This window comes from Trichomonas vaginalis, chromosome IV, assembly GCF_026262505.1.
Source record: "Trichomonas vaginalis G3 chromosome IV, whole genome shotgun sequence".
Lineage (NCBI taxonomy): Eukaryota > Parabasalia > Trichomonadida > Trichomonadidae > Trichomonas > Trichomonas vaginalis.
Window position 1 is genome coordinate 14,541,762 of NC_067206.1, and position 122,010 is coordinate 14,663,771.

The 122,010-nt window shown below is 31.5% G+C and overlaps 26 protein-coding genes and 5 pseudogenes across 31 annotated transcripts, besides 116 other annotated features; 14 read left to right on the forward strand and 17 right to left on the reverse strand.

Annotated features, from left to right (window-relative positions):
• Window positions 1-424: part of a mobile genetic element that runs on past the window's edge.
• A 951-nt stretch (window positions 425-1,375) lies between these two features.
• Window positions 1,376-2,000: a mobile genetic element.
• Window positions 1,963-2,000: a terminal%2Cinverted (terminal inverted repeat of MuDR-5/MuDR-7_TvMULE4 transposon ID:TVAGG3_0091950).
• Window positions 2,001-2,009: 9 nt separating this feature from the next.
• Window positions 2,010-3,304: a mobile genetic element.
• Window positions 3,305-3,314: 10 nt separating this feature from the next.
• Window positions 3,315-3,347: a mobile genetic element.
• Window positions 3,315-3,347: a terminal%2Cinverted (terminal inverted repeat of LTR63 transposon ID:TVAGG3_0091970).
• Window positions 3,348-3,628: 281 nt separating this feature from the next.
• Window positions 3,629-3,693: a mobile genetic element.
• A 157-nt stretch (window positions 3,694-3,850) lies between these two features.
• Window positions 3,851-3,941: a mobile genetic element.
• Window positions 3,942-4,347: 406 nt separating this feature from the next.
• Window positions 4,348-4,540: a mobile genetic element.
• A 56-nt stretch (window positions 4,541-4,596) lies between these two features.
• Window positions 4,597-4,682: a mobile genetic element.
• Window positions 4,683-4,842: 160 nt separating this feature from the next.
• Window positions 4,843-4,933: a mobile genetic element.
• Window positions 4,934-5,339: 406 nt separating this feature from the next.
• Window positions 5,340-5,429: a mobile genetic element.
• Window positions 5,430-6,089: 660 nt separating this feature from the next.
• Window positions 6,090-6,180: a mobile genetic element.
• A 160-nt stretch (window positions 6,181-6,340) lies between these two features.
• Window positions 6,341-7,269: a mobile genetic element.
• Window positions 7,242-7,269: a terminal%2Cinverted (terminal inverted repeat of MuDR-2_TvMULE3 transposon ID:TVAGG3_0092050).
• A 788-nt stretch (window positions 7,270-8,057) lies between these two features.
• Window positions 8,058-8,095: a terminal%2Cinverted (terminal inverted repeat of MuDR-5_TvMULE4 transposon ID:TVAGG3_0092060).
• Window positions 8,058-9,357: a mobile genetic element.
• Window positions 9,358-10,302: 945 nt separating this feature from the next.
• Window positions 10,303-10,923: a mobile genetic element.
• Window positions 10,886-10,923: a terminal%2Cinverted (terminal inverted repeat of MuDR-5/MuDR-7_TvMULE4 transposon ID:TVAGG3_0092070).
• A 9-nt stretch (window positions 10,924-10,932) lies between these two features.
• Window positions 10,933-12,227: a mobile genetic element.
• A 10-nt stretch (window positions 12,228-12,237) lies between these two features.
• Window positions 12,238-12,270: a mobile genetic element.
• Window positions 12,238-12,270: a terminal%2Cinverted (terminal inverted repeat of LTR63 transposon ID:TVAGG3_0092090).
• A 272-nt stretch (window positions 12,271-12,542) lies between these two features.
• Window positions 12,543-15,207: a mobile genetic element.
• Window positions 15,180-15,207: a terminal%2Cinverted (terminal inverted repeat of TvMULE3 transposon ID:TVAGG3_0092100).
• A 789-nt stretch (window positions 15,208-15,996) lies between these two features.
• Window positions 15,997-16,034: a terminal%2Cinverted (terminal inverted repeat of MuDR-5_TvMULE4 transposon ID:TVAGG3_0092110).
• Window positions 15,997-17,053: a mobile genetic element.
• Window positions 17,054-18,003: 950 nt separating this feature from the next.
• Window positions 18,004-18,628: a mobile genetic element.
• Window positions 18,591-18,628: a terminal%2Cinverted (terminal inverted repeat of MuDR-5/MuDR-7_TvMULE4 transposon ID:TVAGG3_0092120).
• An 8-nt stretch (window positions 18,629-18,636) lies between these two features.
• Window positions 18,637-19,931: a mobile genetic element.
• Window positions 19,932-19,941: 10 nt separating this feature from the next.
• Window positions 19,942-19,974: a mobile genetic element.
• Window positions 19,942-19,974: a terminal%2Cinverted (terminal inverted repeat of LTR63 transposon ID:TVAGG3_0092140).
• A 272-nt stretch (window positions 19,975-20,246) lies between these two features.
• Window positions 20,247-22,042: a mobile genetic element.
• Window positions 22,039-22,138: a terminal%2Cinverted (terminal inverted repeat of Maverick-3 transposon ID:TVAGG3_0092160).
• Window positions 22,039-46,679: a mobile genetic element.
• TVAGG3_0092170 (uncharacterized protein) lies at window positions 22,148-22,711 on the reverse strand (the record flags this gene model as incomplete). Its single annotated transcript, XM_001286398.1, has 1 exon — window positions 22,148-22,711. The coding sequence occupies one exon, from the start codon at window positions 22,709-22,711 to the stop codon at window positions 22,148-22,150; it is 564 nt and encodes a 187-aa protein (XP_001286399.1).
• On the forward strand, window positions 23,499-24,307 carry TVAGG3_0092180 (protein of unknown function, DUF4106 family; the record flags this gene model as incomplete). The annotated part of the gene is made up of 1 exon (XM_051222481.1): window positions 23,499-24,307. A coding segment is annotated over one exon (809 nt), but the record flags the coding sequence as incomplete, so codon positions are not given.
• Window positions 25,335-26,302, forward strand: TVAGG3_0092190 (annotated as a pseudogene). The gene has a single exon. A coding segment is annotated over exon 1 (968 nt).
• On the forward strand, window positions 26,728-28,333 carry TVAGG3_0092200 (annotated as a pseudogene). Its single transcript has one exon. A coding segment is annotated over exon 1 (1,606 nt).
• Window positions 28,710-29,246, forward strand: TVAGG3_0092210 (protein of unknown function, DUF4106 family; the record flags this gene model as incomplete). The annotated part of the gene is made up of 1 exon (XM_051222482.1): window positions 28,710-29,246. One exon carries the CDS (start codon window positions 28,710-28,712, stop codon window positions 29,244-29,246), a length of 537 nt encoding a protein of 178 aa, XP_051107468.1.
• TVAGG3_0092220 (uncharacterized protein) lies at window positions 29,251-30,039 on the forward strand (the record flags this gene model as incomplete). The annotated part of the gene is made up of 1 exon (XM_051222483.1): window positions 29,251-30,039. A coding segment is annotated over one exon (789 nt), but the record flags the coding sequence as incomplete, so codon positions are not given.
• On the forward strand, window positions 30,083-30,886 carry TVAGG3_0092230 (annotated as a pseudogene). The gene has a single exon. A coding segment is annotated over exon 1 (804 nt).
• On the forward strand, window positions 30,967-31,317 carry TVAGG3_0092240 (uncharacterized protein; the record flags this gene model as incomplete). Its single annotated transcript, XM_051222484.1, has 1 exon — window positions 30,967-31,317. One exon carries the CDS (start codon window positions 30,967-30,969, stop codon window positions 31,315-31,317), a length of 351 nt encoding a protein of 116 aa, XP_051107470.1.
• On the forward strand, window positions 31,353-31,707 carry TVAGG3_0092250 (protein of unknown function, DUF4108 family; the record flags this gene model as incomplete). Its single annotated transcript, XM_051222485.1, has 1 exon — window positions 31,353-31,707. A coding segment is annotated over one exon (355 nt), but the record flags the coding sequence as incomplete, so codon positions are not given.
• Window positions 31,789-32,244, reverse strand: TVAGG3_0092260 (uncharacterized protein; the record flags this gene model as incomplete). The annotated part of the gene is made up of 1 exon (XM_051222486.1): window positions 31,789-32,244. The coding sequence occupies one exon, from the start codon at window positions 32,242-32,244 to the stop codon at window positions 31,789-31,791; it is 456 nt and encodes a 151-aa protein (XP_051107472.1).
• TVAGG3_0092270 (protein of unknown function, DUF4106 family) lies at window positions 32,872-33,156 on the forward strand (the record flags this gene model as incomplete). The annotated part of the gene is made up of 1 exon (XM_051222487.1): window positions 32,872-33,156. One exon carries the CDS (start codon window positions 32,872-32,874, stop codon window positions 33,154-33,156), a length of 285 nt encoding a protein of 94 aa, XP_051107473.1.
• On the reverse strand, window positions 33,957-34,427 carry TVAGG3_0092280 (organellar and viral DNA polymerase type B; the record flags this gene model as incomplete). Its single annotated transcript, XM_051222488.1, has 1 exon — window positions 33,957-34,427. The coding sequence occupies one exon, from the start codon at window positions 34,425-34,427 to the stop codon at window positions 33,957-33,959; it is 471 nt and encodes a 156-aa protein (XP_051107474.1).
• On the reverse strand, window positions 35,487-35,754 carry TVAGG3_0092290 (uncharacterized protein; the record flags this gene model as incomplete). Its single annotated transcript, XM_051222489.1, has 1 exon — window positions 35,487-35,754. A coding segment is annotated over one exon (268 nt), but the record flags the coding sequence as incomplete, so codon positions are not given.
• TVAGG3_0092300 (uncharacterized protein) lies at window positions 36,027-36,408 on the forward strand (the record flags this gene model as incomplete). Its single annotated transcript, XM_051222490.1, has 1 exon — window positions 36,027-36,408. A coding segment is annotated over one exon (382 nt), but the record flags the coding sequence as incomplete, so codon positions are not given.
• Window positions 36,444-37,028, forward strand: TVAGG3_0092310 (uncharacterized protein; the record flags this gene model as incomplete). The annotated part of the gene is made up of 1 exon (XM_051222491.1): window positions 36,444-37,028. The coding sequence occupies one exon, from the start codon at window positions 36,444-36,446 to the stop codon at window positions 37,026-37,028; it is 585 nt and encodes a 194-aa protein (XP_051107477.1).
• Window positions 37,815-38,078, reverse strand: TVAGG3_0092320 (uncharacterized protein; the record flags this gene model as incomplete). Its single annotated transcript, XM_051222492.1, has 1 exon — window positions 37,815-38,078. The coding sequence occupies one exon, from the start codon at window positions 38,076-38,078 to the stop codon at window positions 37,815-37,817; it is 264 nt and encodes an 87-aa protein (XP_051107478.1).
• TVAGG3_0092330 (DNA/RNA polymerases family) lies at window positions 38,224-39,528 on the reverse strand (the record flags this gene model as incomplete). Its single annotated transcript, XM_051222493.1, has 1 exon — window positions 38,224-39,528. One exon carries the CDS (start codon window positions 39,526-39,528, stop codon window positions 38,224-38,226), a length of 1,305 nt encoding a protein of 434 aa, XP_051107479.1.
• Window positions 39,557-40,377, reverse strand: TVAGG3_0092340 (uncharacterized protein; the record flags this gene model as incomplete). Its single annotated transcript, XM_051222494.1, has 1 exon — window positions 39,557-40,377. A coding segment is annotated over one exon (821 nt), but the record flags the coding sequence as incomplete, so codon positions are not given.
• On the reverse strand, window positions 40,412-40,989 carry TVAGG3_0092350 (annotated as a pseudogene). Its single transcript has one exon. A coding segment is annotated over exon 1 (578 nt).
• TVAGG3_0092360 (uncharacterized protein) lies at window positions 42,147-42,554 on the forward strand (the record flags this gene model as incomplete). Its single annotated transcript, XM_051222495.1, has 1 exon — window positions 42,147-42,554. The coding sequence occupies one exon, from the start codon at window positions 42,147-42,149 to the stop codon at window positions 42,552-42,554; it is 408 nt and encodes a 135-aa protein (XP_051107481.1).
• Window positions 46,619-46,672: a terminal%2Cinverted (terminal inverted repeat of Maverick-3 transposon ID:TVAGG3_0092160).
• Window positions 46,673-46,797: a mobile genetic element.
• Window positions 46,770-46,797: a terminal%2Cinverted (terminal inverted repeat of MuDR-2/MuDR-2B_TvMULE3 transposon ID:TVAGG3_0092370).
• Window positions 46,798-47,584: 787 nt separating this feature from the next.
• Window positions 47,585-47,622: a terminal%2Cinverted (terminal inverted repeat of MuDR-5_TvMULE4 transposon ID:TVAGG3_0092380).
• Window positions 47,585-48,879: a mobile genetic element.
• Window positions 48,880-49,830: 951 nt separating this feature from the next.
• Window positions 49,831-50,075: a mobile genetic element.
• Window positions 50,076-51,025: 950 nt separating this feature from the next.
• Window positions 51,026-51,648: a mobile genetic element.
• Window positions 51,612-51,648: a terminal%2Cinverted (terminal inverted repeat of MuDR-5/MuDR-7_TvMULE4 transposon ID:TVAGG3_0092400).
• A 9-nt stretch (window positions 51,649-51,657) lies between these two features.
• Window positions 51,658-52,951: a mobile genetic element.
• Window positions 52,952-52,961: 10 nt separating this feature from the next.
• Window positions 52,962-52,994: a mobile genetic element.
• Window positions 52,962-52,994: a terminal%2Cinverted (terminal inverted repeat of LTR63 transposon ID:TVAGG3_0092420).
• A 281-nt stretch (window positions 52,995-53,275) lies between these two features.
• Window positions 53,276-53,340: a mobile genetic element.
• Window positions 53,341-53,499: 159 nt separating this feature from the next.
• Window positions 53,500-53,590: a mobile genetic element.
• Window positions 53,591-53,999: 409 nt separating this feature from the next.
• Window positions 54,000-54,090: a mobile genetic element.
• A 1,103-nt stretch (window positions 54,091-55,193) lies between these two features.
• Window positions 55,194-55,222: a terminal%2Cinverted (terminal inverted repeat of MuDR-4N1_TV transposon ID:TVAGG3_0092460).
• Window positions 55,194-55,846: a mobile genetic element.
• Window positions 55,813-55,846: a terminal%2Cinverted (terminal inverted repeat of MuDR-4N1_TV transposon ID:TVAGG3_0092460).
• Window positions 55,847-56,325: 479 nt separating this feature from the next.
• Window positions 56,326-56,467: a mobile genetic element.
• Window positions 56,468-62,903: 6,436 nt separating this feature from the next.
• TVAGG3_0092480 (uncharacterized protein) lies at window positions 62,904-63,176 on the forward strand (the record flags this gene model as incomplete). Its single annotated transcript, XM_001300573.1, has 1 exon — window positions 62,904-63,176. One exon carries the CDS (start codon window positions 62,904-62,906, stop codon window positions 63,174-63,176), a length of 273 nt encoding a protein of 90 aa, XP_001300574.1.
• A 1,328-nt stretch (window positions 63,177-64,504) lies between these two features.
• Window positions 64,505-64,541: a mobile genetic element.
• Window positions 64,505-64,541: a terminal%2Cinverted (terminal inverted repeat of Banshee-A3 transposon ID:TVAGG3_0092490).
• A 576-nt stretch (window positions 64,542-65,117) lies between these two features.
• Window positions 65,118-65,155: a mobile genetic element.
• Window positions 65,118-65,155: a terminal%2Cinverted (terminal inverted repeat of Banshee-A3 transposon ID:TVAGG3_0092500).
• A 748-nt stretch (window positions 65,156-65,903) lies between these two features.
• Window positions 65,904-65,933: a terminal%2Cinverted (terminal inverted repeat of MuDR-2B_TvMULE3 transposon ID:TVAGG3_0092510).
• Window positions 65,904-66,781: a mobile genetic element.
• Window positions 66,002-66,685, reverse strand: TVAGG3_0092520 (zinc ion binding protein family; the record flags this gene model as incomplete). The annotated part of the gene is made up of 1 exon (XM_001300572.1): window positions 66,002-66,685. One exon carries the CDS (start codon window positions 66,683-66,685, stop codon window positions 66,002-66,004), a length of 684 nt encoding a protein of 227 aa, XP_001300573.1.
• Window positions 66,782-67,332: 551 nt separating the features above from the next.
• Window positions 67,333-67,361: a mobile genetic element.
• Window positions 67,333-67,361: a terminal%2Cinverted (terminal inverted repeat of ISTv1 transposon ID:TVAGG3_0092530).
• Window positions 67,362-67,707: 346 nt separating this feature from the next.
• Window positions 67,708-67,756: a mobile genetic element.
• Window positions 67,708-67,756: a terminal%2Cinverted (terminal inverted repeat of ISTv2 transposon ID:TVAGG3_0092540).
• A 638-nt stretch (window positions 67,757-68,394) lies between these two features.
• Window positions 68,395-69,131: a mobile genetic element.
• A 9-nt stretch (window positions 69,132-69,140) lies between these two features.
• Window positions 69,141-69,178: a mobile genetic element.
• Window positions 69,179-70,809: 1,631 nt separating this feature from the next.
• Window positions 70,810-71,190: a mobile genetic element.
• Window positions 71,191-72,139: 949 nt separating this feature from the next.
• Window positions 72,140-73,171: a mobile genetic element.
• Window positions 73,172-73,209: a terminal%2Cinverted (terminal inverted repeat of MuDR-5_TvMULE4 transposon ID:TVAGG3_0092590).
• Window positions 73,172-74,879: a mobile genetic element.
• TVAGG3_0092600 (MULE transposase domain-containing protein) lies at window positions 73,384-74,040 on the reverse strand (the record flags this gene model as incomplete). The annotated part of the gene is made up of 1 exon (XM_001288887.1): window positions 73,384-74,040. One exon carries the CDS (start codon window positions 74,038-74,040, stop codon window positions 73,384-73,386), a length of 657 nt encoding a protein of 218 aa, XP_001288888.1.
• Window positions 74,842-74,879: a terminal%2Cinverted (terminal inverted repeat of MuDR-5_TvMULE4 transposon ID:TVAGG3_0092590).
• Window positions 74,880-75,168: a mobile genetic element.
• Window positions 75,141-75,168: a terminal%2Cinverted (terminal inverted repeat of MuDR-2/MuDR-2B_TvMULE3 transposon ID:TVAGG3_0092610).
• A 276-nt stretch (window positions 75,169-75,444) lies between these two features.
• Window positions 75,445-75,482: a mobile genetic element.
• A 1,302-nt stretch (window positions 75,483-76,784) lies between these two features.
• Window positions 76,785-76,822: a mobile genetic element.
• Window positions 76,785-76,822: a terminal%2Cinverted (terminal inverted repeat of Banshee-A3 transposon ID:TVAGG3_0092630).
• Window positions 76,823-77,995: 1,173 nt separating this feature from the next.
• Window positions 77,996-78,032: a mobile genetic element.
• Window positions 77,996-78,032: a terminal%2Cinverted (terminal inverted repeat of Banshee-A3 transposon ID:TVAGG3_0092640).
• Window positions 78,033-79,375: 1,343 nt separating this feature from the next.
• Window positions 79,376-80,384: a mobile genetic element.
• On the forward strand, window positions 79,886-80,384 carry TVAGG3_0092660 (annotated as a pseudogene). Its single transcript has one exon. A coding segment is annotated over exon 1 (499 nt).
• Window positions 80,385-80,408: 24 nt separating this feature from the next.
• Window positions 80,409-80,474: a mobile genetic element.
• Window positions 80,475-80,648: 174 nt separating this feature from the next.
• Window positions 80,649-80,960, reverse strand: TVAGG3_0092680 (uncharacterized protein; the record flags this gene model as incomplete). The annotated part of the gene is made up of 1 exon (XM_001303289.1): window positions 80,649-80,960. One exon carries the CDS (start codon window positions 80,958-80,960, stop codon window positions 80,649-80,651), a length of 312 nt encoding a protein of 103 aa, XP_001303290.1.
• Window positions 80,961-81,079: 119 nt separating this feature from the next.
• Window positions 81,080-82,182: a mobile genetic element.
• Window positions 82,183-85,043: 2,861 nt separating this feature from the next.
• Window positions 85,044-85,095: a mobile genetic element.
• Window positions 85,096-89,213: 4,118 nt separating this feature from the next.
• Window positions 89,214-89,559: a mobile genetic element.
• A 568-nt stretch (window positions 89,560-90,127) lies between these two features.
• Window positions 90,128-90,159: a terminal%2Cinverted (terminal inverted repeat of MuDR-4N1_TV transposon ID:TVAGG3_0092720).
• Window positions 90,128-90,650: a mobile genetic element.
• Window positions 90,622-90,650: a terminal%2Cinverted (terminal inverted repeat of MuDR-4N1_TV transposon ID:TVAGG3_0092720).
• Window positions 90,651-90,724: 74 nt separating this feature from the next.
• Window positions 90,725-90,885: a mobile genetic element.
• Window positions 90,886-91,153: 268 nt separating this feature from the next.
• TVAGG3_0092740 (DDE endonuclease family) lies at window positions 91,154-91,612 on the reverse strand (the record flags this gene model as incomplete). Its single annotated transcript, XM_001303288.1, has 1 exon — window positions 91,154-91,612. The coding sequence occupies one exon, from the start codon at window positions 91,610-91,612 to the stop codon at window positions 91,154-91,156; it is 459 nt and encodes a 152-aa protein (XP_001303289.1).
• Window positions 91,613-91,748: 136 nt separating this feature from the next.
• Window positions 91,749-92,165, reverse strand: TVAGG3_0092750 (DDE endonuclease family; the record flags this gene model as incomplete). The annotated part of the gene is made up of 1 exon (XM_001303287.1): window positions 91,749-92,165. The coding sequence occupies one exon, from the start codon at window positions 92,163-92,165 to the stop codon at window positions 91,749-91,751; it is 417 nt and encodes a 138-aa protein (XP_001303288.1).
• A 1,946-nt stretch (window positions 92,166-94,111) lies between these two features.
• Window positions 94,112-94,145: a mobile genetic element.
• Window positions 94,112-94,145: a terminal%2Cinverted (terminal inverted repeat of Banshee-A3 transposon ID:TVAGG3_0092760).
• A 209-nt stretch (window positions 94,146-94,354) lies between these two features.
• Window positions 94,355-94,399: a mobile genetic element.
• Window positions 94,355-94,399: a terminal%2Cinverted (terminal inverted repeat of LTR141 transposon ID:TVAGG3_0092770).
• Window positions 94,400-94,758: 359 nt separating this feature from the next.
• Window positions 94,759-94,803: a mobile genetic element.
• Window positions 94,759-94,803: a terminal%2Cinverted (terminal inverted repeat of LTR141 transposon ID:TVAGG3_0092780).
• Window positions 94,804-95,227: 424 nt separating this feature from the next.
• Window positions 95,228-95,638: a mobile genetic element.
• Window positions 95,639-97,208: 1,570 nt separating this feature from the next.
• TVAGG3_0092800 (K02A2.6-like family) lies at window positions 97,209-97,469 on the reverse strand (the record flags this gene model as incomplete). Its single annotated transcript, XM_051222496.1, has 1 exon — window positions 97,209-97,469. The coding sequence occupies one exon, from the start codon at window positions 97,467-97,469 to the stop codon at window positions 97,209-97,211; it is 261 nt and encodes an 86-aa protein (XP_051107482.1).
• A 2,569-nt stretch (window positions 97,470-100,038) lies between these two features.
• Window positions 100,039-100,068: a mobile genetic element.
• Window positions 100,039-100,068: a terminal%2Cinverted (terminal inverted repeat of MuDR-2B_TvMULE3 transposon ID:TVAGG3_0092810).
• A 1,285-nt stretch (window positions 100,069-101,353) lies between these two features.
• Window positions 101,354-101,391: a mobile genetic element.
• Window positions 101,354-101,391: a terminal%2Cinverted (terminal inverted repeat of MuDR-5_TvMULE4 transposon ID:TVAGG3_0092820).
• A 570-nt stretch (window positions 101,392-101,961) lies between these two features.
• Window positions 101,962-103,793: a mobile genetic element.
• Window positions 103,766-103,793: a terminal%2Cinverted (terminal inverted repeat of MuDR-2/MuDR-2B_TvMULE3 transposon ID:TVAGG3_0092830).
• A 3,710-nt stretch (window positions 103,794-107,503) lies between these two features.
• Window positions 107,504-107,554: a mobile genetic element.
• Window positions 107,504-107,554: a terminal%2Cinverted (terminal inverted repeat of LTR286 transposon ID:TVAGG3_0092840).
• A 70-nt stretch (window positions 107,555-107,624) lies between these two features.
• Window positions 107,625-108,592: a mobile genetic element.
• A 56-nt stretch (window positions 108,593-108,648) lies between these two features.
• Window positions 108,649-108,700: a mobile genetic element.
• Window positions 108,649-108,700: a terminal%2Cinverted (terminal inverted repeat of LTR286 transposon ID:TVAGG3_0092860).
• A 3,442-nt stretch (window positions 108,701-112,142) lies between these two features.
• Window positions 112,143-112,171: a mobile genetic element.
• Window positions 112,143-112,171: a terminal%2Cinverted (terminal inverted repeat of ISTv1 transposon ID:TVAGG3_0092870).
• A 568-nt stretch (window positions 112,172-112,739) lies between these two features.
• Window positions 112,740-112,789: a mobile genetic element.
• Window positions 112,740-112,789: a terminal%2Cinverted (terminal inverted repeat of ISTv2 transposon ID:TVAGG3_0092880).
• Window positions 112,790-113,138: 349 nt separating this feature from the next.
• Window positions 113,139-113,187: a mobile genetic element.
• Window positions 113,139-113,187: a terminal%2Cinverted (terminal inverted repeat of ISTv2 transposon ID:TVAGG3_0092890).
• Window positions 113,188-113,965: 778 nt separating this feature from the next.
• Window positions 113,966-114,003: a mobile genetic element.
• Window positions 113,966-114,003: a terminal%2Cinverted (terminal inverted repeat of Banshee-A3 transposon ID:TVAGG3_0092900).
• A 1,065-nt stretch (window positions 114,004-115,068) lies between these two features.
• On the reverse strand, window positions 115,069-115,662 carry TVAGG3_0092910 (uncharacterized protein; the record flags this gene model as incomplete). Its single annotated transcript, XM_001292701.1, has 1 exon — window positions 115,069-115,662. The coding sequence occupies one exon, from the start codon at window positions 115,660-115,662 to the stop codon at window positions 115,069-115,071; it is 594 nt and encodes a 197-aa protein (XP_001292702.1).
• A 260-nt stretch (window positions 115,663-115,922) lies between these two features.
• Window positions 115,923-115,991: a mobile genetic element.
• A 553-nt stretch (window positions 115,992-116,544) lies between these two features.
• On the reverse strand, window positions 116,545-116,997 carry TVAGG3_0092930 (ribonuclease H-like family; the record flags this gene model as incomplete). Its single annotated transcript, XM_051222497.1, has 1 exon — window positions 116,545-116,997. The coding sequence occupies one exon, from the start codon at window positions 116,995-116,997 to the stop codon at window positions 116,545-116,547; it is 453 nt and encodes a 150-aa protein (XP_051107483.1).
• Window positions 116,998-118,612: 1,615 nt separating this feature from the next.
• On the reverse strand, window positions 118,613-118,834 carry TVAGG3_0092940 (flavodoxin-like fold; the record flags this gene model as incomplete). Its single annotated transcript, XM_001303284.1, has 1 exon — window positions 118,613-118,834. One exon carries the CDS (start codon window positions 118,832-118,834, stop codon window positions 118,613-118,615), a length of 222 nt encoding a protein of 73 aa, XP_001303285.1.
• Window positions 118,835-119,180: 346 nt separating this feature from the next.
• Window positions 119,181-120,057: a mobile genetic element.
• Window positions 120,058-120,859: 802 nt separating this feature from the next.
• Window positions 120,860-120,897: a terminal%2Cinverted (terminal inverted repeat of MuDR-5_TvMULE4 transposon ID:TVAGG3_0092960).
• Window positions 120,860-121,935: a mobile genetic element.
• Window positions 121,898-121,935: a terminal%2Cinverted (terminal inverted repeat of MuDR-5_TvMULE4 transposon ID:TVAGG3_0092960).
• Window positions 121,936-122,010: the final 75 nt, after the last annotated feature.

The following is a 122,010-nucleotide window of genomic DNA, read 5'->3' on the forward strand; positions in this document are numbered from 1 at the left end:
CTTACTTAGTACTTTTAAAGTTAATTTCAGAAAAAATTTGACACAATGGTATCCGGCACATACAAGTGGTGTACAACCAAAATATAAGTTGGTTTGAACATATATTGCTATATCTCATGATCTTACTTAGTACTTTTAAAGTTAATTTCAGAAAAAATTTGACACAATGGTATCCGGCACATACAAGTGGTGTACAACCAAAATATAAGTTGGTTTGAACATATATTGCTATATCTCATGATCTTACTTAGTACTTTTAAAGTTAATTTCAGAAAAAATTTGACACAATGGTATCCGGCACATACAAGTGGTGTACAACCAAAATATAAGTTGGTTTGAACATATATTGCTATATCTCATGATCTTACTTAGTACTTTTAAAGTTAATTTCAGAAAAAATTTGACACAATGGTATCGGCACATAATGTTGCATGCTAAGATCAGTCATAATGTAAACCTCTCAATTTTATTGTCGTGGGAAGTATCTCAATTCCTTCAAAAAAATTGAAAAACTATTTAATTTTAAAAATATAATACTTTTAATTAGTTAATTAATTGGAGATATTTTTTAAAAAATCACTTTTGATAATACTTTTGAGAACTTTAATTCAAAAAATATATTCAAAAATATCCAGGATATCAAAAGGGAATTGTTCCTTATGAGGTATATAGTTATGATGTATACCTCATAAGGAACAATTCCCTCCTTAAAACGAGAAAACTTGTTCGAAATTGTTTATCATTTCGAACAAGTTTTCTCGTTTTTAATAAGAAACTAAAGGCTATGAGGCATTGATTATATATTAGTGCCTCACAGCCTTTTAGTTTCTAATAGATAGCTGGGAAACTTTCTCCAAATGATAAGTTATTCAGAGAAAGTTTCCCAGCTATCAAGAGGGAATTGTTCCTTATGAGGTATATAGTTATGATGTATACCTCATAAGGAACAATTCCCTCCTTAAAATCGTAGACATTTTTATACTTATTAATCAACCATTCAAAATCATATTCCTCTGAAAAGTTATTTTATTAAAAATTTAGAATTTTAATAAATATAGAGTTTGGATTTCATACAATACCTATATATTTTCAATAATGGAATTTGAAAACCATTCTCAAAAGTTCTCAGAAAACCTTTTTTTCATTAATTTTAAGAAATCTGAGTATTAAATTAAGTGATAAATTCGTTTGACACTACTTTAATTTTTAAATTCAAAAAATTATATGTGCTTCTTAAAATGACTCAAAAAATTTTATTATAAAATAATATATAATATTAAAAATCCCACAACATTTTTTTACTTTACATAATCGTACTTCCTCGACGATTAATTTCCACTCAATTTCTATCATTGACCGAACTTAGCATGCAACAATACAAGTGGTGTACAACCAAAATATAAGTTGGTTTAAACATATATTGCTATATCTCATGATCTTACTTAGTACTTTTAAAGTTAATTTCAGAAAAAATTTGACACAATGGTATCCGGCACATACAAGTGGTGTACAACCAAATCTTCGACTCGATGAACTTGTCATCGAGTTATATTCCAGTGTTGTTCCTTCATTCCTGATTAAGTTGCAAATTAAAGGTCTGGATTCAGAGAGAAGTGTTAAAGTTATCAAAAAAGTCACAAGAGATTTCGAAGAAATGACACAATTTAAAAAAGTCGAATGCATCAGTATGCTTGAAGCTGTTCAGAAAGGTCTGAAAAATGATACACTTGATCCCAACATTGTTTACTCAACATTAAAAATATTATTGCAAAGAAAACATTTGATTTAATAAACATTTAATTTATTATAATTAATTTTTTATTACAGTATAGTAAAAAATGCTATAAATAAATTATTATATTTTATTAAAATGTGACTTTTAATAGTAAGTGAATAAAATAAATCAGGAATTGGGAAAGAAATAAGGTTAATTAAAATAATGAAAATTACAAGTTTAAGGTTAATGAAAAAGTGACAATGGGCGAGTTTGTCCCCCACTCATTTTCAAATGAGTGGTAGAATCTTCGATTTAATTGATTTAGAATGGTTAAATCAAGCTAATCAACAAATTCAAAGCGGTATTAACGTCGAAACCGTTCTCCAAAATGTCCCTTTAACAGATGGAAGAATTCTTCCCACAATATCACATAAAACTTTTAAAAACGCTCTTAATTTCAATCAAATTGAAATTCCAAAATTACGTACAGGTCCAAAACCAAAAGATCCACCACAAGAATTAATAAATACTGTCCAAAATTTACATAATAAAGTTCAAAAAATAGGAATTTCCCGGGCTTTCGGCCGAATTATAACAGATCGTCAAATGATACTTGAATCGCAAATGCAAAATCAACAAAATATTCAAATTCATTTTCCAATTCCACAATTGTCTCAACGGAATCAAAATTCAGAGTTTGATTACAGTTCTCCTGACATTTCAAGTTCATCTGAACAGTTATCATCAGAAATCTCTTCAAATTCCGACGATTCATCAGCCGAAGAATTATTTTCATCAAGTCCAAATTCAATTGATACAGAATCGGATATAAATTCAGAAGATGACCCATATTCAATACGCACAAATACAACTTCAACATTTGAAAAAACTACAGATTATTTTGACCGTAAATTATTGAACATTCAATTTTCCGAAAGAACTGTTAATAAATGTTTCAAACTTCTCAATCTTGCACAACCGCCAAAAAATTCAAAGGCAAAAGGTCAAACAAAATACGAAGCTTTTTACGTTAATGAAATATGGCATGTAGATATTCACTTTTTAAATCATCGCCAAGGTGAATATCTATATGCCGTTATTGACGATAAATCACGAAAAATTTTGGCTTGGTCACATCTCGAAACTAAAGAAGCGGCACAAACAAGTCGTGTCATTCAACAATGTTTCGATGTATATGGCAAACCGTTTGCCATATGGAGTGACAATGGGCTTGAAAACTACGGTGTTTTCAAAAATTTATTAAAAAATGCAAACGTCGAATCAATCACGATAATACCACACTGCCCTTACATGAATGGCAAAATCGAAAGATTTTGGCAGAATATTCAAGTTGATGAGGTAGCTTGGGATCAAATTCAAAATTTAATCGAAAATTATAACGCAACACCACATACACAGTTACCAAAAAATCCAGAAATACATACCTGGTTTACACCAAACAAATTTTATGATATCAGCGAAAAATATGATACCACCAAAGAACCCCTTTGGAAAGTTGATGGAGAAATTAAGGATTTGAGGATTTCTCTTCAACATTTCCGCGAGAGGAGAGCCAATCAAAGAAATTAATTCGGTAATATTTTAAAATCGAAAATAAAATCTAATTTTTAACACAAATTAACAATATCGATTACATCTTCTTACTAAGCTCAGTCAGATTAATAAGAATAAACACTTACTTTTTAAAACATTTACATATTTTTTTTCTTCGTTACAGAGATACGCAAGTTGCAGAAGAAGCAGCAACTGTAGTACAGTAATTTGACACTCCGAAATCGAACATTAGTGACTTTGAGTAGATTTTGAATTTAATATAGATCTTGATTTTTAATAACCATCATAGCAAGAGCTAGTTGGTGAATGGTATCCGCGAATTTCGGCTTGAAAGTTGGGAAACTTTGTCCGAATGTTAAACTATTCGGACAAAGTTTCCCGCTGTTTGCGAAGGAATTGTTGGCTATGATGTACTGATTCATGATCAGTACATCATAGCCAACAATTCCTTATAAAGTTCAAAAACTTGGGTGCAATCAGAACTGATTGCACCCAAGTTTTTGAACTTTCTCGAGGGAATGAAAGGGTAAGAGGTATACATTATGAATATATACCTCTTACCCTTCCATTCCCTCTCTGACAGCGGGAAACTTTGTCTGAATGTTAAACTATTCAGACAAAGTTTCCCGCTGTTTGCGAAGGAATTGTTGGCTATGATGTACTGATTCATGATCAGTGCATCATAGCCAACAATTCCTTATACAAATTTCAAAAACTTGGGTGCAATCAGTTCTGATTGCACCCAAGTTTTTGAACTTTCTCGAGGGAATGAAGGGTAAGAGGTATATTCATAATGTATACCTCTTACCCTTCCATTCCTTCGCAAACAGCGGGAAACTTTGTCTGAATAGTTTAACATTCAGACAAAGTTTCCCGCTGTTTGCGAAGGAATTGTTGGCTATAATGTACTGATTCATGATCAGTGCATCATAGCCAACAATTCCTTATACAAAGTTCAAAAACTTGGGTGCAATCAGTTCTGATTGCACCCAAGTTTTTGAACTTTCTCGAGGGAATGAAAGGGTAAGAGGTATACATTATGAATATATACCTCTTACCCTTCCATTCCCTCTCTGACAGCGGGAAACTTTGTCTGAATGTTAAACTATTCAGACAAAGTTTCCCGCTGTTTGCGAAGGAATTGTTGGCTATGATGTACTGATTCATGATCAGTGCATCATAGCCAACAATTCCTTATACAAATTTCAAAAACTTGGGTGCAATCAGAACTGATTGCACCCAAGTTTTTGAACTTTCTCGAGGGAATGAAAGGGTAAGAGGTAATATTCATAATGTATACCTCTTACCCTTCCATTCCTCGACAGCGGGAAACTTTGTCTGAATGTTAAACATTCAGACAAAGTTTCCCGCTGTTTGCGAAGGAATTGTTGGCTATGATGTACTGATTCATGATCAGTGCATCATAGCCAACAATTCCTTATACAAATTTCAAAAACTTGGGTGCAATCAGTTCTGATTGCACCCAAGTTTTTGAACTTTCTTCGAGGGAATGAAAGGGTAAGAGGTATACATTATGAATATATACCTCTTACCCTTCCATTCCCTCTCTGACAGCGGGAAACTTTGTCTGAATGTTAAACTATTCAGACAAAGTTTCCCGCTGTTTGCGAAGGAATTGTTGGCTATGATGTACTGATTCATGATCAGTGCATCATAGCCAACAATTCCTTATACAAATTTCAAAAACTTGGGTGCAATCAGTTCTGATTGCACCCAAGTTTTTGAACTTTCTCGAGGAATGGAAGGGTAAGAGGTATATATTCATAATGTATACCTCTTACCCTTCCATTCCTTCGCAAACAGCGGGAAACTTTGTCTGAATAGTTTAACATTCAGACAAAGTTTCCCGCTGTTTGCGAAGGAATTGTTGGCTATAATGTACTGATTCATGATCAGTGCATCATAGCCAACAATTCCTTATACAAATTTCAAAAACTTGGGTGCAATCAGTTCTGATTGCACCCAAGTTTTTGAACTTTCTCGAGGGAATGAAGGGTAAGAGGTATATATTATAATGTATACCTCTTACCCTTCCATTCCTTCGCAAACAGCGGGAAACTTTGTCTGAATAGTTAACATTCAGACAAAGTTTCCCGCTGTTTGCGAAGGAATTGTTGGCTATGAATGTACTGATTCATGATCAGTGCATCATAGCCAACAATTCCTTATACAAATTTCAAAAACTTGGGTGCAATCAGTTCTGATTGCACCCAAGTTTTTGAACTTTCTCGAGGGAATGGAAGGGTAAGAGGTATATATTCATAATGTATACCTCTTACCCTTCCATTCCTTCGCAAACAGCGGGAAACTTTGTCTGAATAGTTTAACATTCAGACAAAGTTTCCCGCTGTTTGCGAAGGAATTGTTGGCTATAATGTACTGATTCATGATCAGTGCATCATAGCCAACAATTCCTTATACAAATTTCAAAAACTTGGGTGCAATCAGTTCTGATTGCACCCAAGTTTTTGAACTTTCTCGAGGGAATGGAAGGGTAAGAGGTATATATTCATAATGTATACCTCTTACCCTTCCATTCCTTCGCAAACAGCGGGAAACTTTGTCTGAATAGTTTAACATTCAGACAAAGTTTCCCGCTGTTTGCGAAGGAATTGTTGGCTATAATGTACTGATTCATGATCAGTGCATCATAGCCAACAATTCCTTATACAAATTTCAAAAACTTGGGTGCAATCAGTTCTGATTGCACCCAAGTTTTTGAACTTTCTCGAGGGAATGGAAGGGTAAGAGGTATATATTCATAATGTATACCTCTTACCCTTCCATTCCTTCGCAAACAGCGGGAAACTTTGTCTGAATAGTTTAACATTCAGACAAAGTTTCCCGCTGTTTGCGAAGGAATTGTTGGCTATGATGTACTGATTCATGATCAGTGCATCATAGCCAACAATTCCTTATACAAATTTCAAAAACTTGGGTGCAATCAGTTCTGATTGCACCCAAGTTTTTTGAACTTTCTCGAGGGAATGAAAGGGTAAGAGGTATACATTATGAATATATACCTCTTACCCTTCCATTCCCTCTCTGACAGCGGAAAACTTTGTCTGAATGTTAAACTATTCAGACAAAGTTTCCCGCTGTCAGCGAAAGAATTGTTCCATCTGGTGCATAGAGTGTGAATCTATGCACCAAATGGAGCAAGTCCCTCGCGAAATTGCCAAAACTTGCGTCGCATTTCAAAGATTGCGACCCAAATTTTGGCGATTTCTAGTAGAGATGGAGTATTTTGAGTCACTGACCTATATGCAGTGGCTCAAAGGGCTCCATCTCTACTTTGAAGCAAGGAAACTTTCCTCGAAATTTTGATAATTTGAAGAAAGTTTTCAAGCAATTAACAAAGGATTACTCGCTATGAGGTAAAAATTCTAGATTTTCACCTCATAGCGAGAGCTTCCCTTTCATTGCTTGAAAACTTTCCCCAGCTTCAAAATTGGGGAAAGGGCTGTAAAGTCGACTCCGATACCAGCAGTACCAGAGTATTTAAAAGAGAAGCCCTCGCACGAGTTTCTATGAAGACCTTCTCATTCAAGAAGATCTTAATAGAAAATCGTACGAGGCATTGGAAACTCGCGTCTGGTACATGTTGGTACCAGAGTGTTTGAGATTTGAAGACTCTGGTACTAACATGTACCAGAATTTATGATGAATTTAAGATGGACCATTATAAAATGGTAGCGGTTTGTTTCAAAAAAATTTAGATGAGATTTGCATAGATATAGATTATATGATTTATACATATGAAAAATAATATATAAAAATATAATTTGAGATAATTATGTAAATAATATTTAAATATTTGAATTTGAGGTATAAATTTATAGTAAAATATATTATAAAGAGTATTTATATAAATGTAAAATAATATAAGTAATAAAAATTGAGACCCCTCCCTGTTTTTGATGTTTTGTCACTTTTTCGGTAATTCTTATTGTTTCGACTCTATTAATCCATAACTCTTGGCTGCATCCAAAATGACAAATGGCTATTTAATAAATCATCATAAGAATAACCTGCTATTTTGTCTAAAATTAACCTAAGAGAGAATATTTTTTGCTCATAAGAAACTAATTGCAATATGCAAACGCAATCTTTGTTCCTTTTAGAGATCCATCTTTTAATTTTTTCTTCATTTGTATTGCCATTATCTAATATTGTTTCTTTTCGTTTAGGTTTGCTCTTATAAATAACATATCTTTCATAATATTGACGAATGACGAGATTCTTAAATTCTTCTGTTTTTGATCTTGCAAAATATCGTAATAACAAACTTAGTATGTTGTCTATCCATTTTTATAATTCTTTTTCTGATTCATCTGCTTTTTCAGCAAATAAATTTTTCCCAGTTAAATGAAAATTGATTAATTCAACCTTTGGGAACATTCCAAAATTATTATCATAAGACAAATTACGGAAAGTGAACTCAAACAAAAAGTGACACAATGCATTTGCCAACCAAATAACTTTACAAAGCAAAAACTTAAATTACTTGTCAAGCTTACTATTCTTATTTTAACAATTAAAAAATTAAATTTTATTTTTTATTTAAAAAAATCATCTTATATCATCTGATATATATATATAACAGCATTAATATTTCAATGATTCACAAATCAACTTTTTCATTATTTTAAATAATTATAGAATATATACCGACTTTTTGTACATAAATATTTTTAGATTCAATAATGATTTACGGTTTTTTTCAAAACTTATAATTTTCAAAGAGAAAGAGACAGACTAGCCCATTGTCACTTTTTAATTTAGCAAATGAACGCTTATGGAGTGGAGTTTTTGGGTAAATCTGATTTGCTTATAAATGAAATAAAATCAAAAGAAACCATATTGGCATTATATTATGCAAAAATAAATGATCTTACTTAGTACTTTTAAAGTTAATTTCAGAAAAAATTTGACACAATGGTATCCGGCACATACAAGTGGTGTACAACCAAAATATAAGTTGGTTTAAACATATATTGCTATATCTCATGATCTTACTTAGTACTTTTAAAGTTAATTTCAGAAAAAATTTGACACAATGGTATCCGGCACATACAAGTGGTGTACAACCAAAATATAAGTTGGTTTGAACATATATTGCTATATCTCATGATCTTACTTAGTACTTTTAAAGTTAATTTCAGAAAAAATTTGACACAATGGTATCCGGCACATACAAGTGGTGTACAACCAAAATATAAGTTGGTTTGAACATATATTGCTATATCTCATGATCTTACTTAGTACTTTTAAAGTTAATTTCAGAAAAAATTTGACACAATGGTATCCGGCACATACAAGTGGTGTACAACCAAAATATAAGTTGGTTTGAACATATATTGCTATATCTCATGATCTTACTTAGTACTTTTAAAGTTAATTTCAGAAAAAATTTGACACAATGGTATCCGGCACATACAAGTGGTGTACAACCAAAATATAAGTTGGTTTAAACATATATTGCTATATCTCATGATCTTACTTAGTACTTTTAAAGTTAATTTCAGAAAAAATTTGACACAATGGTATCCGGCACATACAAGTGGTGTACAACCAAAATATAAGTTGGTTTAAACATATATTGCTATATCTCATGATCTTACTTAGTACTTTTAAAGTTAATTTCAGAAAAAATTTGACACAATGGTATCCGGCACATACAAGTGGTGTACAACCAAAATATAAGTTGGTTTGAACATATATTGCTATATCTCATGATCTTACTTAGTACTTTTAAAGTTAATTTCAGAAAAAATTTGACACAATGGTATCCGGCACATACAAGTGGTGTACAACCAAAATATAAGTTGGTTTGAACATATATTGCTATATCTCATGATCTTACTTAGTACTTTTAAAGTTAATTTCAGAAAAAATTTGACACAATGGTATCCGGCACATACAAGTGGTGTACAACCAAAATATAAGTTGGTTTGAACATATATTGCTATATCTCATGATCTTACTTAGTACTTTTAAAGTTAATTTCAGAAAAAATTTGACACAATGGTATCAGGCACATAATGTTGCATGCTAAGATCAGTCATAATGTAAACCTCTCAATTTTATTGTCGTGGGAAGTATCTCAATTCCTTCAAAAAAATTGAAAAACTATTTAATTTTAAAAATATAATACTTTTAATTAGTTAATTAATTGGAGATATTTTTAAAAAATCACTTTTGATAATACTTTTGAGAACTTTAATTCAAAAAATATATTCAAAAATATCCAGGATATCAAAGGGAATTGTTCCTTATGAGGTATATAGTTATGATGTATACCTCATAAGGAACAATTCCCTCCTTAAAACGAGAAAACTTGTTCGAAATTGTTTATCATTTCGAACAAGTTTTCTCGTTTTTAATAAGAAACTAAAGGCTATGAGGCATTGATTATATATTAGTGCCTCACAGCCTTTTAGTTTCTAATAGATAGCTGGGAAACTTTCTCCAAATGATAAGTTATTCAGAGAAAGTTTCCCAGCTATCAAGAGGGAATTGTTCCTTATGAGGTATAGTTATGATGTATACCTCATAAGGAACAATTCCCTCCTTAAAATCGTAGACATTTTTATACTTATTAATCAACCATTCAAAATCATATTCCTCTGAAAAGTTATTTTATTAAAAATTTAGAATTTTAATAAATATAGAGTTTGGATTTCATACAATACCTATATATTTTCAATAATGGAATTTGAAAACCATTCTCAAAAGTTCTCAGAAAACCTTTTTTTCATTAATTTAAGAAATCTGAGTATTAAATTAAGTGATAAATTCGTTTGACACTACTTTAATTTTTAAATTCAAAAAATTATATGTGCTTCTTAAAATGACTCAAAAAATTTATTATAAAATAATATATAATATTAAAAATCCCACAACATTTTTTTACTTTACATAATCGTACTTCCTCGACGATTAATTTCCACTCAATTTCTATCATTGACCGAACTTAGCATGCAACAATACAAGTGGTGTACAACCAAAATATAAGTTGGTTTAAACATATATTGCTATTCTCATGATCTTACTTAGTACTTTAAAGTTAATTTCAGAAAAAATTTGACACAATGGTATCCGGCACATACAAGTGGTGTACAACCAAATCTTCGACTCGATGAACTTGTCATCGAGTTATATTCCAGTGTTGTTCCTTCATTCCTGATTAAGTTGCAAATTAAAGTCTGGATTCAGAGAGAAGTGTTAAAGTTATCAAAAAAGTCACAAGAGATTTCGAAGAAATGACACAATTTAAAAAAGTCGAATGCATCAGTATGCTTGAAGCTGTTCAGAAAGGTCTGAAAAATGATACACTTGATCCCAACATTGTTTACTCAACATTAAAAATATTATTGCAAAGAAAACATTTGATTTAATAAACATTTAATTTATTATAATTAATTTTTTATTACAGTATAGTAAAAAATGCTATAAATAATTATTATATTTTATTAAAATGTGACTTTTAATAGTAAGTGAATAAAATAAATCAGGAATTGGGAAAGAAATAAGGTTAATTAAAATAATGAAAATTACAAGTTTAAGGTTAATGAAAAAGTGACAATGGGCGAGTTTGTCCCCCACTCATTTTCAAATGAGTGGTAGAATCTTCGATTTAATTGATTTAGAATGGTTAAATCAAGCTAATCAACAAATTCAAAGCGGTATTAACGTCGAAACCGTTCTCCAAAATGTCCCTTTAACAGATGGAAGAATTCTTCCCACAATATCACATAAAACTTTTAAAAACGCTCTTAATTTCAATCAAATTGAAATTCCAAAATTACGTACAGGTCCAAAACCAAAAGATCCACCACAAGAATTAATAAATACTGTCCAAAATTTACATAATAAAGTTCAAAAAATAGGAATTTCCCGGGCTTTCGGCCGAATTATAACAGATCGTCAAATGATACTTGAATCGCAAATGCAAAATCAACAAAATATTCAAATTCATTTTCCAATTCCACAATTGTCTCAACGGAATCAAAATTCAGAGTTTGATTACAGTTCTCCTGACATTTCAAGTTCATCTGAACAGTTATCATCAGAAATCTCTTCAAATTCCGACGATTCATCAGCCGAAGAATTATTTTCATCAAGTCCAAATTCAATTGATACAGAATCGGATATAAATTCAGAAGATGACCCATATTCAATACGCACAAATACAACTTCAACATTTGAAAAAACTACAGATTATTTTGACCGTAAATTATTGAACATTCAATTTTCCGAAAGAACTGTTAATAAATGTTTCAAACTTCTCAATCTTGCACAACCGCCAAAAAATTCAAAGGCAAAAGGTCAAACAAAATACGAAGCTTTTTACGTTAATGAAATATGGCATGTAGATATTCACTTTTTAAATCATCGCCAAGGTGAATATCTATATGCCGTTATTGACGATAAATCACGAAAAATTTTGGCTTGGTCACATCTCGAAACTAAAGAAGCGGCACAAACAAGTCGTGTCATTCAACAATGTTTCGATGTATATGGCAAACCGTTTGCCATATGGAGTGACAATGGGCTTGAAAACTACGGTGTTTTCAAAAATTTATTAAAAAATGCAAACGTCGAATCAATCACGATAATACCACACTGCCCTTACATGAATGGCAAAATCGAAAGATTTTGGCAGAATATTCAAGTTGATGAGGTAGCTTGGGATCAAATTCAAAATTTAATCGAAAATTATAACGCAACACCACATACACAGTTACCAAAAAATCCAGAAATACATACCTGGTTTACACCAAACAAATTTTATGATATCAGCGAAAAATATGATACCACCAAAGAACCCCTTTGGAAAGTTGATGGAGAAATTAAGGATTTGAGGATTTCTCTTCAACATTTCCGCGAGAGGAGAGCCAATCAAAGAAATTAATTCGGTAATATTTTAAAATCGAAAATAAAATCTAATTTTTAACACAAATTAACAATATCGATTACATCTTCTTACTAAGCTCAGTCAGATTAATAAGAATAAACACTTACTTTTTAAAACATTTACATATTTTTTTTCTTCGTTACAGAGATACGCAAGTTGCAGAAGAAGCAGCAACTGTAGTACAGTAATTTGACACTCCGAAATCGAACATTAGTGACTTTGAGTAGATTTTGAATTTAATATAGATCTTGATTTTTAATAACCATCATAGCAAGAGCTAGTTGGTGAATGGTATCCGCGAATTTCGGCTTGAAAGTTGGGAAACTTTGTCCGAATGTTAAACTATTCGGACAAAGTTTCCCGCTGTTTGCGAAGGAATTGTTGGCTATGAATGTACTGATTCATGATCAGTACATCATAGCCAACAATTCCTTATATAAATTCAAAAACTTGGTGCAATCAGTTCTGATTGCACCCAAGTTTTTGAACTTTCTTGAGGGAATGAAAGGGTAAGAGGTATACATTATGAATATATACCTCTTACCCTTCCATTCCCTCTCTGACAGCGGGAAACTTTGTCCGAATGTTAAACTATTCAGACAAAGTTTCCCGCTGTTTGCGAAGGAATTGTTGGCTATGATGTACTGATTCATGATCAGTGCATCATAGCCAACAATTCCTTATACAAATTTCAAAAACTTGGGTGCAATCAGTTCTGATTGCACCCAAGTTTTTGAACTTTCTCGAGGGAATGGAAGGGTAAGAGGTATATATTCATAATGTATACCTCTTACCCTTCCATTCCTTCGCAAACAGCGGGAAACTTTGTCTGAATAGTTTAACATTCAGACAAAGTTTCCCGCTGTTTGCGAAGGAATTGTTGGCTATAATGTACTGATTCATGATCAGTGCATCATAGCCAACAATTCCTTATACAAATTTCAAAAACTTGGGTGCAATCAGTTCTGATTGCACCCAAGTTTTTGAACTTTCTCGAGGGAATGGAAGGGTAAGAGGTATATATTCATAATGTATACCTCTTACCCTTCCATTCCTTCGCAAACAGCGGGAAACTTTGTCTGAATAGTTTAACATTCAGACAAAGTTTCCCGCTGTTTGCGAAGGAATTGTTGGCTATAATGTACTGATTCATGATCAGTGCATCATAGCCAACAATTCCTTATACAAATTTCAAAAACTTGGGTGCAATCAGTTCTGATTGCACCCAAGTTTTTGAACTTTCTCGAGGGAATGGAAGGGTAAGAGGTATATATTCATAATGTATACCTCTTACCCTTCCATTCCTTCGCAAACAGCGGGAAACTTTGTCTGAATAGTTTAACATTCAGACAAAGTTTCCCGCTGTTTGCGAAGGAATTGTTGGCTATAATGTACTGATTCATGATCAGTGCATCATAGCCAACAATTCCTTATACAAATTTCAAAAACTTGGGTGCAATCAGTTCTGATTGCACCCAAGTTTTTGAACTTTCTCGAGGGAATGGAAGGGTAAGAGGTATATATTCATAATGTATACCTCTTACCCTTCCATTCCTTCGCAAACAGCGGGAAACTTTGTCTGAATAGTTTAACATTCAGACAAAGTTTCCCGCTGTTTGCGAAGGAATTGTTGGCTATAATGTACTGATTCATGATCAGTGCATCATAGCCAACAATTCCTTATACAAATTCAAAACTTGGGTGCAATCAGTTCTGATTGCACCAAGTTTTTGAACTTTCTCGAGGGAATGGAAGGGTAAGAGGTATATATTCATAATGTATACCTCTTACCCTTCCATTCCTTCGCAAACAGCGGGAAACTTTGTCTGAATAGTTTAACATTCAGACAAAGTTTCCCGCTGTTTGCGAAGGAATTGTTGGCTATGATGTACTGATTCATGATCAGTGCATCATAGCCAACAATTCCTTATACAAATTTCAAAAACTTGGGTGCAATCAGTTCTGATTGCACCCAAGTTTTTGAACTTTCTCGAGGAATGAAAGGGTAAGAGGTATACATTATGAATATATACCTCTTACCCTTCCATTCCCTCTCTGACAGCGGAAAACTTTGTCTGAATGTTAAACTATTCAGACAAAGTTTCCCGCTGTCAGCGAAAGAATTGTTCCATCTGGTGCATAGAGTGTGAATCTATGCACCAAATGGAGCAAGTCCCTCGCGAAATTGCCAAAACTTGCGTCGCATTTCAAAGATTGCGACCCAAATTTTGGCGATTTCTAGTAGAGATGGAGTATTTTGAGTCACTGACCTATATGCAGTGGCTCAAAGGGCTCCATCTCTACTTTGAAGCAAGGAAACTTTCCTCGAAATTTTGATAATTTGAAGAAAGTTTTCAAGCAATTAACAAAGGATTACTCGCTATGAGGTAAAAATTCTAGATTTTCACCTCATAGCGAGAGCTTCCCTTTCATTGCTTGAAAACTTTCCCCAGCTTCAAAATTGGGGAAAGGGCTGTAAAGTCGACTCCGATACCAGCAGGTACCAGAGTATTTAAAAGAGAAGCCCTCGCACGAGTTTCTATGAAGACCTTCTCATTCAAGAAGATCTTAATAGAAAATCGTACGAGGGCATTGGAAACTCGCGTCTGGTACATGTTGGTACCAGAGTGTTTGAGATTTGAAGACTCTGGTACTAACATGTACCAGAATTTATGATGAATTTAAGATGGACCATTATAAAATGGTAGCGGTTTGTTTCAAAAAAATTTAGATGAGATTTGCATAGATATAGATTATATGATTTATACATATGAAAAATAATATATAAAAATATAATTTTGAGATAATTATGTAAATAATATTTTAAATATTTGAATTTGAGGTATAAATTTTATAGTAAAATATATTATAAAGAGTATTTATATAAATATTGTAAAATAATATAAGTAATAAAAATTGAGACCCCTCCCTGTTTTTGATGTTTTGTCACTTTTTCGGTAATTCTTATTGTTTCGACTCTATTAATCCATAACTCTTGGCTGCATCCCAAAATGACAAATGGCTATTTAATAAATCATCATAAGAATAACCTGCTATTTTGTCTAAAATTAACCTAAGAGAGAATATTTTTTGCTCATAAGAAACTAATTGCAATATGCAAACGCAATCTTTGTTCCTTTTAGAGATCCATCTTTTAATTTTTTCTTCATTTGTATTGCCATTATCTAATATTGTTTCTTTTCGTTTAGGTTTGCTCTTATAAATAACATATCTTTCATAATATTGACGAATGACGAGATTCTTAAATTCTTCTGTTTTTGATCTTGCAAAATATCGTAATAACAAACTTAGTATGTTGTCTATCCATTTTTATAATTCTTTTTCTGATTCATCTGCTTTTTCAGCAAATAAATTTTTCCCAGTTAAATGAAAATTGATTAATTCAACCTTTGGGAACATTCCAAAATTATTATCATAAGACAAATTACGGAAAGTGAACTCAAACAAAAAGTGACACAATGCATTTGCCAACCAAATAACTTTACAAAGCAAAAACTTAAATTACTTGTCAAGCTTACTATTCTTATTTTAACAATTAAAAAATTAAATTTTATTTTTTATTTAAAAAAATCATCTTATATCATCTGATATATATATATAACAGCATTAATATTTCAATGATTCACAAATCAACTTTTTCATTATTTTAAATAATTATAGAATATATACCGACTTTTTGTACATAAATATTTTTAGATTCAATAATGATTTACGGTTTTTTTCAAAACTTATAATTTTCAAAGAGAAAGAGACAGACTAGCCCATTGTCACTTTTTAATTTAGCAAATGAACGCTTATGGAGTGGAGTTTTTGGGTAAATCTGATTTGCTTATAAATGAAATAAAATCAAAAGAAACCATATTGGCATTATATTATGCAAAAATAAATGATCTTACTTAGTACTTTTAAAGTTAATTTCAGAAAAAATTTGACACAATGGTATCCGGCACATACAAGTGGTGTACAACCAAAATATAAGTTGGTTTAAACATATATTGCTATATCTCATGATCTTACTTAGTACTTTTAAAGTTAATTTCAGAAAAAATTTGACACAATGGTATCCGGCACATACAAGTGGTGTACAACCAAAATATAAGTTGGTTTGAACATATATTGCTATATCTCATGATCTTACTTAGTACTTTTAAAGTTAATTTCAGAAAAAATTTGACACAATGGTATCCGGCACATACAAGTGGTGTACAACCAAAATATAAGTTGGTTTGAACATATATTGCTATATCTCATGATCTTACTTAGTACTTTTAAAGTTAATTTCAGAAAAAATTTGACACAATGGTATCCGGCACATACAAGTGGTGTACAACCAAAATATAAGTTGGTTTGAACATATATTGCTATATCTCATGATCTTACTTAGTACTTTTAAAGTTAATTTCAGAAAAAATTTGACACAATGGTATCCGGCACATACAAGTGGTGTACAACCAAAATATAAGTTGGTTTAACATATATTGCTATATCTCATGATCTTACTTAGTACTTTTAAAGTTAATTTCAGAAAAAATTTGACACAATGGTATCCGGCACATACAAGTGGTGTACAACCAAAATATAAGTTGGTTTGAACATATATTGCTATATCTCATGATCTTACTTAGTACTTTTAAAGTTAATTTCAGAAAAAATTTGACACAATGGTATCCGGCACATACAAGTGGTGTACAACCAAAATATAAGTTGGTTTGAACATATATTGCTATATCTCATGATCTTACTTAGTACTTTTAAAGTTAATTTCAGAAAAAATTTGACACAATGGTATCCGGCACATAATGTTGCATGCTAAGATCAGTCATAATGTAAACCTCTCAATTTTATTGTCGTGGGAAGTATCTCAATTCCTTCAAAAAAATTGAAAAACTATTTAATTTTAAAAATATAATACTTTTAATTAGTTAATTAATTGGAGATATTTTTTAAAAAATCACTTTTGATAATACTTTTGAGAACTTTAATTCAAAAAATATATTCAAAAATATCCAGGATATCAAAAGGGAATTGTTCCTTATGAGGTATATAGTTATGATGTATACCTCATAAGGAACAATTCCCTCCTTAAAACGAGAAAACTTGTTCGAAATTGTTTATCATTTCGAACAAGTTTTCTCGTTTTTAATAAGAAACTAAAGGCTATGAGGCATTGATTATATATTAGTGCCTCACAGCCTTTTAGTTTCTAATAGATAGCTGGGAAACTTTCTCCAAATGATAAGTTATTCAGAGAAAGTTTCCCAGCTATCAAGAGGGAATTGTTCCTTATGAGGTATATAGTTATGATGTATACCTCATAAGGAACAATTCCCTCCTTAAAATCGTAGACATTTTTATACTTATTAATCAACCATTCAAAATCATATTCCTCTGAAAAGTTATTTTATTAAAAATTTAGAATTTTAATAAATATAGAGTTTGGATTTCATACAATACCTATATATTTTCAATAATGGAATTTGAAAACCATTCTCAAAAGTTCTCAGAAAACCTTTTTTTCATTAATTTTAAGAAATCTGAGTATTAAATTAAGTGATAAATTCGTTTGACACTACTTTAATTTTTAAATTCAAAAAATTATATGTGCTTCTTAAAATGACTCAAAAAATTTTATTATAAATAATATATAATATTAAAAATCCCACAACATTTTTTTACTTTACATAATCGTACTTCCTCGACGATTAATTTCCACTCAATTTCTATCATTGACCGAACTTAGCATGCAACAATACAAGTGGTGTACAACCAAAATATAAGTTGGTTTAAACATATATTGCTATATCTCATGATCTTACTTAGTACTTTTAAAGTTAATTTCAGAAAAAATTTGACACAATGGTATCCGGCACATACAAGTGGTGTACAACCAAATCTTCGACTCGATGAACTTGTCATCGAGTTATATTCCAGTGTTGTTCCTTCATTCCTGATTAAGTTGCAAATTAAAGGTCTGGATTCAGAGAGAAGTGTTAAAGTTATCAAAAAAGTCACAAGAGATTTCGAAGAAATGACACAATTTAAAAAAGTCGAATGCATCAGTATGCTTGAAGCTGTTCAGAAAGGTCTGAAAAATGATACACTTGATCCCAACATTGTTTACTCAACATTAAAAATATTATTGCAAAGAAAACATTTGATTTAATAAACATTTAATTTATTATAATTAATTTTTTATTACAGTATAGTAAAAAATGCTATAAATAAATTATTATATTTTATTAAAATGTGACTTTTAATAGTAAGTGAATAAAATAAATCAGGAATTGGGAAAGAAATAAGGTTAATTAAAATAATGAAAATTACAAGTTTAAGGTTAATGAAAAAGTGACAATGGGCGAGTTTGTCCCCCACTCATTTCAAATGAGTGGTAGAATCTTCGATTTAATTGATTTAGAATGGTTAAATCAAGCTAATCAACAAATTCAAAGCGGTATTAACGTCGAAACCGTTCTCCAAAATGTCCCTTTAACAGATGGAAGAATTCTTCCCACAATATCACATAAAACTTTTAAAAACGCTCTTAATTTCAATCAAATTGAAATTCCAAAATTACGTACAGGTCCAAAACCAAAAGATCCACCACAAGAATTAATAAATACTGTCCAAAATTTACATAATAAAGTTCAAAAAATAGGAATTTCCCGGGCTTTCGGCCGAATTATAACAGATCGTCAAATGATACTTGAATCGCAAATGCAAAATCAACAAAATATTCAAATTCATTTTCCAATTCCACAATTGTCTCAACGGAATCAAAATTCAGAGTTTGATTACAGTTCTCCTGACATTTCAAGTTCATCTGAACAGTTATCATCAGAAATCTCTTCAAATTCCGACGATTCATCAGCCGAAGAATTATTTTCATCAAGTCCAAATTCAATTGATACAGAATCGGATATAAATTCAGAAGATGACCCATATTCAATACGCACAAATACAACTTCAACATTTGAAAAAACTACAGATTATTTTGACCGTAAATTATTGAACATTCAATTTTCCGAAAGAACTGTTAATAAATGTTTCAAACTTCTCAATCTTGCACAACCGCCAAAAAATTCAAAGGCAAAAGGTCAAACAAAATACGAAGCTTTTTACGTTAATGAAATATGGCATGTAGATATTCACTTTTTAAATCATCGCCAAGGTGAATATCTATATGCCGTTATTGACGATAAATCACGAAAAATTTTGGCTTGGTCACATCTCGAAACTAAAGAAGCGGCACAAACAAGTCGTGTCATTCAACAATGTTTCGATGTATATGGCAAACCGTTTGCCATATGGAGTGACAATGGGCTTGAAAACTACGGTGTTTTCAAAAATTTATTAAAAAATGCAAACGTCGAATCAATCACGATAATACCACACTGCCCTTACATGAATGGCAAAATCGAAAGATTTTGGCAGAATATTCAAGTTGATGAGGTAGCTTGGGATCAAATTCAAAATTTAATCGAAAATTATAACGCAACACCACATACACAGTTACCAAAAAATCCAGAAATACATACCTGGTTTACACCAAACAAATTTTATGATATCAGCGAAAAATATGATACCACCAAAGAACCCCTTTGGAAAGTTGATGGAGAAATTAAGGATTTGAGGATTTCTCTTCAACATTTCCGCGAGAGGAGAGCCAATCAAAGAAATTAATTCGGTAATATTTTAAAATCGAAAATAAAATCTAATTTTTAACACAAATTAACAATATCGATTACATCTTCTTACTAAGCTCAGTCAGATTAATAAGAATAAACACTTACTTTTTAAAACATTTACATATTTTTTTTCTTCGTTACAGAGATACGCAAGTTGCAGAAGAAGCAGCAACTGTAGTACAGTAATTTGACACTCCGAAATCGAACATTAGTGACTTTGAGTAGATTTTGAATTTAATATAGATCTTGATTTTTAATAACCATCATAGCAAGAGCTAGTTGGTGAATGGTATCCGCGAATTTCGGCTTGAAAGTTGGGAAACTTTGTCCGAATGTTAAACTATTCGGACAAAGTTTCCCGCTGTTTGCGAAGGAATTGTTGGCTATGATGTACTGATTCATGATCAGTACATCATAGCCAACAATTCCTTATACAAAGTTCAAAAACTTGGGTGCAATCAGAACTGATTGCACCCAAGTTTTTGAACTTTCTCGAGGGAATGAAAGGGTAAGAGGTATACATTATGAATATATACCTCTTACCCTTCCATTCCCTCTCTGACAGCGGGAAACTTTGTCTGAATGTTAAACTATTCAGACAAAGTTTCCCGCTGTTTGCGAAGGAATTGTTGGCTATGATGTACTGATTCATGATCAGTGCATCATAGCCAACAATTCCTTATACAAAGTTCAAAAACTTGGGTGCAATCAGTTCTGATTGCACCCAAGTTTTTGAACTTTCTCGAGGGAATGAAAGGGTAAGAGGTATATATTATAATGTATACCTCTTACCCTTCCATTCCTTCGACAGCGGGAAACTTTGTCTGAATGTTAAACATTCAGACAAAGTTTCCCGCTGTTTGCGAAGGAATTGTTGGCTATAATGTACTGATTCATGATCAGTGCATCATAGCCAACAATTCCTTATACAAAGTTCAAAAACTTGGGTGCAATCAGAACTGATTGCACCCAAGTTTTTGAACTTTCTCGAGGGAATGAAGGGTAAGAGGTATATATTCATAATGTATACCTCTTACCCTTCCATTCCTTCGCAAACAGCGGGAAACTTTGTCTGAATAGTTTAACATTCAGACAAAGTTTCCCGCTGTTTGCGAAGGAATTGTTGGCTATGATGTACTGATTCATGATCAGTGCATCATAGCCAACAATTCCTTATACAAATTTCAAAAACTTGGGTGCAATCACTGATTGCACCCAAGTTTTTGAACTTTCTCGAGGAATGAAAGGGTAAGAGGTATACATTATGAATATATACCTCTTACCCTTCCATTCCCTCTCTGACAGCGGAAAACTTTGTCTGAATGTTAAACTATTCAGACAAAGTTTCCGCTGTCAGCGAAAGAATTGTTCCATCTGGTGCATAGAGTGTGAATCTATGCACCAAATGGAGCAAGTCCCTCGCGAAATTGCCAAAACTTGCGTCGCATTTCAAAGATTGCGACCCAAATTTTGGCGATTTCTAGTAGAGATGGAGTATTTTGAGTCACTGACCTATATGCAGTGGCTCAAAGGGCTCCATCTCTACTTTGAAGCAAGGAAACTTTCCTCGAAATTTTGATAATTTGAAGAAAGTTTTCAAGCAATTAACAAAGGATTACTCGCTATGAGGTAAAAATTCTAGATTTTCACCTCATAGCGAGAGCTTCCCTTTCATTGCTTGAAAACTTTCCCCAGCTTCAAAATTGGGAAAGGGCTGTAAAGTCGACTCCGATACCAGCAGGTACCAGAGTATTTAAAAGAGAAGCCCTCGCACGAGTTTCTATGAAGACCTTCTCATTCAAGAAGATCTTAATAGAAAATCGTACGAGGGCATTGGAAACTCGCGTCTGGTACATGTTGGTACCAGAGTGTTTGAGATTTGAAGACTCTGGTACTAACATGTACCAGAATTTATGATGAATTTAAGATGGACCATTATAAAATGGTAGCGGTTTGTTTCAAAAAAATTTAGATGAGATTTGCATAGATATAGATTATATGATTTATACATATGAAAAATAATATATAAAAATATAATTTTGAGATAATTATGTAAATAATATTTTAAATATTTGAATTTGAGGTATAAATTTTATAGTAAAAAAAAAAAAAAAAAAAAAAAAAAAAGGTAGTGGGGCTTCCAGGGGCTGCGCCCCTTCTAGCCCCGAAGATGTTTAGTATAAAATGAGGTTTTTATTCGGAAAATTGTTAGTCTTCTGGTGTGAATTCGGAGGACTCTTCGTGTTTCTCTTCTTCGTGTTTCTCTTCTTCTTCCTCTTCCATTGCTTCTGGGAAGAAGTCTTCTTCTGGGTCGAAAACATTATATAATGTGTAATTGAATGACACATTATATCTTTGTTTGAGTTCGCTCTTGACAAAGAACTTAGTTCCAGGAATACAGAAGACTTCTGTGCGTTGGAAAAGCTGATGTCCTGGAACAAATTTGGCAATTAGAGACTTCTTTTTTCCGAATTGTTCAGGAGTTTCCATGACGACAGTAACAACATCTCCATCTGCGAGGTCTTGTTGTTGTTCGGAAAGGTAAAGAGCAATGATATAAATGGTTGCTGCGTTGAATTCGAGAAAGTCGAATTCAAATTGTGTTGTCGTATAGCATTCAAACCATTTTGTACAGTTGTCTCCGAACTCGTCAACGTATTCATCTTGGTCATATCCGTAACTAAAGACTTGGAATTCGGCAATTGTCTTGTCGAATGACCGTTGCATGTAACGAGGAAGATTTTGACGAACTTGGTATAAAGTTCTCAACATTATGAGCTTAGTAAATGTTGGAAAATACTGAACTAAGACATCGCTAAGCTCAATTGGACTTGGAATTGTCTTAGTAAGTTCAATTGAACTAGCAATTGCTTTGTTCAGAACTTCACAGAACTGAGTATTGTATATAGCGTCTGGTTGTGTGTTTTCTTCGGCGTCTTTGAGATATTTAGAGCAAATTTGTTGAAGAATTTCTCTTAATTCGCTGTTAGACTTTTTGGCGGTTATTCTAACAGCTGTGCCAGTTCTTGGAGGTTGTGGGGCTTTGGCTTTGGTTAGCGGTTGAGAATTGTTAATGTTGGCTTCCATTAGACAAAAATGAACTGTTTTTTTCGGACTACTCATAGAAAAGTTTAAAATAAACCGTTTTCGTCAACGGTAACCCCTTCTATAATTTTATTTTATTTAATAGTTACCGTTGGAAAACCGTTCCATCTCAAATATTGAATGAACTATAAACGTTTTTTGTTTTCTATATATACTTTTTTGTCCAACGGTAAAACTTTTTACACAACGGTTTTTGAGAGTCGTCGCCGTTGACTTTTTTGTAGAGCACTCAAAATAGTATAACTTTGTCCGGACAAGTAAGGGTCTATCGTCGCTACAGGAAAAGTTACAGGCGTTCCAAGGAAGTATACTTTGAGAAGCCTTTTCCCCTTATAGAATGAGATAGGACGGTTATTTTACAAAACTGACAACACTTTGACCGAGTAGTTTTTTGTGCTGAACAAAAAGTGTCATATAAACATCTGTCAAAAACCGCTTTTTAACTTCACTTAAAATGCCACGTAAGCTACGTAAGAATATACGTAAGAGGAAGAGAGCATTGAAACATCCAATAGTAAAACTGACACCACAACAACAGTTGCAACAACAAATGCTGAATGACCCCACTATGTTGCAACAAATGTCAAGCAATCCTATGCTTTTAAACCGAGTTGTTGGTGCACAGAGTGGAGGTTTAAGAGCGGCACTTTTAGCGAAAATGGCAGGCTATGGTGGAGCTGCAGACGGAACAGCCTATAACCCTCAAAGTCAAATGAATTTGAGTTCACTCAAAAATCAAATAACAGATGTCAAAAAGTCAAACATAGACATACAGAAGCAAATAAGTGAAAACGAAAAGAAACTAGAATATGACAGACACACAAAGAAACTCAATGAGTTAAACGTAGAGAAAAAGAAGAAAGAAGAACAACTGAAAGAACTAAGTACAGAGGAATATGCGAAAAAAGTGTCAGAAAAAGCAACAGAAGTAGCAAAAATGGAACAAGATGTCATAAATTTGAAAAACCATACTACTCAATATAAAATACTGAAAGATGAAGAGATAAAACAAAAAGCCCTGAAGACATATATGGATAGCGATGAGTATAAAAAGGAAGTTGAAGCAAATGTAAAGGCAGAAAAACTTTTACAGTTGCAAAACCAAACCGTACAGTATGAAAACTTAGCACAAGAAAGTAAAAATAACGACGCAGCCATGCAAAAGGCAATGAAAAGCGCAGAATATATAAAAGCTAACAATGACTGGTTAGATGCCCAAGCCAACGCTAAAGCAGCCCAACTCATAGGGTCAATAAGGACAAAAATACAAGCGGATGAAGACAGTTCAAATGAAGCTTTAACAAATGCTGACTTTAAGAACGCTTTCGAAGCTCTTCATAGTAAGGTGAAACAAGTGAACGACTTCTCATCTGGAAAGAAACTGAAGTCTGAAGGTTTCGACAAAGAGTTAAAAGAAGTAGCACAAAATATGACGAAAATAACAGATGCAGCAACGAGACAGGCAGTTCAAAGTGCCTATGACGCCGTTAGAGCAACTGTTGTGAAAAGTCAAGAAAAAGAGTTACAACAGACCAAAACAGACCTAGTAAATGCTTTCTTAAGAACGAAAAGTCAGGTAGGACATTACGCTGCAGATGGAACATATGTGCCAGCTGGTGGAACTTATATACCACCAAACCCTCCAAGAGAAGCACCTGCACCAGGACTACCTAGAACATTTACATCGTCACATGGACACAGACACAGGCATGCACAACAACCAGCACAACAACCAACAGTTCAAAATCCAGCACAACAACAACAACCAGCACAGCAACCAACAGTTCAAAACCCTGCACAACAACCACCTCCACAAACAGAGCAAGGACATAAAAGAAGTAGAGAACAAGGAAACCAAGAATTCTTAAAAATGCTTAAAGAAGAGTGTGGTTTCCCAGATACTGTTGACTTTAGTGACAGATATAAAGAAGCTATTGGAAAGTTCAAGGATGGAAATACTGACCCGAACCTATTTAGCTTTATGGCTCAGCACCAAAACGGATATAATCTCAAACCTGGAAAATACAAGCTCGCTAAGGGATATGATTTAATAGCATATCATCCAAATGACATGGATGAATTTACTCCGAGATATTTGATGTCAGAGCTAAATGACAATTCAACTTTCGTCATGAAACGCGTAAAAAATAGAGACGGAACGAAAGAACAAAAGCTTATGAATGCGGATGACGTAGATAGGGAAATTGTTGAAAACGGTCTCGGAATATATGAAATGCCAGCAGATGAGGTACAAGAAACTCCACAGGAAGAAGTTCAGATACAACCAGACATGGAAGAAATAGTTCAGCAACAACAGCTAGAAGAGCCTGAAGGAAACGAACAAGTCACTCCTTTGGAAACTAACTTCACAGAACTAGATGAAGATTTGGAACAGCCGAAAAATCTTGACCCTCAACAAGAGTATGCGGAGAATATGGAATATTTCCAAGAGTCTAAAAAAAATTCGGCTGACATAGTAGAAGAATATCGAAAAATGTTTGCCGACATACAAAAGACTCCAACACCAGATGAAAATATTCAGCATAGAATGGAAACTGAAAGAAAATGTACACAAATACAACAACCCTTTTTACTTACGAGCATTTAACGTTCAATCTTCGGATGAACTCGGTGAAAATAAAAGGTTAAATTTCAAGAAAACATATAGAAATGAAACATTGTTTAAAGTTCATTCAGAACCTAACCAAGATGGAAACAAACCTACTTTTGTTTCTGCAGACGATGGAACTACAATGAGATGGGGTCATAAAGCTAATCCAGATAGGTGGTTCATAAACTTACAACCACAATTCCAAGAAGTTGTAGACGCAATGGAAGTCAATGGTGAACCAGATATAGCTGGTATTTTAAGCGCGGCTTTAATGCCATTGAAAGATATGAAACATGCAGATATTTTGGACCAGTATGAAATGAACATGGCTGATGGAAATATAACACCTGACGTTCTAGAACATTTATCTCAAAGAACTACACAGAACCATAGAGATGGTATATTTGGTGAAGAGTTTAGAAAGAAAGTTAGGGAGAGAGAAGGAAGAGAACCTATTGTACATGACCTTGCAAACGAAAGTTTACAAAATGTCATAAAAACTTACTTTGCAGACAATGAACGAGAAGGGATGAATATTTAAGAAAACTCAAATGGACAGTACCAAATGAAATGTTAGTATTGAAAAACATGTTCCTTGACAAAATAAAACCAACTACAGAAATAAACGACGAAAGACTGAAAGATTGGGTAAAAGCTTTCCCATTCACAAAAGATATAATTGGTAACATGGAAAGAAAACCAGAATGGCTACAAAAACATATATTTGGAAACGAGCATATTCCATATGGACAGGCACTGTTTGAAGAGCTTGAACCGGAAACTCAGGAAAGAGTCATGCAAACAATACGCGAAGACTCAAATACAAACTATGACAAAATCTTTCTAGGATATAGGTTACCTGAGATGGGCGACCAGAGCCAAAAGGCAAAAAGGACATGGGAAATTTGCAACATACTAGATGAACATAATGCAAAGATGCAACAACTTCAAGCAGAGGGCAATGAAGGAAAAAGAAGAGTTAAAAACTCAGTCAGGAAGAAAGTAAAGCTTGGTCACGTGGGTTCTATTATGACATATAAATCCAACTATTCTATATTTTTACTCATATGAAATGTACGCCGCTCAGAATATAACGCCAACAGTTTTGGATGCTATGAATGGAAATGTTTCCGAATGGTATAACGAATGCGACAATGCCATTAGAAGGTCAGAAATAGTTCCTGGAACTTACGAATATACAACTGCTGTTTCTTATGGAAACGTAGGTGAGTTTGGAGAAGGTTCTTCAACAACAGTAGATATTGCTTGCGACAGGTTTCATATAATTTCTATTGACAACTCTTTCTTATACGTGGAACAAGACATTGAAATAAAACCTTCTGCCAAGTTGTCTGACAAGAAAGGTTGCAATGGAATTTTCTATGTCGGATACCAATATGCTCCAGAAGTTTTCATGGGATATAAGATATATTCTAACTCTGACTTAGTTCAAACAGTAACATGGGCAAACTATGAATGGTTCGCTTTGAGAAACTCAGTACAACCACAAGCTAGAGAACAAACAGACCAGTATGCAACTATTGAGAAAATAAGAAGACTTGACCCTAACGTTCCAGGAGTTTATGTTAACCTTTCTGGACAAACTGCAGCAGCAGTAACCAAAGTAAAACTGAAACTTAGAGTTCCTTTGTCATCTTTCCTCATCTTCAGGTTTTTAAGATACTTGCCAAACTGGGCAGGAAAAATTTCTATCGAACTTACTCCAAGCAAAAATAACTTAGTCATTGCACCAACACAAGACCCATTCACTCTTACAGACGTAAAGGGAGCAAATCAAACGTCATTCGCCGAATTTTGCAAAGACAAAGTTGACTTAGACTTTGGTTTCTCAAACCTCAACACTGAAGTAAACTACTACTTCAATGCTGCTGGAACTGCTTGGGACCCAGTTAAGTTCACATGCGAAAAATTTGAATGCAAGAGAATAGAAAGCAGACTTGCAGTCTATATGTTGGACCCAGATATTTCAAATGCTTTAGCTGCCAAATATATTGCAGTTCCACTTATGTTCCCTATACACCAAATATCTGTCAAAGACTTTGCAGGTGAAGTTGGAAACCAAAGTGCTGACCCAGGTGCAAGAACAGATATTGCTTAACAACTGCAATGAAACATGCAGATACTATGTTTGTACTGTTCAGACGAACTATAAATGACTATTCTTTTTCTACAACCCTGGTATTAAATACCATATAAACATAGATGGCAAATACTATCCAAGAGAAGAATATTCTACAGTTGAGGATATGAGGTCATACAACTTGACATTAGATGCTATGAACTTTAACAACAACTTCACAACAACCATTAACCCTGAAATGCAAAGTTCTATTATGCCATATGTGAAAGTATGGACCCATACAGGAGCTCAAAACACTCAATATACAAATGGAGACCGTTCAAACTTTTGGCTTGGCATTCCATTTGCTGACTCAGAAGACTTTATGGGTGGTATTTCAACTGTTGGTACAGTTCAAATACAATATACTGGTGACAGAGACGGTCCAAATGAATTGAAAGCAAAGAAGTTTACAAAACCAATAGCACTTTTCACGGAAGATGCTCTTTTGAAAATTCGTTCGATGAAACCTGCTGGGGCTCCTCAGATTGGTATAACGACAGCTTCCATCGAGCAGATTTTGGCAGCAGGTCAGTAAGTTGTTCTTGAACTGACTTCTCTCCGTCAAATATTGACAGTACGCCAGTTTTGATATAAAATTGTAAGATAAACTTACCTTTAGAAATATCTGTAAGTTTTGTTGTTATATTTTTGTCTGCTTCAAGAACTTTCACCATTTCAGTTATACCAACTTTCTTTGCTTTATGAAAATATTTTGGTTCAGCAAAGACTGCTATTCTATAACATTTTCCATTGTTTGTGTAAAGAACTACTCTGTCAATGAACTTGTATTGTTTGTGTGTGTAAACTTTGTTCTGCTTCAATTCGAAGAGATACTCAAATACGTCCATCTTTTTATTCTAAGTAAAATGTCATTTCCGAAAAATAGAAGCGTAAGTGTTTCAAAAGGTTTAATGGCGGTGGCAGATGTGAAGTTAAATTCACCAACTCAAACAAACAGTCAAAGTGTTGTTGTCAATGTCAAAGACAGAGATGTTGAAGTGGAGAAACCATACGAAGACGAAGATGGTATAACAATAGTTCCTGTAAAAGAACAACCAACATATCCTGAAGTTAGCAGAGACTTAAGTTCTGTTGCAGATATTCGAAACGACTACCAACAACTTAAAGACAAACTTAAAACTCAGGAGAAGATTTGTCAAGCTTTGGGTATAATGTTAAACTTGGTCGAACACAACCCTGTAAAAGTGAACTCATATGTCATTGCACCTCATGAAATTTTGAAAGAACTATTGAAACTTTTGACAGAGGCAGACGATATAAACATCAAAGAAATAGAACCCGACATTGCTTGCTGTGGTGTTTCATATAATGTCATTGACAAGATATACGTTATGAAAGGAGGTGAAACGTTGAACTTAAAATATAGTTTCCCAGACGTCATAAAAATATTTGACGACCACAACATTTCATTAAAATTTACTTGCTAAGTAAATGGCAGAAGACATAGTGGTTTATACTATTACGACTAAAAACCCTGAGTCATATAATTCTATAACAACAAACTTACAAAGTCCTCAAGGACGATATTGTAAACTGACCTTAAACACGATGACGACTAAAGCCTGTTTTGCTCTTTTGACACCAGAAGACTTTGTTGTTGTGAATGGTAAAAAATACTTCTTTGAAGATACTTACTCAGATATACCACCAACAGGTTTTGTTGACTTATTTAATACTTTAAGGACGGATGTAACATGTGCTGCAACTAGAGCAGGTTTCATTATGTTTGGATGTCCGACCGAGTTTAGTATAAACGATATGAGCTATAATACAAAACTTATATCTGGTTTTTACTACCAACAGTTTCCTATAACAGGAAAAGGTGTCATACAAGGTTTGTCTGTTCCATTGACTTTAAGTACACCTATTTTATATATTGTTTCAAACTTAGGTTCAAAGTGCTATTCGAATGTCGACAGAAACTACTATGACCAAAAGATACTCATGCGTATAAACAACACTTTCTCTGCTGGTTTGCCTATTGTTCATTCGAATGCAGAGTTTTCAGCTTTAGTGAACTCAAACACTTTAGCAAACATAAACTTAACCTTAGTCGACGCAAACTTTGTTCCTGTAAAACTTTTATGTCCTATGTATTTGTCAATGACGGCAGAAAGTTTCGAATTGGAAGATGCAACTGGTGAAAGTATTGTACTACAAGAACAACTTCAACAACAAATAGCTCAAGAACAACAAATGCAACAAATAGCTCAAGAACAACAAAGTCAAGAATAAAAAAAATATTTTTTTTATTTTTATAAAAATGTACAGAATAGACGTTTCAGATTTTTATGACTTCCAAGCCTTCAGAAATATGTGTCCATTTAGAGACTATAACAAAGCAGTCGAGAATTTGAAACGTTTAGTCATTTATGTCGACTCTGCCCCAGAATGTTATGTCATGAAAGAATGGGATGTTGTCTTTAACAAACCAAGAGCGACAATAGTTTCAGAACAAGAATGTAGACAGAAACTTAAGAAAATAAAAGTCGTACAAGTTGGCATGAAGATGTTAGATGCTTGGGATATCTTATTGTCAAAGTTAGAAGATTTTTCAGTTCGTGTATAAAGTTCTATACACCATCTCCAAACTTCTATTCTATCTTCACTGGATATAAATACGAACAAGTAGAATGGAAAGAAAATGTTATAGAAGCTTGGTTAGACCATGTCAAAGAAATTATATGCAATGGAAACGAAAGAGTCTATGAGTATATCTTATGTTGGTTTGCAAACATCTTACAACATCCAAGTGCTAAAAATGAAACTGCTCTCATTATAATTGGAAAACAAGGAACTGGTAAGAACACTTTCTTTACAGATATCTTATGCAAACTGTTAGAGGGCTATTCGAACCCGAATATGACAAACTTAGAAAACATCTGCGGTAAATTTAACTCTTCAATAGAGAATATGAAACTTATAGTATGTAACGAACTTCAAAGTATAGATACAACAAAGGTTTTAAACTCAGATGCTTTGAAGAGTCTTATAACAGACAAAGTTGGAGTTGTTGAAAGAAAATATAAAGACCAAAGAGTTTGTGAAAATGTTGCAAATTTCATCATGGTTTCAAACAATGCCGTTCCGATGAAGTTAGAAAGTTCTGACAGAAGATATGTAGTTGTCAGAACGTCAGATTCTCATATGCAAGATACAGAATATTTTGACGACTTAGCAGAAACTTTGACACCTAACTTTTACAACCACTTGTTCTCATATTTCATGACATTAGATATTTCTAAGTTCAATCCAAGACAAATTCCATATACCGAAGAAAGACAAACATTGTTAGAAGCAAACAAGAGTGTATATGAACTGTTTATAGATGAGACTAACTTTGAGTGTTTAGATGAAAGGTCATTGTACGATGAATATAAACAATATTGTCAAGAATATGGTTATATGGCAGCTTCTAAACGTACATTCTTGGCAAATGTCAAAAATCTTTTAGATGTTCAGAACGGCGTATATACAAAGAAAAATTTTTCTGAGTAAATTTAAAAAAAATATTTTTTTATCCGATAGAAAAGATGACGAAATATATTTCAGTCAACAAGTACATGACAGAAGTCAAAGAAGAACTAGACCCATTCGCTTATTTGAATGTTTACTTCTACCATTTTGAAAAGTCTACATTTGACAAAGTTTGGAACATCGAACCAGTTAAGTTTGCTATTGTGACTAAAAATGGTGCGAAATTTGAAGACTTAGACATAGAAGGTTTGTTAGCAGTCAAAGAAAATTTTGACAGAAGGTTTTCAAACCTTAAAGAAGGCAAAGCATACAAACTTGTTATACCTTATGAACCAAAGAAAGCAGACGACTATGAATATTATGAGTCTAAGATAGTTGAAGTTCAAGGTAAATTGGGTAAAAAGATTTTAGAGTCTAAGCCAGTGTTTGCTCCTAAAGAGGAAGAGAACATTGACATTGACCCAGAAATGTTCTAAAAATAAAATTTTATTTTTACATGTCATATCTTCTCTGGAACTGGTTCAGGTTTCTTCTCTTCTTTACTTTCTTTTCTTTCTTTTCTTTCTTTTCTCTCTTCTTCTTCTTTTCTGGTGGAGTTATGTCAAACTTCTCAGAACCATATTTATGTAAAAGTTCTTTGTCCTTTAATAGCTCTTCTATTCTGTTTTCTATTTCATCTTCAAGAACAGCGCATGTGCCTTCTTTGCATTCTAAGAACTTTTGTTGGACTTCATCTTTCCAATCGGCGTCATCTCTGTCAACAAGTCTGTCATTGACAAACTTAAAGACTTCTCTGCCTAATGTTTTATGGTTCTTGTCATATTCCCAGAAACAGAACTTTAGAACAAATTCACCTTTCTTGTTTACACTATGTAAGATTTTATGGTCTACAGATGTTTTGCTGTCGAAAAGCTTGTCTCGAATATAGATAGCGAAATCGCTAGACATTTTCAAAAAGATAAAAATTTTAATTTTTCTAAAAATATGTTAGAAAAAAAGTTTGCTGACATTGACAAGAAATTTGAGAATGTTTTAAACAAGAACAAGAGGAAGTTAGAAAATGCTCAGATAAAACCCATACATGACAAGTTCTTATTTGCTCAGAATGGTATAACAGGTCTAATCGCACCACCTGGGTCGGGTAAGACTTTCACTTATCTTAAAATGGCTGCACAACAACAAGAACTAGATGAGAAGAACCCATTCTATGAGTTAGTAGTCATTTGTAGTACTTCTGGTCAATTTGACCAAACCGTAAATTCGTTCAAAGATATTATAAAAAAGTCTAAGTTAGTATGTATAAAGGATACTGAGTTGTTAGATTGGATAAAGAAGTACCAAAGAAGAGTTTTGAAGTACAATGCTATAAATGAGTATATAAATTCTAAGTTTAAAGACCCAAATGAGGAAATGCAGAGAATATTAGAGAAGAAACACTTCAGAAACAAACAGAAAGAGATAGAATACATTTCGAAGAAATTGCAATCGTACGATTGGAAGACTTACCCTCATAGATGTCTTCTTATCTTAGATGACTTTGCTTCTCATCCTTTGTTAAAGAACAGAGAACAAGATATGTGTCGAATTCTTAAGAAGCTCAGACACTTTAACATCTCAGTTGTCATTTGTGTACAGACAGCAAAGAGTTTAAGTAAGGATGTTAAAAGAATACTTACTGATATCATACTTTTCCCTGGATTGTCCGAAGACGATTTCATGGAACTTATGAAAGAGTCCATGGCAGGTAAGTTTGACAGACATGAACTATGGGAGAAGTACAAAGTCATACAAGACCCTCATACTTCTTTCAGAATTCATATCTACGCAAACAAAGTTCAAATTGTAAAAAGTCAAGCTTGAAAAATAAAGAGTTTTGGCGACCAGGGTTTTTTCACTACTCGCTGTTCTTCTCTCGGTTTTTCGAGGGAAGCAAGCATATGAGGAAATTCATGAAATTTCATACGGAATTCAGCAAAAATATATTTTAGGTGAAGAGGTGAGATTTCACCTCTTTTTTCACCTGTTTTTTCACCTCAGTTATTTTATAAGCGTTTCACATGGTAAACGTTATTTTTTAAATTTTGTGAAAACTCAACGGTTTGACACAAGCCCTAAAATTATTTTACTCAGAATTTTGTTGCTGAATTCAATAAAAATATATTTTAGGTGAAGAGGTGAGATTTCACCTCTTTTTTCACCTCTTTTTTCACCTGTTATTTTATAAGCGTTTTACATGAATTGTATGATGTATATTTGAAATCCTAAACAATTTCGTAGCTTCTATTTCTTCTGTCAGTACATCGAATGTTTTAACGATACCGAAAGTTTCTTTATACTTCTTCTTGACGTCAGATAGAAGGAAATCGTCAGCAGTTGGATAGTTTTTGTTCAGAAATGTCAACATGTCCATTTTATCTTCTGCTGGTTTCTCTGCTTCTTTCTTTAAATCTGCATAGTCGTTTCGCATACGTTCTATCTCTTTGACGGAGTAGTTATATTTCCTCATTGCTGCTTTACATTTAGAACATTGTGGGTTCATTTTAGCATTGTACATTGAAATTTGACCTGCAAGTACAACTAAGGCGTCAATGGTTTTCTTTAACTCAAAAGTTGCTGGTTTATTTGTTCGTTCCATACTTTACCTCTTCTATCTTTATCTCTTATCTGCCATACACATTTTGCAACAACGAAACAAAGTTGTCGTAGGTCTTAAATTCTTCAGATTTATATATGTCAGAAACATTTTTATATACCATATCGCAGTCTTTGTCCATGACTTTGTGGTTGCAATGAAATCCAAGAAACTCATAGTTTACCTTTCGTATGAACTTCTTTATTTCTACCGAGTCAGTTGCTTTGACTTCTATTTCATCGAATTCAGGAATAGTAAGCTTTTGTTGTTGTATTTCAGGAAGTTTAGGTAGATGGTCAATAATATCCTGCATTTCATAAAGATACTGTTCATTTGTTTCATCTTTCGCACTACAGTCTAAATCTCCTTGGAGAAGTTCTTGCTTTATCTTCTGGATTGTTGTTTCGAAAGTATATGAAGAAGGAATGAAGCTTTTCATCTCTACTAACATTGAAGTTGGGTTCATGACTAAAGAGTTTGGTGCTGTTGTTGCTAACATGTTCTTACAATAAAAATAAAAAAATATTTTTTTAAAAAAACCAACTTTATTTTTTATTTCGGGAAAATTCATGAGGTGAAAAAAGAGGTGAAAAAAGAGGTGAAATCTCACCTCTTCACCTAAAATATATTTTTGGGTCATTTACGCTCATTACGATGAAGTTTCGACAAAACATTTACGAAGAAATTCATGAAAATTCATGAGGTGAAAAAACAGGTGAAAAAAGAGGTGAAATCTCACCTCTTCACCTAAAATATTTTTGCTGAAAAAGTGTCATTTTTTCATGTCCGAAGACTCGAAGGTGCAACACTTCCAAAATACCGACGAACTCAGAAGAGCAGCATGGCAGTATGTTCTTGACAACTTCTTTGAGTTCTCCAGGTACACCTTGGAAAATGCTGAAGAACTCCGACACAGAGAATTTGGAGAAATTGCACTCCAATACTACCTTGACAAACAAAGGGTAAACAAAGGGTAAAATAAGACTAAAAACTTAACGTTTAAAAAGTGACATTTTTAATGAGCTCCGAGTCACCGAGAAAACTTGGTCAGATGTTAGCAGCTTACTTCCCTGAGGAAGATGGAAGCGTTACATACGTAAGGTTCAAAAACAACGAACCTGGAATTGCGTACCAAATTCGCAATTACATGACCATGGAGGAGTACGAAAGGTTCTACAAGAGAAACCAGCTCTAAACAACTCAGAAAAGAAAGAGTAAAAAGTTTAACTCGTAATTGTTTATTTTTTTACTTGTATGGGCAAGCTGCAAGAATGAAGTCGACTATCTCGGTCTTTGTCTTGACAGTTGGACTGCTCTTGCGAGTACGTCTGTTTTGCGGTCTCCAGCTGGTGTCTGACCTTCGTAATTGCGCATGTTCTTGAGAGCTCCAACTGTAAATGGTTGTAGGATGAAGAGTCTCTCAGACTGCTTGAGGTAGTCTTCACGGTCACGAACCGAATCTGTGGTACGAGTCGAATCGGTCGATTTGAGGGAAGAGATGAGAGCCTGTCTTCTTCCATTGGGGTAGTAGCATACTCTTTGCGTAAGCGGTTCAGACCTTCCTCGAACTCTTGGTCTCTCTTGGATTGAGATTGGAATTGTGGGGCAGGGTTTTGCATAAACATCCAAGGGTTGGGGAAGTAAGGCATAGGCTGAGGAGGAGGGTAGTTCGGGAAGCCTTGTGGTGGGTAGTAACATTGAGGTGGAAATTGGTAGTAAATCGGAGGTACTTGCTGGAACTGAGGTTGCTGAGGAGACTGTTGTGGTTCTGCAGCTTTCGGTTCTTCTGGTTGGGATATGGGCTCGGTTGGTGGGACGTCGGACATCTGTTTGTGGCTTAACCGTCGGAAGGAAAAACCTTTCCTGTCGGAAGGAAAAACCTTTCCTGTCGGAAGGAAAAACCTTTCCTGTCGGAAGGAAAAACCTTTCCTGTCGGAAGGAAAAACTTTTTCTGAAGTTCGACCAAAAGTTCTCAATTTTCGAAAATTTGAATGGTTTACGGACGGACAACTGGAAGAGTTCTTCCTGTCGTCGGGAAAATTTTTTCCAGTTGTCGGGAAAATTTTTTCCAGTTGTCGGGAAAATATTTTCCTGTCGGATGGAAGGACTCGGAATGCCAGAAGGATTTGACGAGGCAATTTACCTTATAGAGATAAATGAAGTTGTTAAGCAGTACTTGCGCAGGGTAATGAAGCCCAAGGTCAAGTTCACCAGTATTTCTGGAAGGTCTACACTTCAGCTCGAGACTTCGACTGGAATTCCAATTCAAATACCAGACGGGACAGCCTACGACGACATAAAGGACGCCAAAAGAGAAGCTCTTGTTAAGTTCCTAAACAAACGTCCTTGGATAAAAATACCAAACAAGGAGAACCCCCTACCCCATATGAAATTGGCAATTCAGTCTCTCCTTCACTTCTCGGGTCAGCCGTTCTACATAACCTGTGAAGGCGACATCCAACCAGTTCAGTCAACCTTAACGTTTTGAGTAAAAACATTTTTTTTCATTTTTTGAATGAAGCAAGTTAAATTCGTCCCACACCAATCTCAATGGACCGATGAAGAGTTTCAAGCCATGGTTGAAGGCGTTGAGAACGACATAGACGGCGAACTTGAAGGAGCTCAAACCACAATTGCAACCAAAATTGCAGGAGTCAAGGAACAGATAGCTCCACTTAAAGCTACCAAAGCTACTCTTGACCTCATGGATAGTTACCGTTTAGATGTCAAGAGTGGAATAAGACAATTAAAATTAAAACTTCTAAACTACGAAGCTATACTCCAAAAGTTAGCAGAAATGAGAAGACTTTACCAGAGCTACTTACATGTAAGGGACTTACCTTCAAGCAATCCGACCAAAGATGAATTTTCTGACATTGTCCCAATTTTGTCCGAAAGTCAGCTCAGATGTTTTGAACTGCTCCCAACATATCCAGAATATGAACGTTTGCCTGAACTCTTCCGCAATCTCAAAAAACGTTTTTTGGTTCTCATGTTCGAAACTTTTATCGGAAGAGACAACAAACGTTCAGAAGAAGAACAAGATATTATTTTAAACTTGTTGTATGACTTAACCGTCATAACAAGCTTTTTGAAGTAAAACCGTCATTCTCAAACCACTTCATTTTTTCGATGTCCGAACAAGCACCGAAGCCGAACACAATGGCAGATGTCCTTTCAATGTTGCCAGACAAGCGCCCAGTTCAAATTCAAATTTTGAATTTGAAAGCTCATCTGACAAACACCGTTAAGACTCTCCAAAGTAGTCTTATGGAAGAGATGACCAAGCTCAAAGCCGATGTCCTCATGAACCAAGCTTCCAATGAGAAATGCCTGAATGATTTGACGGAAACCTTGCGCATTTACGCGAGAGAGAACCGAGACCTTGCCAGACTCATCTACCGTTTCTTCGAAGAGATAGACGCCATCTGGAAGGTACTCGGAAAGGACAGAACCTCCAACACCGTAATTCGTGAACACAGAATTGAAGAAGGAATTGTCGAGGAAGAAGAGAAACACGAAGAAGAGGAAGAGGAAGAAGAGGAAGAAGAGAAACACGAAGAAGAGGAAGTTTGGGCAACCCTTGTTGCCGATGACACTTACGAAATTTCCCAACCCTACCCATACCAAATCCGCAACAAGGAGACAGGCAAGGTTCTTACCCCAGTCCTCAACAACTTGGGACACTTGAACCTTACCCTTCGGAATCGCGGTTCAATCTCCATGGGCAAGCTTGTCGCAATTCAATGGGTTCCAAATCCAAACAAGAAGACGAAGGTCAGACACATTGACGGTGACAAGCTCAACAACCGTAAGGAGAACCTCGAGTGGTTCTAAGAGTAAAAAAATTTTATTTTAGGGGGAAACCCCGAGTAAATTTAAGTTTTTAGTTGCGTAAGCGGCTTAAATTAAGGATAATTTGGACAAGTAGTTCCTGACCTCTGAATTGGACTCTTTCGTCATCCCAGTTGCGTAGGAGGTCGTCCCAGAGGAGTTGGTAGAATTGCCATTCCAAGGACGATTTGTCCTCCCAGGCATTGAGGATGTACTGCTCGTAGAGTCTCATGACCTCTGCCTTGCACCAGACACCCTCTCCCTTGGAACGTAAGGCTTCTTCGAAGTGCTCGAATGCGATTGGCTGCGGGACCATCCGAAATGACACTTTTTGTACGTTTGGTCAATGTTTGTGTCTCGTGCCATAGTCGACGAAAATACAAACAAACAGGTTATATATGAGTTTGAGACCAAGAATGGTGTAACTCGACCTGTCCGATTCAAATTCGAATAAAAATTTTTTATTTCATGCAATGTTTAACTATTTCACCATCTTCTTTAACACCCCAGTACTTCCTTTTCGATATTACATGAACTTCGGTGAAAATTTTGTCCAATTTGAATTGACCCATCTTTTCACCGACCATGCCCATTTCAATGAGTTTGTTATAGCCTTCTTCGTTCGTCATGAGTGCATCGATGTTCTCATAGTAAACCTTCACTTTGGATTTGACTTCCGAGAAGAATTTGTTGTAGTTGTCAAGGACTGCCTTTGCGAACTGAGGGTAAGACCAATGTTCGACAATAGGTTTTAATGTGGTTACTAAGCCACTTTGACCTTGAGTGAATTCGTACTTCAAAACAAAAGGAGAAAACCTTTCAACAAAGTTGTCGACCTTCTCATAATGTTTACTCTTCATCTCTTGAGGTTTCTTTATGGAATATCCCCATGTCGAATTCATAAGCAATTTGAGTGTCATTGCAAGTTTGGGGTTTGAAGCTTTCCTAATATCATACAGTTGTTGTATGACTTTTCCAACTGTATAGTTCCTTCCTGGGAACTCACCGTCTTCGTTTGGAATTCCAGTTGGAATATATTGGACAAACCTCATGTACGCAGCGTTAAGGTCGACATAGTATATCTTTTCATCTGAGTCGAACTTGTCGCATCCAATCGGACCAGTTCGTGGAAATTCAAGCGAGTCTCTTATCTTCTGAGAAACTTCTCCTGCTATCTCATAAACATCGTCGAAGCAACCTGTTTCATATAAAACCTTCTGACCTAACTCCGATGCTCTCCAATACAATTTGACGTCAATTGGATGTCTCAATGGAAGTTTGTTTATAGCATCTTGAAGTTCTTGCAACCTCATTGGAAGTTCTTCTGGTTCAGGTTGGTATCCGAACAATCCAACTCCTTTTGGAACAGTGTACTTCTTTTGTGCTATAACTTTGTCTGGAACAACTTTTGGTCTTACCAACAATGAAAAGTTTGTTTCATCTTTTGGTACAAAAGTTTCTGTCAGCTTGTCATCTGGAATTGGTTCCAACAAACCTTTCTCGAAAAGAATGTTTACAGCTCTGACAATGTTGCACTTGCCTTTTCCGAACAATGGGTTTGTAAGACTTTCGTTCAACATGAAGTGGTTGTGGACAATTACAATCTTCAACCATGGCAATTTGAAGTCAACAACATAGTCGTCATGTGAAGAACCTTTAGCTGTAGGTATGTTGACTCGGATATTGACATTTGCCAACGGTGCAATTTTTGCCAATTGACCTCTGAGAATGTACCTTGTCTTCACACATGACTCAAGGTACTTCATCTTCTCTTCTGTAACAAGACCAGAGTTCCTGAGACATGTAAGAATACAAGGTTCGTTGACAATTGTTTCAATTGAATTGTAAATTCCATACCTTGTCAAGTCAATGTCAGACTTATTTATGAACGGGAAGTATCCAGCATGTTGTCTGACTGCTTGCGGGTTAGGTTGGTACCATTCAAATTTTACACTTGCAATTCCTTCAATTGCATTCAAAATGTCTGAGTCGGAGTCAACCATTTGTTCTCTCTTTGTAGTCTTGAAAGCGTCAAGAAGTTGTGCGGCTGTTGTGACATTGCCATGTGCATAGTAAATATGACCATCTAAATCTGTTACGGTTAGTCTGAGATTGTATCCTTTCTTATTTCCGTCTTGAATGGCAGCAAGTACACCCATGAAGCCTTCTTTGTTCTTTCCTTCGTCAAAGTTTACTGTAAAGGTTCGACCAGATGTAATTTGACTTCTAACTTCACGGTACTTTTCATATGCATATCTTGTTCTTTCCATGGGAGCATGTTTGTCTTCACCTTTTCCTTTTTTCCTTCTCAAAGGATGCAATTGTTCGTCATGTTTCCAGTAGAATCTGGCAAAGCCGTCGTGTCCTTCAACTTGAGGTTCACTAACATCGAAAGGCATGTCCATAAGACGTTCTTCTTCTAACCTCTCTAATCTGTTTGGATAATTTGCGCGTGCTGTTTCTAAGTCCATTTCGTAGCGAAGACCAGACAATTTGTCATAGACTTTTATGGGTCTTCCCTTCCTATATTTAAACTTCTTTGAAACTCTCCAACCATATCTTTCTAACTCTGCTTTTATTCTAGCAGACTTTCTATCCATTCTATATGGGGGCATTTTTATAAAAATAAAAAAATGTTTTTTCTTTACTTTACGTAACCGCCTGCTGCCATAAGTCTTTGACGCCAACCCATACCAGCTAATGAAGGTTGACTTGGTTTAGTCTGGAGACTAAACTTTGGTTTTGGTTTATCTTCAGTTTTTGGCTCACCTTCTTCTTGGTTTTTCGTCACTTTTCGGTTCCTCTGACTTTACTTCACTTGCAGGTATGGTTGTGTCGTCAACATCTTCATAAATATCATATGCCATTTGTTTTTGTTTTCCTTTCAACTTTTTGTGTTTGTTGTAAAGTTTAGAATATTTTGACTCTAAGTCAATGAGATGTTCTATAATGAACTGTTGGTCAGTGAAGAATACCTTCCCATCTGTTGTCTCGAAAGCTCCTTCAGACTTCAATATTTTATTTGTGAGAGTCTGTTTCTTTTTTGAGATACTAGCCGTTCCATTTCTATGAAAAGTGACTTTATAGTTAGGGTTTGTATTTCCAGACCTGGCACTTTCTATTATTGAATTTTTCTCTTCATCTGTAAGTTCTTTGACAGGTTTTGACAATGGTTCTGAACTTTTTGTTTGTGGTGTCAAATCTACCGTTTCAACTTCTTCGGTCATTTCATCTCAGTAAAAAATTTTAGTTTGTTTTGTTTTCAACTGGTTGTTAGGTTTTTTAAGTCGGTCTAAAACTTCCTGAGGTATAGGAAGAACTTGACAAACACGTGGTTGTGTAACTGCTGGAAGTCGACAAATCCATCTTGAACCCATTTGTCTCAATGCTGTATTGTTCATTTCATCTCAGTAAAAAAATTTACATTCCCCACGTTTGAGGTGGTTGCGGTTGGTTGTTGTTTACCCATTGTTGTGCATGGTTATATCCTCTGTTAAAGAATCTTTCACCTTGGTCCATATAGTGCCCTGCTTGGTTATAGTAGTCATTTGCTTTGTTATAGTAGTTTCCTGCTTCTCTTCCTACATTGTCCATCCATCCTTGAACTTTTCCTCTTGTTTCAGGATTTGGAATAAGATTTGTTGCATCTCGTGCTACCTCCCAACCTTTCTTGTACAGTTTGTATAATAGGTTGTGCTTTCTCTTTAAGTATACCTAATGTACTCAAATCTTCCTTCCAACTCCAAATACACCTCTGGCTATTGTTCCCCGCGCAAAATCTGGATGCAACTCCTGCTAATGCGCCAAATAAACCCATTTCTTATGGGTTAAAAAATGACGAATCCAAACAAGGACCCCTATGTTTCTAAAGCGACAAAGAAAGCACTCATGATAAAAATCTTTAGTTCAACACCAAATGCTTGGTTTATGGATATCTTGGAAAACATTCCGAGGTATAGAGAAGATGGACCTCCATACTGGCTAATATTTGTCGGTCAAAACACAAGATACTGTGAAGCCATACCATTACAGTCCAAAAATATTTTAGATGTGAAAACTGCTTTGACAATATTCGTTGACAAATACCATCCAACAAAACTGACATCTGACTGTGAAAGTTCTTTCAAATCAGACGATATTAAAAACTATCTGCGTTCAAAAAATGTAAACCAATATTTCATTGTCGACCAAACCATTCTGCTCTTGGTGTCATTGACAGTTGTATAAAAATCTTAAGAGACTTAAACCAACCACAAAGTGGTGAGGTAGATGAAATGTCATATGACGACAAATATAGACACTTCTCCATGGCAAAGATGAGACAAGTTTTAAATATTTACAATAGCCGTAAACAAAAAGGTTTGGGAAACCACTCCCCGAAGAAATGAAAAACAACCCCGACTTAGAGAAAGACTATATATTTAATAGTTTAGTCAAAAGAGACAAACAAGAAAGAATGCCAGGCTTCAAACTTCAGAAAGGTGACAAAGTAAAAATAGAAATACCTAAACGCGACCCATATGAAAATACTATTGACTATGACAACAATGGGAACTCGACAGGTACTCACATTCGTGTTCGTAAAAATAGAAGAAAGTATACAAGAGAATATTATGAAGTTTTAGGCAAACATGGCAAAATGTACAGACTGCAAGCAGAAGATAAAACTACTATTGTCAGACCTCGTTTCAAACTTGTTAAGGTTCAAGGTGGTATACTTTCAAAGACAGTTCCTAACAAATATAAGACAACTCCTGACGAATATGCTAAAGAAGTTGAAAATGACGACTAAGCAATTCTATACCATGCGTAAACTGTCATGTAAGGTGGCATGTAGTCTTTACTTTGTCCTGTTGTTTGCGTATACCCTGAAACGCGATGTGAATGGATTCCTCCTACATCAGTGTTATCCCAGTAACAATTTATAGCAAACTTAACGTCCTCTTTAACATCATATCCTTTACCTTTGTCATTGCTGACCAATCCCAAAATCTATGACTATGGCAAACCTGCTTCAGATGTACTTAAATTTACGTAGTGACTGTGCGCAGGTAAATTTGCACCTGAAATCGTTTTACTTCCACCTGTTTCCTTTGAAGAGTTTGCACAATACAAAAACCTGTCGACTATTTGAGTCCAAGTTCCAAAACCCAGAACTGTTTTCTGGTTTGGTAGAGTTCATTGACGTGTAAATAGAACCTATAGGATATAGTGTTTGAAGTATTTCTGTCTTTAATGTTTGAAGCTCTGTTTGTCAGCTTTTTTATCATATAAATCTTGAGCAGTGAATTTAACTTTGTTTTCATCCTCCATGACATAGACATTTCTACATTTAATGTCTTTCATCGTTGTTATGTCATCCTCCGATGTTAAACCTTGTGGAAAGTTAGGAGGTTTCCAATTTAATACATCCCCAGTTTCTTCAACCGTTCCTTCAATATTTTCTATACCAACAGTTGCGAAGAAATCGTGTGTATGGTTCTTATCTGCCTTCTTTTCAAGGCTAACGTTTAAGTCTGTTATTTCAGAAGATGTATGTGTATGTCCAACGTCACTTTTCCTGTTTAAGGTTTCTTGTAAGTTTGTAATATTTGCAATGGTATGTGTATGTCCAACGTCACTTTTCCTGTTTAAGGTTTCTTGTAAGTTTGTAATATTTGCAATGGTATGTGTATGTCCAACGTCACTTTTCCTGTTTAAGGTTTCTTGTAAGTTTGTAATATTTGCAATGGTATGTGTATGTCCAACGTCACTTTTCCTGTTTAAGGTTTCTTGTAAGTTTGTAATATTTGCAATGGTATGTGTATGAGTCTTTTTAGAATATTCGTTTTCAGCTCTTGTCACTTCACTTGACATTTTATTGTCAACATATGTTTTGTCTGCTAGTTCAGGATGAGTATGTTCTTTTGTTGCATATGTTGCATCTGCTCTGTCATGTTCTTCTTGAACTTTTTCAATGACATACTCTTTTGTCAGCTTTGTTGTTAACATCTGCTTTTGTTGCATATGTTGCATCTGCTCTGTCATGTTCTTCTTGAACTTTTTCAATGACATACTCTTTGTCAGCTTTGTTGTTTAACATCTGCTTTCAAAAGAAGTTCATCTATAGGTTTCTCGTTTAAAGTTCTTTTGTTGGATTTATACAGACAGTATGGTTCTTACTGTCTTGAAACAGAAACTCATCTGTCATTGGGTTTATCGTCAGTTTTAAGTTTCCTTCTTTCAATGACTCAGATATCTTAGAATAGTTTGAAAAGCTTGTTGTGTTCTTATTTAGAGCTTGCATAATGAGTTGTCGGTTGTGTTGTATTTCTCTCATAGACGCTGTTTCATTTGACATTTTTATTCTAGATAAAATATGCTTCCAATAGAAAAAGAAATTCAAGAGTTGCTACAACTAAACCATTAGATGAACTTTTTACTAACGTAGGTCAAAAGTTTGAGACAGAGACCGTAAAGCATGAAGGCTATCGTTTTGACTACCCATTAAGATGGCTAAGAGACCCATCTGTCACAAAAGCTATTGGCTTTCGTAGAATGAAGTTTGTGTCTGTAGAAGATAAAAGTTTTCCATTTATTGTAAGGTTTCATATAGATTATATATCTGAAGGGAAACGAAAAATGTGGGAAGAAATTGAGCTAATACAAGTTGACCTTTCATCTTCTCTACAGACTGCGTTAAAAAATAGAAGATAAAATAAATTCATGTTATGCAAAATATGCTGATGAATATGCAAATACCGAGAGCACACTTTATGTGAGAATTGTATATGACAAACAAAATTCACAAGTGTCATTTCAAATCTATGAAGACAATCCAAAGAAAGACGAACAAATATATACAGAATTCACTGCAATGTCATGGTATTATTTGCAAAGAATGTTAAATCAGAAAGTCAAACTTCCTTTAGCAAATATTTACAGTCGATATGCAAGAGATGAACCATATTTATTTAAAGATGTTTTCGACTCAGATGCTATTATAGTTCATGCTTCATTTTCTGGCGCACAAAACTCTTTTTTATGCTTGGCAAATGACTTTTACGAAAAAACCTACAAAGCTATATGAACCACCGAGTGGAAGTATTTCAGACTTTCAAGTATGGTTTACTACAGATGGAAGAAAAAGAATAATTCCATTATACCATGCGTTTTACTTAGAACTTAGTTTCATATACAACTACTATCGAACGGTAAAAATATAATTTTTTAATACGGTTGAGGTGTTGGATTTGGTTGCCAACTAGACTGTGGTGCAGGTTCAGGCTGTTGTATAACAGGAGCTTGCTCTTCTGGTTCAGGGTCTTTAGGTATAATACCAACGAACTGACCTACCCTTTTACCAATATTTTTGACACCGTTCCAAATTCCTCTTCCGACAGATTTATTCCATTCCATATACCTCTTCCAACATTTCGAAAAGTTCCTATCTTACTGAAGAAACCCATTTTACTATATGTAAAAATCTAATGTCCGCCTAGTCTCTTACGTTCCTGTTGAGTTCCATAGCATTCTTTAACTGGAGCTCATACATTCTGTTTCTCCTCTGGTAGAAAACATATCTGGGTCAACTCCTGTGTTCGCGTCATCTGCATAAAGTTGTTTATATCCCACTTCAGGTTTGTATAAAACTCTTCCATCTCATTTTGCTACCATGGTGGCAAACCTAACGCAGCGTCATTTGACATGGCAGTTTGCATTTTACATCTGTTGGCACTTGACCATAGTTTGCCATTGCAGTTTGTATTCTAACTTCATTGGAATTCTCTGGGTTTGGTTGTCCAGGTTGCTGTGCATTCGCTAAGTTCTGTGCTCCATTAATATTAGATAAAAATATCTCTTACGAGTACATATACTGAACATTTGCAGGCATTGGTTCATCTTCATATTCTCTATATCTTTCTGCCACGTCAAAAAACAAATGACACAATAAAAACCTAAAACAAGTAGTCCTATTTCAAACCACATTTACTTACTAATAAAATTTCTTTGTTATGACACTTTCTCCGGTTTATAGACCTCTCTCATATTCTATCTTGTCATATCTAAACTCATAGTCATGTATGTCCTCTAACCATCTCATAACGGTTTCCAAACCACTTTTATCGGATGTAAAGTAAAAAGCATGGATGGTTATGTAAAACGTCTAAAGTTTCTAAAGAGTCTCTCAAAGTCAGTCTACTTGGTATTGAAAATCCCATGTGTTATAGAACGCGGGTCCACTATAAAGAAAACATTTTCCTTGTCTTTATATTTCATACAACTCTGTCCAATGACATCTCACAAACTCTATACCCTCAATATATTTTCTATGTCCTCTTTGAAAACATTTGTATAGTTAAGATATAAAACTTTTGACATAAGTGTTTCAATGTCATGAATCTTATAGAACCACTATATAATAGTCTAGCAGATATACTATCCCAGTCTATATATTCTGCTTTTTTCAAAACCTCTCTCACAATATTTTTCTTATCTACTGGTATACGTTCCATCTTACCTATAGGTATCTTTTCTTTTAACTCTTTCAATATATTGTTTGTGTCTGGTATATGTTTGAGACGGTTCATATAGTTGTCGAAGTCATTGCATATAATCTTTGAGTCAGGAAATACAGTATGGCACAAATGAGATATATAGAAACTTCCACCGAACAAATCTACAAATGTTAGACCATTCGGTAGTTTCTTAAGTTCTCTCAATATAATATCTTTACATCTACTCTTATTTCCAAAGAAGGGTAACGGTGGTTTTGTAAAATTCATTTTATATATATAATAAAAATGTTTTTACCTGAAAAGTGACAGAAAAGTGACAAAACATGAAAACATATATAATTTGTGAAAAGCTCCTGGAGGGCTAGAGGGCACGAAGTGCCTGGAAGCCCCACTACCTTTTTTTTTTTTTTTTTTTTTTTGTAAAATATATTATAAAGAGTATTTATATAAATATTGTAAAATAATATAAGTAATAAAAATTGAGACCCCTCCCTGTTTTTGATGTTTTGTCACTTTTTCGGTAATTCTTATTGTTTCGACTCTATTAATCCATAACTCTTGGCTGCATCCCAAAATGACAAATGGCTATTTAATAAATCATCATAAGAATAACCTGCTATTTTGTCTAAAATTAACCTAAGAGAGAATATTTTTTGCTCATAAGAAACTAATTGCAATATGCAAACGCAATCTTTGTTCCTTTTAGAGATCCATCTTTTAATTTTTTCTTCATTTGTATTGCCATTATCTAATATTGTTTCTTTTCGTTTAGGTTTGCTCTTATAAATAACATATCTTTCATAATATTGACGAATGACGAGATTCTTAAATTCTTCTGTTTTTGATCTTGCAAAATATCGTAATAACAAACTTAGTATGTTGTCTATCCATTTTTATAATTCTTTTTCTGATTCATCTGCTTTTTCAGCAAATAAATTTTTCCCAGTTAAATGAAAATTGATTAATTCAACCTTTGGGAACATTCCAAAATTATTATCATAAGACAAATTACGGAAAGTGAACTCAAACAAAAAGTGACACAATGCATTTGCCAACCAAATAACTTTACAAAGCAAAAACTTAAATTACTTGTCAAGCTTACTATTCTTATTTTAACAATTAAAAAATTAAATTTTATTTTTATTTAAAAAATCATCTTATATCATCTGATATATATATATAACAGCATTAATATTTCAATGATTCACAAATCAACTTTTTCATTATTTTAAATAATTATAGAATATATACCGACTTTTTGTACATAAATATTTTTAGATTCAATAATGATTTACGGTTTTTTTCAAAACTTATAATTTTCAAAGAGAAAGAGACAGACTAGCCCATTGTCACTTTTTAATTTAGCAAATGAACGCTTATGGAGTGGAGTTTTTGGGTAAATCTGATTTGCTTATAAATGAAATAAAATCAAAAGAAACCATATTGGCATTATATTATGCAAAAATAAATGATCTTACTTAGTACTTTTAAAGTTAATTTCAGAAAAAATTTGACACAATGGTATCCGGCACATACAAGTGGTGTACAACCAAAATATAAGTTGGTTTAAACATATATTGCTATATCTCATGATCTTACTTAGTACTTTTAAAGTTAATTTCAGAAAAAATTTGACACAATGGTATCCGGCACATACAAGTGGTGTACAACCAAATATAAGTTGGTTTGAACATATATTGCTATATCTCATGATCTTACTTAGTACTTTTAAAGTTAATTTCAGAAAAAATTTGACACAATGGTATCCGGCACATACAAGTGGTGTACAACCAAAATATAAGTTGGTTTGAACATATATTGCTATATCTCATGATCTTACTTAGTACTTTTAAAGTTAATTTCAGAAAAAATTTGACACAATGGTATCCGGCACATACAAGTGGTGTACAACCAAAATATAAGTTGGTTTGAACATATATTGCTATATCTCATGATCTTACTTAGTACTTTTAAAGTTAATTTCAGAAAAAATTTGACACAATGGTATCCGCACATACAAGTGGTGTACAACCAAAATATAAGTTGGTTTGAACATATATTGCTATATCTCATGATCTTACTTAGTACTTTTAAAGTTAATTTCAGAAAAAATTTGACACAATGGTATCCGGCACATACAAGTGGTGTACAACCAAAATATAAGTTGGTTTAAACATATATTGCTATATCTCATGATCTTACTTAGTACTTTTAAAGTTAATTTCAAAAAATTTGACACAATGGTATCCGGCACATACAAGTGGTGTACAACCAAAATATAAGTTGGTTTGAACATATATTGCTATATCTCATGATCTTACTTAGTACTTTTAAAGTTAATTTCAGAAAAAATTTGACACAATGGTATCCGGCACATACAAGTGGTGTACAACCAAAATATAAGTTGGTTTGAACATATATTGCTATATCTCATGATCTTACTTAGTACTTTTAAAGTTAATTTCAGAAAAAATTTGACACAATGGTATCCGGCACATACAAGTGGTGTACAACCAAAATATAAGTTGGTTTGAACATATATTGCTATATCTCATGATCTTACTTAGTACTTTTAAAGTTAATTCAGAAAAAATTTGACACAATGGTATCCGGCACATAATGTTGCATGCTAAGATCAGTCATAATGTAAACCTCTCAATTTTATTGTCGTGGGAAGTATCTCAATTCCTTCAAAAAAATTGAAAAACTATTTAATTTTAAAAATATAATACTTTTAATTAGTTAATTAATTGGAGATATTTTTTAAAAAATCACTTTTGATAATACTTTGAGAACTTTAATTCAAAAAATATATTCAAAAATATCCAGGATATCAAAAGGGAATTGTTCCTTATGAGGTATATAGTTATGATGTATACCTCATAAGGAACAATTCCCTCCTTAAAACGAGAAAACTTGTTCGAAATTGTTTATCATTTCGAACAAGTTTTCTCGTTTTTAATAAGAAACTAAAGGCTATGAGGCATTGATTATATATTAGTGCCTCACAGCCTTTTAGTTTCTAATAGATAGCTGGGAAACTTTCTCCAAATGATAAGTTATTCAGAGAAAGTTTCCCAGCTATCAAGAGGGAATTGTTCCTTATGAGGTATATAGTTATGATGTATACCTCATAAGGAACAATTCCCTCCTTAAAATCGTAGACATTTTTATACTTATTAATCAACCATTCAAAATCATATTCCTCTGAAAAGTTATTTTATTAAAAATTTAGAATTTTAATAAATATAGAGTTTGGATTTCATACAATACCTATATATTTTCAATAATGGAATTTGAAAACCATTCTCAAAAGTTCTCAGAAAACCTTTTTTTCATTAATTTTTAAGAAATCTGAGTATTAAATTAAGTGATAAATTCGTTTGACACTACTTTAATTTTTAAATTCAAAAAATTATATGTGCTTCTTAAAATGACTCAAAAAATTTTATTATAAAATAATATATAATATTAAAAATCCCACAACATTTTTTTACTTTACATAATCGTACTTCCTCGACGATTAATTTCCACTCAATTTCTATCATTGACCGAACTTAGCATGCAACAATACAAGTGGTGTACAACCAAAATATAAGTTGGTTTGAACATATATTGCTATATCTCATGATCTTACTTAGTACTTTTAAAGTTAATTTCAGAAAAAATTTGACACAATGGTATCCGGCACATACAAGTGGTGTACAACCAAAATATAAGTTGGTTTGAACATATATTGCTATATCTCATGATCTTACTTAGTACTTTTAAAGTTAATTTCAGAAAAAATTTGACACAATGGTATCCGGCACATAATGTTGCATGCTAAGATCAGTCATAATGTAAACCTCTCAATTTTATTGTCGTGGGAAGTATCTCAATTCCTTCAAAAAAATTGAAAAACTATTTAATTTTAAAAATATAATACTTTTAATTAGTTAATTAATTGGAGATATTTTTTAAAAAATCACTTTTGATAATACTTTTGAGAACTTTAATTCAAAAAATATATTCAAAAATATCCAGGATATCAAAAGGGAATTGTTCCTTATGAGGTATATAGTTATATGTATACCTCATAAGGAACAATTCCCTCCTTAAAACGAGAAAACTTGTTCGAAATTGTTTATCATTTCGAACAAGTTTTCTCGTTTTTAATAAGAAACTAAAGGCTATGAGGCATTGATTATATATTAGTGCCTCACAGCCTTTTAGTTTCTAATAGATAGCTGGGAAACTTTCTCCAAATGATAAGTTATTCAGAGAAAGTTTCCCAGCTATCAAGAGGGAATTGTTCCTTATGAGGTATATAGTTATGATGTATACCTCATAAGGAACAATTCCCTCCTTAAAATCGTAGACATTTTTATACTTATTAATCAACCATTCAAAATCATATTCCTCTGAAAAGTTATTTTATTAAAAATTTAGAATTTTAATAAATATAGAGTTTGGATTTCATACAATACCTATATATTTTCAATAATGGAATTTGAAAACCATTCTCAAAAGTTCTCAGAAAACCTTTTTTTCATTAATTTTAAGAAATCTGAGTATTAAATTAAGTGATAAATTCGTTTGACACTACTTTAATTTTTAAATTCAAAAAATTATATGTGCTTCTTAAAATGACTCAAAAAATTTTATTATAAAATAATATATAATATTAAAAATCCCACAACATTTTTTTACTTTACATAATCGTACTTCCTCGACGATTAATTTCCACTCAATTTCTATCATTGACCGAACTTAGCATGCAACAATACAAGTGGTGTACAACCAAAATATAAGTTGGTTTAAACATATATTGCTATATCTCATGATCTTACTTAGTACTTTTAAAGTTAATTTCAGAAAAAATTTGACACAATGGTATCCGGCACATACAAGTGGTGTACAACCAAATCTTCGACTCGATGAACTTGTCATCGAGTTATATTCCAGTGTTGTTCCTTCATTCCTGATTAAGTTGCAAATTAAAGGTCTGGATTCAGAGAGAAGTGTTAAAGTTATCAAAAAAGTCACAAGAGATTTCGAAGAAATGACACAATTTAAAAAGTCGAATGCATCAGTATGCTTGAAGCTGTTCAGAAAGGTCTGAAAAATGATACACTTGATCCCAACATTGTTTACTCAACATTAAAAATATTATTGCAAAGAAAACATTTGATTTAATAAACATTTAATTTATTATAATTAATTTTTTATTACAGTATAGTAAAAAATGCTATAAATAAATTATTATATTTTATTAAAATGTGACTTTTAATAGTAAGTGAATAAAATAAATCAGGAATTGGGAAAGAAATAAGGTTAATTAAAATAATGAAAATTACAAGTTTAAGGTTAATGAAAAAGTGACAATGGCGAGTTTGTCCCCCACTCATTTTCAAATGAGTGGTAGAATCTTCGATTTAATTGATTTAGAATGGTTAAATCAAGCTAATCAACAAATTCAAAGCGGTATTAACGTCGAAACCGTTCTCCAAAATGTCCCTTTAACAGATGGAAGAATTCTTCCCACAATATCACATAAAACTTTTAAAAACGCTCTTAATTTCAATCAAATTGAAATTCCAAAATTACGTACAGGTCCAAAACCAAAAGATCCACCACAAGAATTAATAAATACTGTCCAAAATTTACATAATAAAGTTCAAAAAATAGGAATTTCCCGGGCTTTCGGCCGAATTATAACAGATCGTCAAATGATACTTGAATCGCAAATGCAAAATCAACAAAATATTCAAATTCATTTTCCAATTCCACAATTGTCTCAACGGAATCAAAATTCAGAGTTTGATTACAGTTCTCCTGACGTTTCAAGTTCATCTGAACAGTTATCATCAGAAATCTCTTCAAATTCCGACGATTCATCAGCCGAAGAATTATTTTCATCAAGTCCAAATTCAATTGATACAGAATCGGATATAAATTCAGAAGATGACCCATATTCAATACGCACAAATACAACTTCAACATTTGAAAAAACTACAGATTATTTTGACCGTAAATTATTGAACATTCAATTTTCCGAAAGAACTGTTAATAAATGTTTCAAACTTCTCAATCTTGCACAACCGCCAAAAAATTCAAAGGCAAAAGGTCAAACAAAATACGAAGCTTTTTACGTTAATGAAATATGGCATGTAGATATTCACTTTTTAAATCATCGCCAAGGTGAATATCTATATGCCGTTATTGACGATAAATCACGAAAAATTTTGGCTTGGTCACATCTCGAAACTAAAGAAGCGGCACAAACAAGTCGTGTCATTCAACAATGTTTCGATGTATATGGCAAACCGTTTGCCATATGGAGTGACAATGGGCTTGAAAACTACGGTGTTTTCAAAAATTTATTAAAAATGCAAACGTCGAATCAATCACGATAATACCACACTGCCCTTACATGAATGGCAAAATCGAAAGATTTTGGCAGAATATTCAAGTTGATGAGGTAGCTTGGGATCAAATTCAAAATTTAATCGAAAATTATAACGCAACACCACATACACAGTTACCAAAAAATCCAGAAATACATACCTGGTTTACACCAAACAAATTTTATGATATCAGCGAAAAATATGATACCACCAAAGAACCCCTTTGGAAAGTTGATGGAGAAATTAAGGATTTGAGGATTTCTCTTCAACATTTCCGCGAGAGGAGAGCCAATCAAAGAAATTAATTCGGTAATATTTTAAAATCGAAAATAAAATCTAATTTTTAACACAAATTAACAATATCGATTACATCTTCTTACTAAGCTCAGTCAGATTAATAAGAATAAACACTTACTTTTTAAAACATTTACATATTTTTTTTCTTCGTTACAGAGATACGCAAGTTGCAGAAGAAGCAGCAACTGTAGTACAGTAATTTGACACTCCGAAATCGAACATTAGTGACTTTGAGTAGATTTTGAATTTAATATAGATCTTGATTTTTAATAACCATCATAGCAAGAGCTAGTTGGTGAATGGTATCCGCGAATTTCGGCTTGAAAGTTGGGAAACTTTGTCCGAATGTTAAACTATTCGGACAAAGTTTCCCGCTGTTTGCGAAGGAATTGTTGGCTATGATGTACTGATTCATGATCAGTACATCATAGCCAACAATTCCTTATATAAAGTTCAAAAACTTGGGTGCAATCAGAACTGATTGCACCCAAGTTTTTGAACTTTCTTGAGGGAATGAAAGGGTAAGAGGTATACATTATGAATATATACCTCTTACCCTTCCATTCCCTCTCTGACAGCGGGAAACTTTGTCCGAATGTTAAACTATTCAGACAAAGTTTCCCGCTGTTTGCGAAGGAATTGTTGGCTATGATGTACTGATTCATGATCAGTGCATCATAGCCAACAATTCCTTATACAAATTTCAAAAACTTGGGTGCAATCAGTTCTGATTGCACCCAAGTTTTTGAACTTTCTCGAGGGAATGGAAGGGTAAGAGGTATATATTCATAATGTATACCTCTTACCCTTCCATTCCTTCGCAAACAGCGGGAAACTTTGTCTGAATAGTTTAACATTCAGACAAAGTTTCCCGCTGTTTGCGAAGGAATTGTTGGCTATAATGTACTGATTCATGATCAGTGCATCATAGCCAACAATTCCTTATACAAAGTTCAAAAACTTGGGTGCAATCAGTTCTGATTGCACCCAAGTTTTTGAACTTTCTCGAGGGAATGAAAGGGTAAGAGGTATACATTATGAATATATACCTCTTACCCTTCCATTCCCTCTCTGACAGCGGGAAACTTTGTCCGAATGTTAAACTATTCAGACAAAGTTTCCCGCTGTTTGCGAAGGAATTGTTGGCTATGATGTACTGATTCATGATCAGTACATCATAGCCAACAATTCCTTATACAAATTTCAAAAACTTGGGTGCAATCAGAACTGATTGCACCCAAGTTTTTGAACTTTCTCGAGGGAATGAAAGGTAAGAGATATCCATTTCCTTTCACCTTCGTTCTCAATAATTAACTTATAAATTTTTTAAAGCAAAAAAAGTCTGATTTTTTTTGACAAGTAAATATATAGGGAATTTATCCGACCAAATAAGTGTCACTTTTTCGGTTCACCTCACTTTCCGTAACTCGTCTTACAACATTATGATAGCCTGCTTTTTAAAATCAAAAAGCTATTTTTAGAATGAGAGAGATATCTTCATTGTTTTAAGCCTTGGAGTCTTTCCTAGTAGGGTATTATAAATATAAAATGTTAAATTGTTTAAAATACTTTATAATCAATTTTCATGTTGGTGGACAATCAGCATTCAATAGAATCTAAGCGTTATAGATTCCAAAAGAGGACAAGCATCTATTCCTGATGAAACCATTGCAAGGCTGGCAGAATCTTTCTAAATTAAATGTCGAACTCGCCCTTTAACAGAGATATTGGTGCTTGGTGGATCTATCACGTACGGAAATGGTTCCCGAAAAAGTGACAATTTGCACGGGATTTTTTTAATGGATTTTGACGAAAAATTCTGATGTAATATTATATATTAAACTATTTTAATTTTTTATTATCAAATTTTTATATTTTTTCTCAATTTTTTGAAATGAGACCATTATTTCTAATAATTTTCAAAAATGCTGAATATACAGACTTAGCGAGTGAATTGTTGCCTTGAAGGCACTGAATGTGGTTCAGTGTCTGCAAGGAAACAATTCACTCGCCGAATATTGTAAATTTTCTTGCAATTGTTCGCAATTGCAAGAAGTTTTCATAAGTTTAGAGAAGGAATTGAAGTAATATGGAAACAGGATATAGTACTTTGATCCCAAGACAGCAATTCCTTAGCTGACTGGCTAAAAAAATGAGTACAATTGTTAACATTGCACCCAATTTTTAGCCATTTTGTCTGTGAATTGGAGGGTGTGAGTACTATTGTACGTAATAGTATCTCACACCGAGTGCGGGACAAATTTGCCAAGTGTCACTTTTTCAATAACCTTAAATTACGCTTTTCTATTTTTTTTAAAAAAATAACCTTAAATTATATTTGAAGAAATTATGTCTATGATATATGTTTTATGCTAGAATCTTGGAGTTTTCATGCACTACACAAGAGCTCCAAGGTTCCAAGAGTGAATGCTCACTAGCAATTATAGAGATGTACCTTTTCAAAATGACTTTTACTGATTAAATTTAATCAATAGAAGACATTTTGAAAAGGTACCTCTACAATTAGATATACAAGAGATTCAAAGCTTCATTTCAGATAGATTTGAAACTTTGAAACTCTTGGTAGATTTTGAGTGAATGCTGACAATCATCTTTGAGAAGGTTTTCTTTAAGAAAACCTTCTCAAAGAGGTTTCTCAGGAGCCCTGAGGCTCCCTTTCGTAATGATTGGGAGCCTTGGGGCTCCTGAGACGAAGAATGGCTTCGCCGAATCTTTGATCAGCAGAGGCCAAATGAAAAGGCCTCTGCTGATGGATTCTCAGGAGCCCTGAGGTTCCCTTTCGTAATGATTGGGAGCCTTGGGGCTCCTGCAGCAAAGTATCGCTCCGCTCCATTAATTTTTTTTAAAAAAGTGCCGTGTGGCAAATTTGTCCTGTTCCCTCTCACACCCTCCAAATTTTCCTATGATGAGAAACATAAAATGCAATCATTGAATCATCTATTTTGCAAAGAAATTATATTTTTTTCACATTATATGATATAAATTAATTTTTATCTAATTTTCATTTTTAAAATTTAAGTATTCAAATTTTGGCGTCAAAAATAAGGTTTTATGTCAATTTTATGTCATTTTTCCCATTTCCGTACGCCACAAAAATTCGCTGGAATTTACGGTAGATGAAGTCTTGAAACTCTTGTTCTTTTCTTCTGTATAAGTCATCTCGAATTCGAATTGCAATTTTGATTTTAGATTCCTTATCTAAAAATTATTCAAATATTTTGTAAAGATTCTGCGTTGTAGCCTTTTGAAAAGTTGGAATGGATCAAAAAAAATCCCGACACTTCAAAATATTCTTTTTATTATATTCTCATTTAATTCCATTCCCAATGTTTAATATAACTCAATATCAAATGCCTCATTCCCTTCCCTCTCTGACAACGGGAAACATTGTCTGAATGTTAAACTATTCAGACAAAGTTTCCCGCTTTTTGCGAAGAAATTGTTGGCTATAGTGTACTCATTCATGATTAGTACATCATAGCCAACAAATTCTTTTAAAATTTGTAAATTTTTTTTCGATTATTAAATTATTCGTATAATTTTTTCATTTTTTATAAAAGACGATAGCTTACGAGGCTCTAATTTGAGATCAGAACCTCATAAGCTATCGTCTCATCTTAAAAAATCGCTCAATCTAGATCCATCAAAGTGTCACTTTTCAGTGTAAAGTGTGGAATATGTTCTACATCACTATATTCTTCTTCTGTTATGTTTTGATATGACAGAATACAAAGTCTTGCCATGTATACTTGTTTTATAAATTTTGGCAGATTGAATTCTTAATTATTGAAAAAATAATATAATTCTCTTGTTTCTCGTTGTTGGTTAAAGTAAATGATTTATTATGATTTTTTTAATAAAAAATAAATTTATTTATATAAGAAAAAGTTTACCAATCTAATTTCTTGGGGGTACTTCAAAGTTTGGTTGAGGAATATTTTCTTTATTCCCTATGGGACCTGTGTCCCAACCTTGCTTCGAGGTAATATTTACGTTGTACATTTTTTTCAATAAGACTCTTTCATTTTATACAACCAAGATCAAAATCTGACTTTTTGGATAAAATTTCATCAACATACTCGTCATTTAATTGGATTTTAGGTCATCCTTTTGATTTTGGAATTAAATTATATTTTTCCATGCTATGTTAATAGTTTTTCTGCTGAATGAACATTTCTAAAACTACAATTTATCAGACAAGGCTTACTAATTCCTAAAGTTAAACGCGGCGGCAGGGAAACTCCATATGACCAAAATAATTATGTTTTTGTTATACACGACCTTTGGAAATTCCCTGTGGCCAGACAAAGCAATGGCAACGCTTGCGGCTAAACGGGAATGCATACTTATTTTGGCATCTTCGTAAATATTTTCGACAAATTTGTTACATACGCACCTAATTTAATCTGGCACGCCGACGTGCATTATTTCAGCGGTTGCCGCAACCAACCTATTTACGGAATCTGTGATGATTTCAGTAGGTTGGTTTCGGCATGCTTTCAAAAACCCAATATGCTGGCCAAAACAACCTCAGGGGTGGCTGGAGCTGCATTCTCTCAGTATGGATCCATCTATTGTTTCAGGACTGACAACGACTCAGAGAATTGGGGGTCTTTCAAGATCTTCTTGATTTGTGGGGCAACAAATGGCGTCATACAGACTCTCACTCCACATATCAAAATGGGAAGATCGAGAAATTCTGGCCGACACTAGAACGATGCCCCAGAATTCATGAGATCTCCGCTTTCGTTGAGGAATATAATAAAAATACTCCACACTCAAATCTTCCAATCAATCCAGCCACTGGATTGAACTACACCCCTTACCAAATGTACACATGCAAAGTGATATACAGCCTGCCGATCATACTAGATTATTGTATATTTGGAACACAGATACAGGAAGGCACACAGTTGAAACATTTAATGCTTGACAAAAAATTTAATTTATTAATATTATATAATATTTTTACATACAAATAATTGTTTGTTGATACTGATACGTCTTAAGAAAAAAATAAATTTAATTAATAAAAACAACAAAATAAAGTTGATTTTACTGTTTCAGAAAGTTTTTTTGGAAAAATTAAAATACTGTATTATAAATTATTTTAGTCAACTCAAAGATCTATCGCTTCGAAAGATTGAATTTTAAAAGAAGAAAAATTTGAATTTATAAAAATAGTTAGAATTTAGTAAAGAAATTGACAATAAACATACCACAAGTGGACATTTTTTAGCAGCGCTTTATAGGATATAACAGGAGCCTTGGGAATATATATATATATATACAGTGAGTTTGACTGAAATTTATTTTTTATAAAATACAACGATGCGTAATTATCGCACTTTATATGTGCGTTCATTTTATTTTTTCGCACTTCACTTACGCAATTTGCTATTATCAAATTCAAAAATATATTTACCAACACTATTTTTTCTTTTCACATAATTTCTTGATAAAAATTAAAACCATCATTAGCTTTTATTATTGAAATCCAATTAAATAAATAAAATAGAGTAAAATTAGTAGATTTTAATATATTTCATATAGTGCGCTTTTAATAATCAAATTCATAGAATATATTAGAATGTGTGCAAATTCTGAATGCGCACTGGGTGAATGCGGGTTGAAATTCCGATCACATTTTTCAAAATTAAATACTTTTAAATGCGCCGCTCATTAAAAAATATACGCATAATTCATAAAAATCATGACTTCGAGGTAGACATTTGGATATAAGATGGCACGAGTTCCTATGTCTACCATCTCTGTTTTCATAATGGGATGCTTAGCGTTTGGAAATGTTCCGCCAAGCATTTGCCTACACAGACTTTCAAGAAACATTTGGAATGAATTAGTTTTTGTTGAAATCACCGAATCCCATAAATCTTAAATAATTATTTATTGAAAGAAGAATTTGTTTTAACTATGCGAATGTAGTTTTCGGATGGGTATTGTAAAAGAAGAGAATGAATGCTCTAACCTTCTCTGGAGTTGGGGGAAGAGGATTAGGGTAAATTATGCCGCGAATCTTGATATAATTGTTTTTATAGATCGAGAATAGGTAATCATTCAATTTCCTAGTAGATGGAGCGACATTGTTGGACTGGAGATTGGTGGATTGAGCAAGAAGAGTTGCAAAAAATCCATGAAATTTTCGAATTTTGACTTTCGTTCAAAATTTTTAAGAATATATATTCAAAAAAGTGACATCAAGCGAGAAAAAAGTGGTGAGTGTCTCAAAATTATTAAGAATATATACATCAGAGGGAACAATTCCCTCTAGAAAGCAAGGAAACTTTTTCCGCAATATATCTTATCCCGAGAAAATTTCGTAACATCTGAATGAAGATTGAGTTTTTGAAGTACTGATAATATTTCAGTGCTTCAAAAAACTCCATCTTCACTCCAAAGTACAGATCGAGAAATGGTGTCACCTTCTCATGAAAGCATCTCTTTTCAAGATATCACTTTTTCGAAAAATATCCATCACTCATAAATTCATTTGTAATATTGCTAGTTGTCATGAATGTCTGCCATTTCAGAAATGGATTGTAATAAATGTCAGCATTCTGCCTATTCAAGTTAGTTCCAGGAAATATTTAGATCCGGAGCAATATTATTACTGCACACGATAAAATAATTTAGAAGATTTTTATTATTACATGGAGCCTATATTTTTAATTGCTCTGTAAATCTAATGCTGCTAATGGCAAAAAATGACAACTAGCAACTGAGAAAATGCTTGGTTCCTCACATAAATAAAATTCAAAAACAATTTATGGATATGGATTGTTACATTTTAATAGTTCATATATATATGGATAATTTTATGGAACATTATTTTTTTAAAAGAATTTTCAATTTAGTTTCCGGATGATTTCATAATATGTCTCCAAAAACCTGTAATGAAGTTAAAGAAGAGCTTAAGGAACAATTGATACATCAATCACATGATTAAAAGATAAATAATTCATTACCAATATATTCTCAAATTTCCTAACTGCTGCAGGTGAGTGCTTACAAAACGCCTCCACTTTTTAAGAATGGTGTCAGTTTTTGTCAACAATCAGTTATAGGCAAAGGTTTGGTTGCTTTACCAAATTATCTTATCTAGTTGCAATCAATGAACAATTAAGATCTATTTGATCTCTAATGTAAAAATGAAGATAGTGAATGCAACCAATTGAAAAAAGTACTATCCTGATACAAAAAAACTCAAACACCAAAATTTGCATTATTTACAATGAATTATGTAGGCCTCGCAAATCTTGGAACCACTTACCTCTGAAATGATGTTATTCAGTTTTTCACGGAAATTCCAGAGATTGTTAACTCATTCACGGAAGGAAGTTTCATACGTCCGATTCTAGAATCATTTTACGGAAACCATTATGATGCTGAAAGATACCAATGAAGCAAAGAAAGTAATTACGATGAAGAAATTTGTTGATCTCTCTGGTGATGAATTTTACCTTGCAGAAAACAATGACACAGCCTTAAATTATTATTGGCAGATCATTTGATCAATCAGTTTAAAATACAATTGTAGAAAGAATTAAAGAATTAATCAGTGGTTCAAACATGAAGAGCAATGAGTTGTTTGTTATAAACCAATTGAGGTTCTTTTAACACACAATATTTAAGAAAGCTTTTTTAAAAAAATTAATATTATGATTTGGGCCATTTACATATGAAACTTTATTATTTTATTAATTACTAATCATTAAAAATAACAAAGCATAGGTTATTACCCTAAATAACAATTTTCTCTAAAATAAAAGATCAATTTGCCAATGCATATCAATCAAACAGTTCTCCATGAGGTCACGCTTGATATCCAGGTTCAATTCGAGGTAAGAGAAGCTTAATGGATTGAGAAACTTACTTATTAGCAGAAACTTAAACAATATACACTTTATAAAATAAGTAGAAGAAATTCCCAAAAAAATCTTCAACAAATTAGCATTGTTCAACAGGAGATGATGAAGGATGTAAGCAATAGCATAGCCGAAACAAAAACGAGGGCATACAAAGTGAATTGAAAAATTGAATACATGCACTTTACATTCTTCTCAATTTTCTCAAACTGGTTTGTTTCACCATGATATAAAGTAGACTGATCAAGAACACATATATGAATAATATCTTATTATTACAGGCTTTCCATCCGGGGGCTCCTAGTCTCCGCTTCCATCTTCTCGGAGTCGCTCTGATGATAATCCTGCTTTTTAAAATCAAAAAGCTTACGTTCGCCCTCTTGTGTGGAGTTAGGAAAGAACTTCGAATTGAGACGAATTCGATTAAGCTTGTGTTAATATATATCCTTATTATGAGCAATTTGATAAGAGAGTTTGCTTTGGACGCCCCTTTTTTTAGTCATGACATGGGGGTGACCGACCCCGCTTTTTTCCACTTGGCACTTTTATCGTCGCAAATAAAAAATTAGAGTAAGATAAAAAATTTACTCTTAAAGTTTTAAGCTATAAAAGTGACCTCGTTGTCTTCTTCTTCAGAGTCATAGTTTTGTTCTTCATGAACATATCCAGAGAAGAAAACATTTAAAGCTTTATCTGTGTTCTTCTCAAGCACGAACTTTGCTTCGCCAGTGAAAAGGAACTCAACATCCAATTTGAAATGTTGAGTTCCATGTTCGAATTTTGCAACATCAAGGTCTTGAACCTTTTCGTTGGAGAAGATGTTTTTTGGAGAAATGGAGAAGGCATATTGTGAGGAGCTAGCTGGGACATGAATGGCTAGCTTCCATGCTCGCTCTTCATAAATGTTTTCTTGGTCTTTCCAATCGCATCAGGCTTTGAGAAAACAGAGAAAGGTACTCTGCGCTTCGAATTGCCCATTTTTGAATTTTGGTTAGCACTGTCTTGCTGCATTAGAGAAAAATGAAGTGGCAACTAATTTGTGAAAAATAAATATTGAATCAAAAGTGTTTTTGTCAACGGAAGCCCCATCTATTTTTTATTTTATTTAAAAGTCTCTATAGACAAAATCTCCAACTCTCAATATTGAGAGAGTTATAAACTTTTTTCAATGTATACTTTTATCGGCAACGGACAAACTTTTTAAACAACAGTTTTTAATGGTCGTAGTAGTTGAGTTTTTTGTAGAGCACTCATAATAGATTTGAAATAAAACCATATCTATCAGCTTCAATTCCTATGATGGGCTGCAAAACAGATTACTATGTCATGGCCGTAAAATCAAGAATACTGAATATTATCAGCTGCAACAATCATCCAGATCATGTAAACAAAATTTGTTTATTCTATCGTCAATGATCATCAGATTACAAAAATTCATTATATTATTCAAAAATTCCTGGAATTAAAGATGTAATTGTCATTCCATGTTTATGCCATCGTTTAAATAATGCATATAAATATGTTATTGAACATGATGGTGATTAACAAATTTTGCCCAAGAATTTCGTTATTTCGCACAAGTTTTGAGGTAGAACCCAGAAATGATTGGTGGAACATACCCTTAATTCCAATCAACAAGATGGTTCAGCGATTATGATGTCTTGAAATTCGAAATAGATAAATTTCAAAAAGCTTCCATTAATCTAAGAGGAAAAATGAAGAGAGAAAAAATTATTTTTCAAAAACATTTGTGATATTTTTCAAATTGCAACAATATTTAAGTTACACACAAAAAATTCGGTGATGCATACATTTTGATTCACCGAGACATTAAATCCCTTGGATTTATTGATAATTACAAGTTATAATCAAAAGATGAATTTTTATCGATTCTCGGATACTTGTTTACGAAAGAGTGCCATCCTGACAATTATCTTTCAGCAAATAATGAAGAATATTTGAAAAAAAGCAATATTGGTTGCAATTTTTTACAGAGTTCTCAGAAGAAATCATCGACAAATATGTTGATGAAGTTCTCGGAACTCCAGATGGAATGGAAGAGCCTCTCGAAATTCATGACGAGTTTGAAGCAGCTCCTGAATCAGCAATTGATCCGGCAGAAGATCTTCGAGATCTCTCATCATTTGATAATGTTGTCGACAAACAATATCTCAATATCATAGATGCCGCAAGAAATTATTTGAAGAAGTTGTTGAAATTATCAGGTGTCTCTTCCAATGAAATTACAGATATTGTAAAATCTTTTAATACCTATTTGAATAGTCCAAACATTTTCGCAGATCAAATGCTCTCTGATGGAAATTAATATTGGAGTCTCAGAACCATCTGCTAAACGCCAAGTAAAAAAGCAGAGACGCGTGAGATCTTGTTTAAGGATTAAATTACATGAAAGATTATGGGATGCAAAAATTAATTTTCTTTTTCCTTTTTATTTTCATATCGAATAAACATTTTATAAACATTCTTGAAACTGCTGGATACGCTTCTTGCAATGTGTGATCTTTCTTTTGATCTGGTGCAACTTCTGTTTGAGGAATCATTGCATTTTACGCGACGGAGGCCACTTGCCGGGATTGTTGAAGTGTAAGGATTTGTTAAATGTTTGTTAATTTATCTTTAACTCTTTGATCTCCATTTGAAGGTTGTAGATCATTTCTTCTTACATTGTCAATGGAATCTAGATATTATCTTCTGTGATGACAATGGAAGAAGGTTCCGAGTGGTACACTGCCTTAACACTTGTGCTTCGTTTGTTTCACCATCTATTGCTACAATCATCAAACTTGCAGCTTCTTTGTACTCTTTTGTATAATGAAGGTTCAAGGCCGACGCTTCCATTAATTTTTAATAAATTGTGACAAATATGTATATTGTCCGGGTTTACTGGATTAAGGCCAGTGACCTCGAACAATATATATTGTACTTCCGTACAGAAAATGAGACTTATAAAAACTTATAAAAAGTTACAGATGCTCTTATTTTTCAAACTATTTTTGTTATAAAATTTCAAAAATATAATTATCAATGTTTTTAAATGTCTACGAATATTTTTATAAATATTATCAGTGTGTGTCGACCGTTATTATCTAAAAAAGTTAGAAAACTGTGTTACAATTGCACCTGATTGAGAACAAGTTGTCGAATTTTATCATAGGAATTGAATGTTAAAAAAATTAATTTATCTTTATACCTCAGATCATCCAATTCGGATACATTATCAAATTTTTTAAAATATCAAATTAATTAATCATAAAAAATAATTAATTTGTTAAATAGAATAGATAGAAGTTTATATTTATATATGAGACTCCTTTCATAAAAATTATTTTTTGCCGGTGTAATGTCACTTTTAGTGAAGTTCATTTTATATATGATATTATATAATATTTTACAGTGACACAATATTTGACAGTTTATAAAAGTGACGTAAAGTGACATTTACCCTGATTTTTCGCTGCAATTTTTGTAACATAAATATTATTATTCATAAAAATATTAAAATAGATGAACTGTTTATTAAAAAATTTTTTACAAAGAAACAAAAGGAGCTTCCCAGGCACTGATATATTATTAATGCTTAGTTGGCTCATCTTCCTTCTAGAACGTTGTAAAACTTGGTCGGAAGTTTTGCTGTAATAAACAGAAATTCATCAAAAGTGACAGCTCTCAATTTTTTGACATTTGTAAATTCTAAATTGAATGAGAAAAATGAAATAATACTAAGCATAATACAATATTCTAGATTTAATTATAATTAGGAAAAAGTTAGTTTTGAGAGTACTTTTCATAGGCATATAGAATGAAATCTTCTGAAAAATAATATCACATAAACTCATATTATTTTCTAATATATAATATTTTATATAAAAATCAAATTCAATGATCTTAAAAGCGAAGGATAAACCTCAAAATTTACGAATATAATGAGCGGGAATAGGCGTAAAGCAAAAATTGATATTTCATATGGTTTTATGATAGATAAGCATTATATTCCCACTCATTATATTCGTAAATTTTGAGGTTTATCCTTCGCTTTTAAGATCATTGAATTTGATTTTTATATAAAATAGTTATATATTAGAAAATAATATGAGTTTATGTGATATTATTTTTCAGAAGATTTTGTGTTCTTCTTCAAAATTTTATTTTTTTATTAAAAAGAATCTTTACAAAATATACATTTACTTTAATTAATATTTAAAATCGTGCTCTATCAAAAGTTCCAAAAATTCAATATTTTAGCTTTTCTGAGGTGTCACTTTTGATGAATTTCTGTTTACAACATTGCAACTTTCTCTAAGGAATGGAAGGTGAGAGGTATCTAGTATTCCTATATGCCTCTCACTCATCAGATCTTTTATATCTTAAAAAATTCGAATCTTTAAATAAAAAAATTGTTAAATTCTAAAAATTATAATTCATATGTTATTTGCAATTTATGCAAGTTATTATTTTTATATGATATTACCGAAAATGATATTACTTTTTTAAAATGTCACTTTTTAAAGTTCATTTTCGGTATGGATGCTATAATTGAATTAGATTCTTCACTCTTCACAAAGCTAAATTTATAATCAAAATTTTAATCATCAGTTGCCAATATTAATTCTAAATCAATTGTGACAATCACTTAAAAATTCTTTTAAAAATATTCCACCATGTTTAGTTTTCCAGTGAAGCATTTTTAAGTCCGATATAAAATATAGTGACACTAATATTCATTATGTTAATAAATTCAGCAAAATCAATGTCTACCTTCATAAAAAGAATTAGAGAAAAAAAAAGAAATTATAATATGGGAATTATAATTATTTTCTCTTTTATTTTTCTTATATACGAAAAAAGGAGATTTGACAGAATGTGAAATCTCCTCAAAAATTGACAGCTTACATGGCAAACAATTGCGAGCAATTTTTAGCCATTTTGGCTGAGAACTAGGGTCTGCCAGGTACATAGATAGAATCAGTACCTCGCAGAATCTAGTTCTCTATATGGCGCCGAGAAATTTTGGTGAAATGCGACGACATTTCACGAGTATATAAGAATTTCCGAAAAAGTGACACTTTCAATAGGGAGTAACACTTAAAAAGTGACAATTTAAAATTCACAATAAATAAAAATAATATTTTTTTAGTCTATTAAATTATTCTTTTCTTTGAAATCCTCCAAAAATTCTTCGAAATGTTCTAAAATATAATCTGGAGAATTATAACAAAATTCATTAATTTCTAACATATACGTATCTAACAATTCATTTGGAATTTCAAACGATCTTAAATATGTAATTGAATTTTGTATCTTCTCATTTATTTGAGAAAGTTTTTCTTCAGCATTTTCCAATAAAAATCTTAATGGATTCAAATTGGCTTCTTGATTCTGAACAAAATTTAATACTTGGTATAAACGTGATTGAACTTCTCTTTTCAATTTTGTTTTATAATCTGTCAATCGAGGCTCGCGAATTCTAATTGAAGGAATAAAACCTGTTTGAAGTAAATCGTTTTTAATACGATAAAAGTAATTGGGTGCAACTTCTTCTAAAAGATTTTTGACAAAAACATCAATTCTTTGATTTTTAACGGAGCCAAAATCGTGATATTTTATCTTTTTAAATAAAGATTCAGAAACGTTATTCACAACGGTTAATCCATTTGGTCTGGCAGCGGCTATCCACTGTTGTTTATGAATGTCCCACTGACGTGTAAAGTATTGATTAAATTCCAATTGATCTTGAATTTTATCAATAATGTGCTCTTTATACATTTTTGCAGCATCTTCTTCTGTGCAATCACGATAATAACATAAAATGTTCATAAATTTTTCGACTTCTGATCTAATCTCTTCATCATTTATCTTTGAGAGATTCTTTTTAAGTGCGCGTATTACATGTAGCGCGCACCAAAAGATATTATCATAAGACGAAATGGTGGAAGTGAACTCAAAATAAGAGTAATTAGGTTATTTTGCCGACCAAATATATTTACAAGGCAAAATATCATATTACATGTCAACCTATTATCAGTATGTTTTGATAAAAAAATTTTATCAAATATCATATTAAAATTAACATCTATATCTATATCAATATCTACACTATAAATTTTTTTATTCAATATCATAGATTTCAAAAATTTATTTCAATTTTAAATTATTTTATGGTTTTCATCAAAATTATTTTTTATTAAAAAACATGTTTCACAATTTTTACGGTTTCTTTCAAAAGTTATAAAAAGAGAGTCAATAAGAAATTTCAACACTTCAAGAAGGAATCAAAGAAATTGACGAAGTTCCAGAATTTTATTCAACAATTCTTAATCAATTAACAAAAACTATACCGAAACTTATCTTACCATCCAAATCAAATCACATTACATACGGAATAAACATTTAATCTTTTACCATTAAAATTATATTTATACGTTATTTAATTTTTTACGTCTAAGTTGAATAGGATAATAGCCGAAGATATAAAGTAACTATAGTTTACAAGCTAAGGAACAAATCAGCATTGAAACTAAAAAATAACGTATTTGAATAATTTCGTAAAAAATTAGAATTACTCGATATTAAGCATATTGCTTTTCTATCATATATGCTTATATTCTACAATAGTGTTACCAAACATCGGGCAACATCATACGTATAATACAACTTTTTCGTACTTCTTTATCGAATTTAAATAGAACTAAGTTTTTATTTTAAATAAAGAGAAATAATTCTAATTTATAATCTCATTATTAATTTATTCTCATTTTAATATTTCATCGATTTTTTATTATCGATATTCAATACAAATGAATTCATATTATAATAGTATCTAGTATAACTAGGTATTCTATCACAGTATTTCTTCAATTTATTATAATATTCAGCATTTTTTAGTTTCAATGCTGATTTGTTCCTTAGCTTGTAAACTATAGTTACTTTATATCTTCGGCTATTATCCTATTCAACTTAGACGTAAAAAAATTAAATAACGTATAAATATAATTTTAATGGTAAAAGATTAAATGTTTATTCCGTATGTAATGTGATTTGATTTGGATGGTAAGATAAGTTTTCGGTATAGTTTTTGTTAATTGATTAAGAATTGTTGAATAAAATTCTGGAACTTCGTCAATTTCTTTGATTCCCTCTTCCTCGCAATACAACTCCATATCATTAACTTGTATTTAAAGGCTTCCATATACAAAACTATATATAATGTTTGAAAGTTAAATCCAATCTTTTTCTATTTCTAAAAAAAATTGAGACCTAAACACGAGATAGCTTTCAGAAATTTTCAGGGACATTTTTAATCATTTTTTTATTTATTGTAATATCTTTGTTATTAAATTTGAATTGTTTAATATTTGAATGTAAAGAATTGAATAGTAATAATTTTAGTTTTAATACATAGCTAATTGCTAAGCAAAATAATTAATTTATTGTAATTTTGACATGTAAACTAAAGGGGAATTTAGCCGGCCAAATAGATGTTACTTTTTGACTTCACCTCACTTCCACCATTTCGTCTTATGACAATATTGCACTCCGGAAATGAATTCCTAATCCCGTTGAAAATGTTTAGTGCACAGTCAGACATGATAAATTCAGGTTCTGTGTGAGTTGTTTCAAAATATTTACTTAAGCAAAAAGAAATATTTTCACTATTATCTGGATATATTATAAAATAACACAAAGGGATAGAATGAGTATTAGCAAATTTGGTAGCTAATACATAAAAAGGAAATCCATGAATAATTAATTTAAACGTAGAGTCTAAGTGATAAATTGGTGGTTTTTCATGAATTTGAGAGATCATATCATTATCAGAGTAAATAAAAACCAATTTGTCTGGAAAATCGGTATCTTCACCTTGAATGTCAAAATAAATAAGGTCATCATGTTGATCTTCCCATTGATTAACATAGTTTTGTAAAGATTGAAATTGATTTAAAGATATGTCTGCTAAAGATCTCATAAGATCTTTTTGTTGTAAATAATATTTCAATTGATTGATTGCAGTTTGTTTCATAGTCATGTGAATACAAGTATGATCTTTAGGTATTTCAAGTGTTTTGTTGACTTCTTGTGTTGCATTAAGTGGACTTCCGTGATTCATGAGAAATTTTTAATCCAAGCACGGTAAGTACCACTTGTAGGTGTATTTTTATGTTGTGGTGGTGGTCCTGAGTGAATATGAGTTAAGTTTGCAGATTTAAAAATGTAATTGTCGAAATTTTTAATAAATTTAAAGCCTGCTGGGCAGCCTTCGTATGAGTGTGGTAGAATTTACGAAAAAGTGACACTAGAAAAGTGACACTTAACCTTAAATTACCAAACACTATTTTTTGATTGTATTTTGTTATTTATATATTTATATATATATGTATATATGTATATATTTATATATGCATATATTTATATATGTATATATTTATATATGTATATATTTATATATGTATATATTTATATATGTATATATTTATATATGCATATATTTATATATGTATATATTTATATATGTATATATTTATATATGTATATATTTATATATGTATATATTTATATATGTATATATTTATATATGTATATATTTATATATGTATATATTTATATATGTATATATTTTATATGTATATATTTATATATGTATATATTTATATATGTATATATTTATATATGTATATATTTATTAGAAACTGCTTCATGCTGCATTGAGTATTGTTGAATAATTTGAAGTAGTGGTTTTTGAAATCAGCACCCCTATGAGAGCGCTGGCGACCGAAACACCACTAGTAAGATTGTGTATTAGAAACTGCTTCATGCTGTGTTGAGTAAGCTTCGATGTCTTTGTAGGATAGCTTTCTGAGAGCGAAACAAGATAGTGTTGAAAAAAATTTTGAAAATCTGAGAGACTGTGCAAGAGCCAACGACCAAAACACACTACCAGTAAGATACAGCAGTAGTAGCTGCTTCATGCTGCATTGAGTATTGTTGAATAATTTGAAGTAGTGGTTTTTGAAATCAGCACCCCTATGAGAGCGCTGGCGACCGAAACACCACTAGTAAGATTGTGTATTAGAAACTGCTTCATGCTGTGTTGAGTAAGCTTCGATGTCTTTGTAGGATAGCTTTCTGAGAGCGAAACAAGATAGTGTTGAAAAAAAAATTTTGAAAATCTGAGAGACTGTGCAAGAGCCAACGACCAAAACACTACCAGTAAGATACAGCAGTAGTAGCTGCTTCATGCTGCATTGAGTATTGTTGAATAATTTGAAGTAGTGGTTTTTGAAATCAGCACCCCTATGAGAGCGCTGGCGACCGAAACACCACTAGTAAGATTGTGTATTAGAAACTGCTTCATGCTGTGTTGAGTAAGCTTCGATGTCTTTGTAGGATAGCTTTCTGAGAGCGAAACAAGATAGTGTTGAAAAAAAAATTTTGAAAATCTGAGAGACTGTGCAAGAGCCAACGACCAAAACACTACCAGTAAGATACAGCAGTAGTAGCTGCTTCATGCTGCATTGAGTATTGTTGAATAATTTGAAGTAGTGGTTTTTGAAATCAGCACCCTATGAGAGCGCTGGCGACCGAAACACCACTAGTAAGATTGTGTATTAGAAACTGCTTCATGCTGTGTTGAGTAAGCTTCGATATCTTTATCAGACCACCTTTAAATTAACCACTCACATTCTCACTGTGGTCCATCTAAAATTTGTAAACTTTATGACATAAAATTATATTATATGCAGGATCCCACCTATTACTTAATCTTTTTGGAATAAATGTTTTATAATATTTATCGATTGATTGTAATTTTTTGTATAAAAAAGTTTTTTATTTATATTAAAAATATATTCGGTTAATGATATTATCTTATAATTTGTAAATAAATCTAGTAATAAAATAACTTTAATAGTTGGTGTCACTTTTTCGAAAATTCTGGTTTTTCCAATATGAGTTAAGTTTGCAGATTTAAAAATGTAATTGTCGAAATTTTTAATAAATTTAAAGCCTGCTGGGCAGCCTTCGTATTCGCATCGGTGGTAGATTAATACTCCTGTTCCAATTGATAGTTTTTGTGGGTCTTTGACAAATCTTATGTTACCATGCAGCTCTGCAGCTATAACAAAACGAGAATATTCTAAATATCCTATGGCTTTTGATCAACCTCGCATGGAGGATCGGGTGGAGGATGTTGCATTGAGCAGCAAAAAGGAAAATAAAATTGAAAACTCACATTGAATAACGGTGTTTTAGAAAATATTTTTTTCTTCTGAAAAAGAATTATCTTTGAGTATCTAAATTGGGATAAAGGATATAGAAGAAAAAACGAATTTTCGAAAAGTGACACCAACTATTAAAGTTATTTTATTACTAGATTTATTTACAAATTATAAGATAATATCATTAACCGAATATATTTTTAATATAAATAAACTTTTTTTATACAAAAATTACAATCAATCGATAAATATTATAAAACATTTATTCCAAAAAGATTAAGTAATAGGTGGGATCCTGCATAAAATATTTTATGTCATAAAGTTTACAAATTTTAGATGGACCACAGTGAGAATGTGAGTGGTTAATTTAAAGGTGGTCTGATAAAGATATCGAAGCTTACTCAACACAGCATGAAGCAGTTTCTAATACACAATCTTATAGTTTGTTTCGGTCGCCAGCGCTCTCATAGGGGTGCTGATTTCAAAAACCACTACTTCAAATTATTCAACAATACTCAATGCAGCATGAAGCAGCTACTACTGCTGTATCTTTGTAGTGTTTTGGTCGTTGGCTCTTGCACAGTCTCTCAGATTTTCAAAATTTTTTTTCAACACTATCTTGTTTCGCTCTCAGAAAGCTATCCTACAAAGACATCGAAGCTTACTCAACACAGCATGAAGCAGTTTCTAATACACAATCTTACTAGTGGTGTTTCGGTCGCCAGCGCTCTCATAGGGGTGCTGATTTCAAAAACCACTACTTCAAATTATTCAACAATACTCAATGCAGCATGAAGCAGTTTCTAATAAATATATACATATATAAATATATACATATATAAATATATACATATATAAATATATACATATATAAATATATACATATATAAATATATACATATATAAATATATACATATATAAATATATACATATATAAATATATACATATATAAATATACATATATATATAAATATATAAATAACAAAATACAATCAAAAAATAGTGTTTGGAAATTTAAGGTTAAGTGTCACTTTTTCGTAAATTCTACCACACTCTTGAAAAAATAACGGTTTAATAGAAAATATTTTTTTCTTCTGAAAAAGAATTATCTTTGAGTATCTAAATTGGGATAAAGGATATAGAATAGATAACTAGTACTTAATATATGATACATGTACACGAAATGGAAGAATGTGTACTAAAAGAAAGGGAAATTTTAGCTTAATATTTTACATACGAATCAATTATCTTTGGTTAAAAGGTAGAATTATTGGCTATGATGTACTGATTCATGATCAGTACATCATAGCCAACAATTCCTTATATAAAGTTCAAAAACTTGGGTGCAATCAGAACTGATTTCACACAAGTTTTTGAACTTTCTTGAGGGAATGGAAGAGTAAGAGGTATACATTATGAATATATACCTCTTACCCTTCCATTCCCTCTCTGACAGCGGAAAACTTTGTCTGAATGTTAAACTATTCAGACAAAGTTTCCCGCTGTCAGCGAAAGAATTGTTCCATCTGGTGCATAGAGTGTGAATCTATGCACCAAATGGAGCAAGTCCCTCGCGAAATTGCCAAAACTTGCGTCGCATTTCAAAGATTGCGACCCAAATTTTGGCGATTTCTAGTAGAGATGGAGTATTTTGAGTCACTGACCTATATGCAGTGGCTCAAAGGGCTCCATCTCTACTTTGAAGCAAGGAAACTTTCCTCGAAATTTTGATAATTTGAAGAAAGTTTTCAAGCAATTAACAAAGGATTACTCGCTATGAGGTAAAAATTCTAGATTTTCACCTCATAGCGAGAGCTTCCCTTTCATTGCTTGAAAACTTTCCCCAGCTTCAAAATTGTGGAAAGGGCTGTAAAGTCGACTCCGATACCAGCAGGTACCAGAGTATTTAAAAGAGAAGCCCTCGCACGAGTTTCTATGAAGACCTTCTCATTCAAGAAGATCTTAATAGAAAATCGTACGAGGGCATTGGAAACTCGCGTCTGGTACATGTTGGTACCAGAGTGTTTGAGATTTGAAGACTCTGGTACTAACATGTACCAGAATTTATGATGAATTTAAGATGGACCGAGTGGGGGACAAACTCGCCCATTGTCACTTTTTTATTAACCTTAAACTTGTAATTTTCATTATTTTTAATTAACCTTATTTCTTTCCCAATTCCTGATTTATTTTATTCACTTACTATTAAAAGTCACATTTTAATAAAATATAATAATTTATTTATAGCATTTTTTACTATACTGTAATAAAAAATTAATTATAATAAATTAAATGTTTATTAAATCAAATGTTTTCTTTGCAATAATATTTTTAATGTTGAGTAAACAATGTTTGGATCAAGTGTATCATTTTTCAGACCTTTCTGAACAGCTTCAAGCATACTGATGCATTCGACTTTTTTAAATTGTGTTATTTCTTCGAAATCTCTTGTGACTTTTTTGATAACTTTAACACTTCTCTCTGAATCCAGACCTTTAATTTGCAACTTAATCAGGAATGAAGGAACAACACTGGAATATAACTCGATGACAAGTTCATCGAGTCGAAGATTTCGCCTTTCTGGGAAGTACTGGTGCTTCAAAACCTTGAAATGTGATTCCGAGATGTTGTTTGTTCCATCTCCTTCATTTCTATAGCGAAGCATCCACCTGTCAAGATGATGGCGCCACTGTTGGTCAAAGTATTCACGGGCAGCAGGTTCCTCATTTAAAATTTCTTCTAAATTGTTGTTAACTTCATCAGGATCAATTTCTTCCTCTTCAGAACCAAAGACCAATAACTTCATTAAGTTATAGAAAGTTTCGAAGTTGGAACGATCTTGAAACTTTTCAGCCTTTCTCATGACAGCGCGCAACACATGAACGCCACACCAAATGATCTGGCATAAGGGGATGGCTGTTTCAACAGCATTTGTGATTTGAGGTGCGCAGTCCATTGAAAAATAAGATGGTTCGCGATTGATGGAGCCAAAATATGCTGTGAGACAAACTTGTATATTTTCACTTGTGTCGGGCCAAACGAAAAAATACAAAAACGGAAAAACAATTGATTCCGCGAATTTGCCAGTGACGGCATAAAATGGTATGCGAGAGCGCAAGAGCTTATAAGTGGAATCAATTATGATCTTTGAAAATTAGGTGAAATAAAACTAAACATAAATGTAAAACTAGGGATATGAAATTTTGGTTGTACACCACTTGTATGTGCCGGATACCATTGTGTCAAATTTTTTCTGAAATTAACTTTAAAAGTACTAAGTAAGATCATGAGATATAGCAATATATGTTTAAACCAACTTATATTTTGGTTGTACACCACTTGTATGTGCCGGATACCATTGTGTCAAATTTTTTCTGAAATTAACTTTAAAAGTACTAAGTAAGATCATGAGATATAGCAATATATGTTTAAACCAACTTATATTTTGGTTGTACACCACTTGTATGTGCCGGATACCATTGTGTCAAATTTTTTCTGAAATTAACTTTAAAAGTACTAAGTAAGATCATGAGATATAGCAATATATGTTTAAACCAACTTATATTTTGGTTGTACACCACTTGTATGTGCCGGATACCATTGTGTCAAATTTTTTCTGAAATTAACTTTAAAAGTACTAAGTAAGATCATTTATTTTTGCATAATATAATGCCAATATGGTTTCTTTTGATTTTATTTCATTTATAAGCAAATCAGATTTACCCAAAAACTCCACTCCATAAGCGTTCATTTGCTAAATTAAAAAGTGACAATGGGCTAGTCTGTCCCTTTCTCAGATGGACCATTATAAAATGGTAGCGGTTTGTTTCAAAAATTTTTAGATGAGATTTGCATAGATATAGATTATATGATTTATACATATGAAAAATAATATATAAAAATATAATTTTGAGATAATTATGTAAATAATATTTTAAATATTTGAATTTGAGGTATAATTTTATAGTAAAATATATTATAAAGAGTATTTATATAAATATTGTAAGATAATATAAGTAATAAAAATTGAGACCCCTCTCAGTTTTTGATGTTTTGTCACTTTTTCGGTAATTCTTATTGTTTCTACATAGATAGAATCAGTACCTCGCAGACTCTAGTTCTCTATATGGCGCCGAGAAATTTTGGTGAAATGCGACGACATTTCACCAAAATTTTCTCGACGCCATAGGATGAATTGGAGGGTGTGAGATACTATTACATATAATAGTACTCACACCCTCCAAAACCTCGAAAATCTCAAAATTTCCTGCAATTATCATCAACTTTGCATAGCACAATCGGCCAAAAATTCATTCAATTGTCCTTCTTCTCAATATTTCTTAACTCTTTCGAGTGTGGTAGAATTTACGAAAAAGTGACACTAGAAAAGTGACACTTAACCTTAAATTTCCAAACACTATTTTTTGATTGTATTTTGTTATTTATATATTTATATATATAAATATATTTATATAAATATATTTATATATGTATATATTTATATATGTATATATTTATATATGTATATATTTATATATGTATATATTTATATATGTATATATTTATATATGTATATATTTATATATGTATATATTTATATATGTATATATTTATATATGTATATATTTATATATGTATATATTTAAAAGACGGTGGTTCACCAACATGATTATGAAAATGATGTCCATTTACAAATCTGTATTGATTAGATTTCATTTCAAAGGTAAAGTTAGCACTACAACTTCCCCATCTACAGTAATGTCTAATAATTGTTACTCCATCTGAATTCAAATGCGAATCTTTCCGATAATTGCAGTTAGCACGCATCTCTGCTTGAACTCCATATTGAAGATAATGAATGAAATCAATATATTGTTTTGTATCAGTAAGGGGAGCAGGAACAGATTGATTCATTTAAAAAATAAAAAAAGTGAGAATTGTAAATAATTAAGGTTAATATTGAATAAATAATACATCAAACTAGTTTTAGAGTTGATAGTAAGAAGCTAAGAACAGTACCAGTAAGATACAGCAGTAGTAGCTGCTTCATGCTGCATTGAGTATTGTTGAATAATTTGAAGTAGTGGTTTTTGAAATCAGCACCCCTATGAGAGCGCTGGCGACCGAAACACCACTAGTAAGATTCTGTATTAGAAACTGCTTCATGCTGTGTTGAGTAAGCTTCGATGTCTTTATCAGACCACCTTTAAATTAACCACTCACATTCTCACTGTGGTCCATCTAAAATTTGTAAACTTTATGACATAAAATTATATTATATGCAGGATCCCACCTATTACTTAATCTTTTTGGAATAAATGTTTTATAATATTTATCGATTGATTGTAATTTTTTGTATAAAAAAAGTTTTTTATTTATATTAAAAATATATTCGGTTAATGATATTATCTTATAATTTGTAAATAAATCTAGTAATAAAATAACTTTAATAGTTGATGTCACTTTTTCGAAAATTCTGTTTTTTTCGCAATTATCATCAACTTTGCATAGCACAATCGGCCAAAAATTCATTCAATTGTCCTTCTTCTCAATATTTCTTAACTCTTTCGATTTCTTTCAAAATATCTTTCAATAATCTTTCAATGATAAATATTATACAAAAACGATTAGTATGAAACTTGTTTGCATTTTAAAAATATTTTATATTTCTGTTTTTATTTCAATTTTTATATTTTTATTTGTTGTAAACAGAAATTCATCAAAAGTGACACCTCAGAAAAGCTAAAATATTGAATTTTTGAACTTTTGATAGAGCACGTTTTTAAATATTAATTAAAGTAAATGTATATTTTGTAAAGATTCTTTTTAATAAGAAAGTAAAATTTTGAAGAAGAACACAAAATCTTCTGAAAAATAATATCACATAAACTCATATTATTTTCTAATATATAACTATTTTATATAAAAATCAAATTCAATGATCTTAAAAGCGAAGGATAAACCTCAAAATTTACGAATATAATGAGTGGGAATATAATGCTTATCTATCATAAAACCATATGAAATATCAATTTTTGCTTTACGCCTAATTTTTGACGACAATTAGCAAAAAATGTTAAATGTTAACACTCAGTCCATTTGAATATGAAAATAAAATTGACTTTGATTAAATGTTTTTATTTATCATGCAATTCTTCTTGCGACTAAAGATTTGAATAAAATTTCAAAAAATAAGATAGCTTAAAAAATAATATACGGTAGTGTTTACTAATAGATGAATAGTATATAAATTCTATTAAAATGGATTTGATCCAAAAAATATAAAACCAAAAATAATTGTTATAATTTAAATGAAGAAGTAATTTAAAACGATTTTATTTATGATCAAATTTTATATATTTTTTGGATCAAATCCATTTTAATAGAATTTATATACTATTCATCTATTAGTAAACACTACCGTATATTATTTTTTAAGCTATCTTATTTTTTGAAATTTTATTCAAATCTTTAGTCGCAAGAAGAATTGCATGATAAATAAAAACATTTAATCAAAGTCAATTTTATTTTCATATTCAAATGGACTGAGTGTTAACATTTAACATTTTTTGCTAATTGTCGTCAAAAATTAGGCGTAAAGCAAAAATTGATATTTCATATGGTTTTATGATAGATAAGCATTATATTCCCACTCATTATATTCGTAAATTTTGAGGTTTATCCTTCGCTTTTAAGATCATTGAATTTGATTTTTATATAAAATAGTTATATATTAGAAAATAATATGAGTTTATGTGATATTATTTTTCAGAAGATTTCATTCTATATGCCTATGAAAAGTACTCTCAAAACTAACTTTTTCCTAATTATAATTAAATCTAGAATATTGTATTATGCTTAGTATTATTTCAATTTTCTCATTCAATTTAGAATTTACAAATGTCAAAAAATTGAGAGCTGTCACTTTTGATGAATTTCTGTTTATTACATATTTTCCTTTTTTTAGATGAAACTTATTTGTTTACCAATATTCCTTATTTTATAAAATTTTTCAATTGAATACTACAATAATTTTATCTCTCCTTTATTAAATTTTCGATTTTTATGTTAATTCTAATTCTTTGCACTATTTCTTGTCTAAATCTTCTAAATTTTTATTTTAATTTAATTTGACACATAATCATCCTTTTAATTTTCGATTCAAATCCTTATCCTCTTCATTATTTTTCAATAATTTTTTTATCGTAATTTGTAAAATTCGTTCTTTTATAGCTGTTTAAATAATCCAAAACCATGATATTTATTATTGTTAATTATTCCTAATCATGTTTTTTCCATTAATTTTAATTTTTTATTTTCTGAACCATTTAAATTAATTTTGTTAAGAATATTTTTTCAATATAGACTTCTGAAATAATTAAATTATTCTCAAATTCTCACAAATTATTTCATTTCAAATTTGTTTAAAATGAATTTGTACACTTAGTTGATTCAGCTTGGCTTGAAACAGCTCTAGCACAGATTCAAAGGCGCACACCGTTAGCCATTGTTCTCACAAATGTTCCATTAGTCAACAACACTATTCGTTCATCAATTAACAAGATAACATTTTACAAAGCTCTCTTATGTAATAGACTAATTACTATTGAAGAGTACTTACATCATACATACAAACTTCAAGAGTTTACTACTTTCTACATTAAATATAATAATCGACTCTACGAGTGTTCATCCATTTTGAAACACAGAGATGACACTCTCCTTACCGATTATTTGATATTACAAAGTTCAAACGACTCTCGTATACAGGAAGAACCCTCATCAGCCAGCACTCCTCTACAACGCCAGCTTTCATCAGCCAGCACTACCAACTCTGTTCCACAGCAACAGCTCTCAACAGCCAACGCTCCTCTTCAACGCCAGCTTTCATTAGCCACCAGTACCAACACTCCCCCACAGCCACAACTCTCTGCCAACACCCAGACACAACGCCAGCTCTCTGCCAACTCTCTTCCACAGCAACAACTCTCTGCCAACACCCAGACACAACGCCAGCTCTCTGCCAACACCTCGGCACAGCAACAACTCTCTGCCAACACTCCCCCACAGCAACAGCTCTCTGCCAATACTCAGCCTCAGCCTCACCCATCTGTGTCTATTCCCCTTAAGCGCGGGAGACCCAAAGTTAATGTACCAAAAGATCTTAAGGTAACTATTAGAAACCTAATTGAGCAGCATGGCCATCTTGGAATAATCTCCGCCTATAACCAAATAAATAAAGATATCGAATATGCCAAATCTCATTTTGAGGCATTTTTGGACATGAAGACGGGTATTGTTCCACAGCCAACGCCTACCCAAGCATGGTTCTCCGCTATTGAACGTTTTAAGCCCCTGAATCAAATTTCTTCCACAATTCCTTCCGGACTTATGATTGAAGAGTCTCCATTATCATTTCCATCTGAGCTGAGGAACATTAAATATCTTACAAACCCTCTTCCACATCCCCCTCAAGACATATGGTAGAAAGAGCTTTTAGAGAGCTAGGCTTGGCACGTCCAAGGGGACCCTATCGGCCAAAAGGAAAGACAAGATACTTAGCTGCCTTTCCTAACCAAATATGGCACGTTGATATCCACTTTCTTGGCAAAAAGAGAAGTCAGATTCTTTATGCTGTGATTGATGACTGCACAAGGCTCATCATAGAATGGCAGCATCTTTCGTCAAAACATGCTAGCCAAACAGTGAAAGTAATTAAGAGAGCAATAGCCTGTTATGGACAACCACATACAATTTGGTCTGATAATGGCGGCGAGAATAAAGGCGAGTTCCTAAAGGCTATGAGGGTTCGGGGGATCAATAATGTATATATTGTCCCCCATTGCCCATACCAAAATTGGAAAATCGAGCGCCTGTGGCCTAACATAGAGAGCAGAGAGTTGTCATGGGCAAAGATTCAACAATGGGTTGAGTACTATAATGCTAAACCTCATCTAGCATTACCAACTCATTATGTGAATGGAAAACAAATTCACTATAGCCCATCTGAAATGTGGAAGAAACTTCCAATTTGGAAGAGGGGAATGCCGGCAAAATGGATTGTGGATGGAGTCTCTCAAGATTTTCTTCCAGGTTCACTTATGGCTAATGAGATGCCAGAGCTCCAAGCAATCGAAGAAGATGAATGGGAAAAAGAAGGCGAGGAAGTTGAAGAAGAAGATAGTAATGAAAAGAAGAATAGAAGTAAATTAAGAAGAAGAATATCAAGAAGATTATGAAGAAGAATATCAAGAAGATTATGAAGACCCTTATGAAGAAGATTATGATGATTCATTTTAATATTACAAATAAAATGTCACTTTTTCTATTTTTGACACGTAAAGTTATCACTTTTCTGTCAAACCGTTTTTATCGCTTTCGTATATAACACTAAAAATATTCAGCTCCTGTGACTATTCTAGAATCTAACAACTCTTAAATTTGATATGTTTCATTTTTATTTTTGGGCATTTCGTTAAATGTACATCTGAATAAATCATATTCGATGGCCTCATACATTAATGTGTTTTCATCTGGACAATTGAGATCTTTGATCATCTTCTCCTATTTATTATAGTTTGCCTTCTCGAACCTTCTTTCCATCCTCTTTAATGTTATAAGGATACTCTCAACATTATCTTGTATGTAGACGTATTTGGATCTTTGTTCTTCAACATGCTGATCTTTGCTCTGGTCTAGGGCAATTTGGCTGTATTCATACTTAGATTGCATTATTTCCAACTCATGCTCTGTTCTGTGTAAGTTCTTCTTTAACGTTGAAATTGATTGTTCAAGATCTTTTATTTGTTCCTGATCTTTTGTATGCTGTGATCTTGATAGCTTTGTTCTGAGTAGTTCTTGCTCGAATACACTCATATATTACTTATATAATTTTGTTATGTTGAGGCAATAGAATATGCACATAAGAACATTTGATCTAAATATTGACTTCTGATAAATTCATATTGTGAATAACTTGGGTCCAAAAATATCTTTGTTGTAAACGAAAATGATAAAAACGGTTTGACAGAAAAAGTGATACTTTACATGGCAAAAAATAGAGCCTTACTTTTGAGATACTTGAGATTGAAACTGAATCTTATGAGGCGGTGATCTTGAATCACTACCTCATAAGGTTCAGTTTCATATAAAATTTGTTGCAATTTGTTATTCTTTTGCAATTATTTCTTATAAGATTTTACATCTTTTAGCGGGGAATGTTTGTTATCATGTATATATTATAAATATCTACACGATAACGAACATTCCTCGCTAAATTGCTGAGAAACTTTGAGGAAATGTCGAACAATTTCCTCAAAGTTTCTCAGATTTATATAGATCACTAGAGTCCCCTAGGCACTGATTCTGGTTCAGTACCTAGGAGGCTCTAGTTCTCTAACGAACTGATAAAATGTTTTTAAATTTTTGGATATTGCTACCTGTGAAGCACTGACTTCAAGTCAGTACCTCACAGGTAGCAATTACATTGAAAGATGGGAGAAACTTTGTCCGAATGTTAAACTATTCTGACAAAGTTTCTCCCATTTGTAGTGGAGATGGAAGGCTTTGAGGTATATTGTATTAATATATATCCCAAAGCCTTCCATCTCCACTTGAAAGTGTCCAAAACTTTGGGTTAATAGTTTGAAATTAACCCAAAGTTTTGGAACTTTCTAGAAGGAATTGCAGGGTAAGAGGTACATATTCATACTATGTACCTCTTACCCTCCAATTCCTTCCTGAACATAAACAAATTTGGAGTTAATTGTTTGCAATTAACTCCGGGTTTGTTGACCTCCAAATGAAAATGAAAGGGTAAGAGGTATATAGTGACCCTATATGCCTCTTACCCTTTCATTCTCATTAATTATGGGAGAAACTTTGGCCGAATGTTAAATTATTCGACCAAAGTTTCTCCCATTTTTTGAAGGGATTGGAGGCTATGAGATACTGATGCAATGTCAGTACCTCATGGCCTCCAATTCCATCCTGAAACTGATCAAAGTGGACCATACATGCATTTGAAATTTGCCATGTAAAGTCCACTTTTTGAGAGAGAGGATTTGACTGCGTCAAATCCTCTTTTTCGTTTACGAGATTTTCCCTTCATCGCTACATGTATAGATGTGCATATATAAAGTTCATCTGCCCCTAAAAGATCAGATCTGAATATCCACCTTTGTCACTGCATAATATTCAAAAGGACAATTGTGGTATGGGAATTTTCATCTAAGATGGTATCGTCCCCATAAAAACGGAAAATATATTACAAAATTCAACTGCGATCATATTTGCAAAGGAAATAATAGTTTACTACATCAACTTCTGGATCATTATGTTATCAAATATGTAATGGATCTAAATTGTGGTCATCCGGATCGATTTTATGAAATTATCAAAAACGAGCCTCATTATCCATCATATTCTGATAAAACTGCTGAATAATCTTATAATAGAAGCTTTAACAATTTCACAATCTTTAAGATAAAATAATTTAATAGCCTTATGAAAATTGTAAAAAAATCCAATCAATTAGATGCAAGACAATTCAATTAGAAATTGATGATAAGTTCTATTCAAGTTATGAAGAATACGGAGGTGTTTTGAAACGTTTTATATTAAATTCTTGGAAAACCGTTTCAAAATCTTTTCCAATGAATTCGGTTCAATAATCTGAAAGAATTCTATATAGAACAAATTTTGAGAATTCAATTGCGTGACGAAAAACTCTGCCAGTATTTTTCATTTTGATTTTATAATAAGGCATGTAGATGCTACGCAATTACTGAATGAACTATAGTTATTTGATAAAATTATTTTATTAGGGAAAACCGCAACCACTTTTTTTAATCACGATTTAAATATATAAATCGCGATTTTTTAGAAAAATCGCGACTTTTTTAAAATCGCGTTTTTTAATGAATTGCGATTTTATTGTGGTCGCGATTTTTCTAAAAATCGCGATTTTTATGGAAAATTGTGATCAAAATTAAACGCGATTTTCTTTATCAATCGCGAACATAGAACAAATCGGAACCATGATTTTGGACCTCATTAAGCGAAAAGGTCGCAATTAAATTCAATAACAAAGCAATTCACAAAGATTTTTTTGAATCTAGAATGGCTGTTATCCTTTTAGACTGCTCACAATATGGTTTTTTCTGCATACTTGCGAAATCAGAGATCTAAAATCAAACAATCTCGATAACAAATACCTCAATCCCACTTTACTGGTCAAAATTCTTGAAGTCTTACTTTACTGCACTAATTAATCATAATTTACCTTTAACTAAAAAAATATTACATAAATCTAACAAAAAAACCTTTAGCAATAAAATACATTTGCTCAAGCCTATCGGCAACTCAAATCTAAAAAACTTTTTATAACATTCTTATTACAATTTTTATTTTATTCTTATATTTATATTTTTAGTTCACTTTTTAAATAATGATCTTTAGATTGAACCAATAACGCAATTTTCCATATAAATCGCGATTTTTTAGAAAAATCGCGACCACAATAGAATCGCAATTCATTAAAAAACGCGATTTTAAAAAAGTCGCGATTTTTCTAAAAAATCGCGATTTATATATTTAAATCGTGATTAAAAAAAGTGGTTGCGGTTTTCCCTATTTTAAATAAAATAATTTTTTAAAAAAATCATATAAATTATTTGATAGTTAAAGCCATAGACTTAATGGATAAAAACCTTATCATAAATAGATCAACCTCAAGAAACTAATTGCATGATAAGATACTAATATCAAAGAAGTAACTATTTGCATATGGTCACAAGGTAATCCTTCAAGAATTTACTGAGATATTAGAAGGATCTCCAATCAGAGGAATTTTAAAACACATCGCCAAAAATCTAAAAAAATTCCAATTTTTTTTAAAATTTATAACTTTCAAACCGTTTCCAATCAATAATTTGAGAGTCTTTATGAGAATATAAAATGTTAAACATTGGATCATATATGTATTTCTTTAAAATATTAAGTTTTTTATTTTTCCAAATTTTATTAACCTATCAATTGTATTCAGATATTTCTATATATTTTTAAAATATTTCCTATGTTTTTTGGATTATTAATGTATATACTAGACAAATGAGGAAGATATATAATTCCAAGTTTTTAAGAATGAAAACTTTATATAATTAAAATGTCAAAAATGAAGTCACGCTATTTTTCATGCTTAAAATCAGAAAAATGTTGCAACACGAAATTATAGAAGTAAAGTGATCTTGAAGTTGATATATTGCACAAAATGGAGCAAAGTATATGAAAAAATGTTTTTTGTATAGAGTTATGCCAGGTTTTAGGTGTCAAATATCCTTTTTCTAAATCTGACATGTTACATGTCAGATGTTTGCAACATTTTTTTATTTTGAGATATTCAAAATATTTAAATAAGATATCTCAAAATCCTATTTTTATACAAGTAATTTAAAATTAAATTCATCCTTATCAAATCACTTTTTTACATGACTTTTCTACTTTTTCATGTACAGCTTAATTTATCACAAACATACTACAAATGAATCCACAGTTATGAAGTTGGATTGTCCAAATCCTCATTGTTATGCTCATGTGAAGAATAAGAATCTAATAAATAATACATATATCATTTTAAAAGTTGAATCTGATCACCATCATGATAGTGTATCATACCGAAAATGAGCTTTACAAAAAGCAATAGAAAAGTGAATCATATTTTTATTTTTCGCTGAAATTTTTGAAACTTTTTTATTAGAAAATATTAAATCTTTAAATACCATTTTTTAAATATCTACAAATAGTAGAAAAATATTATAAATTATTAATATCTAAGAAAATTATAATTATTTAGCATTGAAAAGTAGAGGAGTTTACAAGGTAATGATACATAATTAGTGCATTGTAGGCTTCCATTTTCTAGAGAGAGTTCGAAAACATGGTCGCAATTGCATCTGATGCATTGAATGGTGAGAGGTATATAGGCATACTATATACCTCTCACTTCTCCATTTTTTTATTTAGATTATTTCCAAGATAACGCTAAAAATTTCCAGTATTATTTGGTTAAATATTTTCAATGGCTTAATCTTGAAATACCGTGGTTCTTGAACAGTATCGATGTTTCCAAAAATGAGAAAAGCAAATCAGCAATTCATTTATTGCAGATGCACAAAGAACAATTGACTATTGACACAGACCTGGATATTGTTGACGAACATTGAATTTATCTTAAGGTGATCTATGAGAATGCCAAAGTTTTGGGGAGAAAACATGCGATAGACAGGTAAATCAGAGTGGTTCACAGTCACACCACAGTTATGTACAACTTGTTAAACTTGATTCACTGCAAAATCAGAATAATGACAATGATTTCCCTTCAAATTCACTTTAATGACAGATAAAATAAAGTCATAGTCCATATAACAACAATCAAATATATAATACTCAACATCAAAATTCCATTCCACATGAATCTCAAACTGCCAATTTTGATTCTCTGCATAGTTCCACATTCAATTAAATTTGTTTTTTCTGATGAAGGTCATGAATTAAAAGGTAATATTCAAAATGAATTCCCTAATGAATCCAGATTGCATTTGAGACATATGGAGCTAAAAAACAAGCCTAATCAATCAAAAATCTTTTGAGTGGAGATCCTGATTGAAGATCTAGATTGAGTGGTGATCCTTATTAAGTGGCGATCCATATTGAATGGAGATGCTTTGAGTGGAGATCTAGATTGAGAGAAGATCCTGTTGATTTAGAATATGGCATAATGTTGAATATATTTTTCTTTGTTCGACCAATTGCATCTCTCAAATTTAGAATGGCTGGCCAATTGTTTTGTTTTTGATCGCAATATGAAATCAGACATCAATTTAACTATTTGATATAAAATGTATCAATGTGAGTGGGAATATATGTGGCGGTAAAAGATCATTTACCCAGATTTTCCTTACTTTTACCACCTCTCTAAAGCTGGGGACACCGCCTATCGTTGGGAGTAGCTATTAAATAGAACCACCAAGGGTATTTTTCGAATTGCCGGTGTAGTGTAGTGGAAATATCGGACATAATGATTCATTATGCCAAGGTTTGATTCCCATTTAGCCAATTTTTTTCTTTTTTGGATCATGAATTTTTTTTTGGGTCACTATAAGATTTGTTTCATGTTCTAAATCTGCTGCATATGTAATCTATTTTTATTTACCTATTTTTTAAAAATCTATTGGATTGCCAAATTTGAATATATTTAAAATCATAAAAATCCAAAAAAACTATAAATATATGTTTTATGCATAGTGCCGATACTCAAATATCAGATTACTTAGATCCATGAATAATATCCGAATTTTTTTTCTTAAAATTAAACTTCAAAACTTCTTGCAATCTTATTCTTAATCAATTGGAAATTTTTAAAACAATTTTTTAAAATAATTTTGCGTAAATTTTATTCTCATGTTGTTTTAATCGAAAATTGATACATTTTCAAAAAAATAATATTGACTTATGAAATTCATTTTTAAGGTGAAATAGTATTGTTTTTATTAAAGTATATGAATAATATATAAAAAATTAATGAATAATATAAGCAGATTTTTAGTTTACAAAACAAATATGAGCAATGCAATTTCAAACTTTTGCTGGCAATTTCGATATTGCTCAAGTTTGTAGTATTTGTGATACCTATAACATCGGCTTAATCAAAATTCGATTTTTCTTATGAGTTATTGAGAAAATTTGATTGCAATGAGAAGGATTTCGACGTTTTTGATAAACTAAAAGCTGAGCTTTAGGGGTTCAGTTCATTTATGGCTGTAGTTTGATGCGTAGATCTCTTTTTTATTGTAAATTCTTTCAGCATGGAGATCGAGAATGAATCTTTTGAGAACTTTATGAGTTTTTACACCCGTAAAGAGGTCCTTCGAGGAAAGATAGTCCAGACTACATGAAGATGTGGGTTAACCAAAAAAATCCGATGGTTTCCCCATATTCATGTAGATCTTCGAAAAAATGAGCACCAAAAAAGCCAAAAAATAGGCTTTTTATTGGATTTGTACACTAGATCAATAATCTATTTAGGATCTGACACTCTTTTTAGCCAGAGATATGAGGTCCTTTCTAGGAAAACGATCTATTCATCCATAAAAAATGAATTATCATTTTCCCCAGAAATTACATGGGGAGTGGTAAAAGTAAGGAAAATCTGGGTAATATAAAATCACATTATTTAATTAAAAAATAATTAGGAAAATAGAAAATTAAACATCATTACAAGTTTTCAATTCTTGTTTGATTCATAAAATGCTAAATACATATATTTTTGGTAGTTAACTTTTGGATTTCAGCAAGCTGAATTTGTTGACCAGAAACGAAAAGCTGCCGGACATCCATATAATTTTCCAATAGTTTGTTAGATGCATCTTTGAAAAAGTCAAATCTGTACATTTCATGAATTTTTTGGTCAAGAGTTGTTTTGATAATAATTCATTACCGCAACTACATGTACACAGGAAAATCTAGAGTTTTGCTAAGTGGCATATTTTTTGCCGAGTACCAGTCGATGGCTCACGACAAAAAAAATCATGCTTCGGAGTGATGGACAATTTACGAAAAAGTAATACTCTAAAAAGTGCCAGTTTCATGAGGGGGTGTCACCCAACTATGGGCTTGAATTTTTCGATTGGTTATATTTTTAAATTTTTTTTCTAAAAAATTCATAATCATATTTAAACCTCAATACTTTAGTATAAATTTAAATTTTTAATCGATAAAATAAAAATAGTAAATTATTGTCAAATTTTCTTATAAATTAAATTTATTTTTGATTTGATGATTAAAATTGTCAAAATTATGAAGAATATAATCTACTTCATTATTCAAAAAAGTATTAAAGGATTCATATTTGATTAATTATTTCTTCTGATTAACCAGCAATATTTAATTCCTGGTATGCTTTCATTTTAAAATCAGACATCAAAACTCAAAAGCAATAGTATGCAAACATAGTTCTCATCAAGCCAGACGCGTCTTACACTCATATCTTCCGCAAACTACTCAAGGATCAAATTCAGATTGTTAACCCTTTACCAAACACCCAAAAATCCTAAGCAATAGTATACAAATGCAACAGAAATATTGAATAAATTGACTTCATTGGATCATATGGCAAAATACAGGGAACGCAGCTTCGTTGGTATATCTATTGATGCTGGCAAGCATGGAAGAGTCAATTACCTCGAAGTATATATTATGCACGCGCTCACCAATATGAAGCTTCTCCTTTCTTCGTTCATTTAAAAACTTCTGAGGCACCACGACAGACTATGAGGAAGTCATAAGGATTTGTCTTCATGACTGCATGAAAAATCATATAACAACAGTAGACATAGTTGCCGATAATCTCAGAGTTCAATGGTCTGCCATAGTCAATTCAGAACTATGGCATATTATAAGCTCATAACACATCACTATCACGGGATATAATAAAAATTGAATGCTTTTGGTGTGCTCCACGTAAGAAATTTTTTGATGGTTAATATTGAGCCTATATGAGTATACCACATAATATTACTAATAGTTATATATTTATCTATTATGCAAAGTTAAGAATAGAGTTGATAACCATAGAATTTATAGCATCAATGTTTGCTCGGAAAAACTTCACTTTTTTCACCTTTGATGTTCTAATACCTCAATGAATACTCAATAACACTCATTCTAATACACATAACATGCATCTATATAATATAACAAATAACACACATATACATTTATCAAAATTAACGAAAAATCTCTCTATACTTAACTCATTCATATACATTTCATATCAATTACACTAATAAATTTAATATCATTACGCAAATATTCTCAAACACACAAATTTTTAGCACATCATTAATCATTTCTCAAATATCTCAATATACAATATATCTACATGCTATCAAGGTATGGATATCATATGTCTATATCAATATAATGCTTCTTAACCGATTTAACACATTTGGACACATTTTTTTGATGTGACCAAAAATTTAATGCACTACTATAATACATATTGATACAATATGTTACTGTTATATATTCCTATATAAAGAGTTATTTCATTGTAGAAAATAATATTGAAATGAGATTGGGACAAAGTTGCAATTCGGCACTTTTTGTAAAAAAATGGGGTCATACTCATAATGAATAGAGACTTATAGCCAAGTCTTGATATCATGCAGGGAGAATATACATTGATAAGCAATTATATTTTATAGTAGCAGTATTCAGAAATTCTTACAATTTACAATACAATTTTCAAAAATGGATAAAGACTTATAGCCAAGTCTTGATATCATGCAGGGAGAATATACATAGATAAGCAATTATATTTTATAGTAGCAGTATTCAGAAATTCTTACAATTTACAATACAATTTTCAAAAATGGATAAAGACTTATAGCCAAGTCTTGATATCATGCAGGGAGACAAATTCGGTGAATACTGTTTCCCGAGAACACAAGAAGTGTTAGCCATTTGGATAGCACTCTTCCATAAACTTCATTACGCAAATAGAATCTCATTGTTGAGAAAACTTCATATCTGAAGAAATGAAAGTTCACAGCGTTTCCATATTCATTTGCAAAGATTGTTGGGAGGTTTGCAAATGAATTAAGGTACTTATTTGATGTAATGCATGAAAATTCGGTTCAATTCATTTTTGACACTTTACATATCGGATGTATTATCTAAGAATTATTGTTCCGTACCGAAATACATCACTAGAAAAGTGACAAAAAAGTAACACTTACTCTTATTTTGCGCGGCAATTTTTCTAAGTTATTTTGTTAAGCTAAATGTGTTATATATCAAATCAGCTTTATAAATATTATAGAAAAGTTTATTTTTATTTTTATTTTTATTTTTAATTATTATTATTTTTTAAATTAAAAGAAAACATTAGAATTATATGGATATATTTAAATTAATTATAAAAATAAAATTGAATATATTGAAGTTTGAGTTTATAGGTATACAAATTTTAGCGGCATTTTGGCGGGAACAGGACAAATTTGCCACACGGCACTTTAAAAAAAATAATGGAGCGGAGCGATACTCTGCTGCAGGAGCCCCAAGGCTCCCAATCATTACGAAAGGGAGCCTCAGGGCTCCTGAGAAACCTCTTTGAGAAGGTTTTCTTAAAGAAAACCTTCTCAAAGATGATTGTCAGCATTCACTCAAAATCTACCAAGAGTTTCAAAGTTTCAAATCTATCTGAAATGAAGCTTTGAATCTCTTGTATATCTAATTGTAGAGGTACCTTTTCAAAATGTCTTCTATTGATTAAATTTAATCAGTAAAAGTCATTTTGAAAAGGTACATCTCTATAATTGCTAGTGAGCATTCACTCTTGGAACCTTGGAGCTCTTGTGTAGTGCATGAAAACTCCAAGATTCTAGCATAAAACATATATCATAGACATAATTTCTTCAAATATAATTTAAGGTTATTTTTAAAAAATGAGAAAGCGTAATTTAAGGTTATTGAAAAAGTGACACTTGGCAAATTTGTCCCGCACTCCAAAAAAGTTTTTAAAATATGATGTATGAATAAGAGTATGATTGGTATAGATTTGGGTTGTATAAATGTGATTGAACAATTGTTAATGGAAAGTTCAAAAACTTGGGTGCAATCAGAACTGATTGCACCCAAGTTTTTGAACTTTGTATAAGGAATTGTTGGCTATGATGTACTGATCATGAATCAGTACATCATAGCCAACAATTCCTTCCCAAACAACCCGAAATTTGTCTGATTCCACACTAATTTTATTAATTTATCTAAACTTTTATCCTCGTCTACAATTTAATCATCAATAATTATCTCTTGTTCTATTTCACTATTATATATATATATATTTATATGATTTGATTTAAAAAAAATAAATAAATAAATTAATAAATCATTTACTCAAATATATCAAAAGTTTTATTTTTATATATAAAGATAACTACTTTAAAAAAAATACCCTATATATTTTTGCCATGTAAACTATTTTTGTCATGTAAACTTGTCACTTTTTGTCAGAAGTGAAGTAAAGGTTGGAGAATATGACTTGTATGTACAGGAAATACAAGTAAATCAATATTAAACTGACGAAGAAAATCGTTTGCATAAAATGACAGACGTGACGGATGTCCGTCAACCAAGAGAAGGAATGGCTGAGCTGCATCTTGCGGTAACATATCAGCCCTACGCTTCTGCACTTCAGCAATGAAGTAAATACAGTACACTGTAAATAGAAAACGATTCATCCAACCGGATGAAGACATCGTGTAGAAAGCATCATATGCCTCGAGTTGGGGATCGATTTTCTTCTTTTTGGGCAAGATGAACATTGGTGGCATTGTACTTCCATCCCCGAAAATCGTTACGACTCCAGTTATGTGGGGAAACTGGGAATGTTCTGGACGTACAGGACGATTGGCATTGGAGGAAAGCACACGAAATTTCCGCTTCGAAGAAACCGTTGATTCGTCCATGTTCGCGATATGTTTTGGGTAGCATCACAAGAAGTTCGCCGTAAAGCATCAATGCTTTGCGCGCTGCAGATCCTTATGCCGAGCCTTTTGGCCATATGGTTCAGCCAACCTTTGCTCGGTTCCTGAACATAATCTTTCAGGCGCAAAGCAAGATTTGGGCAATTTGCAAATCAAAATTTCGTGATGCAAACTTGAGGCGGTATTCATTCAACTCGTATACGACTGCACGAGCCATTGCAGTCGTTATACAGTTGAGCTCGTTTGCCATCTCATTGACGAGGTTCTTGAATTTAATCTCGTCTGGGGCTGAGAGTAAGGTCACTCCACCCCCTTTCATACCACGTTGCCATTTCAAACAGGTAGCAGTTCTGAGGAGGGCGCGCGTCACCGTGTTTGAGTTGATTGAATAAAAACTTTTTTTGCTTGTATGTTTGTCCGCTAACTCTTTTTCCAGAATATCGAGCTTATCTCTTGTAAGGATGTTCTGCCTTACATAGTGATCTAATTCTAGATATTCTGGTAGTTGCTTGAATGCAGCTAGCTGAGGATTCATCAACTTTTTTAAACGGAACCCACTCAAAAAGCAGAGGACCACCAATTTTCCATCAATTTTTCACGAAAAAAAAATCGTCGGGTAGTGAAAATGCGAGAGACCAGAGTTCTCAAATTTTGAGTGTGATTCAAGAATTGAGAGTATTTGATAGAGCACGTTTTGATAATTTATAGAATTTTTATTTTTGGTACCAAATTTTTGAATTCGGTACCTATCGTTTCAACCCACGGTATTTATTTTTTGAGATTCTATGATAAAAAAGGTGACATTTTCCCGAGAGAATTTTGATCGAACGAATTTTGTGTGTGAGTGTGGTGAGATTGAGATCAGAGCTGAATATCTTCTAAGTGTATTTTTTGTTCAATTTTGTTTGAAAATTTAAAACTAAATACAAATCATGATAACAAATATATATCCATGCTAAATGCCTGAAGATCTGGTGAAAATATTGAGATATGCCTCACTTCCACCATTTCGTCTTACCACATTCTTCCTTTTGCTTTCTGGCTTGAAGCAATCCATAATTAGGAAATTGACAGAAAATCACGAATTAATCTCCTCACTTACACATTGTACATGACTTTCTATTTGTTGAGAGCATATGATAGGTGTAATATCAATTCTCAAGTCTTTTCTATGGGAAAAGGAAAAGAGAAACACACATGGACTTTTTTCACAGATAAAGAGCACATGAAGGCTAAGTTATGCTATCTTGTGATCTTTGTCAATGAGACCTCTGAATATGAAAACTTTAACTTCTCTCATCTCATAACTCTCACTGAAGAACATTTCAACGGAGAAATTCGCAACTTATGTCATCACAAATATGACTTTGATTCCACGAGGCATATCATTTCAAAGCTCAATCTCATGATGATTATTCGTCATGAAAGTGGCAATAATCCGGAAAGAATGATTCTTCTAGAATTACTTTTGATCCAGAAAAGCATACATAGGCAATTGCTCTAATGTAGCATGCTGTCTTAGATCTGTAATGGATCAAAAAGTTTTTATCTCTTTGTAAATCTCTTGCTGTTAATGTTAAAAAGTGACAACGAACAACAGAGAAAATGCTTGGTTCCTCCCATAAAAAATTACAATTCATGGATAAGGATGGTTACATTTTAATGGTTCAAATATACTTATATATATGGATAATTGTATGCGACATTATTTTTTTAAAAGGCAAATTCAAAGCATTTTCAATTAGCTTCCGGATAACTTCATGATATGATTCTAAAAACCTGCAACGAAGTTAAAGAAGAGCTTAAGGAACAATAAATACATGCAGCACATGATGATGAGATAAGTGATTCATTGCCAATTTTTGATGTTACAACTATTAAACATAACCAATACATATGGTTTCAGAGGTAAACCTTCAAAGTACTTACCATTAACACAGCTTTTCATCATATTATGCTACTTCTGTACATACCAAAGTCAAGAACAACTTTGCCAATTCCTTCAAGTAAGACAATCTGTCCTTTATAAGATAATTTGAAAATCTAGAAATTCCTTCAGATTAGACAGATTAATTCCAAAATCGTTTCCTAGATGTGAAATCGAGTTCTCAAATTTCCTAATTTCTGCAGGTGAGAGCTTACAAAAAGCCTCCACTTTTTAAGAGCGGTGTAAGTTTTAGTCAACCATCAGTTGGAGGCGAGGGTTTGGTTACATTACTAAATTATCTGATCTAGTTGCATTCAATGAACAATTAAGATCTATTTGATCTAGAGTGTAAAGATGAAGGTAATGAATGCAACCAATTGAAAAAGTGCTATGCGAATTCAAAAAAATAAATAAATAAAAAATTAAACACCAACATTTTCATTAGTTCCAATGAATTATGTAGGCCTCGCAATCTTGCAACCACTTGCCTCTTAAATGTTATTATTCAACTTTTCACTCAAACTCCAGAGATTGTTAACTTCATACTTCCGATAGTTATAAACAGAAATTGGTCAAAAGTGACACCTCTCAATTTTTTGACATTTGTAAACTTCATTTTGAGGGAAAATGAGAATTAAATGATCAGCATATATTTCTATTAATAAATTAAAAATTTTTTGGGAAAAAATAGGTTTTGAAAACACTTTTAAAGATCATATAAACCAACATTTGTAATGCATGAAAATTCGGTTCACTTCATTTTTGACACTTTACATATCGGATGTATTATCTAAGAATTATATTATAAAATAATAATTTTGTGTTTTATAAGTTTATTTGTATAAATTGATTCAAAAAAATGGAAAGACAAGAAGTGGATCTATGCGAATTTACAGGAAAGGACTTCAAAAACGTTCTTCAAGTAAATGGCATTCAACACCATCGGACAGAACCTTACACACCACAGTTGAATGGTAAAATAGAACGTTTTTGGCAAACAATCTTTTCGGCTCGCCCAGATTTTATCGAAATAAGAGAATTTTTACCTCACGCAATAGAAGAATACAACACAGTATGGGTTCATACAGCTCTTAAAGATCTTTTCGGTGGAAAACCTACTCCAAAATCAATTTGGGACCAGGGTCCTAAATGGACAAAGGACTTAAACCCAAATCCTGAGTTCGAAATACAGCCTCGTAACTAAAAATAAAGTAAAAATACGAATAAACATTTTATTATAATTTAAATAATTTTTTTATTCATAAAGTAATACGATATATAGCTAAGCTATGTAAGGATATTCTGATGCTGAGAGTTTAAGAACTTTAAATTACGTATAGAAAAAAAATTCATTTAATATTTTGTAACATTTTTTAAATTGATAGATAGTTAGATTTTGTAGGGGAAGGTAAGATTCTTTGTGGTAATAATGGTCGTTGAAATTAAAATGAATGTAAGATTTGTGGAGAAATTGTATAAATTTGCATAGTGTTAGATTCAGAATAGGAGCATATGAGCCAGTGATTGTGTCTAATGTTTTTAAGGTGCTAATTGGAAGTAGAAAAGAAAAAAAATTGTTGCAATAACATCATATTGCAAAAAAGTTTTTAAAATATGATGTATGAATAAGAGTATGATTGGTATAGATTTGGGTTGTATAAATGTGATTGAACAATTGTTAATGGAAAGTTCAAAAACTTGGGTGCAATCAGTTCTGATTGCACCCAAGTTTTTGAACTTTGTATAAGGAATTGTTGGCTATGATGTACTGATCATGAATCAGTACATCATAGCCAACAATTCCTTCGCAAACAGCGGGAAACTTTGTCTGAATAGTTTAACATTCAGACAAAGTTTCCCGCTGTCAGAGAGGGAATGGAAGGGTAAGAGGTATATATTCATAATGTATACCTCTTACTCTTCCATTCCCTCAAGAAAGTTCAAAAACTTGGGTGCAATCAGAACTGATTGCACCCAAGTTTTTGAACTTTGTATAAGGAATTGTTGGCTATGATGTACTGATCATGAATCAGTACATCATAGCCAACAATTCCTTCCCAAACAACCCGAAATTTGTCTGATTCCACACTAATTTTATTAATTTATCTAAACTTTTATCCTCGTCTACAATTTAATCATCAATAATTATCTCTTGTTCTATTTCACTATTATATATATATATATTTATATGATTTGATTTAAAAAAAATAAATAAATAAATTAATAAATCATTTACTCAAATATATCAAAAGTTTTATTTTTATATATAAAGATAACTACTTTTAAAAAAAAATACCCTATATATTTTTGCCATGTAAACTTGTCACTTTTGTCAGAAGTGAAGTGAACCGAATTTTCATGCACAACAATATAAACCAACATTAAAACAAAGGAACCAATCAGGACCTATTAAAAATTAAATTGAATGCTCAAAAAAATTTCAAAATTCGATGATTCGCGACACAAAAATATAAGTATGTGATTTCCTTTAAAACACCCAAATATATCTTATTAGAATTTCAACTTTAAATTGAGATTATAAATAATTTTGTAAAATAATAAAACTGGATATTAATCCTTAAAATGAATGATATATGAATATGCTCATTATCCTCATATCAATCATACAATCATCATTTGAGTTTAGAGTTTAAATAGCTAATTTTTGATACAAAATATGATATAAATCAAAAATTAGCCATCAAGATTAATACTTTTATCAAGCATATATTATAATTGTATGATTAAGATATTTTGGGGCTACAAAATTGAGGTTTGATTAATATCAAATTTGTTGTTCATAGAAATTCGGTTGACTTCACTTTTGACAAAAAGTAACAGGTTTACATGTCAAAAAAGATTTACATGGCAAATTTTGGATTAGGGTTTGTTGTAAAATTATAGTATTATGGGATAATAGAATTTGATTCGAAACAAATAGATATGTAAAAAAATACTTATGGCGTCGAGAAATTTTGGTGAATTGTCGTCGCATTTCACCAAAATTTTCTCAACGCCATAGGAAGAATTGGAGGGTGTGAGAAACTATTTCATGGAATAGTACTCACACCCTCCAATTCCCAGCCAAAATGGCTAAAAATTCATTTAAATTATATATCTCTCTCAATCAAATTCCTAACTTCTTTCTTTATTTTGTAGGCTTTATGATACTTATATAAACCAAGGCCCTCCCATTCTTTAATTCTTTTTATCTAACGAGATATTTGACCTGAAATGTTAAGTTATTCAGACTAACTTTATGAGTTTCTGAGTTGAAACGTATGCTTGGAAGGTATTGACCCTTGGCCCGTATCTCTTACTCAACAAACTTTCGTCTAAAGCTCAATTTTTTTAATTGCTGCAATTGTCCCATATTCACAAGTATTTGAGATTTTTTCATATTCAAACATGAAACAGTAACATATACTGAATTATACATATTGTGTATTTTAAAAAAAAACGAGAAAAAAATTATAAATTATATAAAAAACTTTTTATTCCAAAATTTGTATATTATCTGGGTTCTACCTCGAAGCCAGGTTCTGGATCCATGGTTTCATTCCATTTGTGCTCTGAGTCCCAAACAGATTTCGGTCTTGGTGACCCTCCGTATAGTTTTTTCAAGGATGTGTGTACCCATTCTTCGTTGTATTATTTGATTGCTGCCGGAATGTGTTCTCTAATTGAAATAAATTTGTTGCGCGCTGAGAAAATTGTTTGCCAGAAACGCTCCACTTTGCCATTGAGTTGTGGATTGTACGGCTCTGTTCTGTGGTGTTTTATACCATTTCTTTTGAGTACATCTTGGAAAAGTCTGCCGACAAATTCTGTTCCATTATCAGATAAAACTTCGTATGGAACGATAGGAATGTAATCGATTGCGTTTTGTAAAGCTCTCGATGTACTCTCCATTGTTTTGTTCTCTAATATTTCGAAATATATGCAATATCGTGAACGGTCATCAATGAACGCGATTAAATAAAATTTATGAACTCTATCGTTAATAGTTTCTTTAAAACTCTTCAAATCTGTGTGCCACTGCTGATTAACGAATTTTGCGACATATTGATTAGGATGTTTGTCTTCTTTTTCTTTTTCGCGACGGAATTTAAATAGTCCTTCCCTTTCATATATTTTTCGTAAATCGTTATAACTTACATCTTCATTGTGGATGTAACTTTCGAAAAGTTTTTTGTATCCGAGATTAAATTTTGCTTTTTCGGTATGTATGATAGGGACTATGTCTTCCCTGTATGGTTTTTCTTGACCGCCTCTTTTTTAAGTTGCAATCCAAGATTATTCCATTCTTGAATTAATTTTCTACGGCCAATATGGAGGTCCTTGGCAACTTCATCTGCTGTCTTTTTCGATATAATATAATCCATATACGCGATCATATATGGATTTTGTTCTTGTTCATGGTTTTGATCAGCCATTTTTTCACTTTTTGTGAAGTTATTGATTATTGATTTAAAAAACAATGAAATATCATTTAATATTTTAAAATAAAAATATAATTGTATGGATTAAGTAATTGAAAATTTTATTCACAACAAAAAAATGATAAATTTAATTTATGTTATATAAATAATATGATTATAATATATTTTAAAAAATTGTAAAGTGTCAAAAATGAGTTCAACCGATTTATTGTGCATTACAGATTAATATCAAATTTAATCAAATTTCAACAAAAATCGGATAATTTTGATTCCATATTACTATTTATATGATAATAAGTATTGCTATTATATTTTAAACAACAAAATCTGAGGTTTGAAAAATCAAAAAAAGTTTTCAATTTTCTTTTCATCTAACTTTTTCATCAATTTAACGTACCCAAATTTTTGCTGGAAAAAATCCCTTGGTGTAAAACGGTTATTTTCCATCAAAAAGTGGACTAAACTGGGAGACTTAGTGATACTCTCCCTTTTATATCCTCACATTTTTGACACTCATATGTCATATGAAGCTTATATGGCTTGTAATTATGATTTTTCATAATTGTTATATGGGCATATGCATCAGTGGTCAAGGCTTGTATGAATTCTTATGGTTTCATACTTTTTTGAAGTAAATAATTTTAAATGTCCGAATTCGCCATTATCGATGGCAGACATGGTTGCACATTTCTCGAAATATTCAAGTAGCCCGAGCCTTTTGGTGGTAGTTAATATTCGGTGAAAATTCGAAACTCAAACTCTAAATCTACGGATTTCTACGATAATATTCACTTTATCTCATGATAAGAAACAATATGTTACATCACGCTCCAATAATAATTTTTCGATATTTAATACGAAATAAAATTTTTAGTTTTACGAATTAAGCTCAGAATATGTTTTGGACTTCCTAAATTGTTCATCTGTGATTACAAGTTTCACAATGCCTATTTTTTGTAAAAAAATCTGCTTATCAATTTGATAAAAAAGTTTCTTTTACAATACCATATTATAATTTTTAAAAATAATGAAGGAAATTATGGTAAAAATATGGCGGTTATTGGGAAAAATTGGTAAAAATTTGACGATTAATGGAAAATTTTGGTATGTTGAAATCATTCATTGCTCAATTTTCTAATATATCTATCACTGTGACATATATATCATTTTTCTTGTATATACACCGATTTAAAATAGATTCAAATTTAACAAATATTCCAAAAAAAATTGAAAAATAAATTTCATCAAAATTTTTATACTTTTTACTATCGTATTTTATTTTTTGAATTTTTTTTGGATCCAATTCCAATAACATGGGAAGCCATGGTAATTACCAATGGATCCCAAATCGAAAAGCATATTCCCATTTGATTTTTAAATTTCTTAACAAGATCATGTTCTCTTCAGAGGAAACAGCAAGAAATGCTAATATAAACAATAAAGTTTTTTCTTTCATAGTTTCTTTCATGGTTTCTTCAACGTTTGAAAATAAAAATTCTAATTTGTCAATAAAAAAGTCATAAAAGACTGTAAAAACGCTATTTTCTGATATGATAATAAATCTGATCTGTAAAAATCGAATGAATTTTGAATAGTTCAATAAGACATTGCTCGTCAATGTTAATAATGGACTGAATGATACCTGCCTTAAACTGAATATCAGGTGAATTATTTTCGATATCTTGCCAATAATTTTTGGTTATATCCAAACAATATTCTCCTGCAGGTTTATAGTTTTTGAGAATTGCAAGTAACATCGAAGTTCTTATTGAATAATTATTATCGCCGTAGTGCAATTTCATTGTTTCGAATATATCATTTTTTTGAGAATCATTTAATTCATTAAATGCTACATCCACATGAGTTGTATATCGAAGAATTTCTGTCCCTATGATTTCGTCGTCGTAAAATAATGAAAACTAAGAATAAATCTGGGAAGTTATGAATATATTGAGGAAACTGTAAAAATAAAACTCGAATGATCAAATACCTACAATTTTGATCACAATTAAAGTAGTTTATTTTAATGTAATCTGAATGAGTATATAAGAATTTCCGAAAAAGTGACACCCAAAAAGTGACACTTTCAATAGGGAGTAACACTTAAAAAGTGACAATTTAAAATTCACGATAAATAAAAATAATAAATTTTTTAGTCTATTAAATTATTCTTTTCTTTGAAATCCTCCAAAAATTCTTCGAAATGTTCTAAAATATAATCTGGAGAATTATAACAAAATTCATTAATTTCTAACATATACGTATCTAACAATTCATTTGGAATTTCAAACGATCTTAAATATGTAATTGAATTTTGTATCTTCTCATTTATTTGAGAAAGTTTTTCTTCAGCATTTTCCAATAAAAATCTTAATGGATTCAAATTGGCTCTTGATTCTGAACAAAATTTAATACTTGGTATAAACGTGATTGAACTTCTCTTTTCAATTTTGTTTATAATCTGTCAATCGAGGCTCGCGAATTCTAATTGAAGGAATAAAACCTGTTTGAAGTAAATCGTTTTTAATACGATAAAAGTAATTGGGTGCAACTTCTTCTAAAAGATTTTTGACAAAAACATCAATTCTTTGATTTTTAACGCAGCCAAAATCGTGATATTTTATCTTTTTAAATAAAGATTCAGAAACGTTATTCACAACGGTTAATTCATTTGGTCTGGCAGCGGCTATCCACTGTTGTTTATGAATGTCCCACTGACGTGTAAAGTATTGATTAAATTCCAATTGATCTTGAATTTTATCAAAATGTGCTCTTTATACATTTTTGCAGCACTTCTTCTGTGCAATCACGATAATAACATAAAATGTTCATAAATTTTTCGACTTCTGATCTAATCTCTTCATCATTTATCTTTGAGAGATTCTTTTTAAGTGCGCGTATTACATGTGGCGCGCACCAAAAGATATTGCACTCCGGAAATGAATTCCTAATCCGTTGAAAATGTTTAGTGCACAGTCAGACATGATAAATTCAGGTTCTGTGTGAGTTGTTTCAAAATATTTACTTAAGCAAAAAGAAATATTTTCACTATTATCTGGATATATTATAAAATAACACAAAGGGATAGAATGAGTATTAGCAAATTTGGTAGCTAATACATAAAAAGGAAATCCATGAATAATTAATTTAAACGTAGAGTCTAAGTGATAAATTGGTGGTTTTTCATGAATTTGAGAGATCATATCATTATCAGAGTAAATAAAAACCAATTTGTCTGGAAAATCAGTATCTTCACCTTGAATGTCAAAATAAATAAGGTCATCATGTTGATCTTCCCATTGATTAACATAGTTTTGTAAAGATTGAAATTGATTTAAAGATATGTCTGCTAAAGAGAAAGGGACAGACTAGCCCATTGTCACTTTTTAATTTAGCAAATGAACGCTTATGGAGTGGAGTTTTTGGGTAAATCTGATTTGCTTATAAATGAAATAAAATCAAAAGAAACCATATTGGCATTATATTATGCAAAAATAAATGATCTTACTTAGTACTTTTAAAGTTAATTTCAGAAAAAATTTGACACAATGGTATCCGGCACATACAAGTGGTGTACAACCAAAATATAAGTTGGTTTAAACATATATTGCTATATCTCATGATCTTACTTAGTACTTTTAAAGTTAATTTCAGAAAAAATTTGACACAATGGTATCCGGCACATACAAGTGGTGTACAACCAAAATATAAGTTGGTTTAAACATATATTGCTATATCTCATGATCTTACTTAGTACTTTTAAAGTTAATTTCAGAAAAAATTTGACACAATGGTATCCGGCACATACAAGTGGTGTACAACCAAAATATAAGTTGGTTTAAACATATATTGCTATATCTCATGATCTTACTTAGTACTTTTAAAGTTAATTTCAGAAAATAATGAAAATTACAAGTTTAAGGTTAATGAAAAGTGACAATGGGCGAGTTTGTCCCCCACTCGTCTGCTAAAGATCTCATAAGATCTTTTTGTTGTAAATAATATTTCAATTGATTGATTGCAGTTTGTTTCATAGTCATGTGAATACAAGTATGATCTTTAGGTATTTCAAGCGTTTTGTTGACTTCTTGTGTTGCATTAAGTGGACTTCCGTGATTCATGAGAAATTTTTTAATCCAAGCACGGTAAGTACCACTTGTAGGTGTATTTTTATGTTGTGGTGGTGGTCCTGAGTGAATATGAGTTAAGTTTGCAGATTTAAAAATGTAATTGTCGAAATTTTTAATAAATTTAAAGCCTGCTGGGCAGCCTTCGTATTCGCATCGGTGGTAGATTAATACTCCTGTTCCAATTGATAGTTTTTGTGGGTCTTTGACAAATCTTATGTTACCATGCAGCTCTGCAGCTATAACAAAACGAGAATATTCTAAATATCCTATGGCTTGATCAACCTCGCATGGAGGATCGGGTGGAGGATGTTGCATTGAGCAGCAAAAAGGAAAAATAAAATTGAAAACTCACATTGAAAAAATAACGGTTTAATAGAAACTATTTTTTTTCTTCTGAAAAAGAATTATCTTTGAGTATCTAAATTGGGATAAAGGATATAGAATAGATAACTAGTACTTAATATATGATACATGTACACGAAATGGAAGAATGTGTACAAAAAAGAGAAATTTTAGCTTAATATTTTACATACGAATCAATTATCTTTGGTTAAAAGGTAGAATTGTTGGCTATGATGTACTGATTCATGAATCAGTACATCATAGCCAACAATTCCTTATACAAAGTTCAAAAACTTGGGTGCAATCAGAACTGATTGCACCCAAGTTTTTGAACTTTCTTGAGGGAATGGAAGAGTAAGAGGTATACATTATGAATATATACCTCTTACCCTTCCATTCCCTCTCTGACAGCGGGAAACTTTGTCTGAATGTTAAACTATTCAGACAAAGTTTTCCGCTGTCAGCGAAAGAATTGTTCCATCTGGTGCATAGAGTGTGAATCTATGCACCAAATGGAGCAAGTCCCTCGCGAAATTGCCAAAACTTGCGTCGCATTTCAAAGATTGCGACCCAAATTTTGGCGATTTCTAGTAGAGATGGAGTATTTTGAGTCACTGACCTATATGCAGTGGCTCAAAGGGCTCCATCTCTACTTTGAAGCAAGGAAACTTTCCTCGAAATTTTGATAATTTGAAGAAAGTTTTCAAGCAATTAACAAAGGATTACTCGCTATGAGGTAAAAATTCTAGATTTTCACCTCATAGCGAGAGCTTCCCTTTCATTGCTTGAAAACTTTCCCCAGCTTCAAAATTGGGGAAAGGGCTGTAAAGTCGACTCCGATACCAGCAGGTACCAGAGTATTTAAAAGAGAAGCCCTCGTACGAGTTTCTATGAAGACCTTCTCATTCAAGAAGATCTTAATAGAAATCGTACGAGGGCATTGGAAACTCGCGTCTGGTACATGTTGGTACCAGAGTGTTTGAGATTTGAAGACTCTGGTACTAACATGTACCAGAATTTATGATGAATTTAAGATGGACCATTATAAAATGGTAGCGGTTTGTTTCAAAAAAATTTAGATGAGATTTGCATAGATATAGATTATATGATTTATACATATGAAAAATAATATATAAAAATATAATTTTGAGATAATTATGTAAATAATATTTTAAATATTTGAATTTGAGGTATAATTTTATAGTAAAATATATTATAAAGAGTATTTATATAAATATTGTAAGATAATATAAGTAATAAAAATTGAGACCCCCTCCCTGTTTTTGATGTTTTGTCACTTTTTCGGTAATTCTTATTGTTTCAATCTGCATTAATCTCTGAATTACATAATAAGATTAATTGGGCAAACTCGTCCTATCGATTTGCATATAAAAGCTTATCGAGACGCTTGTGTATTTGTTCCTTACTGTAATCATTGTTTTGAATAATATAATAAAAAATTATCCGTACAATCTGTATTATTTTTGTCGTTAGAGTAGCATATAGATTGTAATGTTTTATTTTGTAAGTATTCTGTTATAGATTGTTCTTGAACACTATCACTTAGTTCCATAAAAGATAAAAATAAAATTATCCAAAAAAGTGACAATATATATAAATAGGTCTCTATTCACGGCTCCACAATTAATTTAGTTAACTGTAGTTGTTAGTATTTGTTTCAGTGTTTCAAGCATTAATACCTGTATAATCTAAAATTGATTTCAATCATTGCAACTTAAAAAAAATAAAAAATAAACTCCTTTTCTTTTGTAAAGTCTCTTATTCAAATTTTTGATAGAGGTTCATTAAATATTGAGACAGAAAAATGATAGGGAGACTTTACGTAGGAAAATGGGTTTAAACTTCAGCTCGCTTTTAGCAAATTACCATGATGCAAACTGTCAAAATGAATTCATTATAGCTATACCTACGGGGTTGTGCCATGTGAGGTGAAAATCACCATACACCGATTGGACCTTTTTTAAAAAAGATATGGTGAGTATTTGATTTGTTCCTTGGTATTTTGCACGCAGATAGACTAGTGTAATGCCGATCATTTCGTGTAGGAATTACGTATAAAATTATGACCCAAGTTATTCACATTATAAAATTATATAAAGTGTGTCTAATTTCAATAATATTCATATGACCTTATAGTATGGTACCTATATAATAATAATACATATAGTTTATAGTAATATCTCAGTTTTTATAGTTTGATATCTTATTAATTATGATCAATATGTGTATTAGTTATATTTTACATGGCGCATATAGACTTTGTTTAGACACACACATTTATATATATTAAAATGAAAAATACGCAGATAATAAGGATGTCAAGATGTGATGCCGAGCATCTGCTACTTATTTGGGGGTAAGCAGCAGATGCTGGCATATATGTGTCATAGCAAGTGTATCTATGCTAATAGATTACACTTGCTATGACTTTCCCGGAATCTCAAGATGATTCCGGGAAAAACAGTAATAACCTCTCAAAATGTTCGTTCAATATCATAAAGCTGAGAAATGGGCTTTGACCTTGAAAAGGCCCATTTCCAGCTTTATGATGAATTTAGTTATCATTGAGAGTGTCTGCTGCAAATCTCGGTTGAAGCAGCAGGCACTCGCAACCGTATTCCACGGCAAGTGTATTTATGGTGTTGGAATGCACTTGCCGTGGCTTTTGTACAATCTCGTGATCTTACTGGAGTGAGCGGCAATGAAAGCCAAAACCACTCCACTCAGTACCAGAAAGCTATGAAGGAAGTCCTAACCTAGAGAAAGGGCTTCCTTCATAGCTTTCTGGGTGACATGAGATTTGTAATTGTTGAACATTGAGTATTTTGAAGGCTCTGGCCTTTGCTTGGGCCAGAGCTTCGTATTTGGATGTTCCCAGGGCCGGATTCCTCTCCTGCCGCCCTAGATCAGGACGGCATTTGAGAAAGCCGGCCCTGAGGACAGTAAGCGAAGCCCTGGCCTTTGCTAGGGCCATAGCTTGTGATTTTATTGAAGAGCCAAGTTCCTCTCGGATCGGGCCTAATGAGGACGACCGTCGAGGAACTTGGCTCTGAGCTGATGAATTGTAAACTCTGGCCTCGATGAAGGCCAGAGTTTTTAAGGGAATGTTTTGATGGGATGAGCCTATACTCAGTAAGCTCATCCCATCTGTTGTGCATGAAAAATAGCGTGACTTCACTTTTGACAAAAAGTGACACTGTTTCTGATGGTTTTGTCATTTATTTGTCAGATTTATAAATGGATAATAATACTGTAAATCAGATATTAATTAAAAATATTTAAGATTTATGTTCGAATTGAAAAGCAAAATGATATTTTTTTAATTGAAAAACGTTAATATCTGATATTTTGAAGTTTTTAATATTTGTTAGTATCTTAAATTATTGAATGCATACGTTTTTTATGTTCTCAATTTTAAAAAATTGTGAAGAATTTAGTTTTTTTGGAGATGGATGTTTAATATTTGTGAGTGAGAATGCAAGCAGGAGTTTGGTACTTTAAGGCTAGGTTGAGATAGATTTCCCATTATATTATCTGTGAATATATTGTTTGAAAATTCAAGATATAAAAATATATTATCAAAAAATTTTATATTTTTAAATACAATAGGGTGGAAATATAGTACGATGAGATAGCAATGATATATTTTATAATGGGAGGTAATCTGAAGATAAGTAGCAAATTTTATGCGATTTTGATTGGGAGTTGGAGGGTGTGAGTACTATAGAACGTAATAGTATTTCACACCCTCCAATTCATCCTATGACGCCGAAAAATTTTGGTGAAATGCGACGACATTTCACCAAAAAATTTTCGGCGCCATATAGAGAACTATAGTCTGCGAGGTACTGATTCTATCTATGTACCTCGCAGACCATAGTTCTCAGCCAAAATGTCAAAAATTTCGGAAATTCGAAATAATTTTTTTTAGAAAAAATTAACCGTTTAACATAATATTTATAATATTGCTTATTCAATTAGACGGATTAAAAATTATATGTTTTCTTTTTATTTTTTCAATTAAATTATTAGCTGACTCGAATTTGTATAAGTTTTTTAAAATAGATATCAAAAATTAAATATAAAAAAGAAAACAATTAAGAATATTAAAGTAAATTCTTTATTAAGAAACAATAAAATGAAAATATAAAACTTTGTATGATTTGAGTGGATATTGAGAGTAATTTGTGAGTGTGCTTCAGCTGCATACGTAAGATTGTTCGGATTTAATTAAAAATTGTAAATTTTTTGTCTTTATATCAAACTATTCGACAAAACTTTGTATGATTTGAGTGGATATTGAGAGTAATTTGTGAGTGTGCTTCAGCTGCATACGTAAGATTGTTCGGATTTAATTAAAAATTGTAAATTTTTTGTCTTTATATCAAACTATTCGACAAAACTTTGTATGATTTGAGTGGATATTGAGAGTAATTTGTGAGTGTGCTTCAGCTGCATACGTAAGATTGTTCGGATTTAATTAAAAATTGTAAATTTTTTGTCTTTATATCAAACTATTCGACAAAACTTTGTATGATTTGAGTGGATATTGAGAGTAATTTGTGAGTGTGCTTCAGCTGCATACGTAAGATTGTTCGGATTTAATTAAAAATTGTAAATTTTTTGTCTTTATATCAAACTATTCGACAAAACTTTGTATGATTTGAGTGGATATTGAGAGTAATTTGTGAGTGTGCTTCAGCTGCATACGTAAGATTGTTCGGATTTAATTAAAAATTGTAAATTTTTTGTCTTTATATCAAACTATTCGACAAAACTTTGTATGATTTGAGTGGATATTGAGAGTAATTTGTGAGTGTGCTTCAGCTGCATATGTAAGATTGTTCGGATTTAATTAAAAATTGTAAATTTTTTGTCTTTATATCAAACTATTCGACAAAACTTTGTATGATTTGAGTGGATATTGAGAGTAATTTGTGAGCGTGCTTCGGCTGCATCCGCTAATTCCTTCTTCATTCTTAACATTCTTTGTTTTATTTAGAACTATATTATCTTATTTCTAAAAATAATACTGAATTTAAAAAAATCCAAATGTAATAAATGTAAGTGTTTATTCCTTAACTTCCTTTTTGTGATTTTTTGAATTTTCTTGTTTTTGAAATTATTTGTTAATCTCTAAGATTTTTTTCGAAGCCTGGTTCAGCGCAGAGATCTTTTGTCCATTTGGGGCCTCTTTCCCAGGCCTCAAATGGAGTCAATTTCTCCCCAAAGAGTTTGAATAATGCGGAGTGTTTCCATACCCTATTATACTGGGAAACAACATTGGGGATGAACTCAAAGACGTTCACTCCAGGGTTTGTCTTGAAAAGAGTCTCCCAACTCCTTTCAATTTTTCCATTTTCCTCTGGAGAGTACGGATGAGTTTTGAAATGTTTTATATTGAATTCTTGGCAAACCGCTTCAAAATCTTTTCCAATGAATTCTGTTCCATTATCTGTGAGAATTCCATGTGGAACTAATTTGACTAAATCAATTGCGTGACGAAATACTCTGGCAGTATTTTTCATTTCTTTTGTATCGAAAACATCCCAGCAAATAATGTATCTGCTTCTGTCATCAAGAAATGAAATTAAATATTGAAGGTTACCGTTATCGTCCTTCAGAAATTTCAAATCAGTATGCCACAATTGATTAACATATTGAGCAACGTATTCATGTGGATGTTCGTCGATTTTCTGATGCCTGTGAAATGTAAACAAATGTTGTTGATTGAAAATTTTGAAAGCATCGTTGAATGTAAATCTTTCGACTTTTTCGAAATATGATTCTTTGATCCTTTTGTATCCAATGTCATATTGTGCTTTAATTTCCAAAATTTTGTATACATCTTCCTCAAAAATTTTTTTCTTTGGTCTTCCTCTTTCTTTTATTGGATAGCCGAGTAGTACGAAAATTTTTTTCAAACGTTCTTTTCCTATTGAAAGTGTTTTTGCCGTATCTTCGAGAGTTACATTTGGATTATTAATGTATTCTTGATATTTTTCTTCAATTACGTTGAGAACCTGATCGGCGGGAACGGTTGGGAGTTGAAAAGTTTTAAGATCTTCTGGGTTTTCGAGACGAACCAAGATGTCTTCCATTTTTTAATTTGTAAATATTTCAATTTTTCAAAAGATAATTTAAAATACTAGTTATTTGATAAAATTTGTTTATTTTAAATAAAACAATTTTTTGAAAAAAATTATATTAATGATTTGAAGGCAAAAGCCAAAAACTTAATAGATAAAACGCTCTTTCTATATAGATCAACTTCTATTATTAAATTTATAAAAATAGAGAGATTTTGCAAATTATTTTCTAATATATTATATTTATAATCATTTTATTTATTCCATTAATAATTGTGAACCCAGAACATCTTCCCTTCAAAGTGCCAAGCATCAAACACACATTCTCACTCACAAATTTTTAAAGCTCATTGCCAAAAATCTAAAAAACTCACAATTTTTTTAAATGATAACCCTCAAACCGTTTCCAATCAATAATTTGAGAGTCTATATGATAATGTAAAAGTTAAAACATTCAAGTATTTAAGTATTTCTTTAAAATATTAAGTTTTTATTTTTCCAATAAAAATTCTAATATCAAATATTTTTATTTAACGATTAATTTTATTTATATTTTTATAGTTTTTTTTAAGAAAAAATAGTGTTAGGGTTTTATGGATTTTCAATTAATATACAAGATAATTCATGAATGTATATATTTCCAAGTTTTTAAGGATGCAACACTTTACATTTGTAAACTGTCAAAAATGAAGTCACGCTATTTTTCATGCATTACACCATCAAAACATTCGTTTAAAAATTGAATTAAAAATTATCGTATGCATTGAAAAATTAAAAAAATAAAAATGAACAATATTAATATATAATGAGAATATAATAAATTATCATAAAATTGAATAAAATTATCCAAAAAAATTGAAAATTTTAAAAATTAAATAAAAAATAACAAATTTCATAAGAAAATTAAGGAATAGAGAAATATTAGATAGAAAGAGTATGTTTATTTATGATTATAAGATTGAAATAATGAGGTTTTGAGAGTTTTAAGAAGAATTTGATCTTTAGATTTTTTTGGAGGAAGTCTTTACAAGAAAGGAGTTAACAAATGCAGGGTATTGTCCCTTTACCCTGCATTTGTAAACTCCTTTCTCGAATTGAAATTCGATGTTTAACATTCTTTGAAAAAAGTGCAAGCTATTCGAGAAAGGAGTTTACAAATGCACGGTAAAGGAACAATACCCTGCATTTGTAAACTCCTTTCTTGAATTAAATTCTCGATGTGACATTCTTTGGAAAAAGTGCAAGCTATTCGAGAAAGGAGTTTACAAATGCAGGGTAAAGGAACAGTACCTTGCATTTGTAAACTCCTTTCTCGAATTGAAATTCAATGAATCACATTCAAGTGAAAAAGTGCAAGCAATTCCTGATTTGCTCATATAGGTGCAGGGTCCTAGTGATAGACCCTGCAAATATATGAGCAAATCAGGAATTATGTCCGACACATTCGCATCGAAAGGTAAAAGTGCAAGATTTTCCCATTCTGCACATATTGGTGCAGGGTGCCAGTGATAGACCCTGCACCTATGTGTACAGAATGGAAAAACTATCTACTTTGAATATTCTGCATCGGAATCTCTTGGTCAATATACAATTAAATACAATGATCACATCGATATTTGGAGACACAAGATAAGTATCTCCAAATGCCGATGTGATCATATATGATTGTCGATAAAAATTTGAAATCTCAAATAAGATGCAGATTAAAAAATGGATATGTGACCAAAATCAGTTTACAAACACAATATATAGTATATATATAGATACCTCATTGTATTCAAAATGAAATAAAACAAAATTTTTGAAATTCATATCTTATATAAAACACATTATTCCTCAATACTATATGAGTAAATACGGCTTGATTAGTATAGATATATGCACATATATTTGGCCCCCAATATAAATTCTATGTTTTCGGGAAAGCAAAAGGTCCAATCGGTGTATGATAAATTTCACCTCACATGGCACCGCCCCTATACCAACAGAAAAATTCATTATCATTACATTATTGTATTGTAATTTTGCTTGGTTGAATTTTCAAGTAAAGAAATTGCAAGTAAGTGAAGGCAAAGGTTCTCACTTGTGTTGTAGATTTCAAAAATTACTATTTAGATACGTGAATACTCCAAAATTTTCTTATCGTCCAAAATTTTTCCATTTTTTCTCTGCCAAAACTGACAAAATACTTTTTCTCGCTATAGGAATGAGTTATAGCCATGTTCACCGTGGCATATGATGCAGAATACATTGCTGCATATACCTTATTGCTTTCATGGTATGTTTCCAAAAACCTTATGTTAGATTTCGACGATCGTAGTCAATATTAGTTTCATTCATGTAAACACAGTGGAATTAAATAGAACTAGTATTACATATTTGTGTGATCTAAGTAAATTATGTATATCTCAAATTTTATCTCTGATGCATAACTTATTCTCACTCAAAAATAGTAATTTCATTTTCTTATTCATATTATGATCATTTGCTATATGAGGTTAAATATATTTATATGTGTATAAGCTATAATAATGAAATTTTAAGTGAGTTGAAATTATATGATTTGATGTGTATGAGTATTTTCCCATTCTGCACATATATATGCAGGGTTAATCACTGGCACCCTGCACCAATATGTGCAGAATGGGAAAAGCGCGCACTTTTACCTTTCGATGCAAATGTGTCAAACACTTTTCCCATTCTGCACATATATATGCAGGGTCTATCACTGGCACTCTGCACCTATATGTGCAGAATGGGAAAAGCGCGCACTTTTACCTTTCGATGCGAATGTGTCAAACACTTTTCCCATTCTGCACATATATATGCAGGGTCTATCACTGGCACTCTGCACCTATATGTGCAGAATGGGAAAAGCGCGCACTTTTTCCAAAGAATGTCACATCGAGAATTTAATTCAAGAAAGGAGTTTACAAATGCAGGGTATTGTTCCTTTACCGTGCATTTGTAAACTGTCATAAGACGAAATGGTGGAAGTGAGATGAAGTCAAAAAGTGACATATATTTGGCCGGCTAAATTTCCCTTTAGTTTACATGTCAAAATTACAATAAATTAATTATTTTGCTTAGCAATTAGCTATGTATTAAAACTAAAATTATTACTATTCAATTCTTTACATTCAAATATTAAACAATTCAAATTTAATAACAAAGATATTACAATAAATAAAAAAAATGATTAAAAATGTCCCTGAAAATTTTCTGAAAGCTATCTCGTGTTTAGGTCTCAGTTTTTTTTAGAAATAGAAAAAGATTGGATTTAACTTTCAAGCATTATATATAGTTTTGTATATGGAAGCCTTTAAATACAAGTTAATGATATGGAGTTGTATTGCGAGGAAGAGGGAATCAAAGAAATTGACGAAGTTCCAGAATTTTATTCAACAATTCTTAATCAATTAACAAAAACTATACCGAAACTTATCTTACCATCCAAATCAAATCACATTACATACGGAATAAACATTTAATCTTTTACCATTAAAATTATATTTATACGTTATTTAATTTTTTACGTCTAAGTTGAATAGGATAATAGCCGAAGATATAAAGTAACTATAGTTTACAAGCTAAGGAACAAATCAGCATTGAAACTAAAAAATGCTGAAATATTATAATAAATTGAAGAAATACTGTGATAGAATACCTAGTTATACTAGATACTATTATAATATGAATTCATTTGTATTGAATATCGATAATAAAAAATCGATGAAATATTAAAATGAGAATAAATTAATAATGAGATTATAAATTAGAATTATTTCTCTTTTATTTAAAATAAAAACTTAGTTCTATTTAAATTCGATAAAGAAGTATTAAAAAGTTGTATTATACGTATGATGTTGCCCGATGTTTGGTAACACTATTGTAGAATATAAGCATATATGATAGAAAAGCAATATGCTTAATATCGAGTAATTCTAATTTTTTACGAAATTATTCAAATACGTTGTTTTTTAAAATGAAAAGATAAGCATACCATTATGCAGTAGTTTGCGCACATATACTATGCTGATGAAAGTTGGTCTCTAATTCGAAACTTGAGTCTGTCAAATTGACGTTCCATCTTATTTTAATCGATATTCAATACAAATGAATTCATATTATAATAGTATCTAGTATAACTAGGTATTCTATCACAGTATTTCTTCAATTTATTATAATATTTCAGCATTTTTTAGTTTCAATGCTGATTTGTTCCTTAGCTTGTAAACTATAGTTACTTTATATCTTCGGCTATTATCCTATTCAACTTAGACGTAAAAAATTAAATAACGTATAAATATAATTTTAATGGTAAAAGATTAAATGTTTATTCCGTATGTAATGTGATTTGATTTGGATGGTAAGATAAGTTTCGGTATAGTTTTTGTTAATTGATTAAGAATTGTTGAATAAAATTCTGGAACTTCGTCAATTTCTTTGATTCCTTCTTGAAGCGTTGAAATTTCTTATTGACTCTCTTTTTATAACTTTTGAAAGAAACCGTAAAAATTGTGAAACATGCTTTTTAATAAAAAACAATTTTGATGAAAACCATAAATTAATTTAAAATTGAAATAAATTTTTGAAATCTATGATATTGAATAAAAAAATTTATAGTGTAGATATTGATGTAGATATAGATGTTAATTTTAATATGATATTTGATAAAATTTTTTTATCAAAACATACTGATTATAGGTTGACATGTAATATGATATTTTGCCTTGTAAATATATTTGGTCGGCAAAATAACCTAATTACTCTTATTTTGAGTTCACTTCCACCATTTCGTCTTATGATAAAACTCCTTTCTCGAATAGCTTGCACTTTTTCACTTGAATGTGATTCATTGAATTTCAATTCGAGAAAGGAGTTTACAAATGCAGAGTATTGCTCCTTTACCCTGCATTTGTAAACTCCTTTCTCGAATAGCTTGCACTTTTTCCAAAGAATGTCACATCGAGAATTTAATTCAAGAAAGGAGTTTACAAATGCAGGGTATTGTTCCTTTACCGTGCATTTGTAAACTCCTTTCTTGAATATCTTTATTTGTTTAAATTATAAATATCACATTCTGTATTAAACTCGTCAAATCTCCTCACTTTCCCATTACAATCATAAATAACCATTATCTATATTTCTTAAATTTCTCTATTTGTTAATTTTCTTAATGCTCAATTATTTTTTTATTTTTTTTATTTTTTTGGAAATTTTTATTCAATTTTGTGTTGAATTTATTCAATTCTCTTTATATAATAAAATTATTCATTTTTATTTTTTTAATTTTTGAATACATACGATAATTTTTAATTCAATTTTTAAACGAATGTTTTGATGGGACGAGCTTACTGAGCATAGGCTCATCCCATCAAAACTGTTGTAAACAGAAATTCATCAAAAGTGACACCTCAGAAAAGCTAAAATATTGAATTTTTGGAACTTTTGATAGAGCACGTTTTTAAATATTAATTAAAGTAAATGTATATTTTGTAAAGATTCTTTTTAATAAAAAAATAAAATTTTGAAGAAGAACACAAAATCTTCTGAAAAATAATATCACATAAACTCATATTATTTTCTAATATATAACTATTTTATATAAAAATCAAATTCAATGATCTTAAAAGCGAAGGATAAACCTCAAAATTTACGAATATAATGAGTGGGAATATAATGCTTATCTATCATAAAACCATATGAAATATCAATTTTTGCTTTACGCCTAATTTTTGACGACAATTAGCAAAAAATGTTAAATGTTAACACTCAGTCCATTTGAATATGAAAATAAAATTGACTTTGATTAAATGTTTTTATTTATCATGCAATTCTTCTTGCGACCAAAGATTTGAATAAAAGTTCAAAAAATAAGATAGCTTAAAAAATAATGTACGGTAGTGTTTACTAATAGATGAATAGTATATAAATTCTATTAAAATGGATTTGATCCAAAAAAATATATAAATTTGATCATAAATAAAATTGTTTAGTAGTCATTTAAAATGATGTAATTATTCAAATTTTGCTAAGACCCATTCGTATTTGATATATAACTCCCATTTTTGCATTTCTGGCTCGTACCAAAATTTTGAAACTTCGAATAATTCGTTAGGAGTGTAATTACTATTCGTTTTTGGATTAATATCGAGAGATAAATGTGGTGTATTGTTGTATTTTTCAATGAACTGCTGAACTGAGTCCTTGATTTGTTGAATATCATCCAACTCGTCTGGCAAAAACTTTTCTAAGCATGGCCACAGGCGCTCCACCTTGCCGTTCTGTCTTAGCATATACGGCAAGGTGTGCTTCCAAACTATTCCGTTTTCCTGCATAACCTGGCCGAATTCACCGCGGTTTTCACCGCCATTATCGGTCCAGATGCAGCAAGGAATAAACTCCTCTAAAAGTTTTCTTAAAACCTTCGCTGTTGAGTTGGAAGACTTGTTTTTCAATAATTTAGTTTTGAGAACTTTACGTGTCATATCATCCAATATGGCAAAAATGGAAAAGAAACATTACCGTGAAGGTAATGAATATCGCAGTGCCATATCAAATTCTTTGATATGGCACGATATTTGGTAGGTGGATCTGCTGGTTTGTAATCTCTTTTTGAAGATAAACCTGATTCCATCATAAATTTTTCCACTTGATGATGCTTTATTTTTTGTAAATTGTCAAAAATTTGATCTTTTGTCAAATCTTCTATATTTTCAAATTCTTTTGCAATTTTTTCTTTTTCTTTCTCACAATCGGGATTGTGAGCAATATTTTGAAACCTTTTAATCAATAAATAAGCTTTTGAAATTCCTCCTTTATATTGTGAAACACAAGAATTAATTAATTGTTTTTGCTCAAATGTTGGTGGATTTGGTTTTCTGCCGCGACTAACTTTTGGTAATTCGATTTCTTGAAGTTGAAATGCTCTTCTTATTGTATTTTCGGCAACATTCAATTTAATTTTACCATTTTCCAATTCAACTTCCTTTCCCACACTTTTGTAAGATTCGCCTTCTTCTATTCTTCTTTTAGCTTCAAATAGCCATTCTCTGCTTATAGATTTGGCAGTAGTCATAAAAGTGGTCTTTCTTTTGTGATAAGATTCAAATTTGAATGTGGATGATAAATAAAAATAAAAAATAATTGTTATAATTTTGTTTCGTACCGAAATGGCTAACAAAAAAGTGACAGAAAACCTTAAATTGTGCGGCAATTTTAATTAAAAAAATAAACATGAATTTTTGTGATTGATATTATGCATTTTATTTATATTATATAAGATTTAAATTTAGGGGAAAAATTGAAAAAAAATAAGATTGGAAGTCTTTAGGTAAGAAGGAAAAGGCAAGAGGTATATAGGTACACTATATATCTCTTGCCCTTTCATTCTAAGTAGAAATGGGAATTGCAGGCTATGAGGCACTGATATATAATCAGTACCTCATAGCCTACAATTTCCCTTATTAGACTTCCAAACTTTGAGTTAACGTCTTGACATTAACTCAAAGTTTGGAAAACTTCACGTAAGAATCAATCGTCAAAAACCTCGATTGCAGTTATATTCATTGTGTTAAATTTGATTTATTTTGAAATTTTTATAAATTAAATTTTATATAACATAAAGCGTTATGAATTAGTATTTCCATATGAATTTTATCTCGAAAATAGTAATTCTGTACAGTTATATTTCGGTTAATTTTGGAAATTTCTAGGAATAGTTTAAGATAGTATGATTATTTGTTTTTTTTGGACCTGAAAATCCCATAGTATCATTTTTTTGGCTCCAGTAATTTAAACTCTTGTTCGCGCGAATCTTTGTAGTTTGCATCAAATTTTGAATTTAAAAACAAGAAAAATAGTGAAATAAAGTAAAGAAAATCGAGGTTTTTATTCGTAAATAATTGGCTTTTGATTACGTATGGCTCTAAAATGAAGATTTTGTTTTGGAATTTTATCATTATTCTTTTGTCGTGAAATTTTCTATGCTTTCTTTGAGGCTGATGACCTGGCCATCAACCTCCCAATATGCTTCTTGATTTTGATCGAGGTACCAATGTAAATCTTTTTCATGATCTTCAAAATCTGTTGGAGTAAAGTGTACGCCTGTGATTGGATTAATCGGCAGGCTCGCGTGAGGCATATTATTGTAAAAATGTATTACTTTTGGAATATCTTCATTACATCTGCAATTTTTTTCTGCATTGGGCCACCACTTTTCTATCTTTCCATTAGCCTGTGGATTTCCAGGCTTAATGAAAATTTGTGTAATTGAGTGTTTTTTGCAAAGTTTCGAGAATTCTCCGAAATTCTCTTTCCCGTTATCCGTCCAAATCGCGTAAGGATAACCGGGAATCGTTTGTAAAGCTCTTTCAAGTATTATAGCTGTATTATGAGCCGTTTTTTCTTTCATGAGCTGATAATCAATAATTTTTCGAGAACGATCGTCGATTATGGCATATAAATATTGGCCTATCGTTCCATGCCAGTAATGAATATCGGCGTGCCATATTTCATGGCACTTTGTTGCAATGTAATTTCGAGGTTTGTATTTTTGTTCTGTAATTTCTTGATTTTCAGGAGGTTCCTTGATGAGGGCCTCATAAATTTTCCTTCCCATTCTGTAAGACGGAGGTGGAAATGGTTTTTCGATGTAATTAGCTGAAATTAAAGATTCTTCGACAGAATTTGTTTTTAAAACTGGACCATATGATTTCGGGACTTCAGTAACTAAAGAAATTCTATCAGTTTCTTTAAGCCAGTTACCAGAAGTAAAAAGGTTTGCATTTTGGAAGTTTTCTTTGATTTGCTGAAATTCTTGAGGGTGACTCTCAATTTTTGTAAGGTCTGTTTGAATTTTCTGTATTATTTTGTTGATTCCAGTATTCGGCATTTGATCTTTGAAATTACAAAATGCTTGAGCAGCATCCAAATCGATTTCTTCTGGTTTTCTTCCTTTTGGAGGATGATAAGGAATTGGCGCACGTAATTTTACTGCTTTTCGAAATGTGTTTTCAGAAATTTTTGAATATATAACTCTGCCTTCATGATTTATTTTAGCTTTCGCGCAAATATCAGTTAACTTAACTCCATTATTTGATTTTGTGATGGCTTCACAAAGCCAATCAATATCAATCTCTTCTGGAGAATGTCTTCTCATCTAGAATATTTTCAATACTTTACATACAAACATTTTTATTTCTAAAAAACTTTTTAATTTTTTCTAGGATATATGAATGAAAATAGTTAGAACAAGATTTTGAAGCTCAAAACATTAAAAATTATTAAAGATTTGTATAATATGATTAAAAATGGGAAATAATATGAGGCAATATAAAGGAATATGAATATTAAATAAATATATCTAAATAGAAAGAATCAGAAAAATCAAATTATTGGCGCCAAAAATGTCACCTTTTTGGTGAGCCATTTCGGTATGAGATAATAATTGTTATAATTGAAATGAAGAAGTAATTTAAAACGATTTTATTTATGATCAAATTGTATATATTTTTTGGATCAAATCCATTTTAATAGAATTTATATACTATTCATCTATTAGTAAACACTACCGTATATTATTTTTTAAGCTATCTTATTTTTTGAAATTTTATTCAAATCTTTGGTCGCAAGAAGAATTGCATGATAAATAAAAACATTTAATCAAAGTCAATTTTATTTTTCATATTCAAATGGACTGAGTGTTAACATTTAACATTTTTTGCTAATTGTCGTCAAAAATTAGGCGTAAAGCAAAAATTGATATTTCATATGGTTTTGAATAGTTCACGGAAACGTTCTGGGAAAGAGTCATAGTAAATGTAGTCAGACATGTCTTTGTAATGAAATAAAAAATTAAAAAAAATAAAAATAAGGTTATTTTTTATTTAGTGAGGACGGTAGTGAAGTCGTTAGTGAAGTCGTTAATGAAGTCGTTAGTGAAGTCATTAGTGAAGTCATTAATGAAGTCAATAGTGAAGTCGTTTATGTGTCAGATGGTTTTGTAAATATTTAGGGTTAAGTTGGTGTTATGGTTGTGTTGTAAAATATACGTTACTGGTTTCGTAAAGTGTCAAAACCGCTAAGTGGTGTACGGAGGCGCGCAGTCCCTCAGTACGCAACTTAGGTATATTAATTTTTAGATCTTGAATGGATGGAATTAATGGCCAGTCCATAGGATCACTCAATGGAATTTTGAAATCAATTGGATTTTGAGGTGGAGCATCAATATATTTCAGTAATAAAGACATTTATGAATTAGAAAAGTGACAAATAATAAATCACCATAAATAATATAAATTCAACAATATATATGATGCAATATCTATTATATAAAACATTCTGTGAATTAAAAATTTAATTTTTTTTCATGAATCATTTGTAAATAATATTTTTGCTACAGTTTTTCAGGAGATATTAAAAAATCATGACGATATTTGTTTGACATTATTGATGTTTCAATGATAAAAATAATAAATGGTGATTAATATTATGTTTCTAAAGAATATAAGAGACAACAGAAATAGAAATATGTTAGAAACTTAAAAATATATGTATACATAATAGCTTATGTTATCATAGCTAAATATCATTTAAGGGTGCACACGAGAGGATCATGTAAACTTCAGAATTTAGAACCTTATTTTTAGGCATTATCTTGGCTACCTATTTAGGCTCGAAAAGCAAAAAAATATCAAAAAATACAACTTGACTCCATTATGACCCTTTCATGGAGGTAGTTTTTATCCGCTAGTATTTTCCCTTTGAATCTCTTTACAATTCGAAATCAAATTCAAAACTCAGTAGAAGAAAGGAAGAATCGACTTACTACGGTTGTAATACGAATAAATACATATATTTAATTATTTTTATTTACATAATAATTGTTTGAAGCTCATATTCCATCAAATTTTTAAATAAAAACATTAAAATGTTGAAAATGTTCATATATTTTTAATAGGGTTTTGGCACTTTATTGAGGAATTACTACATACATAATCGAACTGAACTTGATATTTTGAAATTTAAATTATTTATCAAAATTAAAATTTAACTTGAAATTTATAATTATTTAGTCATATTTTGCATAATTCTAAGTAGATTTTGTAAAAAATCAAGAAAGAAAAATTTTAACGTGCTTTATTTTTTCTTTTTTATAATAATACATATTATTATATAATTAACATATTCATAATGTTTCACCCTTTCAAAAATATAATCCTCCTCCTCTCAAATAAACGTACATACGGGTGGCCTCTTTTTTCAAAAAATTAAAATTTGAAATTTTGGGCTCAAATATTAGAGATTTTTTCAACCTTCAACGATATATGTTGTCTATATCAGACCTCCTTTCTTTTTGATACTTAACATTGTTCCTAAATCTTAGCCGTTAAGGCTGTTCTGAAAATATTTTTTTTCGAAAAAATTCGAAAAAAATTCTTAAAAATCAAAAATCCCTTAATTCCTGAGGATTAGGGTTGTTAGATTCCCGACGATAGGTGTCTTGGAAGATTTGCCTGGTGTCATCATAGTGTCTTTAAATCAAACATTTTCAATCAAAAAAAAAGTGTCTATTGATTTCACCTCCACATATGTATTTCCCATTTTCAATCCACATATGGGTAATTTTAAATTTTTTAACTTTAATTTCTTCAGGAGGGGCCTGAGTTTGGTTCCGTTTCTCAAAATCGTCAATCAATTTTTTATAAAAAAATAATTTCGTGGAATCAACCCAATTACATTCTTCTTTATTGTTTTCAATCCATTTTATTAAATATTGAGGTGAATCACCATTATTTTTTTTTCATTATAATTTGAGTGGGTTTGCAAGTTTTATCATTGAACATTTGCAAATAAATTGAGACATGATCGGTAATTTTGAAAGGATAATAAAAAATTGAGAGAAGGTGTAATTTTTTAAAAAAGAAGATAAATCAAATATATTTTAATAAACAAATCAAATTATTAATTCATCCAATTTTTTTTAAGAAATGATCGGCAATTTTGAAAGGATAATAAAAATTGAGAGTAGGTGTAATTTTTTAAAAAGAAGATAAATCAAATATATTTTAATAAACAAATCAAATTATTAATTCATGCAAATTTTTTAAGAAATGATCGGCAATTTTGAAAGGATAATAAAAAATTGAGAGTAGGTGTAATTTTTTAAAAAAGAAGATAAATCAAATATATTTTAATAAATAAATCAAATTATTCAATTTTGATTTTAAAAACAATACTTTTATTGTAAATTTGAATTCAAATTATTGTTTTATGAGAAAGGGACAGACTAGCCCATTGTCACTTTTTAATTTAGCAAATGAACGCTTATGGAGTGGAGTTTTTGGGTAAATCTGATTTGCTTATAAATGAAATAAAATCAAAAGAAACCATATTGGCATTATATTATGCAAAAATAAATGATCTTACTTAGTACTTTTAAAGTTAATTTCAGAAAAAATTTGACACAATGGTATCCGGCACATACAAGTGGTGTACAACCAAAATATAAGTTAGTTTAAACATATATTGCTATATCTCATGATCTTACTTAGTACTTTTAAAGTTAATTTCAGAAAAAATTTGACACAATGGTATCCGGCACATACAAGTGGTGTACAACCAAAATATAAGTTAGTTTAAACATATATTGCTATATCTCATGATCTTACTTAGTACTTTTAAAGTTAATTTCAGAAAAAATTTGACACAATGGTATCCGGCACATACAAGTGGTGTACAACCAAAATATAAGTTAGTTTAAACATATATTGCTATATCTCATGATCTTACTTAGTACTTTTAAAGTTAATTTCAGAAAAAATTTGACACAATGGTATCCGGCACATACAAGTGGTGTACAACTAAATCTTCGACTCGATGAACTTGTCATCGAGTTATATTCCAGTGTTGTTCCTTCATTCCTGATTAAGTTGCAAATTAAAGGTCTGGATTCAGAGAGAAGTGTTAAAGTTATCAAAAAAGTCACAAGAGATTTCGAAGAAATGACACAATTTAAAAAAGTCGAATGCATCAGTATGCTTGAAGCTGTTCAGAAAGGTCTGAAAAATGATACACTTGATCCCAACATTGTTTACTCAACATTAAAAATATTATTGCAAAGAAAACATTTGATTTAATAAACATTTAATTTATTATAATTAATTTTTTATTACAGTATAGTAAAAAATGCTATAAATAAATTATTATATTTTATTAAAATGTGACTTTTAATAGTAAGTGAATAAAATAAATCAGGAATTGGGAAAGAAATAAGGTTAATTAAAAATAATGAAAATTACAAGTTTAAGGTTAATGAAAAAGTGACAATGGGCGAGTTTGTCCCCCACTCTTGTTTTATATTCAGCCTTATATATTATTTTTCTTTAAACATTATTTTTCTTTCTTCTATTCAAATGCATTTTCA